Source organism: Paramisgurnus dabryanus, chromosome 14 (genome assembly GCF_030506205.2).
Source record: "Paramisgurnus dabryanus chromosome 14, PD_genome_1.1, whole genome shotgun sequence".
In the NCBI taxonomy this organism is placed as follows: domain Eukaryota; kingdom Metazoa; phylum Chordata; class Actinopteri; order Cypriniformes; family Cobitidae; genus Paramisgurnus; species Paramisgurnus dabryanus.
In genome coordinates, this window is record NC_133350.1 from 35,437,215 (window position 1) to 35,581,393 (window position 144,179).

A 144,179-nucleotide genomic window follows, 5' to 3' on the forward strand; every position below is an offset into this window, starting at 1 on the left:
TATCTAACACGAACAAATGAAAAAAATCAGCATCCACCACCATAAAAGGCAAAACTAAATATATGTTTAAAATGGAACTACATTTGCATTTTCACATTTGAAAAATACCAATGCTTTCACGAATGAACAGGGTACATGAAATGTCACATCAGAGTCGCTTTGTTGTCATGATGGTCAGCATGCGTTTGTGCTCTGCCTGCTCGTGTAAGAATCAACGCACAGTATCTGTCTGAATCACTATTCAGCAAATGTGCAAATATTCCAATGATGTAATTGTGTAGGTCAAAGGGCCATCTAAATAAAGAAATAATACTAATCACACTGAAATATCTATAAAATAATGTTTAAATGGAGTCTGTACATTAGGTTGTTTGAGCTAAATTTATTGCAAAAGATTAATACTTTGGGTTGAGGGTTTAAACACCATAAGCCGAATGCTTGAGAAATATGAATACAGTACAGTGCTGCCTTGCATACTCGACGATGCCAAATTTCTGCCAGATATTATAGCTATGTGTATGTGCAGAAGGTTTGCCAAGTCAAATTACAGCCACAGTAGAGATAATAAAAAATGAAACATGCTATTTTTGTGAGAAATCCTTTAAAAAAAAAACAACACACACACAAACACTGTAGTGTTGCAAGAACAGCTGTGTAATTGGCACAGACATTCTTGGCATGCCAGTTATTTTGTTGTTGGATTAAAGTAGAGAGCAGAAGTTATGCTTTCTTAACACAAAAATGTTTACACAAAGTCACGGTCTGTCGTTCCTTGTTACAGTTCCTGCACTTGTGTGAATTGTAACAAGACCTAAATAAACCAACTAAGTTTATAAACTCTCTAAGTAATAACAGCACACTCCCAAAGGCTTACATACTTTCAGTTGAACTTGTTTTGCTGTGTTGCACTCTATATGACGCCTGACTGAACTTGCAACCCCTCAGGGTGTTTGTAACTGTTCAAGAGGGAGATGTCACATGCAGCGCTAGCGTAAACACTCAAATTGGTTTGCATGTATCTTGGTCACTCTGTATGGGTTGTAAATAATCTGCTCGATACACTGCATGCGTAGCCCCTCAAAGTGCATTTCTGACAGTCATGCTGGGGAGAAACACATACGTAGACTATGCAAATTTTATGATAAGGCTTGGAATTGAAAAGTCCTATTGGGGCTGACAGTTAAACCGAGGAGTATGATTAAAAAAAATTATGAATCTAAAGCTGCCATTAGAGACAGCATGACTAGTAGTGAAAGGCATGTTTTGTGGCCACTGGCCTAGCTTATAAATCAGCCCATATTTGGCTATTTTGAGATGAACCCACTAGACAAAACATATTTTCCCAAACCACCAACATCCTTGTAAAAGATTAATGCATATGATTTTCTGTTTAAAAGATAAAGTAGTATCCATTTAAACAAATTCTATATTTAATTTAAACATTATATCTGCCATCCCATCCACCAGGTCTGCGAAGACCTAGAGGTGCTAGCAACGCCAAGAATTCCCAGAAAGCACACGTACCAACAAAATCAATATTGCATTGTGCAAAATCCATGAAAATGTAAAAATGCAGATACTGATATCTGCCAAATCATCTACAAACCTATAGAAGGAAATCACTAACAACACAAAAAAATGCATCACCCATTGGTATGAAAGGAGGAGCAGCACATTAAGGAACAGGATCAATGAAACCACACCAACATGCTTTAAATCTTGCAACTGTGCAATTCAATTGATAATTTGATGCTTACGCATTTCAAGCAAAGATAAAAAAATCCACTAAATATATGACACAAATTTCCTATATTGGGGATAAATTCCCCAGAGAGAGGAATCTTTATACATCTCTTCAACAATGAGATGGTCATTTAAACATCCTTCTAGCTGTAGATCAAGATCTAACGCATGTGATCTGAATGCATAACAGCATAAAAAAGCCCGATCGCCTACAAGCAATAGCAATACAGTAAACGTGCGATGAACCCTCTTCTATTCAGTTTTAATACATACAGCATTCCAACACAAACCACCCAAAGTGATGCACAAAATAAAAAATAATGCCGGGTAACTATATTTGCATGTTCAGTTGAGAATGTAAGGCTATGACATTTCGATCAGTCAGGTGCATTGGGCTACTGTACATGACGCGTCATGCAATGTAATGTAATGACAGACATACCCGGCCGTTCATTTAAAGCCACATTTAAAGCTCTTACTGTTGCGACTGATATGAATCATTATAACAGTGTAATATCTATAAATCGGTATCTATATAACAGTATGAAATTATTGCGATCGCCTTCTCTCGTCATGCATCAGTCAGTGACAGCCGCAAACTGGATGTCCTGTGACTGCGCTTTAATACACCCTCCAGCTATTGCTTCACTACCAGATCTCTTTTAATGCTTTTTTAATCTGTCTTTTATTTACGATGCAGTCGACTAGAATGTCAACATAAGGCTGTACTGCTTTAAGCGTGTATAAACTGTGCGCGCACTTGAAGTGAAACAAGGAATCGTCTTCTGGTGTTGCGCATGACTAAAATGTTTGCGTTCAGATGTCCATTGCAGCGACCAACCAAAATCACCTGTATTTCTCTTTGACATAACATTACTACATAATATCTGTTTCTTCTCTACCGTCAGACACGAAGCACGATCACTGACAAACGGATGACACTTCAGATCAATAAACGCAGTGAAACATTGCGCTATACGCGTAGGCGCGCATTCAGTCACTCACCTGACCTGTCAAGCGCTCGTCCAGGTGTGGATCATGGAGGTTTGGTGAGTAATGAAGCGCACTGGAGTCGATTCGGTCCCGCCCAGATCCGGTCGACTGTTTCTCGGTAAAGCACCGATCGTACGGGTGAGCTACAGTGACTGAGAGCAACAGAGCTCGGGTGAAGGGTGGGACATTACTGGGAGGGTTAGCGAGAGCGAGAGGGAGAGAGGGAGAGAGAGAGAGAGAGAGAGAGAGAGAGAGAGAGAGAGAGAGAGAGAGAGGGAGAGAGGGAGAGAGGGAGAGAGAGAGAGAGAGGGAGAGGAGAGAGAGAGAGAGAGAGAGAGAGAGAGAGAGAGAGAGAGAGAGAGAGAGAGAGAGAGAGAGCTGTTTCGACATGTGCTTGAATGAGATCTCTAGGAATATGCTATAGGAAGTTGTTTTGGACTGAATGTTTTGTACATTCATTAATGATTTATGGCTTCCATCTCCTAATATCCAAAATCCAATGAAGAATAATCTAACAAGGACATTTTAGATTTATGCAGTGGGAGCTCTTATGGCAGAGGGAACTTAAAATATATAGAAGCTATAACAGTTGTATCAATACAGTATGTGTGTAGCCTTGGGATCAAACCTTTTTTTTTTATATCACGCTGCTCTATCAATGGAGCTACAGGAACATTAACCCACTTTACCATTAGGCTTGACTCCAATAAGTGAAAAAATATATATTTTGTGGGAAATTGTGCATCAACTCAGTTCTACAATGGAAATGATTAAAATATATGTTTATCTCATAAGGCTCCTTAGCAGCAACCATTCAGCCCTGTTGTACCATATATATCTATATTGTGTTACATAGGTTTAAGGACTACAACTAAAACATCTGAACCCCTTAAATGATTTCTAAATCCTTTTTAAAGTGCCCATCTTATGACTGCTTTTCCACAAGTTATATAGGTGTATCAGTTCCATAAAGCATGTTTCAAAAGTTGTTTGCTCGAAATAGCTTGTAGGAAAAGATTGTTACCCATCTCTAGTAGCCTCTGTTTCAGGGCAGTTCAGATTGTGCCGTTTTGAGCTAGTCTTACATATTTATGAGCTGCTGCTCCTTTGATCACGCCCCACTACTAACGTCATGTGCCCGTGCGCGTGCTCAGTGGTATCGTGAGCAGTACAGACCATACTGTGTTATTATTTTATATATTATTATTATTAACGGTTTATGTTGCCAACAGACAAATCATGCAGAAAAGTATCACTAATAAGTACACTACAGGAGAAGAAACTCATGACACACAATGATTCCAGAGTAAATTGTGATGTTACGTTAGCAGTCACAACAATAAACTCGTTTTCCCTGGACAATGCTAACATATTCCAGTTATAAAACATTTTAGACCGCATTATTTTCGCAAATTACAGAAATTAAGACCCGGCGGGGGATGTATACTGCTTGTGGACCGCGTGCTAATTGCTAGAAGCTAGCGGGAGGTCCAGACCGTAAAGTTGCCTCGTCAGAAAAGCCGGGGCGGTAAGGCCCGGTCTCGGTGTGTCAAACACATCATGACACACAAAGATTCCAGCGTAAATTGTGATGTAGCAGTCTGAACAATACACTCGTTTTCCCTGGACAATACTAACATTCCCGTTATAAACATTTTCAAACGCATTATTTTCGCAAATTACAGAAATTAAGACCCGGCGGGGGATGTATACTGCTTGTGGACCGCGTGCTAATTGCTAGAAGCTAGCGGGAGGTCCGGACCGTGTATATATCTATGCGGACCGTAAAGTTATTAGAGGCTCGCCTCGTCAGAAAAGCCGGGGCGTACGGTCTCGGTTAGTTTGGCAAAAAGCTTTTAGCTCTAGCATCATAAATGTAGTATTTTGTGACAGAAGATGACAACATGCAAAATACAACGTGACTTCTTACCTTTTTTTGATGAAACAACGCGATCGCGAATCGAATCCAGTCTGTTTCAGATGTGTGAATGATCCATGAAAGTCCAATAAAATACATCCAATGACCATTTTTGTCCACAAATGCTTATAATCCGTGAAATATAGATACATAGTCTGTTGTTTACATCAGATTTTGCATGAAGGTCTTATTGCCTACAATCTGAGGACTGTTTGCGTCGTAACTCACTGTATATAAGATTACTCCGGGTTCCAATAACCACGCGTTAAAACTTTGTTTTTAAAAGTAGGTGGGAGTATAATCCATAATATCCAAATAGCGCTGTTATTTCCGTGAGACATGATAACAGCACAGAGGGTCTCATTCAAGTGACTGCTCTATGCTCTCTAGCTACCTGGTGGGTGGAGACCTGCGAGTGGGGTGGTGGGCGGGAAAATTCAAACTGAATGTAACGAAACGGTTTGTTACGTCACAACGGAGCTGAGTTTTAACTGGCGCAATCTGAGACTCAAGGCAGAGGACATTCAGAAACCTGTATCTCACTCAAAACAGCGTGAATGGATTTTTTTTCCAAGTTTGTATGCGTGTGGGAGCATCAGAGACACAAAATAACACCCCAAAACCCAGAAAAAGTGAGTTTTTCATAATATGGGCACTTTAAGAAGGAGGGCATGAGATAGTCTGAGAATGGGACAAATGCATGAGAAAGAGGCCCAAGTACTAAGATCAAGTGATCAGTTTACTGTCTTATCTAAACGTAATACAATAACACTCCCTGCGACGGCCACAAACCTAAATGTTCAAATATTTTACATGAACTATTTGTGACTGCCCTGTTGAGAATATTGATTATTTTTATGTTAATTTTTTTAAAATGCATTGTTTAAATGTTTATCTGTCATGATCCTAAACCTGTCTATCCATTAGATAATACAGGCCAGAAATGTTCATTCTGTTGTCATTCACTTAATCTAATGTTTTTCAAACACAAAAGGAGATACTTAGCTGAAAGCCTAAAAGTTACTCATTTTCATTACAATGAATTTGGATAGGGACCAGAAGCTACCATGAACACCATTAATCATGATTGTATGGAAAATTGCAGATGCAAGAACAAATGTTAAATGGGTTTGGATCAACATGTGTTTGAATTTCAGCAATTTACAATGGAGAATTAAATACGTTTACAAAGATAATTTTTATATACCTGCCCATTAAAGGGTTAGGGACAACAGGTGTAGGACTTAAAAGGCTATCACAACATCAAAACACCACACAACATCAAATCAAGTAATTCACATTTACACTTTGATATATTTGTTCCTAGATCTTCAATATATTGTGAGATTTCACAGTGTTTCCTTTCACAGAAAAGGAAACTGTTTAATTACGAGGTACCAACTCTGAACTTAAAGTACATGTTGTACCAGTAATTTGTTTGGTATGTTCACTGTAAATGCACGTACTGGAAAATAAAGTACAGTACAACTACACTATCAACCAAATCAGCCCCATTATTTCACTCACACAGGTGGTTGACCAGTAACATGAATTTGTTATGTGAAACAAAAAGTCCTTTGCAGAAGATCAAAGGGAGATAAAAGATTTGATGGGGATGTAAAGATTATTACAAACAACAGTTTGGTTAACCTCTCATAAGATTTCCGGGTCACTATGACTAGACTAAAAGCAATGGCGCTTGAGTGGACATGAATCATTTCGAACTAAGACCAGCCATATTCAAATCTAAATCATTCAATCAAAACTGCTCTTACAACACTGCCCTTAGAGCACTCTTGAACAAGACCAAACAGATACGTCAGATGACTTAGGCCAGATAATGCTTTGCAGTCTATAAGAACTGCTGATGCAGGACAAATGCTGATTAAATGCACTTCTCATTGGACTCCATTACAGATTTCACGTTCCTGACCTCTAACTGTAGCCTGATTGCTGTCAATGCCAAATCATCCTGGATAGATCCTCAATATTTGATCCATCAAAGGGCTTCAAAAAACAAATCAAGTGTATTAGCTTTCAAAGTTTTTCTTTTTTGATAAACATATGTTGGCATGCAATCTGAAAAGCTTATATACAGTTATATATCTAGTTACAATATATGATTTCCTGTAGCTAAACAAAAGCTGGTAAAAAAGCTGTCTCTGGGGTGGTACATTTTCAAAAAGTTCACATTTGTGTCTTAATTACCTCAAATGTACATATCTGTACTCAAATGGCACATATTATCAACTTTTAAAGGGATAGTTCACCCAAAAATGAAAATTCTGTCATCATTTACTCACTCTCATGTTGTTACAAACCTGTAGAAATGTTTTTGTTCTGATGAACACAACGGAAGATATTTTGGGAAATGTTTGTAACCAAACCGTTCGTGGACCCCATTCTCTTCCATAGTAGGAATAAAGAATACTATGGAAGTAAATGGGGTTCACGAACGGTTTGATTACACAAAATACCTTCCTTTGTGTTCATCAAAACAACAAAATTTATACACGCTTGTAAAAACACAAGAGTAAGTAAATGAATACAGAATTTTCATTTTTGGGTGAACTATCCCTGTAAAGGGTCCCAATCTAGTGACATCTTTTGTAACTTTAATCCTAGCAACACCATGGGTTTGGGCGCTAGGGAATGCACATGATCATTAAAACTCACATTGCATTAGTGTCTGCCAAAATGTGTTTAATTGTTTTAAATGGTCTGAACTGTCCAATAGGAACAGTGTTGTTCACTGGTTGTTTTATTTTAACTTTGTCTTTGCACTCATTGTTTTTGTTTCAAATGTTTTTGTGCAAATTTTCCCATATAGGTCAGTTCCTGATTAGCCTAATCAAGACCCTATCATACACCTGGCACAATGTGATACAGGCACAATGCGGCAAAAGTGTTTTTGCTCGTTTTTGCTAGCATCATTTTCTTGTCCAGCGCCATGTTGCTTAAACTGCACATGCACAACACATGGGGGTCCTGGTCTGCAGACGTGGTGAGTTAAGGCGTATTTTTGTCGCATAGCTGTTTTTAGTCAACGATTGCACCATTGACCAACTAAAACCTGGTCTAACGTCAATGGCGCCGTATTTCTTTTATTTATATAAAGGTGCCTTAGTAATATGCGCCTATAGGCGGGTGCACAATGCAGATGTACACTGTGCTTATGAAAAACCCAAAGGGACCCGCAGTAGCACACAAGCATGCCACATATTAAAAATGAAAGATTTACAATGTAAAATAATGTTATTGCGTACAGTACATAAAGATAAAAATGGATAGTCATTGCATGTATCAGAATTATATATTTGCAGTAATGACCAATGTATTTGGTTTCACCTGCGCCATACACTTCAGACCATGCAATGAGAATTTTTATTTGGCAGATTCAAGCTACCAGTTGAGCTACAGAAAAAAAATACAGAATGTATTTTAACGTTGGCCACAGAACAAGCTGACTGTTCCGAGATTTTGAGCATTTTGTTTTTAACTGGTCATTCTTAACATATATAACAACAAACAAAATGTATCGGTGGTTCTTACAGTGCATTATCAGAGATTATAAGGATTTGCTCAACCTGTCTTTTACGACTCAGCTACTGTAATTAATTGATGCAACAACACTTCATAACATTATTGCCATCCCTGCCAACACAACACAAAGACGGAGCCAATTAATTTTATTTAAAAAAGTACTGCTCTCAGTCAAAGTAGCTTTTTATGCATCAAAGGAAAATTATTGGCACACTGTACTGATACTGTCCAGTTTTATTTAACTTTGTTGGACTTTGTTTGCAGCCAGTTGCTGATCTGATCTGGCCTGAAACAGTTATACAGGGACCTTCAGCATCCTGTATCCCTGCCATCTCTCCCTGACTGATGTTTCTTTATTTCTCTTTCACCTTATTAAGGGTAACAACCTTTTATTTGCTCTCATATATTTTGTATATGTTTAATGAATTGCTTGAAAAAAACTGTGCATGGTGACATGCTGTGAGGTTATAGCAGGGTATTGGGTGTGTACTCACTGAGGATTGTTTGCATGAGGAGACACACCCTGTGTCTCGGGCTGTCACTCATGTGTGACCCACACAGCAGTACAATGTTTGTTCCACAGGGTGGCCACAGCTGTGCAGGAAGATGACCTGCGTTTCCTGAACCCGGACCTTCATTGTTACATTGTTACTTGATCAGACCCACAAGACATTTAACTATTCTACAATTGTTTACAGTAATCTAAAATGCATTTAAAGTACTACAACACATGTTAGTTAAATATGGTTACTTGTTAATGTTTATACATTAGGGATGATTTTGTACATGTGTGATATTATGATTACATCAGCGGGTCTCAAACTGTGCCACACTTAAAATTGTTGAGTTTTGCAAAAAGACCAGAAATTAGTATGAATATGGGGAAGAGGATATGATGTCACACTCTGGGATATATTTACAGTATAGTATGTAATTATGATGTATGAAGATTGCATTATGCATTAAACATTTTAGATATTTGACTCTGACACAGGTCCACCGAATGTGAACTGTTGTGCACTGCATTCTTACGATTTAACATTTTCCTGAATATAAAAGACACACAAAGCTTCAAGCATGTTTTGTTTTCTAAAAAATCACATTCATTTACACTTAAACATTTGGCTGACACTCATTCAAAGTCACTTACAGTGCATTCAAGCTGCTGAATACATTTGATCAGTTTGTGCCCTCTGGGATTCAAACCCATGACATTTGACTGCTGATGTAATACTTTACCAACGAAGCTACAGGAACACATTCAGACATTTTATGTAGGTGTTTCTAAACTTTTTGGGGCTACCCTATACACTTCAATTGTCAAAGGTTTTCCATATAACTGAATTCTACTTCTACTGCTTTCATTAAAAAAGTCTCTAAAGAAAATCTGTTGTCTCATACCTGGACATGTGTAGTTAAGCACAGACTAGCAGGTTATTTAAGGAGAGGACATGATTGCACTCAGCTTTTATCAAACCAATTAGTCAAGCTTCTCTTTCACAGGTATAAACTCTGACAGGCACTTCACATGAGGTCAGACTCATTAAAAGACTTGACAGGACTTGGTTAGTGTTTGAGTGTCTCTGCACTGAATGACCTGAGCATGTAGTTAAAATACACGTATTTTAGTTGTTTTAAGGTGCAGTGTGTAAATTATATTATACATAACTCTATTTTCAGTGGTGTATAAAGACCTTATATAATGAACTGTTATGCTTTTTATCTTATGTTTATTATCTTAAACAGTTTTATCTACATACACTGCGGGACCCTGTTTTGCGCCACCATGTTTCTATAGCCCTAAACAGACAAGCTGCTCTACATTTCATCACTACATTGTCTCAGACAACGACATGTTTGTCCTGTGGTGGCTGTTGTAGAGGGATAAGCTGTGGACTCAGTCGTTGCACTCTAAAAAATATTGGGTTGGTTTTAACCCCGGGCTGGGTATCTATAGGACAGAACACATTTCTGGATTAAAGTGGCCCAAAAAATGGGTTGTTTTAACCCAACTGCTGGGTTGTTTCAACCTGGTTGATTACCAATAACCCAGCAGTTGGGTTAAAACAACCCATTATTTGGGTCATTTTAACATCACAGTAGCGCATAGTCCAGAGCTTCAAAAACAGTCCCATTGCCCTCTTTCTTTCTCTGATAAACAACATCATTGATCGTGAATCATTAGAGCAGAAACATGCATGTGTATGAACAAGATTCCTTAATAACCATAATGGATTAAAAACGACATTTACTGGAAAGGCTAGATGAAGTTTAAAGATTTTGTTGTGTCAGACTGCTCGATATTTACTGGCTCCTGAAAGCAAAGCTGATTGAAATAATGGTTTCAGCTCGGCGGAAAACGTTCACTTGAAAATCCCTTTGGATAAATGTCTCTCTACTGCCATCTGCAGGTGAGTCATTGTGGTATGCAATCATTCAGAACATGTATATCATAAAAATATTTTATTGTGTATACCAAGCTTTAAAACCTGCTCTGGTCAGGCCAAAATGCCAAACAGAATAAAAATAGATGAATGTAGTCAGTTTCTAGAGAGGGAATAAGAGTTAGGTGTCAATTTAAGATTAACTTATATTTTATTTTTTTATTCAAAATTAGCTTATAGATTGAGTCTTTTAAATGGAATCTTAGGCCTTCTTACCTTAAATATTTCTAAAAAAACAAAAACAAACGATTTGTTGTTTTTAAAGTTGCATGGCACCTTATTAAGTGTCACACACTGTGAGATTTAAGGTGTCACTAGAAATTAAACCTTTTAAAAGGTCATAATATCGACTTTATATGTAGAGATAATATGCAGCCGTTACAGTATTTTATGAAAGGATACAGCCTCAGTGACAGCTTTTGGGCCTTTTTCTGAGAGTGTACACAGTGCAGTTTTCAGCAGCATCCATGTTCCTATAATACAATATAAAGATCCTGAAGCTTATTATTTTTCATTTACCCATTTTCAATTGTGACTCAGAATATGAATATTCATTAAGGATACTGGAATGGGCAAATCACATCCCTATTGAAGAAAATCTTTTCCTGTTCCTGTAAACCAGCACCTCTCTTCTACTTTCATTCAGCATTGTTGCCAGCCACAGAGGAGCACCCTGACAGACAAACTATATACAACTTCACACAAGTCTGAGGTAATATGCATGCACACCCACAAATAAATAATATAACAACACATTGACCCCCTAACTCTACTTTTTGTTTTATATGAAATTTGTTCTGATATGCACAGATTTTAGGCTATTTGTGTGTTTGCTGCATGGTTTGCCTTTGCATTGGATCATTGTTCAGTAGTTGTGCTTGTATCTGTGGCTTTACTTACAGTAATCGTATGGTTTCTGTGCTTGTTGATATCAGTTTTCTCTGCTTGTAATGTGGCAGCCTCAATGTTCAGTAATGACTCATATAGTCTGATCTATACAGTCTGGTTTTATATCACACTGGGGTGTCCTTGTTTTTTACATGTAGTAATTATTTTCACTTAATGCAAAAGAAGTAAAAACATAGTGAAACTATTTTAGTTCTAGTTTAGTTCTACAACAGGAAATAAATAAACAAACATCACATGACACATTCCTGTAAAGCGACTGTGCCTGTATGCATTCTTGCAATTCTTGCCTGTCCTAATGTAATATAAAGTTAAAGTTAACCCAATCAGTCATGGGATTAGTCTGACTTCAGTATAAATGTCTCTTTCATGGCAAATCAAGACACAACTCATCTCTTTGTCATGTTGTTTAGCTAAAGCTGTAAACCTTTATGTCAAGTGCTTCACATTAAAATATTACAATATGTACTGTAAATACAGTTTTTGGTGCTGGTTCCAGAAAAGTTAAGTTTGGAAAATATAGCTTTAATGTGCAATGTTTACAAAAGGTTGTGTGTTCAATCCCAGGGAAAACACACATTGTCAAAATGTATACCTTGTAAATCGCATTGGATAAAAGTATCTGCCAAATGCCTAACTGTAGTTAGTTTCGATCATTCTAACCTGTTTACATGTAAAACTTCATTTATGTAAGCTTTTAGATGTTAGATTCTTTTCCATGATTTCTGGCTTGATTAAGCATTTAAATACTTAAATATGTCTATGTTTTATTCATTTTACAAACATAATGTATGCATATTTTATCTTCCTCAGCTCTGCACACTAAATATTGTCTCCAGTCATCAATGAGTTTTTTAAACATAAAGGAGTCCCTGTGTACACCCGCTGGCTACTTTTATCTAACTTTCTGTCAAACTTTGAATATTAGTGTGTGTTGTTTTGATTTGTTCCCATTATGTGTTAACATTAAAAGGAGAACTACATAATTGGATAAAGCAGAGCATTGTGAAACTACATTCACTTGAAAGAGGAAGATTGTTATCACTTGGGAAAGTCCGAAAGTTGCATAACTCAATCAGTAGAGTTGGGTCAACAATGACATTTACATTCATGCATTTGACAGATGCTTTAATCCAAAGTGACTTACAAAGCATTCAGGGTATATATTTACCAGCACATGTCTACCCTTAGACAAACCCAAGACCTTTGATTTGCTAACTGACTGCTCTACCAGTTGAGCTGTAGGAACAGAAATAACGGAGCCCACTGTGCTATGTAAAAAGGGGTGGTTTCCCGGACAAGGATTAGTTTAAGCCAGGTTAGGAAATAAAACTAGTTTTAACAAACATAACTTACTTATACCATGGTCTGTTTAAATACTCGATTCTGATTGGCTGGAAGGTGTGCATTAAAACCGTTTAATGCACAGGTGTCATGGTCTTGTCAGACTTCTGTGCTAGATTAAGGTCTAAGTGCATCTGACAGGACCATAACAGTATTATGTTCTGTGTGGGGACACTTGGAGTTATATTGTGTATGTGGCTTCCACGTGTTCCCACGGTCTTGTCGCTGTCATGGTCTTGCCTGACCTTGGTGTATGATTCAGGTCCTATTTCTGAGGGCAAGGTCATGGCAGCATTGTGGTTTGTGTGGGGACGCGTGTTTTTCACATCATGTATGTGTGACACGTGTTCCCAGTGTCTTGTCACTTTTACCCTGCTCCCTTATGTATTCGTGACTTACGTAATTAATTATGTTCACCTGTTCCCCATTGATGTGGTGTCTTTATAATGCCCTCTTGTTCTCTGACGTGTGCGCGTTCGTTGTTGTAGCAGCTCTGTGTTCATGTGCTTCGTGTTTGAGAGCTGTTCCTGTACTTGTGTTTATCTGTTCCAGCATTTTTGTGTTCTATCACATTATTATTATTTCATCCTCTGTTTTACCCCCACGTGGGTTTTTTCTGTTCCGTTTTAATAAACTATGTACGAAGCACATGAACACAGAGCTACAACAACGAACGCGCACACGACAGAGAACAAGAGGGCATAATAAAGACACCACATCAATGGGGAACAGGTGAACATAATTAATTACGTAAGACACGAATACATAAGGGAGCAGGGTAAAAGTGACAAGACACTGGGAACACGTGTCACACATACATGATGTGAAAAACACACGTCCCCACACAAACCACAATGCTGCCATGACCTTGCCCTCAGAAATAGGACCTGAATCATACACCAAGGTCAGGCAAGACCATGACAGCGACAAGACCGTGGGAACACGTGGAAGCCACATACACAATATAACTCCACGTGTCCCCACACAGAACATAATACTGTCATGGTCCTGTCAGATGCACTTAGACCTTAATCTAGCACAGAAGTCTGACAAGACCATGACAACAGGTAGTTCCAGTCAGTTTGATTACAATTAGAAATTAATCCGCTACTATAAACATTGGTAGCCATAGTAACACAGTTACACTTGCAGAGAGAGCGAGCGAGCGAGAGAGACGTGAGTGCGTCACATCTCTCTTTAAAGTACGTCTCTCTCTCTCTCTCTCTGGTGCTTCTCTTTCAGTTCTCTGTCTATCTCTTTTAAAACATTGCTTCGAAATTTCCAACTGTTTGATTTTTGTTTTCATTTAATGTCATTCATTTAATTCATTTAAATAAAAGCAATACAATGGCACTACTTTATTTAAAGTGGACAGAGTGCGAGCCTTAACTTGAGAAAATGACCGTCATTTTACCCGTCTGTTAAAGAATTACACTGTAAACATTAATTACAGCTTTAACTTGGCAAATACCAAGGTATAAGCGGGATAATCCACGGCTAGCCATGCATTAAAGGGTTTTAATGCACTCCGCTACGCGTCGGGTGGTTCTTCGCCTCTACGTCGTGCATTAAAACCCTTTAATTAATGCATGGCTAGCTGTGGATTATCCCTTACTAAATACATTACTTGTGTGCATTTTGAGACAAAACAGAGGGCGCTGATGTATTTTATGTCAGTGCAAGTTGTTTTCTATTTGGACAGCTTTTACGTTTATTTTAGTCTAGGACTAGTCTAATCCCTGTCTGGGAAACTGCCCCTAAGTGTTTAAGTGCTAAAAATCATTTTATTAGCTAATATCTAAGGAGTAAGAGAATGTCACAATACTCTGTCTGCTAAAAAACAAAAGCCTATTATTGATTTGTTTTACAACAGTGTTAGCTTGATACCACAGGAACTGATGTACTCCATTGTACAGTAAGTGTGTCACTGCTTTCAAAATAGCAACAGACTAAGGTACAGTAGATTACATGAAGGCTTTATTATCTCAATGTGTGTCTCTCAAGGGCTAAAGTGGAAATGATGTTCATTTGGTGTCTTCTGGGTCTGTTGACCTTGGTCCCAGTGACTATAGGTACTACCAATCCTGGAGTTAAAGTCAAACTAACTCAGAAAGGACTTGAGTATGGTAAGTGTGGACTGCATAAAAAAGTAATAATGTACAACGTACTCTGGTCTCAAAATAACCCCAGACTTGTTGATTGAGAGCTTCACGTGGAAGTCTTAAATGTAAGGTTTTTTTTTTTAGAAAAAGTCTCTGATTGATTTATCTCTTTCATTTCCTAATGAACATGTTGAATTTAAGGTGGACACATCCAAGATCAAGACACTTTGTTTTGACTGCAGGTCGACAGATCGGAATCGCCTCGATCCAGCAGAAGCTCAGTAGCATCAAACTGCCAGATGTAAGTGGCAGCGAGAGTGTGGATCCAATTGGAAAAGTCGAGTACAGTTTAACAGGGTGAGATAGATGATCTTTTCATTTTCATGTTCTTAAAAGTTAAACATCTAAATTCTGGTAAAATGGTGTGCATTGCATTATTTGCTGTACTGTACAAACTGCAGGATTTTATAATGCCCCTATTTTCCTTTACATGAATTTACATTTCCTGTGGTGTTTAGTGCGTGTTAGTACACGTTAACAATCTGCAAATTACAAATCTCAAAGTCTACTGTACATTGAGGTGAGTTATAGTTTCAAACTGAAAGTTATTTTCTTGGATTACAATGAACTCAAGGTTTATAGTCATCAGTTTACCTCCGTAACGAGTCAACATGGGCTAGATCAGTGATTCTCAACTGGTGGTCCCCGGAGCGCCATCTGGTGGGCCGCATAGTGGTAGACTACTGTTCGTTCCGCATCACTTTTTTGAAGTGCAAGATACTTTCAGTTGTTTGGCTTATGCGTCAAATAAAGATGCATTTTAATTCCCTGCATGCATGTGTATAAGTAGAAATAATTTTTTATACAGCCTGCGAAAAAATGAATAAAGTTAAGTTTTGCCCTTTATAATCATGTCTACATCTAGCCTAATGTTATCATTTCAGTTCCGTGTCTGTTGACTTCCAACAGCGAATCTCAGAAGTAACAAAGTCATCCGAACACAACACCAATGTAAAAGACTGAGAGCGTGAAAGGAGTCAGGATGTGAAGATTTGATTAAAAATCAGGGTTATTCCATCAAATATTCACTTTCATATTGTTCCTAAAATAAATGTTAAATAGCATTGTGTTGTTAAAAATTGACTTGTTTTCTTTCCAGTAAGCCTATTCAAAATTGGTTTTATTTTTTTTTGCCCATATTTTTTATATTTTACAGTTTTTCTTGATTGCTTTGACACAGTCGTCAACTCAAACTCCACATTTTCGAAACAGTTAACACACATGCCTAAACAGTGGCACTCATGGTCAAATAGACACATTTTGTTTGCAAAAGACTAACCGCGCCAAAACATTTAACATATGCAACAAAAGCAAGATTTGCCTGCTCACAACTTGCTCACAAGTATATGAGCTCTTTCAGTCAATCATTACACAGTGTGAATCAGTGCACCATTGCCTGTCCATGTAGCCTATTGCTAGTGCCATTTGTTGTCTGTCTATATACAGTAGGCTGTGTCAAATTTGCCTTTTTGCAAAAAAAAAAAAAAAAAAAAAAACAATGGATCCAGAATAAGATATGCTTTGATACATTTTCTATTTATTCCATGACATACATTTTTGTCAAACCATATCTAAAAAAAAAAAAAAAACTGTAAATATATTACAGCGAATACATGTAAACCAAAATACAGTAAAATCTATTGGAGTATAAGACCTTTATTGATACTCAGTCTGTTCTGTCTTGACTATGGGCAACATGGCCTCATCCACATCACATTCAATACCCCCTTTGCAATGTACTTATGGAGAAATCTTCTTGTATGCCCTATTCAACCTTGACATTCCTCTGCACCTATTTCTTGGGCAGCAGCAGTCATTGCAAGGGCATTTGCTCATAGGGATGGTGATCATAAACCTTCCACCCCCAAGCACTGAAAAATTCCTCTATGGTATTCAAAAATGGTGAATATGCTGGGAGGAACAGCATCATCATACAAGGGTGTACCACAAAACTGTCAGGATTTGTGTACGAATGAACCCAGATGCAAACGATGTCGGGGAAAAAACACAAAACACTTTATTTGGACAAAACAAAAACCCACGATGGGGTACAAAACATGAAACACTGACAGATAACACTAAACTTTGACTTGACTCTGACTCTGACTTGAACAACTAGACACGAACACCAGTAACAGAAGACAATGAACCTGCACAGAACTAAAGATACACTGACATTAAATAGAAGAAAGCAAACAAGATAACGAGCGGGAACAGGTGATGGGAGAAAACCAATGATTACTAATAAGCAGAAGGAACGAGGGGGCGGGGTCACAGGACAAGACACCGGAGGCACATGCCAAACACAAAAACAAGGCATGAACCTCCACACAAGGCCAGGGACTGCCAGAACTCTGCCACCATGACAAAATACAAATATAACAAGACTTAAAGGCAGAGTCCTGACAGTAGCCCTCCCTCAAAGGACGCCACCTGGCGTCCAAAAAGTGAACACACAAGACAAGAGTACATGACATAATAAACATGACAAGACTAGAACACATCAGACTAAAACTTAACAAGAGGTGCCAAAAACAAGATAAAAAACAAAACTAAATCAAACACACATAAGTCCACAAGATACTACTACATGACAGTCCACTGGGGTTTGGGGCGAGGACGCAGCTGGTACTGCGCAGACTGTAACTGCGCGGGCTGGGTCGACCGCGCGGGATGCGCAGGACGGGTGGGCAGCGCGGACTCTGTCGGCGGCGCGGGCTGCGCGGAATGCGCGGCCTCCGGCTCTGGCTGCGCGGACTGCGCGGGCTCCGGCTCTGGCTGCGCGGGCTCCGGCTCTGGCTGCGCGGACTGCGCGGGCTCCGGCTCTGGCTGCGCGGACTGCGCGGGCTCCGGCTCTGGCTGCGCGGACTGCGCGGGCTCCGGCTCTGGCTGCGCGGACTGCGCGGGCTCCGGCTCTGGCTGCGCGGACTGCGCGGGCTCCTGGTCTGGCTGCGCGGACTGCGCGGGCTCCGGCTGCGCGGACTGCGCGGGCTCCGGCTGCGCGGGCTCCGGCTGCGCGGGATGCGCGGGCTCCGGCTCGTGAGCAGAGGTAAACCAAACAGCAGCCAAGCCGAGGATCGGACCGGACAAGACAGCCAGCTCCTCAAGGTCTGGATCGGACTCGACAGCAGCACTCCAAAGTTCGGCAAAGAGCCGCCCACGGATCCTCCTGGTCAACCAATCCGGTACTGGGCGCGCTACGACAGGCAGTAGAAGCCACACAGATGGGAAAGCAGTTGACCCCGACACTGTTGCTGGGTTCAGCATTGGCAGGTTCATTCTGTCAGGATTTGTGTACGAATGAACCCAGATGCAAACGATGTCGGGAAAATGATATAATATAATAAAATATTTTTATTAGGAATTTGGCAGAAATATTTTTTTAAGAATATGATAGAATAAAAAAAACTAAAATTATATTGTACATTAAGAAAACTAAAAACAGTTTTAAAATGGTCTCTTAATTTGTAATTAATTCTGCAGCTATATATTTTACCTTAAAGGAACAGTATGTAGGATTGTGGCCAAAACTGGTATTGCAATCACAAACCTTGTGGCTAAAACTGGTACTGCAATCACACAACTAGTGGCCAAACATCAGTTGAGGGCTGCAACTCCACTTTTTAAATGACAATATCCTGGCCAGGCCACTGATGTCAGTGATATAAATATTTGAAATGAAAATGAATTCTTAATGTCTAGTGACATATCAGGGCCATTTTATGATTAATTGATATAAATTTCTTACATACTGTTCCTTTAAAGATGTAACTTCTCAAAGGCACTACCATTGAGTACTTAAAAAGATTATGTCTAAGCCTAAAAGTCCACCTTCATATCTTCCACTTTAAAAGTTTTTTTCTGCTCAAAATGACACCGATGTGGTTTTGGTTTTTCCATTTGCAGCAATGACATTCCTCATTCATCTACAGGGGTACCACCAGGTGTACCTTTAGTGTCTTTAGTAAGGTGAAAGTCATGTCACAATGTATTGTTTTTCTGTTATTCTGCGATGATAATATCATGTTTAGAAAGGTGTTCCTCAGAATGTTTTAATCAGTCATTGTTGGGCCGCAAGCTGCAAAAGGTTGAGAACCCCTGGGCTAGATGCACATTATCATAATTCCACCCGCTTTGTGTTTTGGTATGCCCTTAAAAATCCAATTGGGTTTGAATGGAACAGAAGTGGTTTATTAAGGTTGGCTTGAGTCATTTAGAAGTATGTTTGCAAACTGTTGTTGAGCCTTTAAAGAATCTGCTACTTACTGTTCAAACATGAGTTGCAGACATGGTTTTATGTTTATATAGATTGGAAAAGGAAGATGTTATATTCTACTCAAGTCACGCTGGCAAAGTTAATCGATCAGCTTGTTCAGCTGCATTTTCTGTTTCAGATTCAAAGATTTTTTTGAACCATAAATTGCATAAACATATTGCATTAAACCAAATACACTGTTTTTTTTTAGCAATGTCATATATAACCCCTTTAAACACAATATTAGACAAAAATATACACACATATATATTCTAATATAGGCTAACTCAGCGAAAAGAACATAATTTGTCCAATATTTCTGCATTTGACAGGATTCAGATTGTTAACCTGGGCCTTCCATCATCAGCATTGGGATTAGTTCCTGGATCTGGAGTCAGTCTCACAATTGACAATGCCTACATCAACCTGCATGGCAACTGGAGAGTCAAATACCTCAGGATTATGTAAGTAGAGCAGAAAGATTATTAAAGCACACTATAGAGTTATTAGCAAACCGGCACCATCTTGATCATATTCTGGAATAAAGTATAGGTAAAATATTAAACAAAGATTTGAAAATATGTTGAAAATCTTATTTCTGTGAGTACACAGAAAGGACAGTGGATCGTTTGATCTTGCTGTGAGTGGATTGACCATTAGCACCACTTTAGCAGTCACGAGTGATGAAACCGGCCGTCCATCAGTCAGCATGACCAGCTGCACATCAACTCTGGGGAGTGTCAACGTCAAATTTCATGGAGGGGCCAGGTAATTCTGTTTATGATTCGTTTCGGTCCATGATTCTGATTGGTCAATAGCTGTGGTTTATTTATGATAAAGCACACCTTTAACCACTGTATACTTAACCATTCACTGTGTATCACAGCACAGCATCCTTAGCAATGTAAAAAATTGAGTAACTGTTTTCCAGCAGAAGGAAGACTTTTAGTGATTTTATTTTATGAAATTTGCATTGATACATATTTTATTTGTATTGTGTGGTAACTGTTTCATAAAAGCAATAAGGTACTTGAGGCTGTGCTGTATCATGGCTGAAGGGGCTGCATTGACTCATGCATAATAACACCCCTTATTCGTGATGTATTTACGATACAGCACAGCTTCTCGTACTGTATTACTTACCTACAGAACATCAAAAATCACCAGTAGTCCTCTGGTTAAATGCCCATTCACCATATTAAGACATTTGTCATAGTATAAGAATGCATAAACATTCAAAACAGATGTTTTATTAAAAAAAATGTTCCAGTAAATAATGAGCTGTTATCTGAAATAGCTACTTATAGTATACAGAATTTATGTAGAGTAAAATATCCAGTACCATCAGAAGCTTGTGCTCCCACCCTACCCACTCTTGTTCTGGTTTATGTTGCAGAAGGGTACAAAGGAAGTTATGTTGGTGGCAGGTTTAGATGTACTCAGATAGAAACTTCCAAACAATGAACATTATGGATTTCAGTTTACCATGAAAGGTCATACTCAGTACAATGTGATATTGTATATGTTAAGTCCACAGATATGTTAAATGTAAGAGCTCACTTAACACAATGAGTGTTCAGTTATATAGTTTTACAACCCTTGATATGTAGGATAAAACAGTATATTATTATTAGTATGGGTTAGGACATTGTATAAACTGCTGAATAGCTGTTATGGACCACATGTTAAACATTGCTAAACTTTAAAAGTTTCATATTTTGCAGTAATTGTTAAAGGGGCCATGGCACAAGACTTTTTTAAGATGTCAAATAAATCTTTGGTGTCCCCAGAGCACATATGTGAAGTTTTAGCTCAAAATACCATATAAATAATTTATTATAGCATGTTAAAATTGCCACAAAAAATGTGCCTTTTTGGGTGTATCCTTTAACCCTTGTGTGGTGTTCGGGTCTGTGGGACCCGTTTTCAATCTTTACTGAAAGAAAAATTATGCGATTAATTGTTGTTTCAACCTCAGATTCATTGGCCTTGGCTCATTTTCTATAAAGAACATAAAAATAAACAACTTTATAATTACTGTACACTGTACACCCCCCCTACACATTTATATTACATATGTGGTGTTCGGGTCCACTGGACCCGGGGTTAATAAAAGTGTAAAAAAATGAATGTTCTATGTAACTTCACTTTGTTTTTCTCCTACCTGGGACTCCTGTGAGTGCATGAGTGTGTGTGTATATATGTCTGTACATATGTGATGGATGCATGTCAGAGTTTTGTCATTTTGCTCTTGCTGTAATGCCGCAAGGATACAACATGTTATATATCATGCATGAACATTTGTCTGTACCTACTGTCCCAAACACTTTACCTTCTGTCTAACAGGAACCATTCTGCATTTTACCATTATCTCCCTTACAAAAAAAATTCATAGTTTTATTGTAGTGAAAGAGTAGTAATCATGGTTTTTGGTATATTGATTGCCATTTGTAAAACCATGGGTTTACCACAAAACCTATGGTGTGTGTGTGTGTGTGTGTACCTGGTATTTTTTAAGTTGTGGGGACCAAATGTCCCACAAAGATGTGTGTGAGCATGAGTGTGTGAGAGAGTGAATAATAGAGAAAGTAAAATATTATCCATGTATTTTCATCATTCTAAGTTGTGGCCAATAGCAACACATTTTACTGCAATGTGTTCACATCAGATGTACACAATATGTGTGTATAAAATGCAAGAAATGCATAAGCAACACAACTACACAGTAAAAATTTGCTTCTTATGTGTTGTGTTGGCTGGCATGAACAGGTTATGTGTTCAGTGTGGATGATGTCTTATGATACGGCATCTGTTCAGATGGGGCCTGTGCTGTGTAGACTTGACACAAATGTGTACAATTTCAAAAAGTTAAAAGAATTAAACATCAACAGTGATGAACAACTTTGTTTCATTTAAACTTATTTAAGATTAACATGTTTTTCCCTCAATATCTGGATCAGAATAGAATTTTCTTCTTTTCTTTCATATTATCACAAAAACGAATGGCACTTTAGTTCATTAATAGTCCTCTACCAGTGGTAAATGACAAATATTAACCATAAATTCTGTCTATGTTACTTGCAATAAGGCTTAAGTAAACATCTGTCAACAATATTACATGAATTTGTATGACTGCATTGGTTTAAGATACTAATAATGCTCTGGGTCCACTAGACCCACAAACATCGTCTAAGTAACAAATATATGAACACCACACAAGGGTTAAAGTGCAAATCAGATGATGAAATTCAAACACTGATCACAATGATGGTGTTTTTTTGCAATTAAAACTCAATTGTGCTTTAATCTGCACTAAATGGCAGTGCTGTGGTTGGATAGTGCAGATTAAGGGGTGGTATTACTATAATAAGGGCTTCTTATGACATCATAAGGAGAGCCAAATTTCAACTACCTAATTTTTTCATATGCTTGTAGAGAATGGTTTACCAAAACTAAGTTACTGGGTTGATCTTTTTCACACTAGGTTGATAGAAGCACTGAGGACCCAAGCACTTAAACATGGAAAATGTCAGATTTTCATGCCATGGCCCCTTTAAATGTATTACAGTTTACCTGTGTGTCAATTAAAGGGGTTATTTGATCTACGTCATCAATGTTTGCGGCGGCCATATTGTTGACATAGAACTGTCAGTCTGTCAATTGACAAACGAGGCAGCGTGGGTATTATGCATGGTATTATTGGTGTAAGTTACGGCTGGCAATAAGGACGAATCTTTACTTAAGGCTATTGGGTCTATTTGATATGGTTCCACAATAATCAAGCTCATCTTCTCTTAATACAGACGAGATGAAGCCATTAGGCTACTGCTCCCCTCGACTCAAATCTACGTACGGCTAGGGGCAGGACAGATGTCATGTCAACAAGATGGCCGCGGTTAGCGACTTCCGGTGTTTGCAAATAAGCCCTATAGAAAGTATTTTTTTTTATTGAAAGGTATGTCAGTCACTGTCAGATAAAATAGTCAAAAATGGTCCCAAACTGTCACTGGGGCAGTACCCTTTCAAAAAGGTTAAAATATGTACCATTCAGGTACAGATATACATATGATATAATACCTTTAAGGAAATATTATAAACCCTTGAGATACATCTAGGGAGCAATTTTGCACTATTTCTTTTTCTGACAGTGGTGGCTTGGTATTACAGTTTTTTACGATTGCTTACACACAAAATCTTTTCGAGTCACACGATTTTTGAAAGCTCTCACTCAAAGTGCAAAACTAAATGCCAAATCTTCAAAACCATAAGCTATTTCTCAGCCTTTGACTCAGTTTTCAATTGCATAAAACACTTTTTTCAAAACACTAGGTCAAAGGTCAGATTACCTTTTTTAGCAATCTGCACCCCACCCCCCCTGCCAATTCCTGGACCGGGACCCCACCCAGAATTTACTGTATTTTACTGTAAAGAATATACTTTTGGTTTACATGTTTATAGTTCCCTTGACCGACGAATTGGGAACCGCTCCGCGGGTGACCTGTCTACTTCGAGAAACTATAAAAACGCCAATGAACTTGGCATGCATGTATTTGCATAATGCCGGCGCCGCCCCGCCAGGTGCGTATATAAGCCGCAGGTGCACAATATCAAATTAGCTTTTATTGCTTCGAAGCCGGCAGACATCTGCTCTTGAGAAGCTTTCTAAACTGATCTTCGTAGATCCTGTTCTGGGAAGGGAAGAAAAAGATCTCAGCTTGCTGAAGTTGGTTGGGCAAAGACACCTCAGCGGAGGCTCGCAGTGTTTTCTCCACCCTTTCTCTCTCTCTGTCTCTTTTTTTAGGACTTGAGTTCGAGTGAGTGCGTTGCCTCTCCCTGTGTGTTTCACCAGCTCGCACAAAAGAGTGATTTCCCTAAAAGAGCAGCACGTTTGAGCTTTGTGTTTTTTTAAAGACAGCCACTCATTCGTGTCACGGTCGGGTGCGTCTTTTTAAAGATGGCATTCCGCCCTTGCTCCGTTTCTGGATGCAGTGTGTTCATCGCTCCCCGGGATGGCCACGAGCGCTGTGTTTCGTGTCTGGGGCTCCAGCACGCAGAGGCAGCGTTGCGTGATAGTTCATGCTCCATCTGCGAGGGCATGACTATGGCGGATTTGCGGAGACGGGTGTCGTTTCTCTGGGAACGGCCCCCGCCTTACAAGCCTGGTACTCTCTTACTGCTAAGAGAGTTCTCAGTCCTCGCCCCCCCGGTGCCTTTCTTCCCCGAGGTGCATGAAGAGCTGACGCGGTCGTGGAAAACCCCGTTTTCCGCCCGGAACCGGCCGTTTCAGCCTTCACCCCTCACCTCTCTCGAGGGTGGAGATGCCAAGGGGTACACTGGTATCCCGTCAGTGGAGCGGCCGGTCGCGATGCAATTGTGTCCGGCCGGTGTCGCTTCCTCCTGGCGGGACCAGCCTACTCTCCCCTCACGGGCCTGTAAGCACTCGTCGGCGCTGACCGGTGCTGCTTACAAGGCTTGTGGGGAGGCAGCCTCTGCCCTGCATGCCATGGCATTGCTGCAGGTTCACCAGGTTAAGGCTCTGAGGGACCTGCACGCGGGAGGTCATGGCTCGGCGGAGTTCTCCGAACTGCGTGCGGCTACGGATCTGGCACTTCGTGCGACCAAGGTCACCGCACGCGCCGTCGGGCGAGACGGTCGAGGAGTTTGCTCAGCAATTCTCCGCGGCCAAGAAGCAGACTGAGGCCATAGCTCAAATCATGCCGCGTTGGAAGCGTCCTGCGCCTGCCCCGTCCACGTCGGCGCCTCAGCCTGCTCCTCGCCGAGGGCGTCCTGCGGCGGCCGCTTCCGTTCCTCCCCGGTGCTCTTCTAAGAAGCGAGGAACCGGTCGTCAGCAGCCCGCCCCGCCCGCTTCGAAGGGTGGAAAGAGGAGATCGAAGCGGCCCTGAGACGGGCGACCTAGAGATGGAGGGGATCGCTCTTCGGGAGATGGTGAAGGCACCACTCCCCCCACCGGAGGAGGGCCGGTTGGGGAATCTTTTGTTTCAATTTTCTGTTCCGCCGACTTTTCAGTCAGGCACCCACAATTTCACAAAAAGAGCGAATTCCACTTCCATCTCTAGGTCTTCAGATGAGCGCCGGAGACACGAGCGGGCTCATAACCCCCCCTCGTTCTCCGACTCATCAGAGGAGAACGAGAGCGACGTAGGGGCTCATAACCCCACCATGCTCTCCAGCTTCTCAGACGGTAGGAGACAGCTACGGGCTCATAACCCATCGTCTTCCTCCTCCTTCGCCAAAGGGTGCATCGAGTGGTGTGAGGTGTCTTCAGCAGAGCCTCCCTTACTCAACCACCCAGCAACGGACTCAGGTGAGTGTTATCACACACAACTCTGCTGTCAGTGCGGCCGTTACGCACACACCGGCGATCACCTCCGTTGCGCCTGCCGCAGGTACACCGATCGTGCCTTTAGTCCCCCTTGCACCGTATCTGGGGGCGTGGGAACAGCTTCCCAGCCCGTCGCGTTGGCTTTTACGCACGATTTGTCTCGGCTATGCGATCCAATTTGGAGTCCCCCCAAATTCTCCGGCGTTCGCTTCACTGTGGTGAGATTGCGGTTTTATTAGCGAAGGACGCGATCGAGCCGGTCCCTCCAGCCGAGATGAGGTCGGGGTTTTACAGCCCTTACTTTATTGTACCCAAGAAAAGCGGCGGCTTGCGACCAATCCTGGACCTGCGTTCGCTGAACCGTGCACTTCACAGAATGCCGTTCAAAATGCTGACGCCCAAACGCATATTTCCATGCATTCGTCCAAACGATTGGTTCGCATCTATCGACCTGAAGGACGCGTACTTCCACGTATCGATTCTCCCCCGGCACAGGCCGTTTCTCCGCTTTGCGTTCGAGGGGCGAGCATACCAGTACAAAGTAGTGTTGCTTTCGTCAACGAAAAGTATGACGAAATGTAGTCGTCAACTAACCTTTTTCACGTGACGAAAACGAGACGAGACGTAACGAAAATGCTGGTCATGTGACGATGACTACAATAATATGTATAATGCAATATTGTTGACGAATAAAAACGAGACTAAAAGTGGTTTACAAAATAAAAACTAAGCTAAAATGTCTCTTCATTTTCGTTGACCAAAACGAGACGAGACGAAATGTTATAACGTTATTTCGTCTTTTACCCATCTCAGCATCTCCGCGCCCCCACCACCTGACTGCAGGTGATCACGTGTGTTGTTGGCGCTGCGTAGATCAATCAAAACATCAAAGTACCGCGAGAGTGAGTAGAAAGCATGCGGAGCAGTCTGCTCTCGCGATGCTTTGATATCATACGCCTCCATTTGCACGTTAATGGGCATTTCAAACAGTGTACGCGGCAACCGCGAGACATGCGGAAAGCGTAGAAACGGGGGTGGTTACAGAGGTGAAGCGGAGTTGGTCCACAAGCCTTGCTCGTGCACCTAAAATCCTCTCCCTTTTACGGACACGACTCTTCATGGCAGTCGCTGTTGAAGATAAACACATTTCCACTAAATGCTGCACAAAACGCTTCCACTACATGAGAAAAGCTGTAGCCGCGCGGCGATTCCGACCGGGAAGATGCAGCATTCTGGCTCCAAATGTAAAAGAAAAGTCCAAAATAAATCCCGTGCATCACTTTCAGGTCAGTTCAACAAGCCTGTTAAAATCTATAGCTTTGATTGCTGACACCACCAGTATAACAATGTACAAATTTATATCATGTAACAGTTGTTTAAATGACATTGTGCTGCGTTGCGTTTTGAAACATTGTAAAGATATCTATGCTAAAGACATTCGTTGTTTTGTATATGCTTAATAACTACACTTATTTATTATTTAAATAAACAAAACATACTTCGCTGAATACTTGAGTATTAAATCAATCAAACACCTGTACTGTTGAGAACATAACCATACATACCAACTTTGCTTTTCTTAATAGACATCTGATGTTTTCTTAAAGCTGACTTTTAATTTACTTACAAGAAAAACATTTAGTAATTCTCCAAAATTGCTTGGATTTATACTGACATTTAAGATCAGCTTTGTCACATTAGATTAAGCCAAACTCCATTAGGCACACTGGTGGTAACGTACAGATGCAGAAATATAAACTATAATAATATATAATTACATATGTATGATTGTAGTTTGTGCTGCTGTCAAAATACAATTATAAATGTTAACAATAGCATATTTCTATTCTCACACATACTATAGTTGTGTGTGACCCATTTGACCGTGAAATGGGTTTGGCTAAAAGAAAATATTGTTTTGTCTATAATACTATTAGGTCATTATACTATATGGTTAAATAGAATTGCATTACTAAAAAGAGACTAAATACAATTTCACTGACTAAAACTAGACTAAAATGTCATCAGTTTTCGTCGACTAAAACTAGACTAAAATAGTAATGTATAAGTCTGACTAAAATAAGACTAAAATGGCAAGAATTTTAGTCGACTAAAACTTGACTAGACTAAAAAGAGTATTACGTGACTAAAACTAATAAAAACTAAAATGACAGCTTGACATTAAGACTAGACAAAAACTAAAATGAAAACAGGCTGCCAAAAACAACACTAGTACAAAGTCCTCCCATTCGGGCTCTCTCTGTCGCCCCGTGTATTCACCAAAGTAGTGGAGGGGGCTTTAAAACCCCTGAGAGAGAAAGGTGTGCGCATTCTCACGTATCTGGACGATTGGCTAATAATAGCTCAGTCACGTCAGACGCTGTGCGATCACAGAGATTTAACTTTAAAACACCTCGCTCGTTTGGGTCTTCGGGTCAACTGGGAAAAGAGCAAGCTTTGCCCCGTGCAGAGAATCTCTTTTCTCGGGATGGAACTGGACTCGATCAATTTGACAGCTCGTCTAACAGAAGCGCTTGTACAGTCGATTCTGACTTGCCTGAATACATTCAAGAGCAAGAATGCGGTCCCGCTGAAACAATTTCAGAAGCTCCTGGGGCATATGGCAGCAGCCGCAGCTGTAACTCCGCTCGGACTGCTTCATATGCGACCGCTTCAGCATTGGCTTCACGATCGAGTCCCGAGGAGAGCGTGGCTGCGCGGCATTCACCGTGTTATCATTACACCTGCGTGTCGTCGCACTTTCACTCCGTGGTCAGACCGTGCGTTTCTCCGAGCCGGTGTGCCTCTGAGACAGGTCTCCAGGCATGCAATAGTATGCACAGATGCTTCGGACACGGGGTGGGGGGCCACGTACGATGGGCTTGCGGCTTCGGGGGTCTGGACGGCACCCCAGCTGCATTGGCACATAAATTGCCAAGAAATGTGGGCTGTATATCTTGCGCTCGTCCGTTTCAGCAACCAGTTACGGGGCAAAGATGTATTAGTTCGCACAGACAATACTACGACCGTTGCGTACATCAATCGTCAAGGCGGTTTACGCTCGCGTCACCTGTCGCATCTCGCCCGTCACCTCCTCACTTGGAGTCAGAAGAATTTGAGGTCTCTTCGTGCCATTTACATTCCGGCCACGCTCAATGTAGAGGCGGATGCGCTCTCTCGAGCTGCACGTCCCGAAGAATGGCGACTCCACCCCATAGCGGTTCAGCAGATTTGGAGACGTTTCGGCAAAGCGCAGATAGATCTGTTTGCTTCCCCAGAGACGGCCCATTGTCGCCTATTCTATTCACTGGCCGACGACTCGCTCGGCGTGGATGCATTGGCACACAGCTGGCCGCGAAACATGCGCAAATACGCGTTCCCTCCGGTGAGCCTCATTGCGCAAACCCTATGCAAAATCCGGGAGGACGAGGAGAGCGTGCTGTTGGTGGCACCGTATTGGACAACCAGGAGTTGGTTTCCAGAACTCTCTCTCCTCGCGACAGCCCCTCCTTGGAAGACTCCCCTGAGGAAGGACCTACTTTCTCAACAAGAGGGCACATTATGGCACCCGCGCCCCGACCTGTGGAACCTCCATGTGTGGTCTCTGGACGGGGCACGGAGGATGTGAGTGATTTATCGCACGAGGTATCTAACACTATTGCTGCTGCGCAAGTGCCGTCTACGAGACAGGCTTACGCGTTTAAATGGAACCTGTTTGTCGACTGGTGTTCTTCCCAAAGTGAAAACCCCCGAGAATGCCCGATTAGTGTTGTGCTTTTATATCTCCAGCGTCGTTTGGAGAGTAGGCTGTCACCATCCACTATTAAGGTCGATATCGCTGCAATATCAGCTCACCATTCACCCGTAAACGGTAGGACAGTGGGTCAGCACGACCTGGTCATTAGATTTCTCAGAGGCGCTCGAAGACTGAATCCTTCACGCCCTCCCTCTATTCCTCCTTGGGACCTGTCCTTGGTGCTGAAATCACTCCAGGAAGCCCCATTTGAGCCTCTGCATAGTGTGAGTGTTCAATTTCTTACTATGAAAACATTAACTCTCCTTGCTTTGGCTTCTGTTAAGAGGATAGGGGATATTCATGCATTTTCGGTCGATGATTCGTGCCTTCAGTTCGGTCCGGCTGCATCCAGTGTAACACTGAGACCCCGGCCCGGCTTTGTGCCCAAAGTTCCCACCACTCCTTTCAGAGATCAAGTGGTGAACCTGCAAGCGCTGCCTTTGGAGGAGGCAGACCCAGCCATGGCTTTGTTATGCTCTGTTCGTGCACTACGTGTGTATATAGACAGGACGCAAAGCTTTAGGACCTCAGATCAGTTTGTTTGTTACGGTGGTCAGCAGAAAGGAAAAGCTGTCACCAAGCAGAGGATGTCACATTGGATTGTGGATACTATAGCCCTTGCATATCAGAAGCAGGACGTGCCTTGTTTGACCCGTTTGCCACTGAACCTGCATTAACGACGACAGTGGGGCTTTAGGCCTTAGTCAAACGGGTCGTCTGGTTTCATTTTCTCTTAAAGATCGGAAGGTGACCCTTATTTACCATATATACCCTCGCATTGGGCCCCCAATTTGCTAAATCCTAAACTGTAGATAATATAATTATGCCGCAATAGTTAGTCTGTCTGGAACGAAGCTGAGTTAAACCACATCACTGTGTGGCACTTCAATACATATGAACGGCCGCTACGCTAATACGATTTTGTTTTTCTCTCCCTGTCTCGTCCTCGACCCGAGGACAACGAGACAAACAGACCCAGTCCCGGTAGATGTGAAAGTCGGCACACCTCTGATCTACTGGCCGTCCTTCAACGTGATGCCAAGCTGATGCCTGACCAACGATCACCGGCAGAACCCGCTTAATCTCTGCTAAATCTCCTTATCCGTTCTCCCAAGGGTTTTTCATTCCTAGGACTTATTTTTCCTCGGATAAAAGCACGGGGTTTTTTTTCTCCTAGGGGGTTTTTCACCCCGGGGAGGCAGCCTTTTTGGGCTTTACTTAGCTTCCTCTTCTAGACGTTGCTTTAGTAATACGTGCACTTATAATATTGAGTCATAGCCGCAGCAAATTTATTTTGTATTTTGTTGTGCTATCTGTCGTTTTTCTGTGCTTTTCACTGCTTCTATTTATGTAAAGCTGCTTTGAAACAATGGACTTTTGTGAAAAGCGCTATATAAATAAAATTGAATTGAATTGAATTGTCCATTTAATTTACGTGCCCTCTCTACACGCAGTGTGGCATCGTCTTGGGCACTGGCTCGCGGTTCCTCGCTAACAGATATTTGTAGAGCTGCAGGCTGGGCGACACCTAATACGTTCACAAGATTCTATAGTGTTCGTGTCGAACCGGTTTCCACTCGGGTTCTTTCTACTAACTAGTTAAGAATGCCGAGGGTCGGCTCAGGTGTCGGCTTGGAGCCTCTATTTTGGTGCTGCACATTTGCACCAATATGGAAGGCCATCGGGGCAAAAACGTCACAAAAACTGTTTTTGCCTCTCCTCCACCGCCCTGATAGCTGGTGTTGCGGAGCATCCGCTGTCAACCTATCACTGATGTATTTTCTGTAAACCTGTGTAGGCTAGGCGTCCACATTTGTCCCCTACGTGGGGTTCATTTGTGTGTATACTCCGTGGGGTACTAATCCTCCATGTTTTCCTTAGCAGAGCCTGCTCTGCATCTCTCTGCATACTATGTTTTGTTCAGACATTCTTATGAGCAACATATCGGTTGTTTCATATTTTTATGTCATCCATTCAACCTTCTTAGGGGATGGCTTCCGCAGTGTTCTAGCTCCGCTCAGTTTAGACGCTTCCCCAGTTCGCTGGTTCACTATCGTGGGTTAAGGAACAGGTAGTGACCGGCCTTCTGCATTTCGTCTTAGGTTCCGCCCCTTATGTGAGGGCAGAGGGCTTTTACAGACACTGGAAGGGTTCAGCTGCAGTGGCGTTTTGGTAGGGATTCCCAATTCGTCGGTCACGACGTGACGTCGTAGTGACCGACTGAAAGGGAACGTCTCGGTTACGTATGTAACCCTCGTTCCCTGAAGGAAGGGAACGGAGACGTCACGCCCCGTCGCCACAGTTTGCTGTTCCATTGCTGTTTTCAGGCTGGGCGCTGTTGCTCGGCTTCTCAGCAATAATATAGCTAATTTGGTATTGTGCACCTGCGGCACCTGGCGGGGCGGCGCCGGCATTATGCAAATACCTGCAAATACCAAGTTCATTGGCGTTTTTATAGTTTCTCGAAGTAGATAGGTCACCCGCGGAGCGGTTCCCAATTCGTCGGTCACGACGTGACGTCTCCGTTCCCTTCCTTCAGGGAACGAGTGTTACATACGTAACCGAGACGTTTTGTTGTATGTTAATGTATACAACAGTAATGTTTGGACTAAAAAATATTTTCTGTTTCTACATTGCATTGGCGTTTTCAATGTACTTGTTATCCCTCTCAGCAGATTACTTTCACTGGACAACATTGTATTGAAATGTAGATATAAGCCTATGAAAGACCAAAGAGCTTTAGATTTAGAACAGCAGTGTTTACATGGTATATCCAAAAATGTATTATTATGAAAGAAGTGTTTGTCATTTGATGCAAATGCTTGATTCTGACATATGTTTATGGTATTTTTAATGCAGTGTTGCATTTTGACGGATATGTGAGCTATTTTGCATTTTGTGTGTGCAGTTTTGAGAATTGTGTGTAGAGTTTTGAAAAAAGGAGTCTTAGTTTTGAAAACGTGTATAAGCAATTGGTAAAAACTGTAATTGCTAGATACAGCACATGAGAGAAGTTGACACATTTTAATTCATATAGCAATGTAAGTGGATAATAGTTGCTTCCCCTGTTGATGAAAGCAAACCTTTACAGTTTATTTCACTATTTCCTGTATTTTTTGACAGTTGGTTATATAACCTCTTCAGTTCCTACATTGATAAGGCTCTACAAAGTGCTCTGCAGCAGCAGGTGAGAGGTTTGGACTTTGCTACTGTATATTGTTAAATGGGAACAAAAACAAAATATGACCAACCTTCCAAACCCTCTGCTGTTTCAGATATGTCCTCTGGTGTCCGATTCCATTGCTGATATAAACCCCCACCTGAAAACATTAAATGGTGCTTTAATATATTATCATTAGTCAATTGTTTTGCAGTCTTAACATTCAATAGTTGATATGTACACAGTCAAAAAAAAAAACTTTTTTTGTTCATCCTTCAGTTGTAGCCGAAGTAGATAAGTATGCAGAGATTGAGTACTCTATGGTGGGATCTCCTGTCATCTCTAATTCTTCTATTGACTTTGGTTTAAAGGTAATCATAGGTATTATTAAACAAGCAACATAACATTACTCATGGCAAACACACAAAAAAGTATACAGTGGTGTGAGAAAGTGTTGGCCCCCTTTCTGATTTTTTTTGCATGTTTGTCACACTTTAATGTTTTAGATCATGAAACAAATGTAAATATTAATCAAAGATAACACAATTAAACACAACATGCAGTTTTTTAATTAAGTTTTTTTTTTATTATGATGGCCCTGTGGGAAAAAGTGCTCCCTATACTGCCACATCTGTTCACAATCAAGTAAACACTTAAATAGGACCTTAAAGGACAAAGTGAAGAAGACCAAAAGATCCTCAAAAGTTACACATCATGTTGAGATCAAAAAAAAATTCAGGAACAAATGAGGAAGAAAGTAATTGAGATCTATCAGTCTAGAGAAGGTTATACAGCCATTTCTAAAGCTTAGGGACTACAGCGAACCACAGTGAGTGCCATTATCCACAAATGGCGAAAACTTGGAACAGTGGTGAACCTTCTGAGGGGTGGCTGGCCAAAATTACCCTAAGAGCGCAGCTATGATTCATCCAAGAGGTCACAAAAGACCCCACAACAACATCCAAAGAACTACAGACCTCACTTGCCTCACTTATTAAAGTTCCGCGCAGCTTTTCGAGTATACTCCCCGCGGCTACACACGGACGGCCGCGTTTGACACTATACGCAATACAAATCATTTCTGTCAGGGCAGCACTGATTTGGCGACATTTACAGTACATTAAAACATTAGGATAGGTGAAGAAAAGTAACTGATCCACTTTGTGTTCTTGGAAGAAGTAAAAGTTAAAGAAGAAAAATGATAGTGTGTGTGCAAATGCTGTCTATTTCCTTTGTATAATTGTTTATAGTGGAGTGCCCTGTCTAAATATTTTCACGCGCATGCGCTGTTGTACGCGGACTGTAAGCGCACTGTACGCGCACTGTCCGCGCGGTCTCAAATTTTGATGACGAAAAAGTCTTGATGACGAAAATGACGTCATGCGGATGGCGCGCATACGCGGACGTCCCTTGTATACTTTCGACTTAAGATGTGATCCTGGATCAACACCATTGTTGGTCCTGGATCAACATTTTCATTAACCAATCAGATTGCAGGATTAAGATTAGTGTGCACGTTAGATTTAGGTTTAGGATTGGGTTAGGGGCTTTTAAGAAATACTCCTCAAACTATTATTTCACATTAATTTGAGGGTTTATAATGGTTAGGGTTTGAGTTAAGGGTAGGTTGGGGTAACTTTATTTAAAACGTTGATCCAGGTTCAACAAAAAAATGTTGATCCAGGATCACATCTTACTTGTTGAAATCACGGCAACCGTACTGGAAGGCCGCAATTGACGAGATATCTCGTCAATCAAGAGAAAACTCTTCCCTGCCAATGACGAGATTTTCCATCTTTCCCCAATACTGCTATTATCCACCAGGTGGAGCAACTTTTTAAACCCGGAAGTATTGCCCTATGGCAAGCTGCTGCATGTCTGTGTCTGTTTTAAAGATCTCTCTGAATGGGATCTCTATGAAAAGTCTGTCACAAAAATTTAATTATCTCTGCTTTTTGCTCAAAATGTGGTGTTTTTTCAGAAACCTACCCATATTCAAAAGCTGATTACAAAAGAACCACTGAAGGTAGGATGAAACGGTTTTTTTTTTTTGAAAGCAGAGGGTCTGTTCTTTCTTTTGGTATATTGTATGTTTATATATTTAAAGAAGAACATTTTTTGGAAGGCATTAAACTTTGGGGAAAATCATGAAAAACGCTGGCGCTGGCTGGCAACTTTTTTTTAAAAAACTCTGGCGGTGAAAGAGTTAAGATGTTTTTAAGATCACCTAAATGTACTTCACTGTGCTATTTTGAGACATGATAAATATTAAGATGTGCTAAAAATGTATTAAAAAAAATTAATTAGGTACCACTTGTAGTAAACTTGAAGCCATCTTTGAATGAAACTTGAGTTCAAGTTTAATATAAGTGTTAACTAAATACATTCTTTTTTTACAAAAGTGCATTTTAGTCCATATTCATGGTGTCTCAAAATAGCACAGTGAAGTACACTAAGATAATTTTAAGAACATCTTAAGAAGTACTAAAGATACATTTTTAGTAAGTACAAAATTAGTGTGCGAAAATAAAGCACTTTAAGTACACTATGGAAGTGTACTACTTTTCACCTGGGTTTGGACGTTGTTACGACCCCAACTGTTGTCTAGGGCAAGGATGTAACATTTATTGTAAAAGAAAGATAACTCCAGTAGGTGTGTGTGCGCAGGGCCGCATTAACACTGTAAGGGGCCCCTGGGCTTTACTCTTTTGTGGGGCCCTTCATCCACCAGAATTACAGCCTACATTCACACAATCTTTATAATAACCCTGCTGAAAAAAAACAGCATCAAACCAGCATGGACCAGCATGGGAATTATGCTGGTCTATGCTGGTTTAGCTGGTGGTCACCAGCATTCCAGCACCAACACGTGGGGGTAGTATGGAATCACTAATAGTGCGATCACCCCGTCCCTGGCCAAGTGGCTCCTTTAATGGGGCACGATCCGTTATGAGTCCTCTGCTTAGGCATGATGCTTTCGGATCAGGCCTTGTATGCACTGATTCCTGCCGCACCACTCAGGTGCGAACTATGGGCACAGGGGTTAGCTCCCCCTGTGCCGTTAAACCTCTGCTACAAAACTAGAAAGAAAGCCTCGAAACAATCGGACTACCCAACGTCGACCACTGCACGGACCAAGACTACGAATTAGTGAATCCGAACTGACTATCCTTGAAGTGAACATCAGAGGGCTACGGTCCAATATTGGGGATCTTGCTAACTATTGCTCAGTGAAGAAACCCTCCATAGTCATCATAGTGGAGACCTTTCTTGACTCCACCACTCCAGACGGGGCCGACTCCATCCAGATTCCTGGCTACTCACTCAATTGTCGCAGAGACCGCACTGAAAAATACGGTGGTGGTATAGCAGTTTACTGCCTGGAAGGAATATGTGACCAGTAACGGAAAGTAGGGACACAAGTCGGATCTGGACATTTTGAGTTATTCACGGATTCTGAAAGTGCAGTTTCTAAGCTTTCCAACGATGTGTAACACATGGAAATCTGATAAGATTTGGAGAAGTTGTGGCCATTTGAATATAGGAACTCAGAAATACTCAAACCGAGAAAATCGAGACGAAAGGGACTCTTCTGTTCAGCTGGGGGAGACAATTGGGCTCATTTACATCTCATTTAGCTAAGCCATACCCCCTGTAAAACCCTTTTTGAGATGTTCTAGCATCATATGTAGTATTTTATGACCAAATGACAACCCGCAAAAATAAATATGACTCTTTTACCTTTGTGGGGATCCAGTCTGTTTCAGATTATCCAATGACCATATTTGTCCACAAATGCGTATAATCCGTGAAATATATATTGTTTACATCAGATTTCGCATGAATGTCTGGTAATACAATATTATATATAATCTGAAGACTATTTAAATCGTAACATGTAAGGGTATATGAGCTTACACTCCGTTAAACACATGAACCCGCCTTCAAAATTTGTATTTAAAATAGGGAAGTAGTATAATAGATCATCCAAACAGCGCCGTCGAAAACCTGACATCCTTTAGAGATGTTACCAATGGCTCGCTCGTTCCTCCATCAGCCAATGACTTCATGGAAAATATTGATAGACAAAACATGTAGCCAATTATATGAAGAATACAACGATATCTGTGTAACTTCTGTGTGTTTGGACTCATGCTGCGCTGCAAGAACTGACATACAGATGACGTCAAAGTACCGCGAGAGCGAGTCGAAATTAAACTACTCCGTAAGATTTCTTGAAGAGCTCTCGCGGTACTTTGACGTCATCCGACTGCGGCGCCGCATAAAGTCAGTGACGCGGCTGACGTACGATGCGGCTGACTGTTATTTGTTCCGCCCCAGCTTCTTTTATTTTTCTTTTGTTTTGTGCGCCCGAGCTTTACAGTCTGGGGAGACGCAGGCTATAAGTTTGAAAAAAAAAAAAAAACTTAGCAAACATGTCTGAGGAACAGGGCAGCGCGTCACTACAGTCACGTGACTTCACGCTCGAGCCGGAAGAGAAGACAATGCTGAATAAAGTCGTAATTCTGCTAATTTTGGACCAAACTGTATTTTTGATGCATCAACACAATCTTACTGACCCACTGATGTCACATGGACTACTTTGATGATGTTTTTATTAACTTTCTGGACATGGAAACCATACATAGATTTTCAATGAAGGGGAAAGCTCTCTGACTAAATCTAACGATAAAACATCTTAAACTGTGTTCCGAAGATGAACGGAGGTCTTCCGAGTTTAGAACGACATAAGGGTGAGTCATTAATTACATTATTTTCATTTTTGGGCGAACTATCCTTATTTAGTAGTCACGCTGTTCCCTTTGGGGGCGGAGGCGAAAACACAAGCTTATACAGTATGTAAATATACACACAGACAATGACGCCCCCCGCTGCACGCTAGAATCTCCGGAAAAACAAGCCTATTTTAACCGCAAAATGTACGCTTTTAAATATACAAAAACTGCTATCTCAAACATGGAGAGGCTTCTTCGTGATCTCAACTAACAGATTCTGCAATAAAACGAAAATCACAAATTTCGAAAAAAAAACTTTGTTTCTCATTTTCTCGAAACTTGTGCTGCCGACTTGAGTCCCTGGTTTCCGTGACGGGTCACATATCCATCTATCACAATCCAGCTAGAGACGCGGATGACTTTGAGCTCATGTGGTTCACTGTTACTCTGAAAACTAGGACACTCCTGATAGGTGCAATATACCGCCCCCCAAGTGCCTCCTGTGATATCTTGGATTACCTTGACAAGAGCACATTCTCAGTGATGGACGAATATAGAGCACAGTCTGTAATGCTCATATGTGACTTTAATGTACACCACCACAAGTGGCTGGGCAGTAACAAAACAGACACTGCTGGACGGCGAGCTTTACAACTTCCCAACTGTCTGGGACTAGAACAGATGGTCATGGAGCCAACTAGAGGAGAAAATATTCTAGATCTAGTTCTCTCAGACACACCAGCAACCACTACCACCTTAGCACAAATCGGATCCTCTGACCATAACCCTGTTCTAATACAGCTGCAAATCCCAGTCTTCAGAGATAAGCCATATAAGAGAACAGTATGGAGTTACGATAAGGCTCACTTCTGGGAAATGAGAGGCTACCTTACTAACATTAACTGGCCCAGTATTCTCAAGGATGAAGATCCTGAAATCATCTGCACAAACTTTACCTCCATACTACGAGATGCCATGGCATTATATATTCCCAATAAGACCATCACTAAAAAGCCTGGGGACAAAGCCTGGTTCAACGCAGAGTGCAGAAGATTAGCCTTGAGAAAACGTAAGCTTTATCACAACATACGGACCTCCGATGACCCGGCTATGAAACAGAAGTTCCTCAAGGCAAGAGCAGCATTCAATCAAGCTGAAAAGAGGGCAAAAAGGGAGTATTACACTAAATTGAGGAATGATCTTGCAGATAACTCAATAAGCTCAAAAAATGGTGGGGCATAGTAAATTCACTTTCAGGCAGAAGTGGTTTCACAGACATCCCTGTCATAGAACACCGGGGTACTACCCACATCAGTGCCAGTGCAAAGGCTAACATCTTCTGCCAAACCTTTGCAGAGAAGTGTACTCTGCTTAATGTATCTGCGCAATCGATGCCTCAGCACCAGCAACCAACATCCTCTTTTGCCTATGTGCACTTCAAACCCAAAGACATTAGGAACATTCTTCGCCACCTTGATACAGCAAAGGCAACGGGACCAGATGAGATACCAACAAAAGTTCTTAGAGAATGTGCAGCAGAATTGGCTAGTCCCCTCAGTCGTCTCTATCAAATTCTCTTCTCACATGGTGTGTTCCCCAAACAATGGAAAAACGCCAGAGTGATACCAGCACATAAAAGAGACTCTAAATCAGATCCAACAAATTATCGTCCCATATCCCTCCTCTCAGTCCTTAGCAAAGTGATGGAATCTTCAGTTCACAAACAGCTCCAGGGCTACCTTTTCCGTCATAAATTAATTTCTGATAAACAGTATGGATTTAAACCGAACCACTGCACAGCAGATCTTCTTACAGTTCTGTCACAGACGTGGAACAACATCTTAGACAAAGGAGGGGAGGTGTACATTGTTGTACTAGACATTAAAGGAGCGTTCGACCAGGTTTGGCACTACGGCCTTCTGGATAAGCTTTCTGCTAAAGGCATAACTGGGCCATTACATTCATGGCTACAGAATTACCTGGAAGGAAGGTCCATCCAGGTCGTGCTCTCTGGTCAGTCCTCATCACCTCAAACAATCAACGCCTCGGTGCCCCAGGGATCTATTCTTGGCCCGCTATTATTCTCCATCTTCATTGATGATGTTGTGGAACAGTGCAACAACAGCATTTTTCTTTATGCAGATGATTCCACCATCTACGCCCCTGTAACGACAGCTAATGGTCCCAATGTGGCAGCATCTCTAAATAAAGACTTGGAGAACATTCAGAGGTGGGCTGATACCTGGAAGGTCACGTTCGAGCCTAGCAAATGCAAAGCTATGGTTTTGTCGAGAAAGAGGCCTCCATCCTGCCCGGACCTTTTTTTGGGGGCAACCAGAATTGACCTTGTTGAGCAGTTGAATATTCTGGGTCTATGTATCGACAAGAAGTTGCTATGGACTAATTACCTGTCAAACATCTGCAAGCGTGCTGGACAGCATCTTGGAGCTCTGCGCAGGTTGGCCAATAAGCTGGATGTCAAAGGTAGGGCCAATGTCTATAAAGCACAAGTCAGGAGTACCATGGAGTACTCATGCCTTGCCTGGATGAACGCATCACAGACCACCCTTGGGCAGCTTGATAACATCCAGAAAAAGGCTCTGAAAATCATTGGGGAAGATGAGGACTCCGCCCAAAGGAAATATGCAATCAGCCAGCTCAGCCATCGTAGAACTGTGGCAGCAATAACTGTGCTTTTTAAAATGCACACTGAAAACTGCCCAGAGGATCTTAAAGCATTGCTACCTCCTCCTGATCTCCTCTGCCGAACCACTCGAAGAGCACGACCAAGTCACGCTCTAAAACTCCCCAAGTCCAACACCAAATGCCTGGGGAGGAGCTTTCTTCATTCGGCTGTAACAACTTGGAACTGCCTCCCCTGTACTGTAGTAGGTGAAATCACTTCAAAGAATGTTCAGGCCTTTAAGAAGAGATTAAATAAACATCTCCTTAGAATAAAAACTGTAACTTCCTGATGCATTATGTCACTTATCCTAAATATTCAGTCCTGAGTAGCTGCAGATCATGATAGGCTCTCGGTACTTGAACTGTTAAAGCCTGTATCTGCTTAAGCATGAATAAAAAAAAAAACACAACATATGCCGGTCTTGCTGGTATGACCAGCATGGGATGCTGGTGCTAATGCTGGTTTGGTGCTGGTATAGCTACTGCTAATGCTGGTTTGGTCCTTGTTTAGCTGGTGCTAATGCTGGTGCTGATACTGGTTTAGCTGGTGTTCACTTGCAAACCAGCACCAAAACACAACATATGCTGGTCTTGCTGGTATGCTGTTTTTTTAGCAGGGCACTAAGTGCAAGTTGTCAGGCTTTTATTTTGTTGGAAAAATTGCAATAACAAAATATTAAAACCATATCAGAATGCCCACAATACACAAATATCACTGCATAACATATGCACATAGTCCTAGCTAGGGGTGACCCGAATAGTCTAAGATTCGATGCTTTGACAGGAGAAGCCTGATTCGACTACTGCACAGTCGAATCGTCGCAGATGTGTTATAAAATGAGGATCATTTAATTTTGGCTGTATAAGAGTGCACATTATCTGATTTCACATATAATAGCTGTCTCCCAATATAAAAAAAAATACAGCTTTTTATGATAATATTAAGTAAATAATATGTGAAAAAGTAGCTTTCAATAAATATTTTTAAAGTCTGTTAATAGCCTAAATCCCGTGACAGGGCTACACGTCCATATCCAGAAACCATTGCAAAGTCTCTTTGTTTCTGCAATCTAAAAGACAAAACAGGCAATTCTATACTTTCGTTATTTTAAAATTTATTTTAATATTTCTTTGTTTTTATTTAATTTATAGATTATTTAGTGTTATCTGATTAAACTATTTGTGGCTTGTGTTTTATTCCCCTGCGCATTTAGGCATTTTGCACCCATGTTCTGCACCTTATTGATTCTGACTTCATTTTGTTTTTATTTTTTATTAATTATAAAGGTAAATTCTGATCTAATTTAAGTTCTGTAAGTTTTGGATTGCTTTCCGTTGTGTCGATGTTACGCTGTTGCATGCTGTCACATTCAATTAGCCGAACGCGCTAGGTGCTCTGCGTGATCATATTTAGGCGTTCATCAAACTAAACATCAAAAAACAGATTTTTTCAACAAGTATAAGTTTTAAAATGTATTTAAAAAGGTTGCTTAACTTGTCAAAAGTTGAGTTTCAAAACAGGTAAGCCGGTTTTTTTTTTCGGTGATGACACCGAATATAAATATATCTACCGAATCGAAAGAAAAGAGATTCCTGAAACAAATGTTATAAGAAACATCAGATGTTTCAAGTGAATACAGAGATGATCAAAGTGAAAGTAAGCAATCAGATATTTCTGTACAAAAAATAAAGCATATATAGTGTCTATGAAATGATTAATTTCAGTGTTTTCTTGTTATAAATGAAACGTTTAAGGAATTGTATATAAAGCTTGTTTTTTAAAATTTACAGTAACAAATTATATGTAATTTCTCGTCTTTTATTTCCTTGCCACGCTAAATCTCAAAATGAAATAAGATCGCTGAACTTAGCCGTGGCTTCCGAGGCAGAATCTAATTTGTTATTTATTAGATTTAGTTATCAAAAAAATTTTGTGTAATATCTTTGTGTGCTGTTCTGTACATCTTGGCTTTAAAATGTTACGAGGAAACATTTAATGAATGTTTACACGTTGTCTTTCATATTAAGATAAAAACGCGTCCTCAGTTTCGTCTTTGTTCATCAGAAATGCAATAATGGATATTTCAGACAGAAATTTTTAAAAGCTCACTAATGATTGCAGGGTAGCCTACAGTAAGTGAGAGATTTTCTTGCACCGGGAACTGCATTCACGCACGGACATTCAAAGCAAAGCGATTAAGCATAATTTTAAAGGGAGTATCAACTTTTTATAAAATGCGGTTGTTATTTTTTTCCGGCATCTCGGGGCCCTTTCCAGCCCGAGGCCCTGGGCTTAAGCCCAGGTAAGCCCATGCATTAATGCGGCCCTGTGTGTGCGGGTAGTAATGACAACCGCGCAAAACTCTTAATGTGAATATTTATTATACAAATTGAAGATATAAAGACAAATACATTTAGTGAAATATTTTAAAGTATTTGGTGATAAGTAATAAAGCAGATTTTTTTTTTAAAAAAGGTGGCTATTTACAGTATTTACAGTACAACAAGGGAACAACACAAAATCCAGGTATGCCGCCCATTGATCGAATACGAGACTCCAGTTCCGTAAACAGATACAGTTCCGTTAACAGATGTTTATTAACACCGTAGAACTAAAGGTTCAAGTAAATAAAATAGATAACATTAAATATTGCAATCGTTACATAAATAACAAAAAATACAGAATAATACTGACCACTTTAGCCTGCTTATCAACCAACGGCAGAGTACTTTTCCAGAAGCAATCTTCAGTCAAAAAATGTATTCTTCAGCTTATACACAGTTGTAGTAAACACCACGAATCATGGATTATAAAGAATAAAAAATTAAACTAGACAGGTATCACTGCTACATGTGCGCTTGGTCTTTTCGCTTTTCTTCTAGAGCTTACCGAAGCTAACAGCCGCTCCTTCCTGTTTTCGGCATGTCAAAATAAAAGTATTTGCTCATTTCAAAATAAATTCAAAAGGCAGCTGCATTTACACTCCCACCATCACACTATGTGTGATTCACAACAAAGATATACATTGTAAACAAATCTTTTGAGGTAAATACACCTTCTAATAAAACAAAATAATGTAACTGAAGAGCTAACTTACTTATTCAGCCTCAAGCAATAGTACTGTTGTGTGTATTGACCTTTCTAAGTAAAGTGGCTTATGTGTGCGTCTGCCTTTGCTATCTAGTGTTGTGTCACTAAGTAAAAGTTTGAGTTTTCTGACTCTTCCGTCAGTTCCTTGGACGACTTCAACTACCTTCGCCAGCTTCCACTGATTTCTTGGTGTACTATCATCTTGCAACAGGACAATATCATTCACTTTAGCATTTCTCCTGTCCTTGCTCCATTTGCTTCTCTGCTGCAGATTCAGCAAATACTCCTTTCTCCACCTGGTCCAAAATTCATTGGACAAGAACTGTACTCTCTTCCATCTTTTCTGAAGATAGAGATCTTGTCTTACAAACTCACCAGGTGGTGGTGCGATTATTGACGATTTCATTGTCAAGATGTGGTTTGGAGTTAGGGGTTCAGGTCCTAATGGATCATTGAGATTTTCTGTAGTCAATGGTCGACTGTTCACTGTAGCCATCACTTCGTATAGGAATGTTCTTAATGAAGAGCTGTCTAATCTTCCAGCAGACTGGTCCAAGATGGATGTGAGGACACTTCTCACGGTCCGAATCTGCCTTTCCCAGACGCCACCCATGTGACTGGAAGCAGGTGGGTTCATGACAAAGTTGCATCCTAGCTCTTTCACACGTTCTTGATCCATTCTTTTCATTAAATCTTGGAATTCATTGCGTGCCCCCACAAAGTTTGTGCCTTGATCACTTCGTAGTTGACTCACATTCCCTCTTATAGCAATGAAACAGCGCAATGCATTTAGGAAAGCATCAGTAGAAAGGTCATCCAATACCTCAATGTGGATGGCACGTGAACACATGCAGGTGAATAGAAGCCCATATTTCTTCAGTTCTTTCCTTCCGTCTTTGACATAAAATGGTCTGAAGCAGTCCATACCACTATAGGTAAATGGAGGGGTAGCTTCCATCCTCTCTGGTGGAAGATCGGCCATTTTTTGTTCCTGATTACACTTTCTGAGTTTTCTGCATTTGATGCATTTGTAAATGAATGATGACACTTCACTACTACACCCTAGAATCCAAATCCCACTGGAGCGCAGTTCATTCATGGTCATTCCACGACCCTGATGCTTCACTTTCTCATGGTAGTGCTTTATCAACAATCGAGACACATGATGTCCTTTGGGAAGGATAGCTGGGTGCTTGACATGAGGGTGGAGTGTTGCTTGTGTCAATCTACCTCCCACCCTCAGGATATCTTGGCTGTCCATGAAAGGGTTCAACTTGTGCAGTTTGATTGACTTATTGTTTTGTACATCTTTCTTTTGTTTAAGAGCATTGATTTCATCACTGAACGCTTCTACTTGAACTGCATGGATTATAAATCGCTCAGCCTCCAGTCTTTCTTCCAGTGTCGTAGCTTCATTGGATCTTGTTTTAAGACCTTTCACCTCCTTTGAAAGACGCTTTAGTCTTGCTATGGCTCTTACAACTCTTTTCCAATCAGACAACTTCTGAAGTCGGTCTGCTATGGACCTTACCTCATTTGCTTCCGTAGTAAGAACTTGTGCTCTTTTGATTTCTGGGTCATCCTCATTGAGTTCTATCTTCTTGAACTCTTCTTCCTTAGGGAGGTCCTTTTGCCACAAGAAACTAGGTCCCGTGAACCAATTAGACTCTACAAGCTCCTTTGCCATAAGTCCGCGAGAAGAATGGTCAGCCGGGTTATTTTCAGAGGCAACATATTTCCACTGACTTGGTTCTATAAACAAAATGAACCTCAGACTTGAGCTCAGTAAAGGGCTTGATAACTGGCTGAACTTCTTTTATGATGATACGATGACTCACACCAATTTCATCCTCATGATCGTAATTAACTTTAGTATTACTGTAGCCGATAATGCTCCAACCCAACACAGACCTTTGTGCATATGGCTGGTTTTCATTGCCCGTGATGACATCTCTGGGAAGTAAGGCTTGAGGACAGTTATAGCCAATTAACAATCCTACTTCACAATCAAGCTCCGGAGACATTTCATCTGCCAAATGTTCTAAGTGAGGCCAGGACTTTGCGGTTGTGCTTGTGGGTATATGGGATCTGTTTGCTGGTATATAATCTCTGGTATAGGTTGTTGGGAGTTTGATTTTAGTGTCAGAGCTGATGCCTCTTACTTGTAGTCCTTGCACCTTTTGGCTATTCACCACCTTTGTTTTTGATGTTATCGTGGACACTTTAAGTTTTACTGGCTCTTTCTTGACACCCAATATATCAGTTGCATCCTTCAGGATGAAGGTTGTGTCGCTCTGACTATCAAGTAAAGCATACACTAAAACTTCCTTGTCTGGTTCCATTGTTGTGGAGACATAGACTGGAACAATTGATGAAGTGTGAGTGCTGCTCTTCTCTTGAACAACTCGGTTAGAGGTAGCTTGCTGTATTTCAATTGATTCAGACTGTTGATTCCCGTCTCCTTTGTTTTCATTTGGCCTTTCGTGTTTTGATTTTACTCCTTGTTCTTGGTCTTTCTTCCCACAATCTTGATGTAGGCATGTAGGGTGGCGTTTTCCACACAAGTCACACACACTCCTGGATGTGCAAGCTCTGGAGTTATGGCCGATCCTAAGGCAGCCAAAACATAATTTCTCCAGTTGGACAAACTTAACTCTTTCTTCAACTGGTTTTTCTCGAATCTTGAGACATTTATGGAGAGTATGGTCTTTTTTCTTGCAAAACAAGCATGTGATGTTTGTCTTCTCAATTGTGTTAGTAGTGAAAGTTTTTGCACTAAAGTTTTGATTCCGTTGAAACTTAGACTGATCTCGTTCTGTTGGCTTTGATCTTTCTTGGTCAGTTAACTTCACTGCATATAATGATGTGATGGGGTTGCATGCAATTCGAGCCTCCATGTTGAGAAATCTCACAAAGTATCTGAAGTCAGGGAACATTTTGTGTCCATCTTGATAAATTGTGGCTTCTCTGTTCCAGCGTGAGCTCAACCAATCCGGGAGCTTGCTAGTAATCCTTTGGTTTTCCACACAGTCGTTGAGTGTTTGTAGACCTTGAACATATGGCATAGCTGATTCCACACTGCTCAGGAAATCAACAAACTCACGAAGATTTTCGCTGTCCTTGGGGGCAATTTTATGCCATGTATGTATCTTATCACGGTATGACTTGGCAACTATAAATGGATTACCAAATCGGTCTTCAAGTATATCCCAGGCAGCACGATATGCTGTTTCTGTTCCTACAAGGAAATGGCCTTCTATAGCTCTCTTGGCAGAGCCACCAACGTACTTACGTAAAAAAACAGCTTTTCTTGAGCTAGCAGGTTCTTGCGATCAATCAGAGTAAAGAAGGAAAGCTTCCAATCATTGTACTTAAGAGGATCTCCTTTGAAAACATCAGGTTCTGGGATTGGAACTCGATTAGCCGTGATTGCTTCAGCAAGAGTTCTCACAAGGTCATTGGAAGCTTCATGTGAGGTTGAAATGACTTGAGTGGGAGGAGCTTTAGTGGTAGGGGCTTGTTGCATGAGTGGAAGTGCAGTTGCAGGGATATCTTGACTTACAGGGACGTGAGAAAATGTGGCTGGCTGTGGAACAGAACATGAGGTGTACATGGAGGGAAAAAATGGATCCACCAAAGGGTTAAGTACAAAAGGTGGATCGCCAGATTCTGAAAAAACCTGCAGTCTTGCTTGAGCTGCAACATGCCCTTTAAGATCTTCTAGCCGTTCTACTTCCCTTCTTTTCTTTTCCAGCTTTATTTTTCTATCAGCACTTTCTGCTATGAACTGAGCTCTCTTTTTAGCAGTCTCCGCTTCAATTTCCTTTTCGTTAGCTTCTCTTTCAGCCTTTAAGATTTGATCTTCCACCTCAAGTCTTTGAATTTCTTCCTTTTGAAGATGTTGTGCATTTGTTATCTTTATCACCTCTTGCGTAGCCACAACTTCAGCTGCCGCTTGTTTAGCATTAAGGGACAGGATGGAAGAGTGTCTGGAAACCTTGGAAGAAGCCTTTGACTTGGCGGTTTGAGCTGAGGAAACACTAGACACTGTGCTGTCAAACACTGATTTAGCATTAGGCCAGACTATGATTTCTGAATCATCACCATTGCGGAAATGTTGAACATTTGTATTTGCAATCTTAGTGAATGCCTGGCATGTGTCATTCATTCTTCGAATGTGAGGTTCAGGACTTGAAATGGCTCTTATTTTGAGGTAAGTATTGTCCATATCAACTTGGATGGTATTGATTGCATTTACAATCTCATCAATCAGATCATCAGCATCATTATTCTTAATGGACCGTTTTAAGCCATTGATATGATACTTCCATCTTCTGTACATCTTTACAAAACTCACATTTAGATCCTTCAATTTGTCATCTAACAGAGCTTTCCCCTTTTCAGTGAGCTTTTGTATACGTCCAGATTTCCTAATTTCAGGAGGCATTTGTGTGTCATTCGCACCAACCTGAGATTGTGTGTCCTGCGCTGTGTCTTCAACATCAGCTTGCTCATCAGCGTCCGCTTGCTGTGATAGGGTAGTCTGTTCTGTGTCATTATCTTCTTGAAAGTCTCCATGAATGACCTCTTCAGTTGGAAGAAATATTTTTTCCTTTGAGTGTGACATATTAAATGCAGAGGTTTAAATGTGTTGATATTTGAATGAAATGTATTCAGTTTTCTAATGTGTGCAAGTATGAAATAAAATATAAAAATAAATATCTTTGATTACCTTAGCTTTACTTTTGCATAATGCACAATAAACACTTCAGTATTATAAGCAACACACTTCAATAAATGAGCAATAAAAAGGCAATTAAAGTGAGAAAAGATAAATAATTTGTCACAATCTAAATATGAAACAACTCACATGTAAGACCAATACTTAGATATAAATCAAAACATCTTATTTTCGACTGAAAGAATGATTAATTTACTTGTCCACTTTGTTTCTTTGATTATACTAGATAATCAACTGCAGGAAGAAATAATGTCCACTGTTGCTTTAAGGAAAAAACACAAATGAAACGTCCGTGTGCTATAATGGCAGTACTTGCGCTACTTTCAAGACACTTTTTCGACGTGCTTGCTTGTTTAGCCTTATCCACTGGCCCCTTTGGATTCACACGAACAATTCACAAAGTGGCTTCCCCTTTACCGCACGTGGCCTGCTCGTCCATCTTCGTCCGCTCTGAGTCTTCACCGATGCAGAAGTGTTCTACTATGCCGCCCATTGATCGAATACGAGACTCCAGTTCCGTTAACAGATGTTTATTAACACCGTAGAACTAAAGGTTCAAGTAAATAAAATAGATAACATTAAATATTGCAATCGTTACATAAATAACAAAAAATACAGAATAATACTGACCACTTTAGCCTGCTTATCAACCAACGGCAGAGTACTTTTCCAGAAGCAATCTTCAGTCAAAAAATGTATTCTTCAGCTTATACACAGTTGTAGTAAACAACACGAATCATGGATTATAAAGAATAAAAATTAAACTAGACAGGTATCACTGCTACATGTGCGCTTGGTCTTTTCGCTTTTCTTCTAGAGCTTACCGAAGCTAACAGCCGCTCCTTCCTGTTTTCGGCATGTCAAAATAAAAGTATTTGCTCATTTCAAAATAAATTCAAAAGGCAGCTGCATTTACACCAGGGAAAAGGGACGAGAGTGGTGCTAAATCAAAGAAATCAGCAAAACAAAACAAAGCTAACTGTTTAAAAACCCTCTAAGCTAGCTAACAAACCAAAAGGGAATAGAAAGGAAAAGTCTTCAGCGTTTTCACGCCCTACCTAAACTACGCTAACTAGCCAAAATAAAACATACAAGGGGTAGCAACCACTCCTAACCTAATATGTCTAAACAGTGAAACCAAAACTACGTGTGCAAAGTGTATATTGCGCGGTGTGCTTACCTGTCCGCGTTTCCCTGGATAACAGGGATTACAAACAACACGGGGGGGGGGCAAAGTACAGTAACCGGGGGACAGTATGGCGATAGTGAGATATGATTCAACTGTAACAATGACAAACAGGCGGGCAGATACTACACAGATATTTCACAAGCACACCAAAATCAGTAAATCACAAAAACACAGCAGATAACAAGTAACATGGAAAATAGCGAGTCGGGGACTGAAGCGCGCCCATCCCGGCGTCTCTTTTAAAACTCCAAAAGGTCCGCGATTGGCTGAAGCTGGCAGTGACGTCACATTTATAACCGGATTGATAGACAGCCCCACTGGCCAATCAGATGAGAAGGCGGATCTAAGAAGGATGACAGGAGCAAAAGACACAGAGAGAACAGAAAGAAACAGCCTGGCACGTAACAGACGTTGTGTGTCCCATTACATCTAGCATAAAAGTAACACAGCATTTCAGAAAAAGACCAACAGTAAAATACCGTGGTGGTAGTGTGATGGTGTGGGGCTGCTTTGCTTCTACAGGACCTGGAAGACTTGCTGTGATAAATGAAACCATGAATTTTGCTCTCAACCAAAAAATTCCAATGTACAATGTCCAGCCATCTGTTCGTTCTGCAGCAGGACAATGATCCAAAACACACCAGCAAATCCACCTCTGAATGGCTGAAGAAAAATACTTGACTTGACCTAGAGTCAAAGTCCAAATAAAGAGTGGCCTAGTCAAAGTCTTTACCTTAATCATATTGAGATGCTGTGGCATGACCTTAAAAGGCGGTTCATGCTCGAAAACCCTCTAATGTGGCTGGATTACAACAATTCTGAAAAGATGAGTGTGCCAAAATTCCCCCACAGCGCTGTTACAGATTTATTACAAGTTATTGCAAACACTTGATTGCAGTTTTGCTGCTAAGGGTGGCCCAACCAGTTATTAGGTTTAGGGGGCAAGCACTTTTTCACACAGGGCCATGTGTGTTTGGATATTGTTTTCCCTATATAAAAAAACACCTTCATTTAAAAACTGCATGTTGTGTTTACTTGTGTTATCTTTGATTAATATGTAAATTTGTTTCATGATCTGAAAAATTAAAGTATGACAAACATGCAAAAAAAAAAATTCTGAAAGGGGGCCAACACTTTTTCACACAACTGTAAATTTGAATATATGTTCACCACTCAATTTCAATGTCTTTTACATTTATAGGGTGAATTTTACAATATGGGGCAACACAAAGAGCCCCCCTTCTCCCCCACACCTTTCTCACTGCCTTTCCAGAGCAATAATATGCTCTATATTGGAGTATCTGCCTTCACCATCAACTCAGCAGGCTTTGTGTATCACAGCGCGGGTGCCTTAAGCCTCAATATCACTGATGACATGGTGAGATTCATTTAAGCACTTAATTGAAAATGGTCAAGAAGTGGTTGGTGTGTTAATATTATAATCAGGGGCGTAGCACAAGGTCCCGGGCCCTATGCATAGGCAGTCCTGATGCCTCCCCATTTTTCCATTTTAGTTTTCTAATCACTACATGAACAAACTGTATGATAACATACATAACAACATAAACAAGACTTGATTCTGTCATATTTTATTTTGCTGAATGAACAAGACATTACATTTTTACATTACTTAGAACATTTATTTTTATTATGCTTTATTACTTTAAGGCATAAATTAAATTTTAAATATGACATTTTAGTTTTGTACATTAACAAAAAGCTCCATTCATAAAAAAAGACAAACAAAACGTGTGTCACTAGTCATTTTTGTTTGGTGAAAAAAGGCAAAACAAAACAAATGCTTTTGCTTACATGCTATACTCAAATGTATAACTTATACTGAAGTTTATTCCCCAGTAAATGCCCACTGGCGTTTATAATCTAATGTTGACATGATATGTAGGCTACTACCAAGCTACCTATGAGACTGATTAGACAGTAAATTATTGCTAATTTTAGATATTATAGCCTATTCATTTAAAAATAAACATGTTTCAAATAGGCTATTATAACGGAGTTTTGTATGCAAACAGCATTGTTAGTATACAGTTTATTTATTTAGCCTTTCACCTCAAATTGCATGTAGTCTATCCCAGGTAAAAAGTAGTATACTTTAGTGTATTAGAAATATGATTGAAGTACATTAAGTATAAAACAAGAATGCTTCTACTTGTTGTACTTAATTTAAAGAGTATTTAATATGTAATTTTTAAAAGTATACTTCCAAAAGATGTAATTAAGTTCAACTTTACAGTCCAAAAAATAAGTATACTAATTTACCAGTAATTCAATTATCTTTTAAATGTACTTTTTGAAAGTATACTTCCAAAAAGATGTAATTAAGATTAACTTATCAAAAAATAAGTATACTAATTTACCAGTCATTCAATTATTTTTAAATGTACTTTTTGAAAGTATACTTCCAAAAAGTTGTAATTAAGTTCAACTTAAGAGTCCAAAAAATAAGTATACTAATTTACCAGTAATTACATTATTTTTAAATGTACATTTTGAAAGTGTACTTCGTTGTCAATGTATTTTAAATTGTATAGAAGTTTATTTTTTTTAAGTGTATTAAATTTGACATACTTAGAGTGACAATTCAATGTACTTATGGGAAGTATATTTTTTGGAAATTAATTGCTAATTTACTTTTTTAAAGTGTACTATGATCTCACTTCATTAGAAGTGTGACTTCTGTACACTTTATACAGTACACTCTAAAATAAGTGTATTTTTAGTTGCATATAGGTGTAATTTCATAAAATACGTTAGAATAATAAAATGTATACACTGCATGAAAAGAGCTGTATCCGGACAAATACGGAGGGGAAGGGGACTTCCGGTGGCGCGAAATGGAATAGACGCATTTTCTGAAGCTCTGCCTCACCTTCCCTAATTTTCTCACTTATATCATTTAAATTTTGAAAAAAGCAGTACAAGTTTAGTCACGCACAACCCATCGAACAATGACAAAGCCGAACAAAGCTAAAAAAGCAGATAAAGGCGCAGAGGAGGAAGAAACGAAGATGATGAAAGCTAGCGATGGCGCTAAAGGATCAGATGCTAACACGAGCTCCTCCGCACCTTCGGTTAGTAATGACGATCTAATGGTCGCTATTAACACCCTTAGCACCAATATGGACAAGAGGTTTAACGATATCTCAGCCTCACTCTCCACGCTAAAAACCGTAGTCGATGAAGTTGTCGTGCGAGTAGACGGAATAGAGCAAGCATCGAATGCACACGAACAACGTATCGAGGCCTTGGAGTCGCTGTGCTCAAAGCTGACTGCAGAATCGTCGCAAATGCATGCAAAACTGGACGACTTGGAATCTCGATCTCGTCGCCAAAACATCCGGATAGTGGGTATAAAAGAAAAAGAGGAGCAAGGACAACCTACAAAGTTTGTAGAAATGCTACTTCCAAAGCTCTTGGGAGAGGAACATTTTCAAACTCCGGTACAAGTGGATCGGGCGCATCGTAGCCTAAAACCAGCGACGAACGGCAGGCCGAGAGCAATCATCGCCAGGCTTCACCATTATCAGACCAAGGAGCTCGTTTTGCGTTTGGCCAGACAAAATCAACCGCTGATCTATATGGGAACACGAGTATCAATATACCCAGACCTGACAACTGATACCTTAAAAAAACGGCAGGTTTTCAACAACATCAGAGAGAAATGTAGAGCTATGAAGATACGGTGTGGATTTCGTTTCCCGGCAAGATTCATTGTAACAGCGGACGGCATCACGGCGACATTCGAGACCCCAGAATCTGCGAACGAGTTTCTGAGCGACAAGGTGGAGAGCTGGTCCAGCGGCGGCCAAGAACTTTGAAGTTTTGAATGATCGATGTGTTATTTTGATTCTGTTATTTCGATGAAGATGAGTGGCAAATTAAACTCGTACAAGTTAGGAGACTGACTTGGTAAAGGAAATATGGTGAGATATATATAATTTTTTTTTCCATAATGTGATAACTCAAAGGGAGGTTAGATGGAGTATAAGCAATATTCGTTTTGATTGATATCGGCGAGAGATACAACGGATGGAAACCTACATTAACAGTTCTGTTATGTTAGGTTTAAGTGAAGAAGAGGGAAATGGACTTCCTGGGAGTGTGGGAAAATGTTCTTTGTGTTCTATGAGGGACTATGTACAACTTATTATGTCGGCGTTCTTGAGTTATGTTACATAATTTGTGTTGTTTTAAGGGCACTTTATCATTAATGAATCCTAGATTACAGCTTTGAGTAATTCAACTGAGGGGTTGGCTAGGTTATTAAGTTGGAATGTACGTGGCTTAAATAGCCCATTGAAAAGGGGGAAAGTATTTGCACACCTAAAGACATTTAAAGCAGATATCCATTTTCTCCAAGAAACGCATTTGAAAAAAACAGCTCAGAGATGCCTCAAACCAGCTTGGGCCTCTCAGGTATATCAGTCTAATTTTACAACAAAAACCAGAGGAGTTGCAATACTTATTAGGAAGAATTTTCCATTTATACATAAGCGAACTATTACAGATCAAAATGGCAGATACATTGTGGTTCAGGGGATGATTAATAAAATTCCAGTTACACTTGTTAATTTATATGGCCCGAATTTCGATGATCCATCATTTTTCACTAAAGTAATTGAAGCTATTCCTAACTTAGAATCAACAAATGTTATTATTGGAGGAGATTTTAACTGCGTCTTAGACCCAGACCTTGATAGACAGCCAAGTCAGTTAAATGTATCAAAGTCAGGTACAACTATTAATAATTACATAAAAAATCTCAATATAGTAGATATTTGGAGAGTACTCCACCCCTCTGACAGAGATTATTCTTTTTTTTCTTCTGTGCACAAATCTTATTCAAGAATTGATTATTTTTTAGTTGATTCTAAATTAATTTCTAGGGCTGTTGCCTCAAAATATCATAATGTGTTAATATCGGATCATTCCCCACACTCGTTAGATTTGAATTTTGGTGTAATTAATAAAGAATATACTTGGCGAATGAATAATAATTTATTAAAAGATTCTCGCTTCTGTCAATATCTTAGGGAGAAAATAGAATTTTTTATTTCTACAAATGATAAAGGTGATGTTCATGATGCAACCTTATGGGAATCTATGAAAGCGGTGTTGAGAGGAAATATAATCGCATATGAGGTAGCAGAAAGGAAACATGAAAAAGGTAAACTGAAGGAAATCGAAGATGCGCTAGCGCAGTTAGAGAAAGAATATAGGTCCATTCAGAATGCCGAAACGCTAAGCAAAATTATTAAGCTAAAATATCAATACAATGCATTTATGTCCAAAACCGTATTAAAGATGCTTAATCAAGTTAAACAAAAACATTTCGAATTAGGAGACAAGCCGCAAAAGTTGCTTGCTCGCCAGTTAAGGCAAGCTCAGACATCCCGAGTTATTCACTCCATTAAAACGAGCAACGGCAAACTCATTAATGACCCGATTGATATAAATAGGAGCTTCGCTAAATTTTATGAGGACGTATACAGATCTCAGGACAATACAACTACAAACACTGCAGTAGATTTTCTAGCCAATTTGAATCTTCCTAAATTAAACGAAGAAGCAGTTAAACATCTAGATGCAGACATAAGCCTAAAAGAGATTAATAAAGCCATTTTTTCTTTTCCAAACAATAAATCTCCTGGCCCAGATGGGTTTAATATTGAATTCTTTAAGAAGTTTAACGACATAATCTCTCCCTTCCTTCTACGCATGTATAAATATAGTTTTGATACACTTGAATTGCCGCCTACTTTATATCAGGCAAATATAGCCCTAATTCCTAAACCAGGACGTGATCCATTATTAGTCTCTTCTTATCGTCCTATATCGTTGATCCCAATAGAAACAAAACTTATCGGAAAAATATTGGCAAATCGCTTAAAAAGTCATATTTGCACTATTATACATTCAGATCAAACAGGCTTTATGCCAGGAAGACACATGTTTTTTAATCTGTGCCGTCTATTTAACATCCTATACACCAAACACCACACAGACACGGTTGTTATTTCTCTTGACGCACAACGTGCCTTCGACCAAGTGGAATGGTCATATATGCGATCGGTCATAGAAACATTTGGTTTTGGGCCAGTCTTTAGGGGCTGGATTAATACTATCTATGCTCATCCTGTTGCGTCTGTCATCACTAATCAAAATATGTCTCCCCCCTTTAAAATATGTAGAGGCACGCGACAGGGTTGCCCACTTTCGCCTTTTTTATTTGCAATTCTTATTGAACCTCTAGCTGTAAGTATTAGGCAACATCCAGAGATTTGTCCTGTAAACATTAAAGGTATCCCCCATCATCTTTCATTATATGCGGATGACATCCTGTTATATATCTCCAACCCTCAAAGGTCTATACCTTCAGTTTTGGCTTTAATTAAAACATTTGGGTCATTTTCAGGCTTTACAATTAATTGGGAAAAGAGTGAATTGATGCCTGTCACAACAAATATTGATCCCCAATTTCTGAAATCCATACCTTTAAAAAAAGCATATCATTCTTTTGTATATCTTGGAATTACTATTACTAAAGAACCAAAGGATCTGCTTAAGACGAATTGGCAACGAGTGTTAAATCAGTTAAAACAAAACACTGAATTTTGGAGAACACTACCAATGTCAATGGCAGGGAGAATTAACTCAATCAAGATGGTGGTACTCCCGAGATTTTTGTACATTTTCCAGGCACTCCCCTGTTTTATCCCACAAAGTTTTTTTAAAAAAATTAGATGCAGTAATTGTGCCGTTTTTGTGGGATTATAAGAATGTGAGAATATCTAAAAAACATTTATGTAAAATTAAAAAAGATGGAGGGTTTGGGTTGCCACAGTTTAAATATTATTATTGGGCAGCTAACCTTGGTATTTTTGCATGGTGGAAAAAGTGGCCCTTTGAAACAGATAGAGATCCATCTTGGCTTATAATGGAACAAGCATTTTGTAACAAAACGTCTCTTGCTGCTCTTCTTAATAGTCCTACTAAAATTGATTCAGCCTTATATGATAATCATTTTGTTATAAGTAATGCACTGAAAATATGGAAACAGATTAAGACCTACTTAAAGGCCCCTGACATGTACCTGGATAGTCCTATATGTCAGAATCATGCCTTTCCTCCTGGTTTACTTGACTCGGGCTTTACGCAATGGGAGAGGAATGGCATACAAAGTATAAAACATTTATATATAGATGAGACATTTGCCTCATTTGAACAACTAAAGAAGACATTTAATATCAGTACCTCAAGTTTTTTTAGATATCTACAAGTTAGGGATTTTGTGAAGAAACAGTTGTCAAATTCGAATGTGATGACAAAACATGAGGTGCTTGAGGAAATCAACAAGTTCAATCCTCTGCACCAGAGAGCGATGTCATATTTCTATAGTATTCTGCTAAAACAAGAAGCTGTAGACAGAATTACAGTTAAACAGGCCTGGGAGATAGAATTAGGGCTTGAGATTGATCCAGATAGCTGGGATGAAGGGCTTGAGAATATACACACTTGTTCAATTAATGTAAGGCATAATTTAATTCAGTTTAAAACTTTGCACAGAATATATTTTTCTAAGGTGAAACTGCACAGCATCTTTCCAGAGGTTTCACCACTCTGCAATAGATGTAAAGTAGCAGAAGGTACCCTGACCCACACACTATGGCTGTGCCCTAAATTACAGGTTTATTGGGAAAGCATATTTAAATGTTTTTCTAAAGCATTTAAAAAGAATCTCGAACCATGTCCACTATTAGCTATTCTTGGGATATTTAGCAATCTGGAAACGCCTGATAAACATGAAAGACAAGCTCTTTTATTTGGTATGACAAATTTATTTTTTATTTTTGTTGTAATGCATAATGTATTAGTCGTAAGGCTAATTGGTAGTTTATTTTAATATATTTTAATAGGATTAAATGGCTCTACAACATTTACGAATTTGTATTCAGCTTAAGCATTACCTGTCTAAAAAAATATTTTTCTTTTTGTACATTCCTCCCTCAATTGTTCTGTTTGTTTTGTTTTAGATTTTTTTTTTTTTTTTTTTTTTTTTTTTTTTTCTTAGATTTGTTGTCTTTGTTCTGTTAAAAGAAAAAGTACTAAAATAAATGGTTAAAAAAAAAAAAAAAAAATACGGAGGGGAAATCCCTGCTAAACTTTAGGTTCCCTTTCAGTCGGTCACTACGACGTCACGTCGTGACCGACGAATTGGGAACTTGCTTAGAGAGACCAATCTGCTTCGTATACTACTAAAACGCCAATGAACTTGGCCTTGAGCGTTGCCTCTCCCTGTGCGCATCATCAGCTGAGCACCTAAAGAGTGATTTCCCTAAAAGAGTGATACGTGAGAGCTCTGTGTCTTTTTAAAGACAGCCACTCTCTCATATATGCGGAGATCAGCGTCCTTTTCAGGATAGCTTTTCGCCCGTGCGATCTTGGATGCGAGAAGTATAAGGGTTCCAGTGACGGTCACGAGCGCTGTCTTCGTGCTCAGGCATCGAGCACTCCGGGGCTGCGTTCGTGGAGAGTTTCTGTTCTCTCGCCCGAACCGTCCCGCCCACATGATTGGTACTTCGGAGCTGCTCGGGCCTCTCGGTCCTCTCCTCCTGTGCCTTTCTTTCCCGACGGCACGAAGAGCTGATGTGATTTGCGGCCGTCCGGCCGTTCAGCTTTCACCCCTCACCTCCCTCACCAACGGAGCCGCTAAGGGCGGGGACCCCTTCAGTGGAGCGGGATGCGTTCCTGGAGGGACCACCCAACCCTTCCCTCCCGTGTTTGTAGACAGTCGTCCGGTTACGGACGCTGCCCATCAGGCATGCCGGAGAGGCGGCTTCGGCCCTGCACGCAATAACGTTGCTGCAGGCTCACCAAGGATTTACGAGGGAGGCCGCGACCTTCAGTCGTGCGATGTCCACCACAGTGGTTCAAGATCGCCACCTTTGGCTGTGTCTGGCTGACATGACGGACGCAGACGAGAACAACTTGAATGCTCCTGTCTCACAGACCGGCCTCTTCTGCGAGCCAGGGGAGTCGTACAGCTCCGCTGCGCAGACTGAGGCGATCTCCTAGGTCATGCCCCGGTGGAAGAGAGCTGCCCTTGGTCCACCACGCCGGATCCTCAGTCTGCCTCTCGCCGTCGGCGTCCTGCGGCGACCACCTCCGTTCCCCTCCTCGGACCCCATCTCGGCAGTGCAGGGGAACCGGTCGTCAGCAGCTCGCCCCGCCCGCTTAGCCGCTTCCCGTGAAATTCGGGAGTTTAAGTGGCCAGTGAAGGGCGACCCGGATTGGCAGAGGATCACTCTTCAGGAGATGGAGCTCCTTCCCCCGATAGAGGGTCGGGTGGAAAATCCTTGGTTTGCATATGTTCCACCGGCTGTTCGGCCGGTACCCACTTAACCACACATAAGAGTGCATTCCTCTTCCCTCTCTAGGTCTCCGGAGGATCGAGAGAGCCGTGAGCGGGTTCACACCAGCTCCCCTACCTCTCCTCTATCGCCAGCGGGTGACCTGAGGAGTCCGAGCTCTCCGCTGAGGAGACCGGACCACCAGCACCCTCATCGGAGTCTGCGCTCTCCGTAGAGGAGACCAGACGACCGTTACCCTCAGCGGGCTCAGGTCAGTGTCACACACACATACTGTAGATGTTTATGCTGTCACAGCAGACGCACCGGCAGTCCCACCTGTCTCGCTTCGCTGCCCCACCGCGGGTACTTCGGTAGTGTAATACTAAGTACACTATTCGAGCTGTCTCTCTCTCTCTCTCCGTGTCTCCATGTGCTAGTCACAGCATTAAAATATCAGAGAGAGAGCGTTGTTCGCATTCTGCTTTATCTACGTCGACTTATAATAGCCCGTTCTTGGCAGACGTGCGCGAACACAGAGTTAATGATTCAGCATCTCGCTCGTTTAAGTCTTCAGGTCGACTGGGAAAGAGCAACTTTGCCCCGTGCAGAGGATCCTTTTTCTCAGTATGGAAATAAGACTCGATCGACTAATTGGCGTGTTTTACAAGAGCGCGCAACCAGTCAGTTCTGACTTGCCTCGGTTTAGTTCGAGGGAAGTACGCGGTCCCTCTGAAACAATTTCAGAAGCCCCTGGACATATGACAGCATGCTGCGGCTGTGACACCGCCCGAGCTGCTTCATATGAGACCGCTTCAGCGTTGGCTTACGATCGAGTCTCGAGGAGAGCGTGGCACACCGGCATACACCGTGTAAACATTACACCTGCGTGTCATTTAAATTTTTCCCCGTGGTAGACCCGGCATTTCCGATAGCAGATATGCCCCTGAGGGGTCTCCTGGCATTCTGTATATTGCAATGCCCTCAGCACGGGATGATCAGCCACGTATGACGGGCTTGCAGTCTCAGGGATGTGCTTAGCACCCCAACTGCCGCGAGCGGTGCGCTGTATATCTGGCACTTGTACGCTCCGCTATGGAGATGCGAGGGAAGGATGTATTAGCCGACACCGATAACATTGCGACTGTTGCGTTATTTACCGTTAAGGCGGTTTTGCGCTCTCGTTACCTGTCGCATCTCGCTCGTCATCTCCTCCTTTGGAGTCAGAAGCATCTGAGGTCCCTTCGTGCCATTTTCATCCCGGGTCGCTCAATACAGCGGCAGACGCGCTTCCCGAGCTGCGCCCCCGGCGAATGGCGACTCCACCCCCAGACGGTCCAGCTAATTTGGAAGAAGTTTGGTCGTGCGTAGATGGATCTGTTTGCGTCGCCGGACGATACCCACTGTCGCCTATTTTATTCACTAACCGAGGGCAGCCTCGGCGTGGATACGTTGGCACACAGCTGGCCGCGGGGATGCGTAAATACGCATTCCTTTCAGTGAGCTTTATCGCGCAGACACTGTGCGAAGTCAGGCAGGACGAGGAGAGCCTTTTTATTAGTCGTCTGTACTGGACGACTGGGAATTGGTTTTCATAGTTAATGCTCCTCGCGACAGCCCTCCCTGGCGGATTCCCCTGAGGAAGGACTTTCTTTCTCTAGGAGGGGGCACTTTGGCACTCGCGCCCCGACCTGTGGGATCTCCATGTATGGTCGTTGAGCACGCGCAAGGTTTAGGTGATTTATCGCAAACGGTATCTAACACCATCGACGTGGTTTGAGCACCGTCCACAAGACGGGCTTACGCGCTTAATGAAACCTTTTTCGTCACCTGGTGCTCTTTGCAACGCGAGGACCCCAGAGAATGCCCCATTAACATTGTGCTTTATATCTTCTACATAGGTTAGATGGTAGGCTGTCCCTTCGCAATTTAAGTTGATATCGCCGCTATTCTGCTCGTCACTCACTCACTTATCAACGGCAGATCAGTTGGCCAGCATGATTTGGTTATTACATTTTAAGAGGAGCTCGCAGGCTAAACCCCTCGCGCCCTCCCTCTATTCCTCCTGAGACCTGTCCATGGTGCTGAAGCCCTTCAGGTCCCCCATTTCAGCCTTTGCAGTCTGCGAGTCTGAAGTTTTTGTCAATGAAACTCTGACCCTGCTAGCATTGGCCTCCATGAAGAGAGTAGGGAATTGACATGCATTCTCTGTTGACGATTCGTGCCTTTAGTTTGGTCCTGCTGTCTCACTGAGACCCAGACCAGGCTACGTGCCCAAAGTTCCCACCACTCCCTTCAGAGATCAGGTGGTGAGCTTGCAAGCGCTGCCCCCGGAGGAGGCAGACCCAACCGTGGCTTTGTTGTGCCCCGTACGCGTACTGCGACTCTACGTGGTTTGCACGCAAAGCCTCAGGAACTCAGACCAGCTCTTTGTTTGTTTTGGTGGCCAGCAGAAAGGGAAAGCTGTCACTAAGCAGAGGATGTTTCATTGGATAGTTGATTCTATCGCCCTGGCTTATAATCTTCAGGGTTTTCCTTGCCCATTTAATTTGAGAGGGCACTCCACACGGAGTGCCGCCTCATCTTGGGCTCTCGCTCGTGGTTCCTCGCTAACAGACATCTGCAGAGCTGCTGGTTGGGCGACACCTAATACGTTCATTTGATTCTACAGTGTTCGTATCGAGCCTGTATCCTCTCGTGTGCTTTCCTCATCAGGGGGAGCACAGAGAGCAGTCTCGCAGGTCGGCTTGCAGCCTCCAACTGATGCTTCATAACTGTGTCAGTATGGAAGGCCTTCAGAACAAAAATGCGTAATGGTTTGAATTGTTCTTCCTCCGCTGCCTTGGCAGCCTTTGTTGCGGAGCATTGGCTGTCAGCCTTTCACTAGCTGTATCCTCGCGAACCTACGTGTCTGGCTCGGGCTCCACATTGTTTCCCACCGGGTTCCTTTGTGAGTATTTTTCCGTGGGGTTAATCCTACCAGCCCACGTTTCCCTTAGCTGAGCTCTGCTTTGCTTACACAGCCACGGCTGTCTCATTCCTCAACTACGGTTGACTTTCGCCCACCATTAGCCCTTAACAGGGTGGTGGCTTCCGCAGCGTTCCTATACCGCTCAGATAGGGCGCTTCCCAGTCGCTGGCACTACTGTGGGGTTATGGAACATCTAGTGCCCGGCCTTCTGCCTTAAAACCTATCTCCTCCTCCTTAAGTGGAACCGGAGGGCTTTACGCAGACACTGGAAGAGGTCAGCCCCTAGTGGCGTTTTGGTAGGGATTCCCAATTCGTCGGTCACGACGTGACGTCGTAGTGACCGACTGAAAGGGAACGTCTCGGTTACGGATGTAACCCTCGTTCCCTGAAGGAGGGAACGGAGACGTCACGTCCCGTCGCCACAGGGCTGCCCCCTGCTGTTTATCGGCCGGTCTCATTTTCCCGGCTTTCTCAGCGAAAAGAAGCTAATTTCCATATTTGCACAAGCTGCTTATATAGGCACCTGGCGGGGCGGCGCCGGCATTATGCAAATATCTCAAGGCCAAGTTCATTGGCGTTTTAGTAGTATACGAAGCAGATTGGTCTCTCTAAGCGAGTTCCCAATTCGTCGGTCACGACGTGACGTCTCCGTTGCCTCCTTCAGGGAACGAGGGTTACATCCGTAACCGAGACGTTTTCCAGATAAATGAGGCAGAGTGCTTGGAAACGTAATACTCAGAAGTAAACTCGTGAAACATCCAGAAACCTTGTGTATATGGATGTATACAGGAACTGGTGGAAGTTTCCAGGAATCCTCACAGCTGGTTGTGAGGAGTGCTGGTTGTGAGGTGTGAAGGGTTAATGACAGAGGTGCTGTCTCTGTTTTCAAAGCTGGGTGGGGGGTTCGAGGCAGCACATTACATAAAAACTGGATAAAAACATTATATATCTACAAGTTTGTTTACTAAATACATGAATTATTATGTAATTTAATTCATAAAGATTTGTGTTATTTAAGAAAATCTGAGCATCACTCAAAATAGCTGTCAACATGTTTGTCAACTAAACATGTTTTGTAAACGTTATACATTTTATAAATATATTTTATATTTTTATTATTGATCAAGTATAAAGAACAAAGCAGTGTGAAAACGCAGATTATAAAAAGTACATAAAGTGCCAGCAGAGGATCCAAAATTATGAAAAAAAAAAAAAACATTTGAAACATCCAATGCATCTTGGAAATGGTAGTCAGTTTACATCTACAGCAGTAACAACACCAGGGCAAAAGACTCCAATTCCCAGAATGCACCTGGACCCACCCATTCATTCCCACCAATCAGGATCAACGGCATTATTTCAAACCGCTACTGACTCGGTCTGTCTTTGTTTTCATCAGGCTAAACAGGACGGCTGAGGTAAGTCTGATTTGCATTCCTCTACATCGCGCAGATCTGTTCCATATTTTTTCCTATTTTGTTCTTCGCTGTGATTATTTTTGTCTTTATGCGAGAAGTGTTTTAATTTAAAGCACACAGAGGAAACATTAAGAGTATACACTACACAGTAACGTTAGTAACTACAACATGCGGTTTTTTGGTGAGCAAAGTTACATGCAAAATGCCTGATAAAAGAATCAATTCAATGTTTAAAACTTAAACAAATAAAACGACAAGATTACTTGTGTTGGAGATGTTCAGCTAACTGTAGCAAATGGCTCTTTCTGCTATTTAAAACGATATAACGTCAGACGATATTCTGTTGTTTAAAAGCTCATTGCTTTAGTTCTGGTAGATGCTGCTTATTTTGCAAGCCTGTTTTAATAGCTTTATTTTGTTTAGTAACCAAGCCAGCTTCACTTTAAGTTTAAGATAAACTAACGTTAGATGCTGTTGTAAAGAAGCTTGGAGTCAAAATATATTTTAAAGTTGTATGTTTGCCTTCTTTTTTAATATGATATCTATCCATGTTTGTGTTTACAGAGGTCATGTACCATGTGGTCGACTTTGACGCTGAAGAGGTTTCTGTGTAAAAATGATGTAAGTTTAATCATTTAATTTAATCATGTTTTAATTCATGCCCATGTCATGCTGGCTACCAGTCAAAATCGCATACAATTAAAAATACTATTAATCACCTACAAAGCCTTAAAAGGCCTAGGACCTTCGTATCTTAGAGAATTAATATCAGAATACAATCCATCACATACACTGCGGTCGCAAAATTCTGGTCTATCGAATATCAAAAGTGTCTAAAGGTGGTAGATCCTTTTCCTACTTAGCCCCTAAGCTCTTGAATGATTTGCCAACTGATGTCCGTGAATCAGACACAGTCAATCACTTTAAATCTAAATTTAAAGGATAATTCTGGTATTTAACACTTTGAGTCTCATTTCTGGTTTGTTTGTGATGAACTAAAGTGATGGACACTGAAATTTTGACAATGGGTCGTGTCTTGACTTTTTGACTTGTCAAGAAGCGTCTCTTGACTGCTTCAGAATGGAAGTCAAGGGCCATGCACAAACATGTCATTAAAACAACACTTTCAAAACTGTGGTACTAAAACAAGAAGTGTAGCGAAATATAGTTTCTGTCATGTTTTATTTGGCATTTTGTAAAATTCCATTAACTTCTCTTGGAAGACTCATTGCTTGCTGATATATCACTCCGCTGCCAGAAACAGAAAAGGGGTCTGTTTACATGTGGTTGTAGTTTTTTCGCTCGGTTTCTTTCAGAAGGCTAGTGTGAGCAGAGCAAATTTTTCCCATATTTGATGGCTCAGTGACCAGCCTTAGGTTTGAAGTTGAGCTCGATTGTGACTGTCTATACGCTAGACACAGAGTTCCGCTCAGCATCTTTGTACGGCAAAGTGGTTGTCACCATCAAGTGGTCGGGAGTGTGCTAACGCTTCAGACTCAAATATAGAGTGGAACTATATACGTGGTTGTGAGGTATCTGAAAAAATAGATCCACTATAGCAAATGACACAGATTGAAATCATACAGTGGGCGATATATTTGTTTTTAATCATCAACGAACACCACAAACCTATGAAGGTATATTTGGTGCAAAACAACTGCACACCTGTGACAGTAAAATTTGTATTTGTAGAGATTATCCACACATGTGTATCAGTAAATTTGAAGTCACAGATGAAGAGTTGCGAACTTGTAGATTTTTTTTCTTTCCCTCAAATACAACACAACAGTTACAAATTCACAAATCCTTCTGTGCAGCTGCACAAATCCCATTTTACAAATCACAGATTAAGAAACTATTAATGACTTAATAGGGATCCGATTAAAAAACCTTCAGCTCGTAATACACTATTGAGAGTGGATTTTTATTGTCATGAGCAGGGTCGTACGCAGGATTTTATAAATACCAAGGTCCATATGTATTTTTCTAGGGCATGCACCCCACAAAAAAAAAATTCTTATTTCTCTGCTCTACATATATGACTTCTAACACATCAGAAAAAAAACAATCAAATAAATATAGATGTCAGTATGCACAAGACTTGTGTTGTTTATTAGTAATACATTGAAATAATTATTTTAGGGGGTCCATATCCCATGAAAGAAAACGATATGTAATTATTATAATACTTCACATTACCCCATATTAGATAAATATTCTTCTTGCTCTGCATGCATTACTACACAGCAAAATCTGGAACCTCAGAATAACTCTATAAGAGTTAATTTCAACACTTTAAAAGTGTCTCATGGGGTCCACTCCCAATAGAGTTATTTTAACACTTTTGAAAGTGTTGGCACCTTGACTCTTTTAAAGTGTTAGCAATTGACACTACACAGAGTTAAAAATCTAACTATAAATTTACACTTATCAGTGTTAAATATTTTTAATTTGTTAAAAATTAACTCCCTCGGTGTAATTTGTTAACTCCAATGTAGTGTTATATTTTTTAATACTATGGTGTTAATATGGTAAATGTAAAGACAAAAAACATATTACCGTACTTTTGGGACAAAAAAAACTTGTATTTTTACAAGTATTTTTAAACAGTTTTTAATGTAACAATACAGCAGTATAATCAATCATTATCATTATAAAACTGTTAAGGATTTTTTTTTAAATGTCATCTGATCAACATTTATTTATGACAGAAAAATTGTCCGCAATGTATCATGCATTTAAGTGTTCATTAAATTAACATATTTTAACATTCAAGACAACTACAAAGCACATTTCCAATGTATAACAACAGTACATATATTTATAAATACAGTTTATGGGATGCTTCAGTTCATACAAACAAGTTTGACTTCATTTCAATCCAAAAGCCACGTTGGTCTTCACACAAAAACAGCAAAATATGATGAACCAGTAGCTGTAAGGAGGTGATGTGATCCTCGATGGTCAGACCTTCAGACTGGATATTAATCTTTTCTGTTAATAAAACAAAAATAAAAGAAACAATAATTTTTTAATTATTAAAAAACAATACAAAATGCAAAAAACAATACATATACATTTATGTTTTGCACAAAATACTCACTTTGTTATAAAATTGCTCTTCGTCTGAAGAAATGTTCATGTAGGCCTAAATATATTTCTGTGCTCCTCCAAAGTCCCCAAAGCAAATCTCCTGCACACATTAATGGATTTAAAAATATATATTTTAAACTAAAACAGCATATAAAGCAAAAACCAAACAAAAAAACTCCCAAAAACATTATACGAGTATGAATTGCTCCATCTGAGCCTAAGACCTAAACTTAATGCCGCATTCATATAATGACAATAACCAGGGGCGGATCTAGAAAATTATTTATGGGGTGGCAAGGGGGTGGCATGAGAACTACGAGGGGTGGCAATGAAGTAAGCGTCCTTGCATGGTTGTCGTGGATTCAAGAAATTATATACTGTATATACTATATTCGATGAACACTGGACCTCAAATTTTTATAACATTAATAAACGCAACAACAAATGTTTCTATAAGTAAGTACCCAAGCAGCTACCTTTAGCATCTCTACTGTAGCACCCTTTGTCTTAATACTAAGTTAATACATACAGCTTATCAATATCTAAAAACACTGACTGGTTGAACATAATGGTATGAAGACAGTTATATAAATAAAATAGGTTTGCCTAGTTTATATTAATGTAAAACATATTTGAAAGGCACACATCTCTTTCTCTCATAACCCTCTTCTTTAATCCTTTCACTCACTTCATGATGGATTTCTGTCTTTTCACTTCTTTTTAGCTCTTTGCCATCCATATGTTTCTTTCCTTCATCACTCTAAAAATGGTTGGGTTAAAAACAACCCAATTGGCAACCCAGCGCTGGGTAAATATTGGACAGAACACATGCTGGGTTAAAGTAACCCAGCACGTTGGGTAACGCATTTTAACCCAGCAGGTTGGGTTGTTGAGAAAACGCAACATGTAGTCATTTTAACCATTTATGGGATTAATATTCTGGGTTTTGGGTTATTCTTGCTGGGTTATTTGCCTTGTTGTAAATCAAGACCATTGTTAACAGCAAATAAATGTTTATTTGACTGCAAAATAACTACAAACTCTTACATTTTTACAGTTGTAAGTTGCAAAATCATTTTAAGGACTGCCTACTGACCCAAGTATAAATATATTTATAAAATATCATAAATTATGCACATTGAAGTAACAATGTAACAGGTTGAATCAATTTGTTTGAATTTAAGACAGTATATAAATGACATACTGAAATGTACATAAACAAAACTACAGCAGCGTAAGAAAAGAAACGATGTAATTGTTAAATTAAAAGTAAAATCATTCATAGATGTGTAAAGTTTTTTTACAGAACAAATGTTTTAAGTTTCACAGAATGGAATGTATTTGACTAAAAATACTTCATTTATTAAAGTTACTCGTCGTGAACAAAGATGTACAAAGGAATCGAACAGGAGAGGATTCATCCATTTGAAAAATGACAGACTACAGGAATTCCCATAGAAGCACATTGCCTGGGGTATTTATTTTCAAGCACTTAAAATGCCTTTAAACCAGAGACTGTAAAAAATATGCAAGTAGTGTCTGTGACGTCACCCATTGGTTTGTGAAGAGCATTTTTGAAGCTTAATGTAACCCCTACCTCCTATATTATCTAAAATTAGAATTAAACTAGAACAACAAGGGAGGGGTTCCTGGGTACTCTTTAGGTTCCCTCAACAGTTAGTGTAAATTATTTGTACTTACTGAGGACAAGAAACAATGAAGAAATTGTATCAAATATAAATGTATTGAAAACCACTTAAGATAAACAAAATATATGACATTCAATTGTTTTTTTTGTAAACAGGATATGTATTTACCAATAAAATAAAAAGTGTATGAAAGTAAAATACAAGTTTTGTAAACCTTGTTTACATTTAGGGCTTAAAGTATTTTCTTAAATCAAGATTTTCTGTATTACCTTTACAATATCCAATAATACCAATTATCTGTTCTTTTTAACCAATAACTGTCTTAATATATATGAATGATTTAAACACTTACACAAATACCATTATAAGAAAAGGGCCCAATCACACACACACTCGTACACAGTTTGTAATAACCCCACGGTTGCAGGCCTGTGTTCGTTGCTTGAGTACGGTGTGGCCGAGAAAACAAAACTTAACTGGCCGCTTCACTTATAAAGCAAACAAAAAATAAATAAATAATCAATGCACGTGCAGGTATTGTACTCACGCACAGCGATGTGGCAATTGTGAAGATGAAATAACCGTGCTGGATGTGTAAAATAATGACTGGCAAATCCACAGGGTGGTCACAAATCTGGTCGGAGGTAGTTAGAAACTCGTAGCTTAAAGAAACTCACGCAGCAGATGGGATGATGAGATATTGGTCACATTGATCAGAAAGATTATCCTGAGCAAGCCTTCTTCACTGAGAAAAACTGTCCGTTTTTCCTATGTAAGATGCAATAATTACTAAAACATTCAATAAATTGCATCTAATATACAAGGTTAAAGCTTACATACAATATGTTACAACCACACAGGCATAAATAAGCTAACAGGCTAATCGCGATTAGCATAGCCTTTATCATTACATACTGTATTGATTTAACACAGCAATCTCAACACTTCAAAAACTCTATTTAATACCTTTTTACTGGGTACATCAAGTTCCAAACGTAGCACAACGGTAATTTGTCCCAAAAGTCTGGCATATTTTATATGAGCTCCCGTCTATCGTACCGAGGCTCTCTCGCTCATCACACTTGCAAAAACTGCGCACTTCCAATAAGCCCCGCCCCTTTACACAGACTTTCAATGATTGCCAGGTAAATAACCAATCAAATTGGGTCAAAGCAAGGCAGTAACAAACTTGAGTGCATATAACCAGTCCAAAACAAAGCACATTTCAACCAAACATTATTTCTCTTAACCCTTTACCTTCTGTAACATTTTAAATCATAAAATTTACTTTTGCACATCTTAACTAAATTTGGTCTGGGCTACACCCTCCCCCTTCTAAAAGTCATGATGTCCCCATCTGACTACTGTTTCATGCTAGAAATTCTAAATGTATTACTAGAAGGGATGTGAACTTTCCAAACAAAATAAAACAAAAATATCTTATAAAGGCCATGTTTAGAATTAACCTAACATTGAGGTGTTGCCAGAATAATCACTGAGTTGAATCATTATTCCTCTATGAATGATAGTGAATGGTCTATTTGAAGGTTTGCCAGGTTCATCATAACTCAGACGAATGACTGGTTTCACTTGTCTTTTGGAAGGACGTGAACTTAAAGCTTCATCATCTCCCAGAGATATATCAGAAGTAGGGACGTCTCCCCCTTCTAAATCTGTGTCCACCACAGTATCAGGAATTTGATCTGGAACTTCAACTTCAGAATCCTCCATGGGTCTTGTTTTTTCCATCTCATCACTGGTCTGAGTATTAAGTTGCTCCTCTCCTTCAATGATCACGTCATCATCACTTACAATGTTCTCAGAGGGATTTGACATGTCTTTTATTTGTTTCACGAGTTCCTCTCTACTGAACTGATGTGGAGGGGCAATATATTCATTCTCAGACTCTGAACTTTCTGTGTGCATTTGACTTTGCTGAAATTCAGGCTTATCAGTTCTCTTTTGTCTCTGATTTTCTGCAGCTTGAGCTCTTGTGACTGGTCGCTCATATAATCTTTCATTCTCAAGGGAGTCAGACATTCTAACCAAATACCCAATTGGCAACAAGAGATTTCGATGTACTGTTTTTACTATACCGACACCCCTCTCAGGCTTTACACGATATACGGGTAAGTTGGGCAGTTTTTCAAGAATTTTGTAAGGTACAGGTTTCCATCGATCTTGGAGTTTGTGTCGTCCGGTAAGTCCAACATTCCGTAGAAGTACTCTGTCCCCTTCTTCCAAAGGTTGGTTGCGGACCCTATGATCATACCGGGCTTTGTTTTTAAGATGACTCTTGTTTGCTGCATCTGAAGCCAGTTGGTAGGCTTTTCTCAATTGTTCTCTCATTTCAGAGATGTATTGCTGGTAATGGACCTCATTTTCACCATCAGAAGATGTACTAGAGCAAACATCTACTGGCAACCGAGCCTCTCTACCAAACATTAAATAGTAAGGTGAGTATCCAGTAGCGTCATTTTTCGTGCAGTTATATGCGTGCACTAAATGACTAATGTATTGACTCCATTTCTGTTTCTTTGCAGAGTCAAGAGTTCCAAGCATTGATAAGAGAGTACGATTAAAGCGTTCAGGTTGGGGATCTCCCTGGGGATGATAGGGAGTTGTTCTTGACTTTCTTATCCCCAACATGGACAGAAGCTCTTTGATCAATTTACTCTCGAAATCAGTTCCCTGGTCCGAGTGTATTCTGGCTGGTAAGCCATAATGTACAAAGTATCTTTCACACAATACCTTGGCTACAGTAAGGGCTTTTTGGTCTTTTGTTGGGAACGCCTGGGCGTACCGCGTGAAATGATCAGTTATGACAAGAATGTTAGAGATCCCTCTAGAATCTGATTCTAAGGATAGGAAGTCTATGCATACAAGGTCTAAGGGGCCATCACTTGTGATTTGGTGAAGTGGAGCTGCCTTTTGAGGTAATGACTTCCTAGAAATACATCGTCCACAATTTTTGATGTAGGTTTCAATTTTAGAATTCATTTTGGGCCAAAAGAACCTGTCCTTAATTAGTTCAGTAGTTCTCTCAACGCCAAGATGCCCTGATTCATCATGAAGAGACCTTAACACCAGATGTCTGTATTTCTCAGGTAACACTAATTGCTTGACCTCCTTACCAGAGGGTCTCTGGGTTACTCTGTGAAGTAATCCATTTAGTATCACCAATTTTGCACTTTTACGTTGAAAGAGTGATATTGCAGGACTATCTCCTTTATTTGAAGTCATCACTCTGCCGGTCTCAATTCCCTTTTTCACAACACTAATGACAGGATCATTTTCTTGAGCCTGTTTCAACTGTTGGGGTGTCAAAGGTTTTCAGGAACTCTGCTCTACACAAGTAGGAAATGCGTAAGCATCAGGAATAATAGCAGCAGAAGCTCCTAGTTGATCTACTAGTCTAGTGGGCATTTCCATCAACTCTGACAAAGTGGCTTGAGAGCAAATTGCTTTAATGCCTGTCAATGGAATCTCTTCCCAGTTGTTTGAGGAGTCGGTAGAACAGTTTCGAGACAGAAGATCAGCGTCAATGTTGTGTTTTCCAGGTCGGTATTGAATGTTGAAATTATAGGTGGCAAGGGCTGCAAGCCAACGATGTCCTGTGGCATTAAGCTTAGCCGTCGTAAGCACGTAGGTCAAAGGATTATTATCCGTTCTGACTGTGAATCTGGCTCCATACAAATAGTCGTGGAACTTATCCACTATGGCCCATTTTAAAGCCAAGAATTCCAACTGATGGACCGGATAACGCTGTTCAGATGCACTGAGTTTACGACTCGCAAAAGCCACAGGTCTCAGACCCTCTGGGTACTCCTGATTTAACATGGCCCCCAAACCATTCATGCTTGCATCTACATGGAGTATATATGCTTTTGTGGGGTCTGCAAAAGCAAGAACTGGGGCATTTGTAAGACAGTGTAGAATTTTGTTAAAGGCCTCTGTGCAGCTCTGATCCCACCTTTCTCCAAAAGGTTCCTTCTCTTTAAAGTAGCCATCAGACCCTTTGTTGGCCTGTTTCCTTTTACTTTGAGTAGGAAGATAACCTTTAGTAAGCTCAGTTAAAGGTCGTACTATTGAGGAATAATTGGCAATGAATCTGCGATAATATCCACAAAATCCAAGAAAGGATCTTAATGCTTTAAGATCAGTGGGCTGTTTCCATTGTTTCACTACTTCCACTTTCTTAGGATCTGTGGCTATGCCCGCTTCTGACACAATGTGCCCAACGTACTTGACTTTGGGTTGGCAGAACTGACATTTATCGATGGATATCTTCAAACCAACCTCCTCTAGCCTATCCAGCACCTTTAAAAGGCGTTCTTCATGTTCTTCCAAGGTTTTCTCGAACACTATGATGTCATCCAGATAGACCACAACTTGAAGAAGATTCATATCACCCACAGCCTTCTCCATAAGACGTTGAAATGTCGCAGGGGCCCCAGTGATTCCCTGTGGCATTCGTTGGAATTGGAAAAATCCAAGGGGACATATGAAAGCTGTCTTTCCTTGTCTTCTTCAGCCATTTCTATCTGGTAGTATCCGCTTCGAAGGTCAAGGACAGAAAACCATTTGCTTCCTGATAAGCAGTCCAACGCATCGTCTATGCGTGGCATGGTGTACTGGTCAGGTATTGTGCGGTTGTTAAGAGTGCGATAATCAACACACATTCTGACACTGCCATTTTTCTTCCTTGCGATGACAATAGGAGAGGCATATGGACTGCGTGACTCTTTGATTATACCAGCTGCTAGTAATTCTTGGAGATGCCGACGGACATCATCAATGTCAGCTGGTGCCAAGCGGCGTGATCGCTCTCTGAATGGACGAGGGTCACTGAGTCGGATATGGTGTTCTACTCCCTTAGCTAAACCTACATCCCACTCATTAAGAGAGAAAACATTGCGCTTCTCAGCAAGCTTTTGACTCAATCTTTTCTTCCAGCTTTCTGACATGGGTGACTCACCAAAGCTAAAGAGGCTGGGATCAAGAGCATCAGGTTGAGTATCAGACTGCTGGACAACAGTCACAATATCAGTAGCATAGATATGTGCAAGAACGGTGCCCTCAGGAAGTGAGACGGGTTTTAAGGTGTCATTTTGCAACAGAACAGGAAGCCCATTTACATCCATCTGTGAGGCAGGTAGCACAAACGACGGTAACAATACTCCAGCTGGAAGAGTAAGAGAAGTAGGTGTTTCAACTAACAAATTTTCTCTGGAGACTGAACGTTGTTGCTCTACTTTACAGGAAACTAAACATTCCTTTCTGGGATCAATATTTAATGAACCAGGACCCAACCATTTCACTTGTCCAATGGACTCATCTGTCCATTTGATCATTTCAGCCTTTTGTTTCTGCTGTTGAGCCTGTAAGATCAGCGGCTGTATCCGAAGAGACGACACTGAGGCATCACTTGATTGTGTAGTACAAAGGTCAGCTAGGCGTTTGAACAGATTGGCATTGGTTCCAATTATAATCGGAACGTGGTCAGGGCTATGAGGCTCTGGACATACCAAGGCAAGAACAGACAGAGATCCAGAAACACCCAATTTCTTTGAGAATTCAAGGTCAACTACAATGTATCCTTTGTATGGATAGCTTGCTTCACTAAAACCCCATATCGCAAGACCAGTGACAGGCTGAATGGGGACGTTTGACAGGTATTTTGAGTGCCAACTTTCAAATATTATTGTGACCTGTGAGCCAGTATCCAATAAGGCTTTGCAAGAATGGCCGCATACTTTAACATCTATAGTAGACGAAGGGCCCACCAATCCTTTTGGAATATGCAAATTTGGTTTCACTGGTTCAACAGTGCTTGTTCTTACATTGCAGTGTTCTGTAACATTACCCTGAGGTGATACCTTTCTTGCTTCTTTAGCTCTCCGCAAAGCTTGTAGTAATTTCTGAATTACTTTGTTGGAATTCTCAGGAGATATGCATTTAGTGGCAATATGCCCATCTTCGCCGCATCGGTAGCAGAAAAAAGTATCACTCTCTTGAGAAGATGAACGTCTTACTGTTTTGGAGGAAGTACTTGAAACTTCTTTAGATGTTGTCTGAGACACTTCTTGTGTATTTGGTTGTTTTACCAACACAGCATTTAGCTGAATCTTTAAATCTTGAACCTGTTTCCGTAAAGCCTCCACTTCACTGTTTTGTTCTGCTTTGGATGATTTCTTTGCCACTCTAGCACTATTAACTAAAGCAGTGGGTGAAGAGAGCTCTGCTGAAGTTAAATGAGTCACCATTAACTTCACCTCTTTTAATTCGGCCTGTAGTCTGGATATTTCAGATGGTTCATCGCCTGTGGTTGTTATAATCCACGTATCCCCTCCACCCAAGGGCATAACATCAGGAGGGAGGGTGGCTGCATCTATTGTTTCACGGCATTCACATAACACAGCCATGTAGTTTTGATCAGATTTGAACATTTTTCCTCGGCCAAGTGATTTGATCTTCTGCAGAGTTTCTTCAATGAATGCTACCTCTGCTTCTTCTGGCACTCTGGTTAACAGAATAGCCTTGGCGGAATCAATTCCTTCTCCTCTGCACCAATTACGAAGCTCAAGGACCAAGGTGGAACTTGCTTTGCCAGCCATAGCTATTTTATGTACTTCAATGTATGCTTTAACTGGGTAAACTATTGTAATTTAGGGAATTTGCATCCCAGCAGTGCCTCCATTTTATGTAACCCCTACCTCCTATATTATCTAAAATTAGAATTAAACTAGAATAACAAGGGAGGGGTTCCTGGGTACTCTTTAGGTTCCCTCAATAGTTAGTGTAAATTATTTGTACTTACTGAGGACAAGAAACAATGAAGAAATTGTATCAAATATAAATGTATTGAAAACCACTTAAGATAAACAAAATATATGACATTCAATTGTTTTTTTGTAAACAGGATATGTATTTACCAATAAAATAAAAAGTGTATGAAAGTAAAATACAAGTTTTGTAAACCTTGTTTACATTTAGGGCTTAAAGTATTTTCTTAAATCAAGATTTTCTGTATTACCTTTACAATATCCAATAATACCAATTATCTGTTCTTTTTAACCAATAACTGTCTTAATATATATGAATGATTTAAACACTTACACAAATACCATTATAAGAAAAGGGCCCAATCACACACACACTCGTACACAGTTTGTAATAACCCCACGGTTGCAGGCCTGTGTTCGTTGCTTGAGTACGGTGTGGCCGAGAAAACAAAACTTAACTGGCCGCTTCACTTATAAAGCAAACAAAAAAAAACTAAATAATCAATGCACGTGCAGGTATTGTACTCACGCACAGCGATGTGGCAATTGTGAAGATGAAATAACCGTGCTGGATGTGTAAAATAATGACTGGCAAATCCACAGGGTGGTCACAAATCTGGTCGGAGGTAGTTAGAAGCTTAAAGAAACTCACGCAGCAGATGGGATGATGAGATATTGGTCACATTGATCAGAAAGATTATCCTGAGCAAGCCTTCTTCACTGAGAAAAACTGTCCGTTTTTCCTATGTAAGATGCAATAATTACTAAAACATTCAATAAATTGCATCTAATATACAAGGTTAAAGCTTACATACAATATGTTACAACCACACAGGCATAAATAAGCTAACAGGCTAATCGCGATTAGCATAGCCTTTATCATTACATACTGTATTGATTTAACACAGCAATCTCAACACTTCAAAAACTCTATTTAATACCTTTTTACTGGGTACATCAAGTTCCAAACGTAGCACAACGGTAAGTTGTCCCAAAAGTCTGGCATATTTTATATGAGCTCCCGTCTATCGTACCGAGGCTCTCTCGCTCATCACACTTGCAAAAACTGCGCACTTCCAATAAGCCCCGCCCCTTTACACAGACTTTCAATGATTGCCAGGTAAATAACCAATCAAATTGGGTCAAAGCCAGGCAGTAACAAACTTGAGTGCATATAACCAGTCCAAAACAAAGCACATTTCAACCAAACATTATTTCTCTTAACCCTTTACCTTCTGTAACATTTCAAATTATAAAATTGACTTTTGCACATCTTAACTAAATTTGGTCTGGGCTACATTAAAGTAGGCGGTGCGTGCCATCGCCATCTTGGCCGAATTGCAGTTTAAGTCACTTCCGTATTCAGAGAGATTGATTGAGAAAAAAGATTGAGAGATCAGCTGCATGTTTCCAATGGCCAGGACGAAAGGAAATGGTTTTGAGGATTCTGTCCAGAGAAGAAATTCCACCACATTTGTTGCAATCTACAAAAGAGGAAAAAACTTTTAGTGGTCTGAACTGAATGATCAGATTTAAGTATTCAGAAAACCATGTGGGCCAAGTGAATTATACATTTTATAAAAATTATAAGGCTTTCTTTTGCATCCCTGGCCGCATTACCACCACGTGTGAGATTTTTTTCCAAAAATGCAATGGCCTGTTGTCAGTTTGCATAATACTTTGGTGTTACACTCCTTTAACTGTTGTGCCAACAACAAAGGCTGCAAACCACACAGACTGACAAATAGGATGACCTGACTATAAAGAATAAAGTACTGCAGAACTAAAATGTAGCAGATAATTAAGACATTCCCAATACATTTTAAATAGGAATGATTAAATGTTATACTTACTGGCTGAAGTTGTATGAAGGTCTTGCTAGCCTCATCGATGGATGGACGTTAAAACTCTGCACACTCTAAAAAAGAATTGGAAAACAACATCACATCTGATCTCTGCTAAAAACATAACATCTCTGATACAGTATCAGCCACAGATCAGAGGGTTGGTCAATATAAATTTGAAATCACAGGAGACAACACAAAAATATTATGAAATGAATATAAAATAGTAACTAAATACGACTCAATAACACATCTAATTTCATATAACACATATACATGTTTGTTAACCGATAGTCACTTCCACGCAGCCTCCGTCTTGGTGACAAATACGTTTATATTTTCAAGTTCAAGTCCAAACACTTAAATTATTGTTTCATTTTAAAAGAGAGGAACAAGCAATATACATATAAGACACCGGTTCTTGGAAACGCGCTGTTTCGTTTTCATTTATTAACGAGTTACCTGCCGTATCGACCGTGAATTGAGTGCTGCTTGTCCCTGCCTCGTGATCCTCCGCCGCCGGTAGAGTTAACATGTGCTCGCGCCTCGCGGTCTGTCTTTACATATCGAATAGAAAGCAACTCTTTTGTCGCTAAATTTAATTTAACAGCGTCGCTATCGCTTGTTAAGCTGGGAAAGGGAAAACTGTGCGCGTGTATGTGACACAAGAAGCCGAAGTGGGGTTGCGGAGGTCGACTCGGTACCGGGTTTGACTCGCTTTGTTAAAGGCTTACAGAAATTGTCATTAGAATTGAGTTAACGTAATGAACCGTGTGATGGGGATTTTTTAACACTGATTTTATTAATTTTATTAATATGCCATATGAAACATCTTAGAACGATTATTCGAGTCAATTTGTGTAAATGGCGATCTGAGGTAACAGTCGTCATTCTTACACCCGTCGTCTTAGTCTGTATAAATTAACACGTTGCTGTCTTGCAAAATGTTATAATCTTGTTTATATTCATGAAATGTTCACAAAAACATATAAACTTACCTTGAAACAACTGCTTCCAGTGACTCTGTCCTTTCACGACGACCGTTGCTGAGCACATTCAAACATCAAGGGCGCGAAGCACATGAGCCTCTTCAAACAACCCAACATAATAACCCAGCAGTTTTAACCCAACACCTAGAAAACTGAAACTACCCAAAAAGTGTTTAAAATGTAAAAAAATAACCCAGCAAAACAACCCAACAGACTCAACCCAGCATTTTGGGTTAAAAAATAACCCAGACATTTTTAGAGTGATGACTTCATCTATTCCTTTCCCTTCCACAACATATTTTTCTGTTTTATTTGTACCTTCCACTCCCATAGTATTTGATTTTTCTATTCTTTTTGGTAAAAAAAATGGATATCAGCCTTTCTTTTCATAATATCCTGGAAAATGCCGCATTAAGTTGTCTTTCAAGCTTTCTAAACATACACAACACTGAATAGTTTTGTCTCCTTAACGAAGACAAATAAAAACATTAGACAATATCATAACGAGCGATTTCATATGCACGTATGGAATATTTTGATTGCTGCACTAGCTAACAAGACATGACGGGCTAAAAAAACGCTTAGGTTACTCACGTAACCCCGGTTCCCTGAAATAACGTGAACGAAGCATTGCGTCAGTTAGCTGACGCTATGGGGGGGAAACTCCTGTTTACTCCGTGACTGAAGCCTATTGGTTAACGTCTGTACAAAGTACAGACCAATGACGTTTGAACCCGCGCGCGGGAGGAACGCGTCCTTATATAAGCGCGGTTCAATCGTCAGGAGCTCATATTATTCGACTGAAGCGCGCAGCCGAATAACACTCGCTGCGTAGACGTTTGTAGCACGGCAAGAGACGCAATGCTTCGTTCCCGTTATTTCAGGGAACCGGGGTTACGTGAGTAACCTAAGCGTTCCCTTTCAATACGGTTCACTTCGCATTGCGTCAGTTAGCTGACGCTATGGGGGAACGTAATCCCATCACGCCGTGCATACACAACGTACTGAAGTGCCTTACCGGAGAGACACTGCGTGTGGCCCTATACCCGGCATATTCACAGCTTTAAAAGCAAATGTGTAAGCACCATATAAATTGTTGACGCGCACACGGTGGGGTTTTAAACGCACCGGGGGCACATAACATAACACAAGACGGCGAGGTACCGAGCGCGCCGCGGCTGTGCGAGATAAGTAAATTCAGAGTCACGTTGGTGAGCTCGCTGAGCGCACCGTGGTGTACACATAAACGCATGAGCGTGCATGATTGAGCCGAGAGAACCTGCGCTCGTAGGGCAGGGACGTCTAAGCTGTACAATCTGACAACGTAGACGGCGAAGACCAGCCGGCCGCGTAGCAGATATCAAATATAGATATAGATACCCCTGTAGACCAAGTTCATGAAGAAGCCAAACTCGCACAGAGTGGGCTCTATATAGGACATAGCTCATAAAGGGGCGTGAGCCAGTGCGATGGTTTCAACGATCCATCTAAATAACCACTGTTAGCAACAGACATACGTGGTGAGTGATCTGCGAAGCTCACGAACGGCCAATCTGACTATAATATGCGGCAGAACGGTTCGTAGCGTGGGATTATACAGATACCACAATAGTGTGAACCCAGGTGCACCCTCGAGCGCATCGGGATGCATGTAGGTAGTATTATAGTGCACAGATCGGTGAGCTTTCCAAGCGCGCCATAAATGTGTATTGACTATAAATTGCACGGGCACAGGTGAACACTTGAATACATCGTGAATGCATATCAGAGTGTTATAATGCACAGGCCGGCAAGATTCTCGAGCGCGCCGTCATGTGTTCTGATAATAAATTGTGCGCACACGGGTGAACTCTTCAGTGCACCGTGAATGCGTATAGATAAATCAGTGCACAGAACGCGCCGTGAATGTGTACAGATATGATTGATGAACGTAACGGTGGGCACCCAACGCACCGTGAACGTACACAGATGAACAACAATGTATGTGTCACAAAGCATAACACAGCTGTGTATACAGGTGAGCTTTCCCAAGCGCATCTTATTGTATACCAAAATGTTATAGCGTGTACATGTGAGCTTCTCTAAGCGCACGGTGGACGCATATAATTAAAAACCATATCGTGCATACAGGTGAGCTAATGGGCGCACCTTTAATGCAACAAACCTCAGTAGTGCGCGAAGCAGGGATGTCGAAGCTGTAAACTGACAACGTGGACGGCGGGGACCAGCCGGCCGTGTCACAATTGTCAAATGAGAAACCTCTACCATGCCCATGCTCTAAGACAAGTGAGCATAATTGTCACGGGAGGTGATAACGTCAACGATCCATAAATAGCCTGTATTGACAGGTGCTCTAGTGAGTGATCTGTGGCGCAGATGAACAGCTGATCGTCTGATGTACGTCAGACGTATCTGTCATCCAGGACCTTGGACAGTTCCAGAGCGCTGTGCCTCGGGCACCGTCCACATCTGAGAAATGACAGGCTTATGAATAAAGTGAATGGCCAGCCGTAAAAGCATGGTTCGCTGTTACCGCCGCCGTCCGCATCTGAGAGATGACAGGCTTGTGAATTAAATGAATGGTCGGTCGTAAAAGCGTGGTTCGCTGTTATCACGGCCACATAGATATAGGTAGGGGAGAGAGCCGCCGTGCCTCTGTAGTGAGGAGAAAAGTGTTCCACCCACGATTCGCGGGGGGTATTGACTTTCAAATGTCACTAGACAGAATGGATCAGACTTTGCATAAGGACGCCTCGTGAAAGGGGTCCTAGCAGCTTGTGTCAATGTGTCATAAGGCACGTAATGTAGGTCGTGTCCCACGGATGCCATCTCCGCACGCCCATCGTAATGGGTTAATATTGGTAGTTTAAGCATGAGATGCGTATCACTCTGATTGAACATAGCTTATAAAGCGATGCAATGAGTTTATAAAGGAGATGACTCGTCAGCTTGTTCAGGGGGCGAGATCTCAGTCTGGTTCGGTAAATAATGAAACCACCGTAGATTGCCCGACCGCATTATCACAATAACACGGTCGAGAGTGCTGCAGTGCTAAATCATCCTCTTAATGTACCGTATTCACAGTACAAGGTGATTTATATGAGACAAACGGCGTTCCACGCGCCGAAGGCTGATTGCCGTCGTAAAGCGTGTTCAACCCACAGCAAATGCTGGGCTAGCTCGTAATGACAGCACTTCATGCAGCAGTGTGTAACTTAAGCAAGCTTCCCGGCCGTCAGCTCGGGGCGGGACCTTTGCTTAGTCAAACTGAAGTGGACTTATGAACAGAATGCCACGATATTCAGCTTTCTGAGGCTCGTTAGAGGGGTACGTGCGCCCGTCTTAGACGAGATGCCGCGCGCGTCTGACTGTGCGCGCGCTTTAAGCTTTGAAACTTATTGTGGCGGGTAGCAAGCTCACTTGAGGTTGATATTACCCTTAATATCTCCGAGTATTGGAGCGGAGGTGTGAGCGTCTTCGGATCCGCTAATATAAATCAGCTATATGGCCGAAAAACGTCATAAACCGCTTGGCTGTAAGCCTTTGAGTGGCCGTCCGGAGAGGGCGCGATTCAAACGCTTGGAGCCATGCAAAAGTCTGAGGCTGTCCTTCCTCTAGGAAGAGAGAATAACAGCCGTAAGACCGTGCTCGTTTGCGCCATCAGCATCGTAGCGGAGAAACTGAGGTGGGCTGCGAGCGAATTTGGCAGAAAGGTGTTAGAGACACCGTACAGTCGTGGGGTGTCAATACACAGTATATGGCCAAACCGGGGTTTTTTCGGCTAGCGTCGATAGAATTATGGACAGCGGGCCGTGTGTGCGTATTACTGATTGCTTGTCAGTAAGGCGATAAAGTGTTTAGAGACACCGTACAACCGTGGGTGTCAATACACAGTATAGTAAGCACGGAAATTACTCTTTTTAGAGGAATCAAATACCGTTCGCCACTATAGTGAGGTCGCATAGCCGACAGTATTACACAGTATGTTTGGATAAACAGCACACAGAAAACATTTCAGGGCAGTCCAGCCGAGGCGCGACATAACCCCTTTTTCCCAGACAGTTTCGTTCTCTGTTGATGCAGCTGTGCTGCGGAGACCAGAGCTCAGCCGTTCAGGTGCACAAGCCTCAGTAGTGACGGTGACCGAACGGCTCACGGAGCAGGGTAGTATGTCTAGGTGGTTAATGTCAGACTGAACCCATCGCAGAGAGGAAGTCTGCCGTGAGGCCCGCGGTTTTGCCGTTTATTAAAAGGGCAGAAAAACCGGGTATATATATAAGAATGTACCAATATTCAGCGCACTGATATAGGACGGGACTGAATAAAGGGAGGTATTCGGGCCTCAGTATATTATAAACAAATTCGTTCTGCCTCTGATTCCGTCTAAACCAGAGAGAAATTACCAGGCAGACGAAAAATGAGCTATCTGAAGTGAGATCGGCTCAGGCCAGTAAAGCTCTATAATAAGTGTTTTAGCGCTCCAATAGAGGCGTGTCGGCCTTATCGAGCAGACGAATGAGATCGTGCCGCTCCAGGAGGGGAGGGGCATGAAGCTCTCTTATAATGAGTGTTCTTGGTGCTCCAATAGCGGCGAATCGGCCCTATCAAGCAGACGAATGAGATCGCGCCGCTCCAGGAGGGGAGGGGCATGAAGCTTTGTAATCGTTGAACACTGGACAGCTGCATTTAGAGGCAGCGAGCCGTAATACCGCGTGCTAGCTAAGCCGTTAAGAGACCTCACCACTGTGGGGAAAGGAGCGAGGGACTCCGCGAGCGTGGAGCACGAGTGGCTGTGCTATGACAGAGACAGGGGCAGACCGCCCGTGTTTGCTTGTCGTATGCATCTATCCAGGTCTACGGTTCCCCGCTTGTTCATCTCAACAAGAGAGGAACGGCAGAGGGGAGCAGCAACACAGACAGAACAGCCATGCGTCGTGACGGTATCACCCGATGCACTCGGGGGATTAATATATGTGCCAGAGATCTCGCCACTGAATGTGAGAGGAGCGAAGGGACTCTGTAAGCATGAACGGTTGCGGTGTGACAGAACACAGGGGGGGTTAGTCCGTGTGTGCTTGTCTATGCATCCATCTAGTCTCATGGCTCGCCGTGTGTTCATCCCGGCGAGAGAGGAACAGCAGGGGGAGCACGAAACATGGATAAGACAACCAAAGCATAAGCGCGGTCCTGGCGTGGGAGGTGCCAGACCGGTAACGCGCTCGGAGGAAATTCATAGCAGAGAGGCTCATCGAGCCGCTGTGCTGGACGCTATTACAACAGCGCCTGCTCTTTTAGCTTATAGCTTTATTAAAAGTATTGATCTTACCGGGCGGCCGCAGGGGAGACCTCGTCAGGCGTGTGTCCGCTGCACAGGGCTCGTACCACGGCAAGCGAAGGCTATCTTCGGTTCTCGGCCGGAAAGCGGCAGGGGAAGACGCTAGACCTGGACTCTGCTATCTTCGGTTCTCAGCCGGAAAACGGCAGGGGAAGACGCTAGGCCTGGACTCCGCTGCAGGGCTTTTGTCAACGGCGAGGTAAGGCTTCTTCTTTTTCTTCGGAGCAGCGAGAGGTTCGCGCTGAAGGAGAAATAATATGAGCTCCTGACGATTGAACCGCGCTTATATAAGGACGCGTTCCTCCCGCGCGCGGGTTCAAACGTCATTGGTCTGTACTTTGTACAGACGTTAACCAATAGGCTTCAGTCACGGAGTAAACAGGAGTTTCCCCCCCATAGCGTCAGCTAACTGACGCAATGCGAAGTGAACCGTATTGAAAGGGAACTGCAGTTCAGTTGTTTTAACTACCAAGCAACTACCTCGTGCAATATTTAACAATCAACAGTTTAATTTTTGTATTTTTATCCTGATGCAACATTTATCTGTAAAATATGACCGTATTTAGTACTCTGATTTGCTGATGTGATGCTCAACTTAATCACTTAAAGACACTAAAAAGAAACCACTAACTTTTTGCCAGCATTTGATGATGTGAGGTGCTTTATTAGATCAGAATTACTTGCTACAGGTGTAAAGAGACTCTTTCTTCATGGACATAAGTTGCACGTTCATAAACATTCTTGCCTTTCACCTCAACGATGGAAAAGAAACGTTTGTGCTTTTTATACTTTGTGCTTGCGTCCGCTACCTTTGTTTTGAGCTCGTTGTACTTGCCATCGCTCTGTTGTTGCGGGTTTGTGCGACTCGGAAGGGATGGACTGCAGCGCGAGAACCGGGCTGCGTGTGAGTGCCTTGGATGGGGCGATGCATCCTTTCACCGCAGTTTCCAAAAGTCTCCAACCACGCCAGAAAAGATCGCTAGATTTGTCAGTCGCTTTTTTAATAAAGTCGCTAAAGGGGTCTAAAAAGTTTCTTAATCTAGCGACCAAGTTGGCAAGACTGCGCGGATTTTTTTTACACTGTAAAAGACTTTCTGCTCGGACTGACTGTTCATGCATGAACTGCTGCCTCTGGTTGGCTAACGATGGAAATTAAGCCAATCATCATCAGCTATGTGGTTGTCCCACCCCGTCTAAGACACACACACCAATCATCATCAGATATTTGTCTCCCACCCCCAAACACACGCAGAGAAAAACTACATTGCCTTTCTGGTTAAAAGAGCCTACTCGGGTATATATTATATATATATATATTAGGATACCCGTGCTGGGGTGGCATATGGGGTGGCAATGCTTTTATTTAGGGTGGCAACTGCCACCCCGTGCCACCCCGGTAGATCCGCCCCTGACAATAACACATGACTCTTAATGTTAAACTTGATACTAACAGCAATATAAAACATAACACCTCACAACTCTTAAATGTAATTGATCAAAATTTTATTTATTGAATATTTACTTACCATTTACACTGAAAGAGATGACCTTCTGCTTGAACTGCATCATCCAAAAACACGGGTCAGTGTGTGCTGTAAAAAGGGGGAGGTCTTCTCTATTTAACACCCTAGGAGTTAACAAACTCCACTAACAAAACACTGTAGGAGTTGATTTTTTTAAAAAAGTGGTAACACTCTGTTTTGACACCAACTCTTTATTTTTATCAAGTTAAATAAAATAGTTTTAACTCAATCCAGTGTTAAATTAACTCCGAACTCTTTATATTTCCATTAACACCGTAATTTTAACTCTGCTAAATTTGCGGTGTACATGCATTATACTAACTGTAAGATACAAACATAATAAACCGATAAAAAAACCAACTTACTTCAAAGAGCAGGGCTCAACATTAAGGATTGCTGGCAAAAAAAGGTATTTATTTTAAAGTAAATATGGATTATTATTTTTTTACAAAGTTACAGTCAGGACCAGTGAGTGATTTTCTCTTCTTTTGTTATTTAAGTAACTTTAATGACTTCAACAGGTAATGTTTATTAGGCTTTAAGACAGAATGTAATAAAATGTTTACATTCAGAAGACATATTAAGACATAATCAGTAGTTTACTATGATACTCACTAAAACAGCTAAATTCACAAATAATGTGAATTTGTCAGTTTAAGCCAAGCCGAACATGGGCTCACTTAGACTCTACCTGTGGATGAAGCGTTGTGCCGCACACGATGATGTGTCATGATGTGTCGCGTTTTCAAGTTCAAGGCAGCAGACAAGAACAATACAGTGAATCTAATCAATATACAGTAAAAGATCTCTTCAGGAATTAAAGGGTGGCATTGAATTTTGTTCAACCTGATCTCACGAATTTCAGTGACATAGTCACAGATTTTTTTGCTAATTTTTCCGTGGTATTCTCACGGATCCCCGCATTTTTCCGTGGCCCTGCCACAGACTTTCTTTTCCGTGGCATTCTCACGGATTGGTTACTCGACTGTTTTGTCCTATTTTCTTACCATTGTCGCTTCGGTTTAGGGTTAGTCAAAAGCTGGCTATCATACAGCAGTTTAATGATGAGAAATATGAAACCGCAGTGACTGTCAAGGTGATAGGACAAGAAACATTACTGCAGCTGAGCCAGATGGGTATCCACATAGGAATTTGAGAGGGTATTTCAATCTAGAAGGTGAGGTGAGTTGGACCAATTTTTACTTAGACAGGAGGCCTTTTAGGTATATTAAATGCGAACATTGGCCACACATGGTTTAAAAGTAGATTTTGATTTGGGATGTTTTTATAGGTATTATGATATTAAAAATGAATGGGACTTACATAATTTGGTATCTTATTTATATGTAGGCCTATGTGTGTATTTGCTGCTTGTATTTTTTAATCTACTTATATTGATGTTTGAGATTTAAGGAATTTATATTTTGTTTACTAATGAATCATTGGAATATTGTATGTAATTACCTTCATCTGTGTATAATTAGCACTCCCATTTGTATTGTTCTCCACTTGGTGAAAATAATACCTTGATTTACCTTGCTGAAACATTGGTGGTAATTAATAAACTCTGCTTCAGTGAGTGTCAGGCGCCACCTGGTGGGAAGTGCTGAACAGTGCTCGCCATAGCCTACAGGTATACAAATCACTTTCGCACCATTTATCTCGAGATATTTGGTGGAAAACAGAGAGCACAGGAAAAAGAGTGTTTGAAACTCGTAGCAGCAGATTCAAGCAGTTGTATTTATGTACTTGTGTTTGTGCTAGAAAATATTAAAAAAAGTAAAAAATATTTGTGAAAAAAAAAATTGTACACACATGCAACTCTCATCGCACAGATGCACAAACTGATTTGCGAATGTACAAAATTTGTGTGTGACTTCACATATTTTGATGCAGGTGTTCAAGTAGGTTATGCACCATATTTACTGCAGCAACTGTAGCAAAAAACGTGATCTTGTGAGTTTCTTAATCTGTGATTTGTAAAATGGGATTTGTGCAGCTAGACTGAAGGATTTGTGAATGTGTAACTGTTGTGTTGTATTTGAGGGAAAGAAAAAAAATCTACAAGTTTGCAACTCTTCATCTGTGACTTCAAATTTACTGATACACATGTGTGGATATTCTCTACAAATACAAATTCCACTGTCACAGGTGTGCAGTTGTTTTGCACCAAATATACCTTCATACAAACCACTGGGTGAGTAGCACAGTTTTGAAAGTGTTGTTTTAATGACATGTTTATGCATGGCCCTTGACCTCCATTCTGAAGCAGTCAAGAGACGCTTCTAAACAAATCAAAAAGTCAAGACACAACCCATTGTCAAAATTTCTGTGTCCATCACTGTAGTTCATCCAAAACAAACCAGAAAGTGTAAAATACCGGAATTATCCTTCAAGACTTTATTCTTTAACAAAGCATTCACATAATTTGTCTAGTAAATTATACTTATCTCGCAATAGTTTGCTTGTATGGAACAAAGCATTCACATAACTCGTCTGGGTAATTTACTACGCCGCAATAGCTAGCCTGTCTGGAACCGAGCATATATTAAAACACAACACTGTGTGACACTTGCGTTACATGTGAATTGCCCCTACGCTAATAGGATTTAGTTTCTTTTGTTTCTCTCTCCCTGTCTCGTCCTTGAACCCGAGGACATTGAGACAAACAGACCCAGTTCCGGCTGCCGTGGAGGTCAACACACCACTGATCTACTGGCCGCCCTTCAATGTGATGCCCAGCCGATGCCTGACCACCGACAGAACCCGCTAAATCTCCTTATCTATTTACATACCGTTTACATCCCATATATATATATATATATATATATATATATATATATATATATATATATATATATATATATATATATATATATATATATATATATATATATATATTATATCTTTTCCTCCTAGGACTTTTTGTTCCTCCCTGAGGTTTTTTTCCTAGGGGGTTTTTCAACCCCGGGGAGTCAACCAACATTGGCTTAACTTAGCACCCTCTTGTATACGAGACATTATTAATTCGCTCGCTTGTAAAGTTTATTCATTGCCTCTGTATTTTGCTACTTATATTGTCTGTCGATCTTTCTATGTTTCCCCTGCTTCTTTTAATGTAAAGCTGCTTTGAAACAATTACAAATTGTGAAAAGTGCTATATAAATAAAATTGAATTGAATTAAATGTCTCTTTCCTGTTTTACAGATGCAGTGAGGGAGCGATTCCCCAACACAGAGGTGGCAGAGATCCTGGCCCTTCTACGGAGGAAGTGCAACAATGATAGCTACAAGGTCTCTAGTAGTTAAAGTTAGAGCTAGATGTGCATATAGTACAAGTTGTTTGCAATTGTTCTCTTCCCGGCATTTTAAAGAAAGTCGACTGTTTAAGGTTCCCCATTTTGCCAATATCTGTTTTTTGTGTGTTACTTTTGTGTCAATAATAAATATCCTTTTTTGAAATGCAGTTTGTAATCTGTTTGTGTGCATTTTAACTGAATTGTAATATAATAAACTTGTAGTGTAATAGCAACATTCATGCTTATTATAACAAAATGGGGATAAAAGTACAGATGAAATATACTTAAAATATAAAAAAATACACTATAATAATAGTGCACTGAAAGTACGTGTCTATGATGTTTAGGTTGTAATTGAACTTCACTTTAAAAACATTATTATTGTCATTGTGGGACACTTTAAAAGCACTAAATAATAGTTAGGAAGTGCATTTGGTTTCTGCATGTTCTCCCTGTGTCAGCGTGGGTTTACTCCGGGTACTCCGGTTTCCTGCCACAGGCCAAAAACACGCAAGTTAGGCAAATTGGAGATACCAAATTGTCCCTCCCCCAACTTGTGTATAAATCAACTTATAAACTTGTGTATGGATTACCTGGTTCTCGCCATGAATATAGCCGTAGATGCTGGAATGGCGTTAAGAAATAAAGGAAGAAGAAGAAGAAGAAGAAGGAAGTGCATTTGTAGAGCACTTGAAATATTACAGAGGCATACTAAATGAACATAGTTTATAGTAATTATAAGTATGATAGCAGTATGCACAAAATGCACTTAAACACAACTATAATTTTTGGAAAACAAATTTAAAAAAGTTGTTCCATTTTAGTATACTATTTACACTTGAAGTGTAATCAAATAGATGTTAAGTTGAAATTAATACATAATTGAGTACACTTAATTATACTTGGATTTGACAAAATAGTACAAAATATAGAAAATAAACTTAGTACACTTTTTTAAAGTATACTTTTAATATAATTTTTTTCACCTGGGATAACCAAATTATCATCTGAAAGTGTATGTACTGCTTTTTCAATTGGTTGTCTCAGTTCATTTTTAGCATTAATAATCGCGGGGATATTCAAACAGTTTAGCACTATAGATTTCATGTTCTAGTTTGTGCTAACCTTTCTTAGCACGTTTCCTTCTCCTGTCTTTCCTTTCTTTTTGGTGGCCGGATTAAGCTTTCTTTGAGAAAGACATTTCAACTGCACCGCAGAAATTTGCGCTCCACCAGACGCTCAAAAACGTAAACAAAATGCGTGTGCAGATGGACTAAACCATTTGGCGCCGCATTAGCAAGGGGTGGGACCCTGAGACTTTTAATAGTTTTACATATACAAAAAGTAGTCAGTTGAAACTGTTATTCAGCCAATACACTAACTTTACATTTCATCTTACATTCATTATGAAATTTAATTAGGAAATGAAAATATCCAGGTAAAATAAAATATATTCCAGACTTTTCAAGGGCCCTTTCTTCCCTTGGGGCCCTGGTAATCAGTATTGGCTTTACCCCCAGTCCAATGCCCCTGATTATAATATAGTTAATATTAATGTCTTGAATGTTTTTAGGTGGTTTTGCAAACCATCAAATATTTGGTGCATATTTCAGCAGTTGTGATGCATATCAATCTAGAATGACATGAAAGTAGCATGAATTCCAATATGACTGTTCAGACTGATGTCGCATTGCAAAATATCTGACCTGTATCTGATTTAGAACCACATATAAAAGTGGCTCAAATCAGAATAGAAAAGATCAGATTCCGTGTGGTTTGTGCTGTTCACATTGTCATGCAGAGACATGGGTCATATATATGAGCAAAAAATTAGGCAAATTTAAATTTGTTTACATTTCTTAGTACTTGGGTATCATTTGGCACTTAGTATACATGATTGTTTTGTATGGTCCTCATAATCTGTTGCAAAATACATGTCAAGGAAGCTGACTAATCAGGTTGTGACCTTACCTAATGCCTCTAGGTTCAGTTTGTTGTTAAAATGGTAGTGTGAACATTAAGTGAACCTTTTTTGATCCAAACTAAAAGGGTGAACACAACCTAAATATGCCGGAATTAGCCAAAGATAGACCCTAGAAAGAATGTTAAGATGTCATGCTAAACAAATCATCATTAAAAAAAAATGTGAATTGGTCTTTGGTCACTAGAAAGATAGAGAGCAATATTTTATTTTATATATATATATATATATATATATATATATATATATATATATATATATATATATATATGTGTGTGTGTGTGTGAAGAGTTTTTCTACATTTTTGCCAAAACATGTTTATTATTATGTTAACATGTTATTATTTTGTTATGAGCTGTATTTTTTAAGTTATGAAGGTCTTAATCAAAACAAACCAACTGCAGTTGAATTGACATTAATTGGAATGCACAACCAAAAAACGAGATTTCTAAAAAAAATTTTCAAGGAAACTCTTCATATATACTATTATTATTTTTATTTTTATTATTAATTATTTTTATTTTTTGCAGATTCCTTCTAGTTCTCCAATTCGTCTTAACACCAAATCATTCAGCGCTTTCATTCCTCAAGTATGAAAATAAATAAAAGTCATGTCTACTCATATTCAAAGTTCAAAAGTAAACTAAATCTTGATTTACTGCAGATTGAGAAAATGTATCCTGGTTTGATGATGAAACTGTTGTTTAAGACAGTGAATGAGCCCCTCATTACAAGTAAACCCAACAACGTTACTGTTCAGGCCACCAGTATAGTGATGGCCTATGCTATCCAGCCCAATGGCACGCTGTGCCCACTCTTTGACATCGATCTGGTGAGTGACTGAAAATGGACAGTAGGGGTTTGATGTAAATTTACATTTATGCATTTTATGCAGTATGCATTGAAACCATGGGCATCGGAACCATTAAGACCAATGATAATGGACCCACCCACTTTTTCTCTAATTTAGTGCATTTGTCTGTTCACTTATGATCAAAGCGCTGTTAGTCCAAATCCATTCCACTAGAGCAGGGATCCCCAACCTTTGCTTTTTTATACCGCGGACCCGTTTCAGCTTTTTTTTTTAATTTGCGGGTTTCGCTGAGTTGCTGTTTGAACAAAGTGCTGAAAAACCTTCTTTACGAAATGTATAACGTTTTAAACGGAAGTAAAGGTCAAACAACCATGCAGTAGGAAAATTAATAACTGATTTATTTCTATAGACGTGTAAAACCATATTATAGCATATTCAATTCAATTCAATTCAATTTTATTTATATAGCGCTTTTCACAAAAGTCAATTGTTTCAAAGCAGCTTTACATAAATAGAAGCAGTGAAAAGCACAGAAAACGACAGATAGCACAACAAAATACATGAAAGCATGAGCAGTTAAATTTGCTGCGGCTATGACTCAACATTATAATTGCACGTATTACTAAAGCAACGTATAGAAGAGGAAGCTAGGTAAAGCCCAAAAAGGCTGCCTCCCCGGGGGGAAAACCCCCTAGGAGAAAAAAAAAAAAACCCGTGCTTTTATCCGAGGAAAAATATTGTTTCACTTTCACTGTTTCACGAGTTTGCCTGCCCATTTAGTCTTAATAATTAACGGTAAATGAACTTGGCTTGCTGTTCTTAAAGGCTTAGGTCGGACTCGAGTCCCAAGTTCAAGAAACAGAAGGAAAAAAGGAGGAGATGAGGAAGAGAGATGCCAGAAGAATTGCGTCTGTGCGCGAGGCACTGAGACTCCCGTTTACCATTTGATTTTAATGATAATTGACACAGCACTAATTATGGTTCCATTCAAACCTACGTTAAAAGTGTAGGCTACTCGTAAAAATATTGTTACTGCAGTAAAATAGTTTTTTTTTTTGATTATGGTGCCACGATCGCTGGATAATTGTAAAGTTTTTTTTTTACAGAAGCCTGCAATTACTTTTCATTTGCAATATTACAGAGTTGAACGTCTTTACGTATTAACATTATTTGGGAGGTATTTTTGCGAATGATTCGTAAAGTCATACCTCTGCAATCCTTTGATGGATTGTGTTTTAGAAGTACACATGCTCAAACTCTTATGACAGCATGTTTCCCGACGGATACCATTAAATAAATTGATCTCATTTCCCAGAATCTCACATTTATATTTCTCTAAGAGAGAGAAAGAGAGAATGGGTATAACAGATAAAAAGGGTATACAAAAATTTTATCAGTTTACCTTCATTCGTTTTTCTTACCTTTTATTTCCTCAAAAAAAAAAAAAAACCTTGTAACCTAATGTCAGCAGAGTAGAGAAAAAAAATGTCACAGAGAAACATAAATTAAATATGACATCTGTTATTATTTGCAAAATATTTAAAGGGCTATTACCAGAATTCCGACCGCAATACTGTCTTTTATTTAGTAAACGCAAATTTTCAGGCTAATTAAAAGGAAACATGAAAATTTGGGGGGGGGGGGTTGGTTGACGTGGGGACCTACCGACTTTTCATTTGCTTCCGACGCCCATGATTGAAACCATCTTTTTGTATTGCTACTACCATGCTTATGTACAGTATATATAAGTGTATATGTTTTGTTAAGTTTAAATTTTGAACCAACAGGAGGGCAGCATCAGTGCTAGCATGTTTGTGACTGAGCTCAAGCTAGCTGGAAATCTGACACTTAACAAGTGAGCTGTGAAGTAATGATGGCAATATTATGTTTGTGTACAGCCAAATTTGAACTTAAATGACTCTACTAACACAAACTGTATAATTCTTTACAACAGAATTGATATGAGCTTAGCAAAAAGCTATGTGGGACCATTCAAGGTAAGAATTAAAATAAGAAAAGTATGTTAAAAAAATTACTCCATATCTCAGTGTAATAAAAGTTTCAACAATAGGTCACATCTCTTGAGAATATCTTCACAATGATTTTGAAATTGGCTGTGATGCCCAGGGTTAATGGTAAGTTTTCTTATTGCTGTGATAGATTTCTTACAATTTAGAGTAACAATTTACAAGAAGGTTGTATTTGTTAACATTAGTAAATGCCTTAGTTAACATGAAATAACAATGAGCAATATACAGTAGTTTTCATCATGCATTAATCTTTGTTAATGTAAGTAACAATACAATTGTTCATATTAGTTCATGTGCATTAACCCATGTTAACAGTTACAACTTTTCATTGTAATAGTTATTTAATGCTGAAAATAATAATGAACTAAGATTAATACATGTTGTAGAAGTATTCTTCATTAATAATTCATGTTGTTTAATGCATTATCTGATGTTAACAAATACAACCCTATGTTAGTGTTACCCTATTTACTTTTTACACAATTTGTTATTTGTAATTGTTATTGACATGAACTTTGCTCTTCTCAGCTCGTTTAGAAGAAGGTTACCCACTTCCTGCTATTGGAAAGATTAGGCTTGCAGAAACTCAGCTTCAGGTTTTGAAGGTAAGCTTATAGAAGTTTGATATGTACAATGTACAATGTGATACAGTTTATGTACTGTACAGTATGTTTTCTGTAGAAATGTACTCTTCATAATCGGAAATTTAAATTTATATCTTGCCCTAAATTAACTTGTTTTTTTTTCCTCACAGGACTATTTGTTAATTGGAACAGATGTTCAATTCACAGAATAAACCTCAGCTGAAATGATTTAGAATTGTATTAATTAACATTGTTGATAAATATAACAATAAATGTAAAAGTTTCTGCACCTTTGTGGACATCTTGTTGATTTCCAGCTCCATTAGCACTTACTGAGTGACTTCAAACGTTAGTCTGAGTTCTTTTGGATATTTCAACTTTAGAGCATAAATGAGACTGAACAACATTACAAATGCTGTTGAGCCGGTGGACAAATTGTTCAGGACTTCCACTCTCTATAACTGGCTGGATGCGAAAGAATCCAACAATATCACGAAATTACGTACCTATAGGCACGTATGGACCAACATGACAATGTCACGATTTGCCGCGTTTGAGCGTGAGCATGTCACGCTTTTCTGTTTGTGTTTCTGTTTCTGTCTCGTATTGGTTACTCAACTTTTTTGTCCTAATATCTTACAGTTGTCACTTCGGTTTAGGGTTCAGGACCTCGGTTTAATGTCTCATCCGAAGGACGGACATTTTAAAATACATTCTCTTTTGGTATTGATATCTGTCTCCTGCATAAAGACAGTCATGTTGTTTATTATTTCAACTGCACAATCACATCTAATTAAATTAAATAAGATAGCGTAAGTGCAGTGCCGGTCTTTCCTATACGCAAAGTACACAATTTGCATAGGGCCCCGCACCACTAGAGGGCCCCCTTGATCTCAGAATTATTTAAAACCATTATATCAAAGAAAAATTATTATTATGTTTAATGAAAACAAGACGCTATAATTTAAATAATTTGCAAACTTCCGAATTTGTGCGGGTTTTTAAAAATACTTAATGATTTCTTAAATCACTGATATGTACTCGGACAACATGCAGGCAGTTTCTCAATCCGAAGGCTGCAGCCTTCAGAGGTCACATTTGTAGGCTGCATATGCGTCATAAAAACGTATTTTAGAATATTAACAATTATAATGTTGACTATTATTCTTAGTTAATGGTTAATTGTTATATTATGCTTATGACTTGCAAATGAAATGCTTATTTAACTTAAATAAATCAGGCTTGATGACGTATGCAGCGCGCATATGCGACATGATCCGGAGGTTGCAGCCTTCAAATTTAGAAACGGCCGCGTGCATGACGCAGAAGAGTGATTTGGTAACGATGCGCATATTATATGCCCACCATTGATTTAAAACAAAGACAAAGCTATCCGTCTGGAGCAGAATAAAGGGAAAAAAACGTGAAGCAAGGGAACAAGATAAAGGATTTGCGCGAGCAGATTAAGTCAATGTAAAGACACGCGTCCTAGCATGGGGCGATTCAAATGACGCGAATTGGGTGACGCAATTGCCGCGAAAACACGCGCTTTTTCCTTTGAACTTCAAGAACGCGCTCTCGTGCAGGATAATTTGACGAGAGAGAGAGAGAGAGAGAGAGAGAGAGAGAGAGAGAGAGAGAGAGAGAGAGAGAGGTAAGAATGGTGCCCACGTCGAGAAAACTTAATAGAAGACTTGAAATTTGTAAAGGATTAAAGTATATGTCACTCGTTTAATTACAGTATGTTAACTGGATAACACTGGATATAACTCATTGTATAGATAATAAAATAATGTATTTTGATTACACAAATCAAACCTAACTATATGATTGTAGCTGCTGACCAGCATAGGGAATCTCTATGGCTAATTTCTAAGACATGTTGCTGATACAGTACTGTGTGTTGTACCTTATCTTGTTAATTGAGTCTTTTTGGGCATCTTATGCCTAGAATTATTCAAGGAGATTGATTCTTTTAACTTCCTTTAAAGTTTGATCAGTTGTGCATAATGACATGTGCAACAAATGGATATAGGGTGTCAAACTCATAGATTTGCAATATTTAAAATCAGACACTATTTTTAAAATATTTGGGGTCAACCTCTGTGACAGCTTTAAAGGGACACTTCACCCATTTGCATTAAGCTTTGTATAGTTAGAACTCCAGTCATGTTTTTGAATGGTCATGCATCATTTCCTCAGTTGCCGCTGAGACTGGAGAAATACAGATTTCAGTGTTGCACATCCTTCTTTCAATGATGTAAAAATCATCATTTTGCATCATTGAAAGAAGGAAGTGCAATGTCTTTGTTGAGGGAATGAGACTACAAACACCCCTTTTCTCTGTAAAATAGGCACCAAATTCTAAATGTATGTTACATTTCGACTACAAATATAACACTTTCAATAAAGATTAATGTTTCTACGGGTGAAATGCTCTTTTAAAGCTGAAACTTATCAAATCCTATCAGAGGTCCAGAATGTCATTGAAACACACCAGTGGCTTTGCTGTCATCAGTATTAAACATGTTACCCCTCGAAGTACCCCTCCCCACAGAGCCCCCCCCCACATAACAAATCCCAATTTAACCCCTGTGTATTAACAGTATGTATTTATATGTAATTTAATTTGATTCATTACATTCATTTAGATCAGGTTAATTTTTTAGTGCTTCTCACAACACATTTTAAATCAAAACAACTTATCAGCAAATACATGTTTCATGTTATAATCAGCAAGTTTATCAGTCAGGGTTTCAAAGTAATGTGCATATGGGAATATTATACAGCTATAAGATAATACACTATGTGGTTAGTTAACAACTAACTAACAGCAACATTGACTGGGTTTTACCCAGATAGCACAGGTACGTCTGTGAGATGTCTGGTAAAGATCTGGAGATCTGGAATACATCTGGTGTGTAAAAACATCTTATAAAGGAAAAGAGCTGCTTTACATACATTCTAAATCAAAAACGTCTTGCAGACATCTTCAATATGTCTATATGACATCTTTTAGGAGACGTCTCACAGACGTATTGCAGATGAGAAAACAATTTAAATAAGACATCTTGCAGATGTAAACGCAGACATCAAATAGACGTCTCCGAGATGTATGTGTGCTATGCTATAAGGGTCTGAATGCACTGACAGAGGGCCCCTCACAAAGCTTTGCTTAGGGCCCCCCAGCATCTAGGACCGGCACTACGTAAGTGTCACGGTAGGATAAGTCCATCGTGACTTTCTGTGTTGTGTTTGTTTGGATGACTGAAGTGTACATGTGCGTGTCTGATCACTAACGATCTGAGTGCAGGTGTGCGTGATTGCTTTACTCCAGCTGGCGGTGGTTACCCAGACGGCATATATACTCACTCATTCTCTTCTCTCACTGCCAGATGATTACGCTACATGTCTTGCCTGTGTTCTCGTGTTCGTGTGTTCCTGTGGTCTCGTCTTCGCGTGAAGGTCTGCCTGTTTGTGTATCCGGTTTCATCCGTTCACCTGACTTCACCCACGAGCACCAGGATTTGTCACCGCAGCCTTTGTCTGTCCAACCATTTCATCCATATCATCTGTGTCATTTATATAATAAACTGTGTTTCATTCAGTCCTGCATTTGCTTCCTGATTTTCACATCCAGTCATCACAGAATCATCTGGCCACCATGGAAGCAGCAGGAAAGGGTTCCCCGGCTCGGTTTGAGGAATTTATCTCCGCCGCCATACATCGCTTCACCACCCAGGATAGCCGGATTGAGGAACTGAGCCGGGGAATGAAGGATATGACAGACAAGGTATCCGAGCTCACCCAGGCGATCCAACAGCTAACGCTCCCCACTGCGCCACCCACACCGTCTGTTCCTCCTACACCACCCGCGAGCGCGTCCCATCAGGAACCCAAATTATCCACGCCAGAGAAATACGCATGTGATCCAGAATGTTGTAGACCATTTCTATCTCAATGCTCTCTTAATTTTTTCCTTCAGCCCCAGACCTACACTACGGAGGAGAGTAAAGTGGGATTTGTATTATCCCTGCTGACGGGAAAGGCGGCGCGTTGGGGAACAGCGGTGCGGGAGAACCACGACCCGTGTACCCAGAATTTTGAGGCGCTCTCTTCCATGATGAGAAAGGTGTTCGATCGATCTGCAGTTGGAAGAGACGCCGCTAGGAAGCTGGCTGATCTGCGTCAGGGTACACGGTCGGTGTCGGATACGCCATTGACTTTCGCACGCTAGCGGCGGACACGCACTGGAATGAGTAGGCGCAGTGGGATATTTTCCTGCATGGGTTAACCGGCCGCATACAACGAGAGTTGCAACATGGGGAGGTCCCATCCTCCCTAAATGGACTTATTGATGCTGCCATCCGAGCGGACATTCGATTGAGAACGATTCCTGCTTACGACGATGAAGTGTTGTCCCACGCTGTTCTGGAAAGAACGCCCTCGTCGAGGGAGACTGCAGCTGGTTCCTCCCTGTCCGATCCGAAGCCCATGCAGGTGGGTCGAGCTCGGCTTTCCCGGGAGGAGAGGATTCGCCGTCGATCACTGGGGCTTTGCCTGTACTGTGGGGAGGCCGGACACCTACTCCATCGGTGTCCGGTAAAAGGCAGCGCCCGGGAGTAAATCTGGGGTTACTTTTGGGCGGAATCTCTTCGGCAAAGACCCCTCTAACATCTACCCTCCTCCCGGCGAAGCTGCGGTGGCGCAATACACATCTCACCTGTGACGCACTACTGGACTTGGGAGCCGAGGGGAATTTAATCGATCATCACTTTGCACGTAAGCTTCAAGTTCTGTTGTCTTCTCTTTCCAAACCCATATCACCCTTCGCACTCAATGGAAGTGAGTTAAATGTCATCACCCACGTCACAGACCCCGTTACCATCTGTATTTCTGGCAACCACTCTGAGACTTTGCAGTTTTTCGTTACGGTTTCCCCTCTGGCTCCCATTGTACTTGGACATCCCTGGATGCTTAAACACAACCCGTCTATCAACTGGAAGCTGGGTACTATCACCGGTTGGAGTGAAGCTTGTCATAAGTCTTGTCTTGTCTCTGCTTGTGTACCTGTCTCTGCGTCTGTGTTTCAGGAGGAGACGATGGACTTAACTAACGTGCCCGCTGAGTACCATGACCTGAAGGGTTCAGTTTTCAGTAAGTCCCGGGCCGCTTCTCTACCTCCACATCGTCCCTATGACTGTGCCATAGATTTACTGCCAGGTACGTCTCCGCCTAAAGGCAAACTTTACTCTCTTTCTGTTCCTGAGATGGAGGCCATGGAGAAATACATTTCTGATTCTCTGGCAACCGGGTTCATTCGCCCTTCTTCATCTCCAGCGGGGGCGGGGTTCTTTTTTGTTGGTAAGAAGGATGGGTCCTTGCGTCCTTGTATTGATTACCGAGGGTTGAATAACATTACGGTAAAGAATACTTATCCTTTGCCGTTAATGTCTTCGGCTTTCGAAAGGTTGCAAGGAGCCGCCGTCTTCACAAAACTGGATTTACGTAATGCTTACAATTTGGTCCGCATAAGGGAGGGGGATGAATGGAAAACTGCTTTTAACACCCCTCGTGGCCATTTTGAGTACTGTGTGATGCCTTTCGGATTATCCAACTCTCCAGCAGTTTTCCAAGCACTCGTTAATGACGTGTTGCGAGACATGGTCGATCAGTTTCTGTATGTCTACCTGGACGACATACTGATTTTTTCTACGTCTCTCCAGGAACATGTGCAACACGTACGACGAGTGCTTCTTAGGTTGCTAGAGAATGGGCTTTTTGTCAAGGCGGAGAAATGCGAATTTCATGCACAGTCTGTCTCCTTCCTAGGGCACATCATTTCGACTGAGGGTGTCCGTATGGATCCGGAGAAAGTTAAGGCTGTGGTGGATTGGCCATCACCAGAGTCTCGCAAGGCCCTAAAGAGATTTCTGGGGTTCGCCAATTTTTACCGGCGTTTTATTCGCAATTTCAGCCAACTAGCCGCGCCTCTGACCGCCTTGACCTCCCCTAGTACGGCGTTCAGGTGGTCGGATGCAGCCCAGACTGCATTTGCCAAACTGAAAGGCTGCTTCGTTTCAGCCCCGATTCTCGTGGCCCCTGACCGTAAACGCCAGTTCATAGTGGAGGTCGATGCGTCAGATGTGGGGGTAGGAGCCGTGTTATCTCAACGCACATCCTCAGACGGAAAGGTGCATCCCTGCGCGTTTTACTCCCATCTCTTATCGCCTGCTGAACGTAATTATGACATTGGTAATCGGGAGTTGTTGGCTGTTAAACTAGCACTGGAAGAATGGCGTCATTGGCTTGAAGGGTCGGGTGTGCCCTTCATAGTCTACACTGATCACAAGAACCTAGAATACATTAAATCTGCTAAACGTTTGAACTCTATGCAGGCTCGGTGGGCTTTATTTTTCGGTCGTTTCGAGTTCACATTGTCCTACCGTCCAGGTTCTAAAAACACCAAACCTGATGCTTTGTCCCGCATTTTTGAGCGTCCCGATCGTGTTCCCTCTCCCGAGCCCATTTTACCGGAGACTCTATTCATCTCCGCGCTCTCATGGGAGATCGAATCGAAGGTAACTAAAGCCTTAGAAGGGGTAACGCCCCCAGCCCGTTGCCCACCGAACCGATTATTTGTGCCAGAGGGACTGAGATCAGAGGTACTTAAATGGAGCCATAATTCCAGTATAGCTTGCCATCCAGGGGTCAGTCGAACCAAATTTTTGGTTAAGCAACGATTTTGGTGGCCAGGAATGGCTCGTGACACACACGACTTTGTGTTGGCTTGTTCGGTTTGTGCTGTTGTTAAGTCGTCTAATCGTCCTCCTGACGGATTACTTAGACCGCTGCCTGTCCCTTCGAGACCCTGGTCCCATATCTCACTTGATTTTATTACCGCCCTCCCACCCTCCCAGGGCAATACGGTGATTTTAACCGTAGTGGACCGATTCTCGAAGGCGGCTCATTTTATTCCCTTGCCCAAATTGCCTTCTGCCAAGGAGACAGCGGTCGTTATCGTAGACCACGTATTCCAGTTACATGGCCTCCCGACAGACGTGGTCTCCGATAGAGGTCCTCAATTTATATCAAAATTTTGGCGAGAGTTCTGCAGGTTGCTAGGGGCTACGGTTAGTCTGTCTTCGGGGTTTCATCCTCAAACCAATGGTCAAACCGAACGAGCCAATCAGGACGTGGAGAGAGTGTTGCAATGTTTGGCTTCCAAGAATCCTTCCTCCTGGAGCCAACAACTCTCTATGGTGGAGTACACGCACAATTCTTTACCAGTGTCAGCTACGAGCCTATCTCCGTTTAAGTGTAGCTTAGGGTACCAACCACCTTTATTTCCCAGTCTGGAATCCGAGGTCGCGGTCCCCTCCGCACACGCTTTCGTCCAGAGGTGCCGTCGCACTTGGAGTAGAGCACGTGAAGCTATACTCCAAGCGAGACTGCGCACCAAGGCTAAGGCTGATCGCCACCGGTCGAAGCCTCCCGTTTACGTCGTGGGTCAAAAAGTGTGGCTTTCTACTCAGAATATTCCGATGTGTTCCGTCTCGAATAAGTTGACTCCCAAATTTATCGGCCCGTTCTCTGTTGCTAAGATCATTAACCCAGTAACAGTCCGCCTTAACCTCCCTCCTGTGTACAGACGAATTCATCCGGTTTTCCACATGTCCAAAATTAAACCCGTGTTTAAATCTCGTCTTAATCCGCCTGTTCCGGTTCCCCCCCGCCTCGTATCGTAGATGGGGAACCAACTTATTCGATTAACCGTATTCTGGACGCTAGACGGAGGGGACGCGGATTTCAGTACTTGGTGGATTGGGAAGGTTACGGTCCGGAGGAGAGAAGTTGGGTTCCTGCCCGGGACATATTGGATCACTCCCTTATTGATGATTTCCATCACAGGTCTAGGAGCCCGAGAACGTCAGGTGACGTCCTTGGGGGAGGGGGTACTGTCACGGTAGGATAAGTCCATCGTGACTTTCTGTGTTGTGTTTGTTTGGATGACTGAAGTGTGCATGTGCGTGTCTGATCACTAACGATCTGAGTGAGTGCAGGTATGCGTGATTGCTTTACTCCAGCTGGCGGTGGTTACCCAGACGGCATATATACTCACTCATTCTCTTCTCTCACTGCCAGATGATTACGCTACATGTCTTGCCTGTGTTCTCGTGTTCGTGTGTTCCTGTGGTCTCGTCTTCGCGTGAAGGTCTGCCTGTTTGTGTATCCGGTTTCATCCGTTCACCTGACTTCACCCACGAGCACCAGGATTCGTCACCGCAGCCTTTGTCTGTCCAACCATTTCATCCGTATCATCTGTGTCATTTATATAATAAACTGTGTTTCATTCAGTCCTGCATTTGCTTCCTGATTTTCACATCCAGTCATCACAGTAAGAGTAAGAAACTCTAAGTGCCATCTTGAATTGCAAAATCTATGCACAAATGGAATCTTCAGCTCTAACACCTGCTTTAAACCACATCCCCACCCTGGTCTATACACTGAAAAAAAATATTCATTCAATTTACTCAATTTTTTAAGGTAAGTGGTTGCAATCAATTTATTTAAGCTACATTTAAAGAAATGTTTTTTATTTTACTTTACTTTACTAATTTTTTTTGTTTAAATGTAGCTTAAATAAATTGATTGCAACCACTTACCTTAAAAAATGGAATGAATATTTTTTTTTCAGTGTGGAAGTGTTACACTTCTTTCCTTTTTATTCGCTCCCCATTCTATGGCATTCATGTTCTGTCTTCTTGCATTTTTCTTTCAAAACTGCATGGCCTTTATGTCAGACATGATGATCTCATGAAAATCTGTGTTATAGTCACAGAAAATTTTATCACTTTATCCGTGTCACTTTCTCATGTCATTTTGTGTATTATTTTCCTATTTTCAAATCATTGTCGCTTGGGTTTGGGGTTAGATTTGGGGTTTGTTTTAGGATGTACTTTTATGTTAGGATGTACTTTTGTGTGTTGGTTTCTATATGTTTTTCTTCTGCTTTTAAAACTATTCTCACCTGGAGTGGGGCTTTAGAGTTATTGGTTTTTTACCTTTTAGTTAGTATCTTTTATTCATTTAATATATTCACACAGCCCCATGATGGGAAGTGAATATTCTGTTGTTAGCATAAATAATGGTTCCATCTGAAATCGTTTACTCTCTGGGTAGGTACTCAATTTCAATGAGTACCTACTTAACGAGTGCGTTCATTATCGCTTGATCGCGTTAAGTATGGACAATCCAAGATGGCGTAACGTGTGAGGCGTGTATTGAGTTCGTCCTGTGTTTAGTCTCTGTTTTATTTATTTCTCTTTGTTTCGGTTTTAAATATTCAAAGTTTTTAACAGTATATCACTTTGGATACAATATTTTAATTATTTGCTATTACTCCGGGACTAACATTGTGCAACGTTAGCGTCTTACTTTTTCGCTGGGTCGAGGAGGAGTTCTGTCTCCAGTGTATGCTGTTGCTGGTTTCCAAACAGACTTCATTGCAGTCCATTACCAACACGTTCCTCGGATGCGCCCTGACTGCGGTGGGATTTCCAGTATAGTTTCCTTAGTGTGATGGACTGGTTCGTCGTGGGTGGGCTCCCGGATTCTGTTGGACGTGTTTGCTGCGGTCGTTGACATCGGTTCCAGTATGTGCAACTGGTTTAGCGGTTCTGTGGTTATACTGAGGTAAATGCTTTGGTTCCCGGCTGTTCCTTTGGAATTTCTGTGATTGGACTACTTATATTTTAAGGGACTTCTTGGATTATTTATTGGACTATATTTGCTCCATTACATCAGTGCTGTGTCAGGATAAACACGCTTGTAGTGCGTCGGTACTGTTGTGGGACTTTAAGCGTATACGCGACGATTAGCCAGGTGATCACGCTGACTGACTGTTTGCTGTTTACAATATCAGCATGCCTCGTTCATTACTGTTTTTGGTTTTTATTATTGCATTATTTCATTGTAAATTACCCACTCATCATGATACAAGAGCATCTGTTGTGCCAAATTTTTTATTTACTATAACTTCATCTGATTTAACTGGACACTCTAGAGATACAATTGTACTTATCGTTACACAATGCCTAGGTTCACCTCCTTTTTATACTCAGAATGTGAATTTATTGCCTGTTCCCAAACCTTTGTATTCATTGTATTATGTTCATAATCCTATTTCTTTATTTTATTTCCCTAAGGGCATTAAACGGCCAGTTTTTACAGTCATTAGCCGGGCCCTCATCCTTCTCCTTTTATTTTCGTCAGGTGATGTTCAGCTAAATCCTGGCCCTGTATTCTCTGCTAAAAATTCAATGCTTCAAACACTTTCATTTGATGATTTTTGTAATAGTAAAAGTTTTGGCTTTATGCATATAAACATTAGAAGCCTTCTTCCTAAAATTGATTTAGTCACGGCACTGATACACTCAGCTAATCCTGATATTTTAGCTATGTCTGAATCTTGGCTTAAGAAATCCATAAACAATTCAGAAATATCTATACCAAAGTACAATATCTTTCGACAAGACAGACCTACAAAAGGGGGTGGAGTTGTATTCTACTGTAGAGACAACTTACAATGTTCTATTGTTTTATCTAAGTCTGTCTCAAAAATGTTTGAGATCCTAATTTTAACAATTATTTTTTCTAGAGATAAATCACTTACAGTAGCTGTTTGTTATAGACCTCCTTCAGCCCCCAGTTCTGCTATAGATACATTATGTGAATTGATTGCACCATACTTGTCTTCTGAGTTTTTATTATTAGGAGATTTAAATTTGGACATGTTAAATGTTCCAAATAATATACAATCTAAGCTGGATGCTCTCAATCTTACACAAATAATAAATGAACCCACTAGATATAATTTAAAATCTGCAAACAAAGGCACTTTAATTGATATAGCCCTGACAAATATGCCTTCAAAATATACTTCAGCGGTCTTTAGTCAGGATTTAAGTGACCACTGTCTAATCGCATGTGTTCGTAACGGGTCTGCAGTAAAAAGACCTCCCCTCATTACCATTAAACGCTCTTTAAAGCATTTTAGTGAACAAGCTTTTTTAACAGATCTTGCCCAGGTATCTTGGAATGACATCGATTTGATTCCATTTGTGGAAGATGCCTGGTCCTTTTTTAAAGATGCTTTTATTTCAGTTCTGAATAAACATGCTCCATTTAAAAAGTTTAGAACTAAAAACAGATACAGTCCCTGGTTCACTCCAGAATTGACTGCCCTCAGCAAGCACAAAAATACTTTATGGCGGACTGCACTCACTTCAAGTAACCCTCACGATATGCAGCTTTTTAAGGAATCCAGAAATAAGTACACACAGGCAGTGAGGGAAGCCAAGTCCAGTTTCTATAAACATAAATTTGCCTCTTGCAGTACCAATTCTAAAAAATTTTGGGATACAGTCAAACAAATGGAGAATAAGAACCTCTCTGCCCAATTGCCCACGGCTCTAAAGCTTGGAGACATTATCACCACTAATAAGTCCACTATATTAAAGGGACTCAATAAGCATTTTACAATGAGGGGTCATGCACTCCAGCCGGTTGCTTCTTCCAGGCCCAATTATATAGCACCTACATTTGCATCTCTCCCACAGTTTTCTTTTGCTGAAATTCAAGCTGTAGATGTTTTGAGAGAGTTACAAAATCTCAATTCATATAAATCTGCTGGACTTGACAATTTAGACCCCTTCTTCTTGAAGATGTCAGCTGCAATTATTGCTTCACCTATAACTAGTATTTTTAACCTTTCATTTGTTTCGTCAGAGATTCCTAAAGACTGGAAAGCTGCTGCAGTTGTCCCCCTATTTAAAGGGGGGGACACTACAGACCCAAACTGTTACCGACCCATTTCTGTTTTGCCCTGCTTGGCAAAAGTTTTTGAAAGCCAAGTCAACAAACAGATAACGAGCTATCTTGAATCACATCATCTCCTCTCAGATATGCAGTCTGGTTTTAGAGCAGGTCATGGGTGTACCTCAGCAACACTAAAGGTCCTAAATGATGTTATTACAGCTCTTGACCAAAAACATCAGTGTGCTGCTGTTTTTATTGACTTGGCAAAAGCATTTGATTCTGTTAATCACAACATTCTTATTGAAAAACTTAATGCTCTGGGTTTCTCAAGTACTTGCCTTTCCTGGTTTTCTAATTATTTCACTGATAGATTTCAACGTGTTAAGTCTGAAGGCCTGCTTTCTGATCCTCTTGTTGTATCTAAGGGTGTGCCCCAGGGCTCGATTCTTGGCCCGATTTTATTTTCTGTTTATATTAATGATGTGGCTCGAGTTGTGGGCAACTCTTCTATTCATTTTTATGCAGATGACACGGTTTTGTACACATCTGGTCCAACATTGGAAAGTGTCTTAGCGAAACTTCAAAAGAGTTTTGATGATATTCAATTAACTTTCCGTGATCTTCAATTGTCTCTAAACTCCATTAAAACAAAATGCATGATTTTTAATCGGACACATTTTATATCTAATTGCCCAATAAATATTACTACTTTGAGTGGGTCTAAGCTGGAATACGTGGATACATACAAATATCTAGGGGTTTGGTTAGACACCTCGCTCTCCTTTAAAACCCACATAAACCATCTCCAGTCAAAGATCAAGTCCAGGATTGGGTTTCTATTTCGAAATAAATCTTCATTTACCTTTTCTGCAAAACAGGCCCTTGTTAAAATGACTATCATCCCAATGCTAGATTTTAGCGACGTTGTCTATAGGAATGCTTCTAACTCCTTACTTAAGAAATTGGATGTTGTCTATCATAGTGCTATTCGCTTTATTACTAAAGCTCCACATAATACACACCACTGCACTCTTTACTCATTAGTTGGATGGCCTTCGTTATATAATCGACGCCTAACTCACTGGTATCAGTTAATTTATAAATCCATACTTAACAAAACACCATCTTATCTAAGCACTTTAATAACCATATCAGTGCCGGGAATTAACTTGCGCTCGAGTAAATACATCTTTTTGGTCCCTACAAAAGTACGTACTTCCTTTGGCCGTTTTTCTTTCAAATTTTCTGCTGTCAATGATTGGAACAATTTACAAAAGTCTCTTAAATTAGAATCCTTGGTTTCGATCAGCACTTTTAAAGTTTTGCTTTCAAATTTACTGACGGACCGATGTACATGTTGATATTATTTTATTTTATTGCATTATCATTTCATTGTATCTGTATGTTTATATGATTTTGTTCTTGAATGTCGGTATGTCATGTGTAGTTTTATGTCGCCTTGTACTTTGTGCCTGTCTTGGCCAGGTCGCGGTTGCAAATGAGAACTTGTTCTCAACCGATTCACCTGGTTAAATAAAGGTAAAATAAAAAAAATAAAAAACATCATCCGCCATCGTGATGTTATGATGTAAGCTATGAGATATTAGGCTTCTTCGTGCTCACACGGCATCCGCAAACCCTGACAGGATGATGACATCACAATACCGCAAGAACGATTCGAAATCAGACTTCTCTCTTTGATTTCACCAATCTCTTTTACGGTACTTTGATGTCATCTGCCTGCTGGATATTGCGGCCCTGCAAGAACGTGAACAAGCGTACCTGATTGCATCAATAAAATTTACAACCCTGCTTTGTTTGGTCTGTTCTGCCTGGTTCCGAAACCGCCTACTTCATACTATATAGTACGCGAAAAGCAGTAGGCGAGGCGATAGTATGTCCGAATACATAGTATTCGAAAAACAGTATGCGAAAAGTACCCGGATGACCTACTACTTCCGGTTAGATTTTGCAGTGTGCATACGATGGACACTTCACTATCCCATGATGCCCCGGGAGAGGAGTTATCCAACGAAGAAGAAGAGGCATGCGGCTGTTTTCGCGCTGAAATGACATGACGTGATAACGACAAATGTAACGTGATGTAGCAACATGGCGGATGTAGTACGTCCGAATCTCATTACTACCAGGATTCATACTATACAGTACCTACTGTTTTAACGGCAAGTAAGTAGGTACTTCATCTTATTCAGTACCTACTATACAGTATGCAGTTTCGGACGCAGCATTAGTGTTTGCAATGCTTGGAATGTCTGGACAAAGGAGAAGTCAGGCAGCTGCTCGAAGATCTCACCTTTGGAGAAGACTACTCTTGGTTTTATACTCAGAAAAAATATTAAAATTTAAGATATCTCTAAGATGTCATACACCAGAATTACATTGCTAGCTCACCCCAACAGTTATGCACAATAATAAAGACAAATGCTGACCAATACTTCATTATATTAGACATTTTCTTTAATGGAAAAGAATGAGTAAAACAAGCAAACTGTAATTTAATATGTATTATCAGATGACAGCTGTGCTTATATGCAAACTAGACAAATTCAGGTGATGTTAATACTAGAAAGTAAACAAATGAGGTGATGGAAGCCATTCATTACTTACAGTTTTTCTCAATTGCTAAAACACTAAAACCCATTGGCTGAACAAAGTTCTCAGTTGCCTTGACTCATTTATCTAATTGTGCAGTCTGTTGTCAATACCTTAAACCAGAGTTTCTCAACTCCATTACTGGAGGCCCACTGCTCTGCACATTTTTTATGTCTCTCTTATCTGCCAGCCTAAGTTCAGTTCATAGAGATCTCTGCTAATGAGCTGATGATTTGAATCAGGTGTGTAAAATAAGGGAGACATACAAAATGTGTAGAGCAGTGGGCCTCCAGGAATAACGTTGAGAACCACTGCCTTAAACCATTTCACATGATAAAACCACTGTGATAAAACACAAATTGCAGATCTCACTTAGACTTTTTAGCAAAACTCCAAACCCATACTCATTCTCAAAACACAATCTTCACTCTAATGCACATGTCATGCATACGGCTAAACACAAGCAGCAACAATCAATTACAAATAGAGCACACATGTCATTGATTAAACACAACCACTTACAGTTTTTTACGATTGCTTACACACAAAATCCTTTCATGTCACACGATTTTTGAAAACTCTCACTCAAAGTGCAAAACTACATGCTAAATCTTCAAAACAATAAGCTATTTCTCAGCCTTTGAATCAGTTTTCAATTGCATTAAACACTTTTTTCAAAACACTACACACAATTCTCTACCTAAAACACAAAGATCTATGAGGAAGTGACTTGCTTTCCTTTTCCAAACACAACCAATCAAAATGCTACACTTATTCACCAGGGGCCTGTTGCACAAAAGTACAATTAAGACATCCAGGATAAATGACTGAGCTGAGCTCAATGAAGCCAAAACAAGTGCGTCCAGGCTTAATTGGTTGCACAAAGACCAAGCCAGGATGATCAGACACGGATTCATTAAGCCAGGTGAAACCAATCCTGGATAGGTGCGCGCTCACGGCTCACTCAAATAGACCCCGCCACCGATCACAGATTCAATGATCCACTATGGCAACTAGAGTGGCGTTCTTTTCCCAGTCAGAGGCACAAATCCATACGAGGAGGTAAAAGACATAATTAAGAAGAAAGGAAACACCGCCACAGTGGTAAAGCCGAGAGAAAAAGCATGGCAAAGTATTGCAGACCGCCTGAATGCGTAAGTAGTGCACAATTACACACTCACCGCTCCGCTGAAACCTCACAATTACAATTAAAATATTTAATTCACATCTCCAAAACGCAATTGTACTCTGATTATGAAACAGTTAATTTTTTTTATTGAAATGGACTGCAAATATAAGTGAAATTGTTTAAAATAACTCCATCATACTGAATAAGGCTTCAATAAATTATTATGAAAGCCTTACATTATTACTACGCTCATTATGTACTCTGCTTCTTATGTTGTCCACCGTTTTTTTTTCTTTTTCTTTTTTTCTGCTTTTATTACAGTTTTTTACAATCACTTTGCTACTATTTTCAGAACCTTGATGTCATTTTTCACAACTCTAGATACAAAACTCACAACCAAAGATCAAAATGCACATTTTTCAAAACTCTTTTCTCAATTGCTTGGATACAATACACATAAAACTTGGATCATTTGTTCATTCAACCAAAATCACATGTTCAATATGACACAACTTAACATCAAAGTACTACTGTTTCAAAAGGCTATTCACACATCACATTTCAAATAAGTTTCTATTCATTTTCTTACAATGATCTAACTATCAATCAATACAACTGCCCAAAATGATAAGTAACTGTTGCATTATTCGTAATAGTTGTATGGAAACAGACAAAGAATCTTCCATGTTTACTGAAAATCATGAAAGTTTCAAGATAATGAGGTTCATTGTAACCAATAAGCATGGAGCATGAACCAATTATCACTGTACTGTATAGATGCAGGCCCTTGTAATTGCTTGTCCAATTCTGCCAACTTGTTACTGATGATTGAGTGCAGATTGTGAAATGATGTGACCTATGTTGTGATTGTACTGTAGTGTTTTCATCAATACATTACAAACTGTGTTCAATGATTCCAATGTGTCTGTCGTATTCTCTCTACTACTGCAGAACTTTTACAGATATGTATTTGCTCTACATGTACCATAATGAAATCTGTATCACCAATTTTGTTCTACAATACTTAATGATTGTACAAACAATGACTTAGTGAAACTATCAGTTGCTTGTGTGTGGGTGATCTATAGTTATGTTTCCATGGTATTTCACAGTAAATTTGTGTTTTGAAACAATGATTGTGCAAGTGCAAGATGTCTTTAAAGATGTGAATGCACAATGCAATGTTTTGAACACTAGACAGCCTGTGTTACAAGTGATTACCGTTTTGAGTTTTGTATCTAGAGTTGTGAAAAATGACATCAAGGTTCTGAAAATAGTAGCAAAGTGATTGTAAAAAACTGTAATGTAAAGCTGCTTTGAAACAATGAAACAATTGTGAAAAGCGCTTTATAAATAAAATTGAATAAATAGATGAGCTATTAATAATAATCACTTTAATTTATAAAGCGCCTTTCAAAGGACCCAAGGTCACTTGCTTATTGCACTGCAAAAAAATGACTTTCTTTGTGTTATTGTCTTGTTTTCAGTACAAATATCAAAATATTCTTAAATTAAGATGTATTAAAAGTTTTCTTGAAATATACTTTTTCATAAACACTTAATTCAAAACAATGTTTCTTATTTCATTGGCTGAATTTATTTTTGCTTTTCTCCCTATGTCATTTTGCTCATCAAGAAAATGCATCTTAATTTAAGATTTTTTTTTTTACCGAAAACAAGACAAAAATACACATTAAGTCATTTTTTGCAGTGTGACTCCATTGAATGTTCTTGTGTGATAAAGAAAGTCTCTCTTTTTGTGTGTGGTGTGTGTGTGATGTAGATTAAATATGACCGGGCCAAAACTGACATGGCAGCAGGTCAAAATCAAAATCTGCAGAATGGTAAGGGCCCTGACTAATACTTAATAATGCACAAGCATAGATTGTACCCAGAAGGTGCCTGCTCACACATTGTCTGTACTGTTTTAGCAGTGAAAAAGAATACCCAGAGACAAGGCACGGGTGGTGGGTCACCAAAAGCTGACCTCACCCCAGCTGAGGCCAGCTTTGGAGCTAAATAAAGGCAGGCCTGTTGGAGGGGATCCCTGGGGGAAAAGAGACAAGCATAGGTCCCTCACAAGATGCCACCCGCTTCATACAAGGTATGTTCTTCCATCTCCACATGGGACACAATCACATTCATATTGAATCTATTTGGACTGTCTGATTTGGTTTGCCTATTGCCATGCAGTGTCTGGCAGCACTGTGTTATTGTTAAACCCACCAGCACGAGCACCAGACGATGCTGATCCAGTGAGTACTCCATCAAAGGCATACTGTAGGCCTGGCACGTCTTATCTACTAGCTTCAATATGAATCTGATAAATGTGATCGGGTCAAGGCCCCATTTCATCAGCACATAACGGTGATGATGATGAGGAGACCATCTCTCTGGATTCCAAAAGGCATAAGGTATACTGTCAAAATTGTGAAAGTACTATTCAGTCTACAATGGTGAGGAGGAGTCATCATTTGGAGCCATCACAAAATCTCATTTCTTTTATAGGACCCAGTGTCATTGGTGCACTGGACTGCACACACATAAGGATAAAAGCCCCCTCAGGTGCCCATGAGGCAGATTTTGTAAATATGAAATCTTTTCACAGCATTAAAGACCCACCATGCAGTTATTTTATCTTAATATAACAGCTTCAAAGTTATTTCGGTGGTAAACAACGTCATAGTAGGGCGATTCATCCTCCTGTTGAAGCTCGGGGAGGACGCCGCTAGCAAAACCAGCAATGCAAGCTTGAGAGAACCGCCCCTGACAAATCTCGCGAGAATCACGACTTGCTTTACGGCAACGACGTCACACACGTTAGGCTTGTTCGACTTCATGCGGCGCTGCAAGAACCGACTGCCGGTTATGTCAAAGTACCGCGAGAATGATCCGACACTGCACTTTGACGTCATCCGGCACGCGCGAATTTGAGACGTGATGCTAAACGATTTAAAAGTTAAGAAAGCGCATTCGGAAGAGAGTAGGAAAAGGAAAAGAGAATATGACCGCGTTAGCAACCGGACAAGAGTCCCACTCGGTCAGACTTTTACTCGTTGGCGTGAGCTAAAAGACCGCATTTTATGGAACAGGGATGCTGATCTGGCGATCTTGTTGATGGACTAGTTAGTAAATTTCTCTTATTTGTAAAGTTGTTTGCGGTCTATGTTGTATGTTGTTGCTCTTGCTTGTAGTATGTCATGCGATTATCATGACAACAGTTGTCAATATCTCACATAATTATCAGGACATAAATAAGCGGTTGTAAATAGTGTAAACATGCACAATTTGCAAACTATTATGATAAATAGCAATAATCATGTATAGTGACATTATAACGACCAATATGAAATAATGCAACGTACATAATTAACTTTGTCATGGCATTTTGTAATGTTTACATTACAATAAAAGAACACAAAGGAAATTATACATTAGACATAGACTATAGACTGTTTACTTTGGATTTGGCTGCAATCATGTAAAAACATTATAAACCAGCAAACGCGGTATAGTCTACTTTATTATTATTATTATTATATGCCTACTCTACACTTGGAATAAACTTCATATTATCCTATAACCATCATCAGTAGTTTAGTAGACTATGCAAGAGCCTAATATTTGTATGAAATTGTGAAACATTACCTGGTCATTATCTTCGGAGGTGTACAGAGTGAGGGTGGGAAATTACGACAGTTTTAGTATTCTCCAGCGACTCTAGGGGTCGCTGTTTGACAAAACCGCCGAAAATGCATAGAACGCCTGTAATGTTCAGGTGAATATAACTTTTTGATCTTTTCCATTGAACACTGGCAAAATGGCCTGGCTCAGTCCATGGCTCCAGAATCTTTCGGACCTCTGAAATCTATCAGCGCCTATCACAAGGTGAGCCACACAACCCCTATTAATAACCAATTTTTACATAATGGTTGTGTCAAGAATATCACTGTGTTTATGAGGTAGTAATGATGAGATTTTGTGTTGACAGGTGAATTCTCTGGTGTGTTGCTGGGAGACAGGGGGTATGGCTGCCAGCCTTTTTTCTGGTCACCTTTTACAGACCCCCAGGAAGCACAGCAGGCCTTCAACTATGCCCATGCCAGGACCAGGGCCAGAGTTGAAATGAAATGACCTTTGGCCTCCTGAAGGCATGCTCTCACTGCCTTCACAAATTAAGGGTCAGCCCTGTGAGGGCATGTGACATTACTGTGGCTTGTGCTGTCCTCCACAATGTGGCCTGCCTAAAGAAGGAGAGGGCTATGGGGGTAATATGATGCCAATATTATTGAAAATGGACAGAGTAAAAGTCACAAATAGATATTACAACTTGTAAAAGCAAAATGCAATCTACAAATAGATTAAAAATCCACAAACACAGTCCTCGTGATCCGCAAATGTAAAACAAGATCTACGAATCGTCTTTGTGATCCACAAATATAAAGCATGATTTACAAAAAGAAGTCAGTGACTTGTACTTGAAAACCAGAATTTGAATGAATGTAAAGTGACTTCTTTGCAGATGAATATCATTTTCTATTTGTAGATTGTGTCACATTTGTTTTCAGAATTCTGACACTATTGTTTCGCTTTTGTGACAAAATAATGCCATAATCGTTGAAAATGAAGAGACTACAATTTGTAAACACGAAACAAATCTGCAAATAGGTCCAAATCTGCAAACAAACTCCTCATGATCCGCAAATGTAAAACGAGATGTAGAAATATATAAAAATCCACGAACAGACTCTTCATGACATACAAATATAAAATGCGATTTACAAATAGATTTAAAATCCGCAAACCAACTCTTTATGATTCACAAATAGAAATCATCGACTTGTACTTGACAAACAGAATTTAAATGAATGCAAAGTGATTTGTCTGCGCATGAGGGTCATTATTTGTTTGTAGATTGTGTTGCATTTGTTTTCAGAATTTTGGCACAACTGTTTCGCTGTTTTCCATTTAAAAAATCTACAAATGCCCTCCTCACAATTTGCAAACAAACACAGTCTAACTTGTATTTTCCAACCATTGTAAAAAGACATTCTTACACATTCTGTGCAAAGTTCAGCATGCAAGTGTTGAATCTGTGTTTGCAAATCACAGGGCATTCACGAATCCTTCTGCAAAAGTCTACAGATCTTTTTGGCACTATCTTTCCGCAGAGTATAGGTGTGTTCGACTTCATGCGGCGCTGCGCAGACAGATCGGCGGCTGACTTGAAGCAGTGCATTCCGGTTAGTAATTTTGTCCGACTTCAGCTGGCGCTGCAGGCACGTGACTGTGTCATATGCTTTTTAAGTACCGCGAGAGCGTTTCGAGAGTAGCCGGCTAGCTCAGCCAGTGCAGCTTCTCCAGAGCGGCTGCCCAGAGTTGTGATGACGTAACAGCTTTACGTGATTGGTCGCCTCACTGATGACAACGAACACGTGCGTTTCAAGTTTAATCCAACCTTTAGCTCCACTAATAAACATTATAAATTCATGTTTTAAAACAGGAAAAAACACTTTAATATGCTTAAATGTGTTGTATTGTGTCGTGTAATAAAATAAAAATGAAAATAACAAACTTTAATGGTATTTTAATAATATAGGCTTGTTTCCCGTTATTTTCGGGTATACAGTATGAACAGCAATTAAAATATTCTATATAAAATGTTTCTGGTTGCAACTTTTTATTAAAAGGTTTGTTTTTATCAAATTCAGCATCTAATTCACTTCACTTGCGATTAAAAACAAGGAAACACGGCCCACACGTCACTACGGCAAGCAGCAGGTGTCCGGCTTGACGGCTCCGTCTTCACTTCCTCCCTCGACTGCAAGCGGCAAACCTCGCCGATCGGTCTGCGCAGCGCCGGATGATCTCGAACACACCTTTTGTCACTACGATCCACGCGTGTAGTCAGCCAATCAGGGGTATTGCTTCAAAGTGATGCCACGCCCCCTCAATAAGCTCTTTTCAAAATAAAAGCTGGGCTCACTGCCATTTACCGTTGCCGGTGTTACAGCGCTGAAAGGTGGCCAGACCGGGTTATCGATATTATATTAATGATATTAAAGCATTTATGTATAGCATGGCAAATATGTAGCATTAACGCAGGGGCGGATCTAGAAAATTATTTATGGGGTGGCAAGTGTGAGGAATTGTAGGACAAATGAACCCAAGAGCAGACGATGTCGGGGAAAAACAGAAAACACTTTATTCTTTCACAAAAACAAAAACCCACGAGGGGGTACAAAACATGAAACACCAAACTCTGACATATAACACTAAACTCTGACAGGATAACTAGACTTCTCTTGAACACCAACACGGGAAACAGAACACAATGAACCTGCACAGAACTAAAGATACACTGACATTAAATAGAATGAACAAAACAAGATAACGAGCGGGGAACAGGTGATGGGAGAAAACCAATGATTACTAATAAGCAGGAGAACGAGGGGGTGGGGTCACAGGACAAGACACCGGAGGCACATGCCAAACACAAAAACAAGGCATGAACCTCCACACAAGGCCAGGGACTGCCAGAACTCTGCCACCATGACAAAATACAAATATAACAAGACTTCAAGGCAGAGTCCTGACAGCAAGGGGGTGGCATGAGAACTACGAGGGGTGGCAATGAAGTAAGCATCCTTGCATGGTTGTCGTGGATACAAAAAATGATACAGTATATACAATATTCGGTGTATACACTGGACCTCACATTTTTATAACATAAAAAAACGCAACAATAAATGTTCCTATAAGTACCTTTAGCATCTCTACTGTAGCACCCTTTGTCTTAATACTAAGTTAATACATACATCTTACCAATACCTAAAAACACTGACTGTAACCATGATGAGCAAGGTTGAACATAATGGTATAAAGACTGTTATATAAATAAAATAGGTTTGCCTAGTTTATATTAAGTCACTGTCCCACAGGTGGGACGTTTGGCATTACATATTTAAAACAATAATTACATAGTCTAAACCTACACCAATCTTTATACCGTTGGAAAGCTCTAAGAATGTAGTTTTAATATATCAACACCATTTTGAAAAAAAAGTATGTAGTAAGAGTCATTTTCTAAAATATCGCAGACCAACAGTTGGGCCCAAAATGTTATTACATATTTATTTGTAAATATCCCATTAACCTGAAATAACCTCGACAAACTATATATTGTTGGAAAGCTCAGGGAATGTAGTTTTCATATTTCAAGGCCATTTGATGATAGAATTTGTATAGGGACAGTTATTTTGTTAAATGTCACTCACCCCATAGGAATACATATAAATGATTATAAATGTATAACACTAATACCCTATAAACTTGAAATAATCTTGACAAACTATATATTGTTGGAAAGCTCTAGGAATGTAGTTTTCATATTTCAAGGCCATTTGATGATGGAAATTTAGTAGGGACAGTCATTTTGTTATTTGTCACTGACCCAGTAGGAGTCCATATGAATTCGTATATATTCATAATTCTAATATTCTTCAAAATGAATATATGAATCTTCAAAACTCTTGACAAACTATATATCGTTGGAAAGCTCTAAGAATGTAGTTTTCATATTTCAAAACCTTTTTGCATTAAACACAATGCAGAGACAGAAATTTATCAACTTTTGACAAGATATTGCAACTAACCGTTGACACCTAGTGGCCTTGGTTGGTAAAACCACTAAAAGTGTGACAGAAACTTAATTTTTTGTTATTTTCACCTAAAATTTGGTTCAGAACTAGTTGAGACTTGTGTCTTTATTGGTGTGGTGTTTTGAGAGTAAAACATTTTAATTTTTATATACATTTGATTAGAGAGTATATACTTTATTGCATAATTTTTATTATTTAAAATAAATTTAAACGGGTATAACTTTTTTGTCATTTAATATTTACAACTTCAAACACCTCAGTGTAAAACTATAAATTATCTTCTTAAAAAAGAGACCAAGATCTTGCTTCTAAACCAAAGAATGCCAGAGTTATAGTAATTTTAACGTGCAGATCACCTTTTCACCCCCCCACTCAAAAGGGGCAGTGACAGTTATAGGGTTAATGTAAAACATATTTGAAAGGCATCTCTTTCTCTGATAACCCTCTTCTTTAATCCTTTCACTCTCTTCATGATGGATTTCTGTCTTTTCACTTCTTTTTAGCTATTTGCCATCCATATATTCATCCATATTTCTTTCTTTCATGAATTCATCTATTCCTTTCCCTACCACAACATATTTTTCTGTTTTATTTGTACCTTCCACTCCCATAGTATTTGATTTTTCTATTATTTTTGGTAAAAAAAAAATGGATATCAGCCTTTCTTTTCATAGTATCCTGGAAAATGCAGCATTAAGTTGTCTTTCAAGCTTTCTAAACATACACAACACTGAATAGTTTTGTCTCCTTAATGAAGACAAACAGAAACATTAGACTATATCATAAAAAGCGATTTCATATGCACATATGGAATATTTTGATTGCTGCACTAGCTAACAAGACATGATGGGCTAACTCTAGAAAGAACTGCTTAAAAGATATTTACTGCTTACACAAACCTGCAGTTCAGTTGTTTTAACTACCAAGCAACTTCCTCAGGCAATATTAAACAATCAACAGTTTAATAGACCAATTTCGTGTTTGCAAACAGAGATGACGTTTTTTGTGGGCGGAGCCAAACTGGTTGCAGAAAGTGACTGCTCCGCAGTAGGGTTGTGAAGTGTTTTAGCATTAAACCGTGATTTTTATGGATCCGGTGTTCTGTCGAAGTCTGATTCCCATATGTTTCCCTTTAGTGCAATGTTTCTTATAGTGTTTTAATCACGTTACGTTTATTTTTTAGATAGATAAAAAGTTTAAATGGCTCAGCTACTGATATGCATGTATGTAATGTATATATATTGTTCTTTTTTGCTAAATCAATTATTTTTACAGTCTGAATCGATCGCTAAAGTACATATAAAAGCAATACTATCATGTATTATATATAATAGCGTTTATTAAATATTTCATAATTTTCCTGTTTTCTATTATTTCTTCCTTATATTTATCTTACGTGTTTTTTCTAAAACTATTATAAAAGTATTATGTTTAAACATACAATAAAAAGGCCTGTTTATATATTAATAACACTTTACATCATGTGTGTGTGTGTGTGTGTGTGTGTGTGTGTGTGTGTGTGTGTGTGTGTGTGTGTGTGTGTGTGTGTGTGTGTTTGTGTGTGTGTGTGTGTGTGCTATATTTATATATTTATTAAGTTTGTAAACATAATAATTTTAGAACAAACAGGAAGAAGACATAAGCTAAGATATAAGGAAATAAAAAGAAATAATAGAAAACGAAAAAATTATGAAATATTGTTTAAAAATTGTGATATTATTGCTTTTTCAGTATAAAAAAAAACATTTATTCTGAATAAATTATAATTGTAACGTGATAAAAAACACATGGAGGGAACTGACTTCGACAGAACACCGGACATCTTCTCTACTTATTTTCTATTCTAATTATTAAAAGATTGTAATCATAAACACCTACGTTTATCTTCAAATGATGTCTTCGACGATGGTATTCTATAAAAATGAAAGCCATCTTTTTTGGCATTCTTATTCTGACACTTAACAGCACAACGGGACATTTTCTAGTGAGTTATCTTGCTCTTTTCACTCGTGTCTAATTCATTTCCACTGTTTTTCTGCAACCGCATTGCGCGTGCAGCTTGCTGTGACGTAACTGTGACGTCTACTCTAAATTGGTCTATTTTTGTATTTTTATCCTGATGCAACATTTATCTGTAAAATATGACCGTATTCAGTACTCTGATTTGCTGATGTGATGCTCAACTTAATCACTTAAAGAGCTTGCCCACTGAAGCTAAGCAGGGTTGAGCCTGGTCAGTACTTGGATGGGAGACCACCTGGGGAAACCAGGTTGCTGCTGGTAGAGGTGTTAGTGAGACCAGTAGGGGGTGCTCACCCTGTGGTCTGTGTGGGCCCTAACACCCCAGTATAGTGACGGGGACACTATACTGTCAAAAAGCACCGTCTTTCGGATGAGATGTTAAACCGAGGTCCTGACTCTCTGCGGTCATTAAAAATCCCAGGATGTCATTCGAAAAAGAGTAGGGGTGTATCCTGGCCAAACTTGCCCATTGGCCTACTAATCATCCCCATATCTACTAATTGGCTATATCACTCTGTCTCCTCTCCACTAATAAGCTGGTGTGTGGTGGGCGTTCTGGCGCAATATGGCTGCCGTCGCATCATCCAGGTGGATGCTGCACATTGGTGGTGGTCGAGGAGATTCCCACATTCATATGTAAAGCGCTTTGAGCACTGAGAAAAGCGCTATATAAATGTAACGAATTATTATTATTATTATTAAAGACACTAAAGAGAAACCACTAATTATTTGGCAGCATGTGACAATGTGAGGTGCTTCATTATATCAGAATTACTTGCTACAGACGAGAAGAGACTCTTTCTTCATGGACATAATTTGCACGTTCATAATCATTCTTGCCTTTCACCTCAACGATGGAAAAGTAACATTTGTGCTTTTTATACTTTGTGTTTGCGTCCGCTACCTTTGTTTTGAGCTCGTTGTACTTGCCATCGCTCTGTTGTTGCGGGTTTGTGCGACTCGGAAGGGATGGACTGCAGCGCGAGAATCGGGCTGCATATGAGTGCCTTGGATGGGGCGATGCATCCTTTCACGGTAGTTTCCAAAAGTCTCCAACAATGCCAGAAAAGATCGCTAGATTTGTCCTAGTCGCTTTTTTAATAAAGTCGCTAAAGGGGTCTAAAAAGTTTCTTAATCCAGCGACAAAGTCACCAAGTTGGCAAGACTGCGCTGACTTTTTTTACACTGTAAAAGACTTTCTGCTGGGACTGAATGTTCGTGCTTGTGTATAAACTCTGCTGCCTCTGGTTGGCTAACGATGGAAATTAAGCCAATCATCATCAGCTATGTGGTTGTCCCACCCCCTCTAAGACACACACGCCAATCATCGTCAGATATGTGTCTCCCAACCACAAACACACGCAGAGAAAAACTACATTGCCTTTCTGGTTAAAAGAGCCTACTCGGGCATATATTATATATATTAGGATACCCGCGCTGGGGTGGCATATGGGGTGGCAATGCTTTTATTTAGGGTGGCAACTGCCACCCCGTGCCACCCAGGTAGATCCGCCCCTGCATTAACGTGAACTAGAACAACCTCGTTTAAGTTATTATCAGTGCCTGACAATTCAGCCGGTTGACTGTATGCAAGTCTATTATTTTTCCATGAAATTGCTTTTGTGAACAACAAATCCGTGTTGGAAATAACATAGCTAGCAAGCGGCGTGCAGCTAATGTAGTGTGTGTTTACAACTAAGCGTTACCTCCGGCTGGTGCTCAGTGTTTTTAGTTCAGGAGGTTTCCACCGGGAGGCGAATTAACACCGAGGTCATTAAATCGTTAAAAACACTGCATGAAGCGTTTTTTTTCCTTAAAACATCAGTGTCTCTTCAACAAACATTTGCCGGGCGTCAGCGAGCCAGCTGGATGGAGTGGAGCTGCTAAGGTGACGCAGCTAAAATAAAGCAAGCGGTTGCAACGATAATACTGGATGTAACTTGCCGTAATTAACAAAAACATGAGCCTTATTTGACAGCAGCATTAATTGAACTATTTGACCATATGCATTTGATATACATACCGTGACCGGAATGCACTTACAAATCGCGCTGTTATTAGCAGTGATGGGAATAACGGCGTTATAAGTAATTGGCGTTAGTAACTGCGTTATTTTTTTCAGTAACGAGTAATCAAATAAATTACTGTTTCCCCCGTTATAACGCCGTTATCGTTACTGACATTAAAATGCTGCGCGTTACTAAAATTGATCTCACTGAAGTGATTTTCAGCCGTGTATGCTCACTCTCTCAGCCACTGTTGTTCTCTTGTGTGTGTGTTGGGAGAAACATAACTAATGATGATTGATGTGTCTCTGTGTTAGAGTGGGTGGGAGAACCACATAGCTGATGGTGATTGGCTTAGTTTCCAACGTTAGCCAACCAGAGGCAGAGTTCACAAACAGGCACGCCCACTCGCACAGTCCGACTCCGAGTCTGAGCGAGCGAGCAGTGTAAAAAGTCTGAGCAACTGAGTCACTTTGTCGCTAGATTTAGCAACTTTCTATCACTTTAGCGACTTTATAGGACTATTCTAGCGATCTTTTCTGACGTGGTTGAAGACATTTGTAGACTGACATGAAAATACGCGTCGTTTTCTCTTCTCAACGAGCAGCGGTGCGTGCTGCTGCTGTGCCCCATCTCAAAGCACTGACATGCAGCCCGGTCATCGCGCATCAATCACTCGGAAAACACAGGCGACAGGGTGATGGCAAGTACAACAAGCTCAAAGGTAGCGATCGCAAACACGAAGTATAAAGCACTACTTTTCCATTTTTTTGTGAAACGCAAGAATGTTTGTGTAATGTGCAACTTATGCCCATGAAGAAAAAGTCTCTCCACGTCTGTGGCAAGTAATTCTGATCTAATAAAGCACCTCACATCGTCACATGCTGCCACAAAATTAGTGATTTCTCTTTAGTATTCATTTTAGTCATTTAACATATTTAATTTGTAAGGGGTATTCAAGTTATTTGAAATATTAGATTTTTTTAAGTAACGCAATAATTACTTTTCCTGGTAATTAATTACTTTTATAATAATGTAACGCAGTTACTAACTCAGTTACTATTTTTGAGAAGTAATTAGTAACTATAACTAATTACTTTTTTAAAGTAACGTTCCCAACACTGGTTATTAGAAACATTTAACTCTTTCCAGACTGAGCATGGAGACAAACAAGCACAAGCCGTTTATAAAAGCAGCTGCCTGTCAGTGTGTACGGAATGAAGTCAAAACGATGAGCAAATGACATGTTAATATTATATCCACCATTTACAATCCTTCCTTTAAGGTCTGTTCTGCTTTTAACAGCTCAAAGCTATTACTCTCTGTAGCTTTCGAGTCCGTTGTAGGCTACAGGTAAATTTTGCAGTTGTTTTAGTTAACTTTGCAGTGCATTTTATTGTCGGAAATGATCCTGGGCTGGGTTTCCCGATAACAATTGAACTTAGCACTTGAGCGCTTTCTACGAGCTAAAACAATCGCTCGCAGCTGGGTTATAAGTGCTACTAACGAGTCGCTATCCGTTTGTCAAGTGCTGAAATGTAACTGAATGACTCGTAATTGTAGCAGAAGCTTGTTTAGGCTAATGCTCTTCAGCTGATGTGCACTAATATTTTTTTTAAAAATATTATTAATTCTTTTTCAATGACTTATTAAATGTTTTAATAATTTGTACATCATGAAATATTCTTTTTTCATATTTAGTTAGGACTCGTCCCACTGCGCAATGCCTTCTGCATTTTATAATATAGTTTAGATCATGGGTCTTCAACCAGGGGTCCACGGCCCCCAGGGGGTCCGTGACGGAACTGCAGGGGGTCCGCCAAATGATGTTTAACAACAAGCTATTTTTTGCTTAAAACGTAAAATATATGTACAAAACGTTACATGTCCCCTTTAAGTTGTGCACGACGTGGCCGCATAGGTTTGAATGCACGCGTTCAGTTTAGCCAGCGCACCAAAATAAAATATCTAAAGATTATAAATGTCCACTCAGGAAGCAGCAGTAGCGACAGAAAAGTCATCATAAAACAGGTAAATCTTATGTGTGTCTTTCTTTCAGAATGTCATTTTAGAATCAGTGCAACATTTTGTCTCATCTATATTTCTGAACTTGGACGTACGGCTGTTTCACGCGGTTCAGATTTAAAGTGCTAATTCAACAGGCAAATGACACCACACCACGTCTGCATTTTAAACTGTGACAAAACTATCGCTCGCATTTAAAAATTAATGAAATGCGCGCCGTGATGGTGCTTTGTGCAAGATTCATATTCAGGTTGAAATCCGCCTCTCAAAAAGTTTCCCCAAAGAGATGCGCTCGGACTCGTTGCATGTTGTTCTCCTGAGTCTTCAAACGTCTTTTTATTAAGGCATAGGATTTGACATTAATCATTTGTTCATTCTGAGAGCCTTTTTATAACAAAACAATATATATACAGTCTTGTTCAAAATAATTGCAGTACAATGTGACTAACCAGAATAATCAAGGTTTTTAGTATATTTTTTTATTGCTACGTGGCAAACAAGTTACCAGTAGGTTCAGTAGATTCTCAGAAAACAAATGAGACCCAGCATTCATGATATGCACGCTCTTAAAGGTAGAGTAACACATTTTGAAAAATGCTAACGGTAGCCGCCTAGCAATGAAATCCCGATCCCACCCTCAAGTCAAATCGCCATCCAAAGTCACGCCTCTTTCCAAACACATGAACACGCACAGATCAGACGGTCACGTCTCATGTCTCATTCACCAGTGAGAAAACTTTGCAGTACAAAGTGAATAACACTTCCAAAATAACCAACATAAACAACTGGTTTACATCAGAATTAGTTTAAGCACACGTTCGATTGTGTAGACGTAGTAACTATATCGTTATGCTAATCCGGAAAACGAACACAAATTTCATAAGCAACACAACGTTTCATCAAAGTAGAATATCTGAATCCATCTCAATACAAACATATCGCGTACCTACCTTACCAAAATAAACAGTGCAACGACCCTTTCAGACCCTTTGCCTCCTGTAGCTGTTTGCATCTCGCCGGTAAAGCAGTAAAGTTACCGATGTTAATTTGGGTTTTTGCTCTTGCTGATCCAGGCAGTTTTTGCTGTTGTTGTTATAAAAGATGTCTTTAGTTTTGTTGCTCCTGTGTAGGTTGTCAATTCAGCAGAAAAGTTTGGTGTTCTCGCTGTTTACAGACAGAGCGCACGTGAACGCGCCGATGACGTATGGTATCTGCGTGGACTCGCTGCGCGGTGGGAATTCAAATTACGCTTACGTATGAGGGACATAAAAGGAAACGTCCGTTCGGACCGAAATCTATGATTTGTTGAACATTTTTTGGTCCTACGCCTTTCACAGATGACATACATTTTTACAAATACATTTAAACAACTTAGCACAGTGATTGCTATTAGAATGTGAGGATACTTTTAACCAGCATAACTAAAAATGTTTCAGGATCAAATCTGTTACCCTACCTTTAAGGCTGTGCAATTGGGCAATTAGTTTAAAGGGGTGTGTTCAAAAAAATAGCAGTGTCTACCTTTGACTGTACAAACTCAAAACTATTTTGTACAAACATTTTTTTTTCTGGGATTTAGCAATCCTGTGAATCACTAAACTAATATTTAGTTGTATGACCACAGTTTTTTAAAACTGCTTGACATCTGTGTGGCATGGAGTCAACCAACTTGTGGCACCTCTCAGCTGTTATTCCACTCCATGATTCTTTAACAACATTCCACAATTCATTCACATTTCTTGGTTTTGCTTCAGAAACAGCATTTTTGATATCACCCCACAAGTTCTCAATTGGATTAAGGTCTGGAGATTAGGCTGGCCACTCCATAACATTAATTTTGTTGGTTTGGAACCAAGACTTTGCCCGTTTACTAGTGTGTTATGGGTCATTGTCTTGTTGAAAAAAACATTTCAAGGGCATGTCCTCTTCAGCATAGGGCAACATGACCTCTTCAAGTATTTAAACATATGCAAACTGATCCATGATCCCTGGTATGCGATAAATAGGCCCAACACCATAGTAGGAGAAACATGCCCATATCATGATGCTTGCACCTCCATGCTTCACTGTCTTCACTGTGTACTGTGGCTTGAATTCAGAGTTTGGGGGTCGTCTCACAAACTGCCTGTAGCCCTTGGACCCAAAAAGAACAATTTTACTCTCACCAGTCCACAAAATGTTCCTCCATTTCTCTTTAGGCCAGTTGATGTGTTCTTTGGCAAATTGTAACCTCTTCTGCACATGCCTTTTTTTTAACAGAGGGACTTTGCGGGGGATTCTTGAAAATAGATTAGCTTCACACAGACGTCTTCTAACTGTCACAGTACTTACAGGTAACTCCAGACTGTCTTTGATCATCCTGGAGGTTATTATTGGCTGAGCCTTTGCCATTCTGGTTATTCTTCTATCCATTTTGATGGTTGTCTTCTGTTTTTTTCCACGTCTCTCTGGTTTTGCTCTCCATTTTAAGGCATTGGAGATCATTTTAGCTGAACAGCCTATCATTTTTTGCACCTCTTTATAGGTTTTCCCCTATATTCAACTTTTTAATCAAAGTACGCTGTTCTTCTGAACAATGTCTTGAACGACCCATTTTCCTCAGCTTTCAAATGCATGTTCAACAAGTGTTGGCTTCATCCTTAAATAGGGGCCACCTGATTCACACCTGTTTATTCACAAAATTGATGACCTCAGTGATTGAATGCCACACTGCTATTTTTTTGAACACACCCCTTTCAACTAATTCAACTAATTGCCCAACTGCACAGCCTTAAGAGCGTGCATATCATGAATGCTGGGTCTCATTTGTTTTCTGAGAATCTACTGAACCTACTGGTAACTTGTTTGCCACGTAGCAATAAAAAAATATACTAAAAACCTTGATTATTCTGGTTAGTCACATTGTACTGCTATTATTTTGAACAAGACTGTATATATGTATATATAACAACAATAATAATAATATAAAAGTAGTTAACATAAAAAAAAAACTTAAAGTGATGCAATGTTCTTCTGAGTCTGATATGAAGCTATAAAGAAAATAAGCCTGCATTACTTAAACTCGTGACAATGATGATACACGAGAAAGGCAACAGACCTCAGAATTATAAAGTAGCACAACCTCTATCCCCACCAGAATAGACAGTCTTTGTGCCATTCACCATGATCAGTCTTCTTTATAAACTGAAAGCCCTTGTCCAAATAGTAAAATGAAAATATATGACACTGCAAATACCTTAAAATAATATATTATTATTATTATTATATTAATATAAAAACTAAATCTACTTGAACAAAAAAATTATGCATGTTAATAGAATGGCTGTGTGACAATATGGTTTGTTTCTATTTATAAAACAGTTCCAGTCCTTGATTCTGATTGGTCATCAGTTGTACTTTACTCCACTTTGCGTTTTGCCTAATATGAAAAGGCAGCCTTTCGTACCTTACTGCTTACTTAAATATCTCTGTTTTACACATTTAGTATTAGGGGGGTCCCTGCTCCATGCCTCTCTCATCTAAGGGGTCCCCGACCCAAAAAACGTTGAAGACCCCTGGTTTAGATTATTCTTTTTATTTGTTGTTTATTATCTATGTTTATTTATTATTAGGGATTATTGCATTGTACCGTGAATATTTATTTGGTTTCTTTAATCAGATGCCATACCCTTCAAAAAAAAATTTTTGGTACTGTAGCCTATGAATTATAGCAGAAATTGGTAGGAACCATTTATCAATTTGCTAGTACCAACTTTTACCAAAATTGTACCAAATACGTTTTCCTTCTTAATTAATTTATGTTTAGTCATTTAAATTTCATTTCTCGTTTGAATTTTAAATATATTATATTAAAGTAATTTAAACAAATAAACAAAGAAAACCCCAATAAATAAATATAGCCTACATATAAAACATTACATTATCTTATTGCAGGAGTGCAATTTGCTGGTTGTCCTGCAGGTGACCTTGTAACACTCCTGTCTTACGATGCACTTATAAATTAACGATTACTCCAGAGCACTCGTAGATCTACGATGATTTTCGATTGCTACTTAAGCTACAAAGCTTTTGGGAAACGGCCCGTAATTCTAAGATGAATTGTACGATTGTTTTTACGATCTACTTAGCCTTACGATGCTTTTGGGAAACCCGGCCCTGTTCGTTTGGAATTTGCCTGGCGCAGAGCTCTAGTCAGAAAGATTAAAAGGCGGGCTTTGTTTTAAAAAATGTAATGCATTTCTTTATATTACAATAATGAACAAGTCACCCATTTATCAAGTATTGATTCATTATTTTCACTTAATCCTTTTTGCTTTTTACAAAAAGTAGAATAGGCAGGCATATTCTGCATTTCAACAAAATTATGACTGTGGCATTCAGTCCCGGCGCTATGGGCGGGCTTTAGGGGACCGGGCCCGCCCTGTGAGTCACCAGTGCCCGCCCTGAACGAGCCTAAGGTCTCCCTTCACCTGTTCACCACCAGCTTCATGTTTTTATCAATAGGCCACTGTTATTAATTAAAAGTTATTGTTTTGTACATATATAACTCCTGAATAAAAATAAAAATGTGTTTGGTCTGATTTAAAAAATATATATTTTAAACTTATTTGATTGGTTTGTCAATAGTGAGCGCGGAAATGTTTGGTTGTTTGCTAAGCGCGCCACCGCTTAACGTGAAGACACGATTGAGTGCTGCCTATAGTGAGACTGACACGTTAAGGTTCTGCTGTTATCTTTTAACTTTTTTCGCTGCTGAAACAACAAAAACAGTCAACATAGCGTCTAAAATGTAAGTGGCTTAATATTAATTACTTGTTTAGTGGACTGTCATGAAATGTCACATTTTCAACCGTGATGTGATGCTGCTTAACTGTATCATGTTATAAAAACTCCACATTTTTACCGCAGTATGTTTAACCCACTTTGTTTACTTAATTTGTGTTTGCTGCGCTTATTTGTTTAACTTTGCGTTATTACATTATGCACTTTCAGTCGCCATTGAGACTAAAGGATGCAAAAATCATTATCCTGTTTTGGTGATTGTTATTGGCGTTTTTAATCAGACTAGGCTACTTGTTCGGTCGAGCAAGTAAAACTTGTCTCTGATATTAAGCAGACAAGCGTTGATGTCGAGATCTCGACGTGTTTTTATTTGTGTTTAGACTGCTTCAGTAAGCTAGGTCCAGTCTTTACGACTCCTCCGTTGTATTGCATTAATGGAGAGGTATGTTAGTTCTTCCTCGCTTTTTTGTCCATTTAATTCATAATTAATGATATTATGCATTGCAGTGAGGTTGATCTCATTTGTGCCCCCCCTGAAAAATGAAATGCCCGTGCGTGAATTTGTGTCTGGCGCCGGGTCTGGTGGCATTGAAGAAACGTTCCTATTTTAGTGAAAAATAAATAAGTTATTTTGCTATTATTACGTAGCATATATTGATGATTTTTAAACAAACTAAATATATTGATGACAGCTTTAAACAAACTAAGTACACTGATAAAAATAATATGAAAATTATACGCTGGATTTACTAAAAAAAAAAAAAAATACAGTGCATCATTTTTACATACACTTTTTTAAAGTAAGTTTTACATGGAATTTAAGCCTTTGCAATTTAAGCAATTGCAATCGTTAAGTAAGTTTTACATGGAGAAGCAATTAGGCCTACTAAAAATTCCATGTAAAATTTACTTCAAAAAGTATTTTTGCATCCAATGTTAATACAGCCTATTATTTTTTTATAATTATTTAATTTCCTTCCTACAAATTTTACATGATAAAATGTAGGAATTAACTAAATAATGTGTTAATCTAGAATTACTCACATTTTTACTCATTACTCATAATTTTTGTTTTTAACCTATTTTTTTTATATAATTTACTAATTTTATTTAGTTAAATTTACTAAGCCACAAAACATTTTTTACAGTGTAAAATAAGAAAAATGAAGTAGGTAAAACCGCATACCCAGCTAGACACTCAAATTGAGCTAGGCACTCAAATCGAGTCAAAACAGTCTTGGCTTTTAGACCCGCAGTCTGCAATCCACCCTAACCCGGACTGCAGGTGACATGTTAAAATTATTCCACCTGTTACATCAAATCAGTAGTGGTTCAAGCCTATGTGGTAGTGTTTTAAGGGCTGCGAGGGCTGGTCTGATAATAGCCGTGCTTTCAGTCTTTAGTCATGCACTCCGGCCACACTAAAACCTATTTATCATATATTTAATATGATTTAGCGCTCAAAATGTATCTGGCCGCACCGCTGTCTCTATCAAGCCCGTCTCCCCTGGAGTTCTATCAGCCAATCAAAAAATAAAGAAAGAGGCTACACAATAGCCAATCAGAAAATAGGACTGTTGTATCTGGGTAAGATTTAACGCAACAACCAATTAAAAGCATAGCCTCGCACACCACAGAGGAATGGAGCTCCGAGCATCACTTTGAGCAGCACAGAGTAACCCTGCGTTCCAGTTCGTTTTTTTATGAACTTCCCTCGCTAACTTCCCTCAGTCTCGTTCACTCGGATGTACAACCCCAAAACAGAAAAAGTTGGGACACTGTATAAATTGTGAGTAAAAAAGTAATGGAATAATTTACAAATCTAATAAACTTATATTTTATTCACAGTAGAATATAGATAACATATCAAATGTTGAAAGTGAGATATTTTGAAATGTCATGCCAAATATTGGCTCATTTTGGATTTCATGAGAGCTACACATTCCAAAAAAAGTTGGGACAGGTAGCAATAAGAGGCCAGAAAATTTAAATGTACATATAAGGAACAGTTGAAGGACCAATTTGCAACTTATTAGGTCATTGGCAACATGATTGGGTATAAAAAAAAGCCTGTTAGAGTGGCAGTGTCTCTCAGAAGTCAAGATGGGCAGAGAATCACCAATTCCCCCAATGCTGCGGCGAAAAATAGTTTTCTGAGTTTCTCAGAGAAAAATTGCAAAGAGATTGAAGTTATCATCACCTACAGTGCATAATATTATCCAAAGATTGAGAGAATCTGCAACAATCTCTGTGCGTAAGGGTCAAGGCTGGAAAACCATACTGGATGCCCGTGATCTTCGGGCTTTTAGACGGCACTGCATCACATACAGGAATGCTACTGTAATGGAAATCATAACATGGGCTCAGGAATACTTCCAAAAAACATTGTCGGTGAACACAATCCACCGTGTCATTCGCTGTTGCCAGCTAAAACTCTGTGGGTCAAAAAATAAGCCATATCTAAACATGATCCAGAAGCGCAGGCGTTTTCCCTGGGCAAGGATAATTTAAAATGGACTGTGGCAAAGTGAAAAACTGTTCTGTGGTCCAACGAATCAGAATTTGAATTTCTTTTTGGAAAACTGGGACGCCATTTCATCCGGACTAAAGAGGACAATGACAACCCAAGTTGTTATTGGCGCTCATTTCAGAAGCCTGCATCTCTGATGGTTTGGGGTTGCATGAGTGCGTGTGGCATGGGCAGCTTACACATCTGGAAAGGCACCATCAATGCTAAAAGGTTTATCCAAGTTCTAGATCCATATGATCCCATTCAGACGTCGTCTCTTTCAGGGAAGACCTTGCATTTTCCAACATGACAATGCCAGGCCACATACTGCATCAATTACAATGTCAAGACTGCGTAGAAGAAGGATCCGGGTACTGAAATGGCCAGCCTGCAGCCCAGATCTTTCACCCACAGAAAATATTTGGCGCATCATAAAGAGGAAGATGCAACAAAGAAGACCTAAGACAGTTGAGCAACTAGAAGCCTGTTTTAGACAAGAATGGGACAACATTCCTATTCCTAAACATTGGTCCTCCTCCAGCTGTTCCTTATATGTACATTTAACTTTTCTGGCCTCTTATTGCTACCTGTCCCAACTTTTTTTGGAATGTGTAGCTCTCATGAAATCCAAAATGAGCCAATATTTGGCATGACATTTCAAAATGTATCACTTTCAACATTTGATTTGTTATCTATATTATATTGTGAATAAAATATAAGTTTATGAGATTTGTAAATTATTCCATTCCTTTTTTACTCACAATTTCTACAGTGTCCCAACTTTTTCTGTTTTGGGGTTGTACGTCATTGCTTACGTTGTACGAGTGCCCACTACTGCTAGAACACTTGAAGTGGGTTCAAATGGATCGCCCTAAGCCCTTGATCACATGGAAATTTGAGACCGCCCCCTCCATGTGCAAAGCGCGAGTTGCTGAAGTGACGTCACAATCGTGTTGGATTGTGGGATATGAAGCTGCATAATCGGTCAAAATCGAGGGAGCGAGGGTCTGTCCATACAAACTTCCCTCGTCCACTTGACGAAGTGGAACGCACTTCAAAATGGCGACAGGGATTCCCCCGAGGGGAAGTGCTTAGGGAAGTTCGCGAGTGTGTGTCTAAAACTGGAGTGGAACGCACCCTGAGTCTGATCTCCTGTTTTAATGTTACAACAAATGCATAACTTTGACACAAACAATGACAACTTGACTGCTGTTAGAGAATGTTTCCCAGATAATCAGTATCAGTTTTTCACGAGTGTCTGTAACTTAGCCAACAGTTTACAGCCTGTTCACTGACAACACCTGCTCAGAACATGTAAGTTAGTTTAAGCCTCGTTATATTTTCGTTATCACACGATGACTGACATTTTGTCAAATAAAATATCTCTCTCCAAACAGGCTTAATAAATTTATAAGCAACTGCTTTGCAACCAAAGTAAGCTTTAGCTTACCTAAAACTAGGGAACTGTTGACTTTAAGATCTTTTAAATAATAATTATTACACTCGGTTTTTCATGTTGTTTTGCAGTCATTTTATTGTAATTTTAGATTTCAGCATTTGCTTATTTACAGCGAACCATTTTCTTTTTTTTTTTGACCACAGCGGGCTGGTGGTCTATGAAATTTCCCGGTAGATTTTTGGGTCCCACTCCGCCCCTGTATCCAATTATGAATTAGTGTTGAATTATCCCTTTTTCCAAGTATGTCATTATGCACAATGTATCAAACTTTGAAAATGAATCAAAAACAATAACTTAAAAGTCCTTTTAAAAGCAGTAGTTATTAAAGACATAACTGAATACTGTACATTGTATATTTTGCACGTTTCTCATCCTCTTTTTAATCATGCTTAACTGAAGGCTTCCGTTAGACCGTTTCTCGTTTTGTCGTAAGGTTTGTGTACATTAAAGCTGTAGAGTTTCTCCCGCTGACTTTTCCCCCTCGCGCTCGGGCACGCTGTCTGCACGCTGTATATGTACTTGAACGCACCGCCTAAAGTCGAGGTGGCAGGGCGCACACTTCTAGTTCTAAACAGGTTAACTGAAAGCACAATGACATTAAATGAGCTGACGCGTATTTCGGTTTTTTTTTTTCGCAGACGCGCACAGCTCCAGTCAGGACATATTAGCCAGTTTTGTATATCAGTAGGTTCCAAACTATTGCAACCCAATACGTATTTACAAGACCTACAATTTTTTAAAGAAATAGGGGAAAACTAGCCTAGAAATCTAGACGCACCCTAGCGGCCGCAAAATATATTTGCTGCCAGGGTTTAGTCTAGGCACTCACAATACACTTAACAGCTCCAAAAACCAAAATTTGGTCAGGCCAATCACATCGTGTGTAGCGTCTGTGGGGCGGGCTTAACATGATGACGACAGAGCTGCAACGGTTCCTACTTGAAAACAGAGAATGGCTGCTGCTGCTGGCGAACAGCTTTCTTTTGAAGCGGCTTTGGCCGCGACTCTGGAGGACTTAGACTTATGTTTTTCTTTGAGAGAAGAGCAAATAACCCTACTTAAGTCCTTTTTAAGCAAGAAAGATGTGTTTGGAGTTTTGCCGACTGGTTACGGTAAAAGTTTGATATACCAGTTAGCTTCGTTGCTCTGATTGGTCATAGCGCTATCCTATTGCGTGCAGAGGCATTTTGAGGGACAACCTTATATCCCGCCCCTTGCATTGAGCCGTTTGTGTGAAGAGTTGCCAGACCTTACATCTTGATGTAAGTCTGGCTAACCAGGCTAGGGGAAAACACATCTGTTCCCTTTTAGTAGTTTTTTAACAAGTTTACTTTATATTAAAATATAGGGCTGCACAATTATGGCAAAATCATAATTGTTTAGGCTACTGTATTTGCACTGAATTGGAAATGATATATTAGAAAAATACAATGAATTTTCAAGGCTGCAGAGAACAGTATAGCAGATATAGCTACTGAGGATTTAATTATATTATTTTAGTCAGCGAGTCCCACTCCGGCCCTGATTTTGAGTGTCTAGCTGGGTGCACATTTTTACCGACTTTCTTTTTTTATTTTGGTAAAAAATTAACAAGTTCTATTATTATGTAGCATACATAGATTTTTTTTATAACAAATATGACTGATTTATTCATTGGCAAATGCAGAACAATGAGGAGAAAGTAAAGGTAGGTGTCAGGATCCTGTCAGAATCATGTCTTGTATTATAGTCTTTGTGGCAGGGTTCTGACAGTATCATGTTTTGTGTGAGAACACGTGGCATCAAGTGTTTGTACCTAGCCACGTGTTTCTCTTGTCTTGTCACTTTTTACCCGCTCCCTTACTTGTCATTGATTTCAGCTGTGTCCCTCATTAGTTCTCCCTATTTAATGTCCCTGTGCTCTAGTGGTGGGCAGAGCGAGGCTTCGTGAAACACTGAAACAGTTGAATCAATTGTGCCGTATGTTTCGAGGCTTCGAAACATCAATCCGAAACCGCCTCCACAGTGACACCTAGCGGTCGTTTGCATATCTTTACATGAAGCAGCCTTGACAAGATTTTAGACGAGCGCTGACAAATTGTATCCCACATGTTGTTTGATTGACACAAGTGATAGAATGGGAGAGTGGATAGTGCTCTCGACTCTCATGCGTAGATCTTAGGATCGAACCTGGGAAATGCGTGCGCTACGTCATCATAATAAAATGGTTTTTGTTGTTGTTTTAACATCTGTTTGACAGCTACATGAGCTTTTAGGCTCACAATTGTCGATAACTATAGGCTATTCGGGTCTATTTAATGAAAAAAAAAAAAAACGAATAGAGATATACCAAATAAATAATAAGAGATTCATAAAATATATCAAGCCATAATATGCCACATTGTTTACATTTAAAGATCTTTATTCAAATATATAAATTGTTCTGTGTTGATAAACTCAACCAGCTACATTTTTACATATAATTTCTCCAGCCTTTGAAAACATTCTCACACAAGGGACACTTGTTGCTGGCATGCATTTTTTGTAAGTAGCCTAAGTGTTACATACCTATGAGGAAAAATTACTTCTTTTCAGTAATTTATAGTATTTGATCTTGCCAAAAACGCATCTATGAGCTATTGTCAGTTTTGTTTCCTACCCTGTCAGTTTAAGATTCGAAGCAGATTCGACAGGTACGCCACCTTTCGAAATACTTGTGAAATGCACCGCTTGGTGTTTCGAATCACTTCATCACGTGACATGGGTGTTTCGAATCACATTTCGGAGCAGTGTTTCGAAACATTTACGCTTCGGGATCTCGACACAGTGTCGAAACGTCAGTTTCGCGGGAGCCATCCCTACTGTGCTCTTTGTTCTGTGCTTGTGCGTTTGTCTCTTTTACTGTGAGTATCGTGTTTTGAAATATATCCTGTCTAGTTTATTGTCATTTAGTGAAATCTGTTTTTAGTATTGTTCAAATTTAGTCAGTGTTTGTGATCTAGTGTTTGTAATGTTTTACCCCCTTGTGGGTTTTTGTTTTGTTGTTTTTCTTGTTAATTAAAGTCTTCAGTGTTTTTGTATACATCTGTCTGCGCCTGGGTTCTTGCATTGCCATTTCCTGACAGAAGGCTGCACGCCTTTCTCCCTTATATGATTAAAGGCTTAAATGTTATTTTTAAAACGAAAGCACATGCTTGTCAAATTTATGCTGGCTGGATAAATGCAGAATCAACAATATCTTAAGGCATTTTGTCATGAAATATTTGATTTATTTGTTCGTATTCATTGACCCTTTTTTTCTTGTGCCAATTAGCACGATTGTCTTTTTCCTGTCACTCAGCACGAATTTTCATAGCCTATATTGTTTTCCATGAATACACAAATACATATATCAAATACTGCCTGACGAAATTTTGTGACCGAGCCAGCATAAATTTGACAAGCATAAACAGTCCGCTTTCGATTTAAATTTGTTTTTAAATTAAAGAAATTTTAAAATTACATTTAGCTTATGTTCCCCATGATTAATCTTCTCATCGCAAGGTAGAGAGGCGTGTCGCCTATGTTCTACATGTTCCTTGTTTTTCTGCATTTCCCAAAAATAAATAAATAGGCTACTTAGTTTGTTTAAAACTGTCATATTTGCTAGATAATAGAGCAAAATAACTTATTTATTTATCACTAAAGGAACGCCACAGTCATAATTTTGGTTAAATTCAGAATATGCCTGCCTATTCTAATTTTTGTAAAATGCAAAAGGGATTAAGTGAAAATAATTAATCAATACTTGATAAATGGATAATCAGTCCTGAGCGTGTGCCAGGCACATTCCAAACAAACAGGGCTGGGTTTCCCGATAACAATTAAACTTAGCACTTAAGAGCGCTTTCTACGAGCTACTGAACGAACCTTCGTTGTTCATTTACGTGCGTTTCCCAAAGATGCACGTATAACGATCGCTCGCAACTGGGTAATGCAATAATCCCTAATAATAAACAAACATATATAATAAACAACAAATAAAAAGAATAATCTTAACTATATTATAAAATGTAGAAGGCATTGCGCAGTGGGACGAGTCCTAACTAAATATGAAAAAAGAATATTTCATGATGCACAAATTATTAAAACATTTAATAAGTCATTGAAAAATAATTAATAATATTTAAAAATATATATTAGTGCACATCAGCTGAAGAGCATTAGCCTAAACAAGCTTCTGCTACAATTATGAGTCATTCAGTAAGTGACATTTCAGTACTTGACAAACGGATAGCGACTCGTTAGTAGCACTTAAAACCCAGCTGCGAGCGATTGTTTTAGCTCGTAGAAAGCGCTCTTGAGTGCTAAGTTCAATTGTTATCGGGAAACCCAGCCCAGGACCATTTCCGACAATAAAATGCGCTGCAAAGTTAACTAAAACAACTGCAAAATTTACCTGTAGCCTACAACGGACTCGAAAGCTACAGAGAGTAATAGCTTTGAGCTGTTAAAAGCAGAACAGACCTTAAAGGAAGGATTGTAAATGGTGGATATAATATTAACATGTCATTTGCAGTCCAGATTAGGGTGGAATGGCACATGCAGACTGCCGGTCTAAAAACCGAGACCGTTTTGACTTCATTCCGTACACGCTGACAGGAAGCTGCTTTTATAAACGGCTTGTGCTTGTTTGTCTCCATGCTCAGTCTGGAAACAGTTAAATGTTTCTAATAACAGCGCATTCCGGTCACAGTCTGTATATCAAATGCATATGGTCAAATACTTCAATTAATGCTGCTGTCAAATAAGGCTCATGTTTTTGTTAATTACGGCAAGTTACATCCAGTATTATCGTTGCAACCGCTTGCTTTATTTTAGCTGCGTCACCTTAATAGCTCCACTCCATCCAGCTGGCTCGCTGACGCTCGGCAAATGTTTGTTGAAGAGACACTGATGTTTTAAGGATAAAACCGCTTCATGCAGTGTTTTTAACGATTTAATGACCTCGGTATTAATTCGCCTCCCGGTGGAAACCTCCTGAACTAAAAACACTGAGCACCAGCCGGAGGTAACGCTAAGTTGTAAACACACACTACATTAGCTGCACGCCGCTTGCTAGCTATGTTATTTCCAACACGGATTTGTTGTTCACAAATGCAATTTCATGCAAAAATAATAGACTTGCATACAGTCAACCGGCTGAATTGTCAGGCACTGATTATAACTTAAACGAGGGGTTGTTCTAGTCACGTTAATGCTACATATTTGCCATGCTATACATAAATGCTTTAATATCATTAATATAATATCGATAACCCGGTCTGGCCGCCTTTCAGCGCTGTAACACCAGCAACGGTAAATGGCAGTGAGCCCAGCTTTTATTTTGAAAAGAGCTTATTGAGGGGGCGTGGCATCACTTTGAAGCAATACCCCTGATTGGCTGACTACACGTGTGGATCGTAGTGACAAACTCGATAAAAAAAGATAGTGCCAAAAAGATCTGTAGACTTTTGCAGAAGGATTCGTGAATGCCCTGTGATCTGCAAACACAGATTCAACACTTGCCTGCTGAACTTTGCACAGAATGTGTAAAAATGTCTTTTTACAATGGTTGGAAAATACAAGTTAGACTGTGTTTGTTTGCAAATTGTGAGGAGGGCATTTGTAGATTTTTTTAAAAATGGAAAACAGCGAAACAGTTGTGCCAAAATTCTGAAAACAAATGCAACACAATCTACAAACAAATAATGACCCTCATGCGCAGACAAATCACTTTGCATTCATTTAAATTCTGTTTGTCAAGTACAAGTCAATGATTTCTATTTGTGAATCATAAAGAGTTGGTTTGTGGTTTTTAAATCTATTTGTAAATCGCATTTTATATTTGTATGTCATGAAGAGTCTGTTCGTGGATTTTTATATATTTCTACATCTCGTTTGACATTTGCGGATCATGAGGAGTTTGTTTGCAGATTTGGAACCTTTTTGCAGATTTGTTTCATGTTTACAAATTGTAGTCTCTTCATTTTCAACGATTATGGCATTATTTTGCCACAAAAGCGAAACAATAGTGTCAGAATTCTGAAAACAAATGTGACACAATCTACAAATAGAAAATGATATTCATCTGCAAAGAAGTCACTTTACATTCATTCAAATTCTGGTTTTCAAGTACAAGTCACTGATTTCTTTTTGTAAATCATGCTTTATATTTGTGGATCACAAAGACGATTCGTAGATCTTGTTTTACATTTGCGGATCACGAGGACTGTGTTTGTGGATTTTTAATCTATTTGTAGATTGCGTTTTGCTTTTAAAAGTTGTAATATCTATTTGTGACTTTTACTCTGTCCATTTTCAATAATATTGGCATCATATTACCCCCATAGAGGGCACCCAGAGTGCCGCCACCATGGACTGCGACAATCCGGAAATCTTCCCTGATGACAACAGTGGTCGCTTGCTGAGGGACCAACATGTGTTGAATTTAGTTAGTTGTGTGGTTTCAATTTTTTTTTTTTTTTTTTTTGATTTGGCCTCTTTTGATGTTTGTGCTGTATACTGTGTGTATACTGTTTGTAATACAAGCTTGCAGGGAGGCTACTGCATCCATTAATTGTCTTGTTTTCAGTTGTCTGAAATTTTCTGTTCTGTTAATGTGTATGGATTTGTCCCGCATTTATTTCAGTGTGCAGACATGCAGGGTGTGTTATATACAGACCTTTGAATGTGTATTTATCCTTTGGTTGTATAATATGCTTTGATTCTGTGCTTTCCATCTTGTAGAGTCACTGTGTGACTTCAGTTTGGAAAGGAGCTGATGGTTTACCTGCTTTGTTTTGTCCTTATTCAATAAAGAAACATAATGTTACACTTTGTGCTTTTATATTTATATGAAATGTGTATTTTATACGACAGAGTATAAGGGCCACACCGAGGAAAGGAGAAAGTCATACATTTGAGGCTGGTTCTTTCTGTGAAAAGATGCATATTGTTTTTACAGTCCTGATACTTATAACAATTTGATGCTGATGTGCCAAAAGATTAAGTATTTCCTTGTTTCTGAAACCATACTGAAGTACAATTCCACAAATTGCCCCACAACTGTTATTGTAACAACTGTCCTCCTCTAAAACAACAAGTTAGAATATTACGACTTCATTCTCTGTCTGTTTTTTCCTCTGTGGCCCTAATGTTCTATCATTTTATATATATACACTGTCAGCAATTGCCGTAAATTTACAGCCAATTCAATTCAACACTAAAATACTGGTTTCATGTTAAACAGTTTAGTACTGTAGTTAGCAATGCATTGTGGGCTGCTTAAATTGGAGCAACAAGTATGTAATGATGTAATAAATTACAGGACACTACAGTATTTTCTCGAAAATGCATGTTGACTGGGGAATTTGGAGCAGGGTCAGAAGCTAAGCAATGTTAGTCTTATAAATTTAGGCTAGCCTTTAGCTTTTGGTCAATTTTCTTTAAAAAAATACAGAAATAATTTGCCATCAACCCCTGGATGGAATTTCGGGAACCATTATTTGGATTGGAGATTTTCCAGAAGAGGACGTACAATTTAGATGACGTGCTGCACATTCTCAAGTGTTCTTCATCAAATTCATCAGGTCTTGCATCTACAAATGAAACGGTAATTCAAATCTTATTCATATTGCCAAAAATGCTTGATATCAACTGATAGAAGCTTCTCTTGCTAGGGATTTAAACGTGTCATTGAACAGTGAGGCTTAGATTTGAATAGCCAAAACAATATTACTTTTGAGTGGTATTTTGTTTAATTTTGGTAAAGTAAGCCGTAGGCTACTTCTGAATTTGAGAAACAACACTTATTAAAAAATTTACTTTAACCAAACCATAGGATTATTTAAACATCGACTATCCAAGATGGTTTTGGTGAGTTTTATTTTGTTTGTGTCGACTTTTAATGAAAAGTGTTTTACAAACAGTTAACAAGAAAATAAAGCTAATTGTAGTTTGGTTAAAGTTGAATAGTCAAGGCTTTGCATTTTTCTTTTTAAACGCCAAATTGGTGTGAAAATATTGTCTTTCTGGACTCTTTGTGAATGCAATGTGTGTACTAGTTTGTGGGAGTACTACTACATACCTGCATGTAAAAAGAGAGATGTAAATTATTTTATGGCTCAAAGGAAGCTGCGTTTAAGCTACGTGTGACAACATAAAGTTAAAAAAATAAATTGTTACCCTTTAAATTTTGAATGTCAAATCTATTTAGAAGTTTGATTGTAGGTACCTCGTTCACGTCTTTGTTACATTCCACCTAGTGTTTACTAATTATTGTCCTTTTTATAAATTTTCTTCTTAAAAATCTTATTATGGTAAGGATAATGTATTTGTTCCCTTCAGGTGTCTGCCACTGCAGCTGACGTTGAGACATCTCTCAGTCTTCCTGCAAGTCCTCGCCTGATACCTAGTAGTATACATTTAATTTAGATTCATTGATAGACACATTGTATATCTTATCGGCCATTCATCTTGAGTTTACAAATGTTTACACAAGGTAACAAGTATTTCCATGTTGTTAAGTTTCAAGTGCAACAAGTCACAATTAAGGGTTGGATGATCACCTTTAAGGGCTCTGAGGGCATCACACCAACATTTGCAATTGGACTTGCTGCTATGTTTGCAACCTACTACATTTTCAGCCTTCAGTATCAAGATGAGACAGCCTGCCCTCTGGAATTCATTCAGAGGTAAACCCCTTCAATCCCTGCCATCATTATATAGATATATACAATTAAATTAATGTGTTTGTATTTTATGCATAAAATGGAATTAGTACTGTACATTTCAAGCCTCATCACCCAGACCCACACACACACACACACACACACACACATAGACAGACAGATAGATAAGTTTTAATGGCTACTGAGATGTGTGTGCATGTATGTAATGTATATTTATTGTTCTTTAATGGTAAGTCAGTTAATTTTACAGCATGAATCACTAAATTACATAAAGTACATAAAAATTATGCGGTTAACATACAAATTAATATGCACCTCTTATCTATGTCATATATTTAAAAAAAAATGTCATTGACATTTTCACCTATGATCTGTGTTTTGTTGTTTTTAGATCATAATCAGTTACGAAAAGAAGGACAGACGCATCATTTGCCAATCTGATGTTGCTGGCATTGTTGAAAACTTGGGCAAAAAACTTTTTGGCAGAGCAGCCAACCTTATATCTCGACACAGAGAGTTAATGGAGTACTTAAAATCTAGTGTTTTGGATATAGTGGAGGATGAATGTAAGAAGCTCTGTAACCCCCATCACCACTTCATGCTGTGGAGGACAAGTTCTCCTGACTTACACAAATTCTCATTCAATGAGTTGTTTGAAGATCTGAAGAGACTGTCCCCATTTACAGTATATTCAGCATGATTGCAAAAATGGCCAAAGACTCACTTCCCCACATCTGCATTGTGGCCTCAGTAGCTCTGAGAGGAAGAAACCCCCGGTTATCAGCACTGGCCTATTATGTTGATGCTGTCTTGTTGTATGGTGGGGCAAAAAAGGCTGTTTTCCAGTGACTGGGAAAACTGGGCATCTCTACAATTCATCAAAGTGCAGTTGGCAAACAGAAAGAGTTGGCACATAACTGCAAGCCTCCTGTGTTCTCTTTAAAAAAAGACCTGGAATCTTACCTCAGCTCCCAAGTTACAAACATAAGTGAGCAGGAAAGGACATTAAAGGGTAAGTTGTGTCTATGTTGTTTGTTTTCTCGTTTTGATTTACTCATTTTGATTGGTTTGCTTATTTCCAATAATTATTATAATTGTAAATAGTTTTTTAACCTCACTTCATTTCCCTATTTCTCATAATACCAAACAGTAAGCACTTCCATATCAAGCTGCACCGGTGAGCCCACCAAACAGCCTACCGAAGTGGTTGATTTCCGTGATGTGTTCACATTCAGCGCACTTTCGGATGAGGACATGGCTGATTTGGGTGTTGTACCCCTCTCTGTTCCAGCACTTCTAGCGACATCTATACCACACACATATTCAATTGTTTTTGATAACCTTGACTTTTTTATACGCACACATCACCAGTCAACCAACCAGACAAACAAGTCTATACACTGGATCCATCACATGTGTGTCATCGACCATTTACCCTCACTCCATCTCCCAAACACTAAACCGGCCAATAGCTTGTCAGACTATGATCTCGGGGAGTCACTTCCAGGTCCACATACACAAGCCTGCATGCGGCGAGAGTTTGTTGTTTTGGGAAGCCGTATCCTGACCAGTTATTTGGAAATACTGAAGCCTTTCGCAAGTGCTGTTGTCCATCACATTCCCCATCTGTCCACGGACGAAATGGCCCAGACCTCAACCCATGTAAGTAAAGAAACATTTGATCAAAATCAAAAATGTTTTACATGAAAGTAGTTGTCTTATGTCTTATTTTTAACACACATTTGTTACATTTTAATTGTCCAATACAGTTCCCGCTAGGACTTCTCTTTAAAAATGAAAACAAAACTGGTGACTTGGTGGATGTGCTCCAGAACAGAACATTCAAAAGGAGTAAGTATTGGGAGAGAGGAGTAATTGCTTTGTTATATATTGTGACGATTTCCTTTGTGTGGAGTAGAGTTTCTAAAAGTTATTTTGAGCTTTAAATCTTGGAATACTGTTCCTCACATAACAGGAACAGGTCCAATATGCTGAAGTTGATAGTTTATTAATTTTCTAAAGTTATGTAGCAAGATCTCCTGATGGGTTGTAGAAGATTTTGGTCGGGGGTGATAGGCTAACAGAAGGTAACAGCCGAAATGTCCAATGGGCTTTGCGGATGGGGAGACGGAGGAAGACCGCCTGGAAGGTTTAGTTTTTAAGTTCAAAGACTGGCATGCTATCAGGAATCTTTTTGAGGTAGATTTTTTTTACATTTCAAAATTATGTCTTTTATGTACTTTATTGGTGTGGATTAAATGGATAGTCCACCCAAAAATGAAAATTCAGTCATAATTTACTCAATTACTAACATTCATGTTGTTCAAAGTCAAACCAGTATAAATTTTTGTTCTGATGAACACAACAGAAGTAGTTTTGAGAAATGTTTGTAAACAAACCGTTTGTGGACCCCATTTACTTCCATAGTATTCTTTTTTCCTACTATGGAAGTGAATTGGGTCCACGAACGGTTTGGTTACAAGCATTTCTCAAAACTTCTTCTATTGTGTTCATCAGAACAAACAGACTTATGTGGGTTTTTAGCAACACGAGAGTTGGTAAATGATGACAGAATTTTCATTTTTGGGTGAACTATCCCTTAAACATTTATTTCCAGTGTAAAGCTACAAATTAGTGATTTGATGTCACCTATACTGATATAGCAATTAACCTTAACCTTGTTTTTACGATTACAGATTTATCATCAAATCTTCTTTTATGACAATTCAGCCAAAGACCATGGAACACTACTTCGCAAATATGCATCTGTTGAGGTAATCACTGAAGTACACAAATTGTCTCGGCATCTGTCAAAAAGATTTCATATATTCATACAAGACCTTATACGTAAGCGTCCTATGTATAAATTTTTTTGATTCTGTTCTCCCTGTATATTTATCAAGATGACGACCAACAGAGGATCTTTGACGACAAACAGAGGATCTTTGCCAACCATGAAGTTTGCTTAGATGTATGAACTGATTTCATGTTTTCTTGACTGCAGTGCCAGCCTGAATTTGTTGCTTCACTTCGGGGGCTGTAAGGGCAGTGCCAGCCTGAATTGGTTGCTTCACACCGGGGGGCTGTAAGGGCAGTGCCAGCATGAATTGGTTGCTTCACATCGGGGCTGTAAGGGCAGTGCCAGCATGAATTGGTTGCTTCACATTGGGGGCTGTAAGGGCAGTGCCAGCATGAATTGGCTGCTCTATAACTTGTACTGCTAACAACACAGCCGCCGACATAAATTTATCAAAATATGAATTTGTTTTACTTTACATTTTTTATATGCTAATCTGTACTTTGAATTACAGGTGCAGCAAGGTCCACATTCGGCGTACAATGCACACAAACAGTTTGTTGAATTGGAGATGACAGCACTTTTCCTGAATGCAGCATTTCCACTTGGAGGCAAAATAAGAATTTGATTTAATTAGCAAACATTTTTATATGCTAATATGTACTTTGACTTACAGGTGCAGCAATGCAAAACAAGGTCCACATTCGGCGTACAATGCATACAAAAAGTTTGTTGAATTGGAGACGACAGCACTTTTCCTAACTGCAGCAATGGAGCATTTCCACTTGGAGGCACCAGGGCCGTGCACAGGGGGGTGGCCCGGTGGCTAGAGCAACTGCCCCTCTGCCCTAATCAGCTGAGGTGCCCCTCTCACCAACCCGGGTCAAAGTGTTCTGTTACCGCTAGTCTAAAGATCCACCTTTTCTGGTAATCCACTTCGTGATTTCCCGCCCGCTACGCAGCATCTCTCACAATCTGTGTCCACTCTTTGAAGGGCGGAGACGACAGTTTGTTGTATTAGGTAGATTCATTACATTACCTCAGTTGTTAAGCTGCTCAATTAGTAATTTGGTAGTTTGAAGCCGAGAGAAGTCGTGTACTATATTTATTTTTGCTTGGTTGTTCCCTTTCAGTCGGTCACTACGACGTCACGTCGTGACCGACGAATTGGGAACTCGCTTAGAGAGACCAATCTGCTTCGAATACTACTAAAACGCCAATGAACTTGGCATCGAGATATTTGCATAATGCTGGCGCCGCCCCGCCAGGTGCGTATATAAGCAGCAGGTGCAAATAAGGAAATTAGCTTTTTATCGCTTCGAAAACCGGCAGTATCTGCTACTGAGAAGCTACTCTACTCTGGTGGGATTCGATTGCTGAAGTTGGTTGGACTAGCAGTACCACAGCGGACGCTTCGCTTAATTCCACGACTCTACATCTTTATTTTGTTTTGAGTTTAGTGTGTGCGTTGCCTTCCTGTGCTCATCAACTAAGCATCTGAGTGAATTTCCCTAAAAGAGTGATACGAGAGAGCTTTGTGCCTTGTTAAAGGCAGCCACTCTCTCGTATATCCGGACATCAGCGTCCTTTTCAGGATGGCTTTTCGTCCGTGCGATCTTGGGTGCGGCAAATACATGGGTCCGAAGGACGGTCACGAGCGTTGTCTTTCGTGTTTGGGCATCGAGCACGCAGAGGCAGCGTTCGCTGGGGGTAAGTGTTCTCACTGCGAGAACATGTCCCTTGTGGATTTGCGCAGACGGTTGTCTTTCCTCTGGGAAAAACGCAACCCTCGTCATGCGAGTGCTGAACGCCGCCACGGTGCGGCTGTGAAGCTCTCAAAGGACGACCTGCGCATCACTGTGCTGAGCCGAGCGGGGGATTCGTCCTCAGGCTCTCAGCCTCCTCATCCACAGCCGGTTGATGTGCCGATGGAGA

General features: G+C 40.0%; 2 protein-coding genes and 3 long non-coding RNA genes across 16 annotated transcripts in view; 4 read left to right on the top strand and 1 right to left on the bottom strand.

The window, feature by feature from the left end:
- The window catches only part of LOC135758134 (band 4.1-like protein 1), a 142,413-nt gene extending 139,470 nt beyond the window's left edge, over positions 1-2,943 (bottom strand). For 8 of the 11 annotated variants that reach the window (XM_065272995.2, XM_065272993.2, XM_065272992.2 and 5 more), the window contains exon 1: positions 2,749-2,943. The gene's annotated coding sequence lies outside the window, so the exon portion shown is untranslated. The remainder of the gene's footprint in view (positions 1-2,748) is intronic. The other 3 variants (XM_065272998.2, XM_065272996.2, XM_065272988.2) reach the window with 2 other exon arrangements.
- Positions 2,944-11,266: 8,323 nt separating this feature from the next.
- On the top strand, positions 11,267-93,020 carry LOC135758136 (bactericidal permeability-increasing protein-like). Of its 2 annotated transcripts, XM_065272999.1 has the most exons (17): positions 11,267-11,353; positions 14,765-14,806; positions 14,896-15,017; positions 15,236-15,350; positions 19,641-19,772; positions 19,921-20,076; positions 32,571-32,634; positions 32,723-32,783; positions 32,887-32,978; positions 50,251-50,427; positions 89,834-89,893; positions 89,968-90,135; positions 91,905-91,972; positions 92,072-92,114; positions 92,189-92,252; positions 92,676-92,752; positions 92,902-93,020. In XM_065272999.1, the coding sequence occupies exons 2-17, from the start codon at positions 14,790-14,792 to the stop codon at positions 92,941-92,943; spliced, it is 1,458 nt and encodes a 485-aa protein (XP_065129071.1). In that variant the 5' UTR covers positions 11,267-11,353; positions 14,765-14,789; the 3' UTR covers positions 92,944-93,020. The 2 variants fall into 2 exon arrangements, with proteins under 2 accessions (XP_065129071.1, XP_065129072.1); XM_065273000.1 differs by lacking the exon at positions 14,765-14,806 and having other exon boundaries at positions 11,269-11,353.
- A 16,984-nt stretch (positions 93,021-110,004) lies between these two features.
- Positions 110,005-110,702, top strand: LOC135758189 (uncharacterized). Its single transcript, XR_010536487.2, has 3 exons — positions 110,005-110,137; positions 110,225-110,397; positions 110,487-110,702. It is a non-coding gene; the product is annotated as an uncharacterized lncRNA (long non-coding RNA).
- Positions 110,703-139,884: 29,182 nt separating this feature from the next.
- Positions 139,885-141,285, top strand: LOC135758199 (uncharacterized). The gene is made up of 3 exons (XR_010536491.1): positions 139,885-140,459; positions 140,598-141,109; positions 141,217-141,285. It is a non-coding gene; the product is annotated as an uncharacterized lncRNA (long non-coding RNA).
- A 190-nt stretch (positions 141,286-141,475) lies between these two features.
- On the top strand, positions 141,476-143,362 carry LOC135758190 (uncharacterized). Its single transcript, XR_010536488.1, has 3 exons — positions 141,476-141,646; positions 142,144-142,221; positions 142,351-143,362. It is a non-coding gene; the product is annotated as an uncharacterized lncRNA (long non-coding RNA).
- The last annotated feature ends 817 nt before the right edge of the window (positions 143,363-144,179 follow it).

Coding starts and splice junctions, on each gene's coding strand:
- LOC135758136 (XM_065272999.1), top strand. Junction 20,077..32,570: donor AAATTTCATGGAGGGGCCAG/GTAATTCTGTTT, acceptor ATTTTTTGACAG/TTGGTTATATAACCTCTTCA. Junction 90,136..91,904: donor CACTCTTTGACATCGATCTG/GTGAGTGACTGA, acceptor TTGAACCAACAG/GAGGGCAGCATCAGTGCTAG.